At 39.9% G+C, this 144,179-nt stretch overlaps 5 protein-coding genes across 6 annotated transcripts in view; all 5 read left to right on the forward strand.

Moving 5' to 3' along the window:
* Positions 1–6,902: 6,902 nt before the first annotated feature.
* On the forward strand, positions 6,903–7,817 carry LOC306766555 (olfactory receptor 1D2-like; the record flags this gene model as incomplete). The annotated part of the gene is made up of 1 exon (XM_079254334.1): positions 6,903–7,817. The coding sequence occupies one exon, from the start codon at positions 6,903–6,905 to the stop codon at positions 7,815–7,817; it is 915 nt and encodes a 304-aa protein (XP_079110460.1).
* Positions 7,818–15,537: 7,720 nt separating this feature from the next.
* Positions 15,538–42,101, forward strand: LOC306766556 (MAGUK p55 subfamily member 4-like; the record flags this gene model as incomplete). Its single annotated transcript, XM_079254335.1, has 17 exons — positions 15,538–15,568; positions 16,298–16,419; positions 16,505–16,582; positions 19,236–19,319; positions 19,407–19,538; positions 25,539–25,620; positions 26,088–26,173; positions 30,927–30,998; positions 31,999–32,195; positions 33,175–33,245; positions 35,062–35,100; positions 36,798–36,965; positions 38,757–38,837; positions 39,369–39,462; positions 39,588–39,696; positions 41,579–41,713; positions 41,913–42,101. 17 exons carry the CDS (start codon positions 15,538–15,540, stop codon positions 42,099–42,101), a joined length of 1,770 nt encoding a protein of 589 aa, XP_079110461.1.
* Positions 42,102–61,598: 19,497 nt separating this feature from the next.
* Positions 61,599–70,687, forward strand: vtcn1 (V-set domain containing T cell activation inhibitor 1; the record flags this gene model as incomplete). The annotated part of the gene is made up of 5 exons (XM_079254336.1): positions 61,599–61,630; positions 62,105–62,169; positions 64,294–64,647; positions 65,709–65,960; positions 70,563–70,687. The coding sequence occupies 5 exons, from the start codon at positions 61,599–61,601 to the stop codon at positions 70,685–70,687; spliced, it is 828 nt and encodes a 275-aa protein (XP_079110462.1).
* A 1,121-nt stretch (positions 70,688–71,808) lies between these two features.
* On the forward strand, positions 71,809–89,841 carry trim45 (tripartite motif containing 45; the record flags this gene model as incomplete). Its single annotated transcript, XM_079254337.1, has 8 exons — positions 71,809–72,248; positions 73,394–73,682; positions 73,813–73,958; positions 74,616–74,932; positions 85,624–85,753; positions 86,920–87,034; positions 87,758–87,884; positions 89,687–89,841. 8 exons carry the CDS (start codon positions 71,809–71,811, stop codon positions 89,839–89,841), a joined length of 1,719 nt encoding a protein of 572 aa, XP_079110463.1.
* Positions 89,842–116,653: 26,812 nt separating this feature from the next.
* man1a2 (mannosidase, alpha, class 1A, member 2) overlaps positions 116,654–144,179 on the forward strand; it is a 155,418-nt gene continuing 127,892 nt past the window's right edge. For both annotated transcript variants that reach the window (XM_079254609.1, XM_079254608.1), the window contains exons 1-2: positions 116,654–116,834; positions 118,034–118,542. In XM_079254609.1, coding sequence (XP_079110735.1) covers positions 118,229–118,542 — 314 coding nt within the window. In that variant the 5' untranslated portion in view covers positions 116,654–116,834; positions 118,034–118,228. The remainder of the gene's footprint in view (positions 116,835–118,033; positions 118,543–144,179) is intronic.

Consider the following 144,179-nt stretch of genomic DNA (forward strand, 5'->3'; position numbering starts at 1 on the left):
GAGACGCCATTACTCCATGCAATATTTAGAATAACCATTTTTTGCTAAAAATCTGAATGTTATTGATTTGGCAACGTAGCAGGATACGTTGCCTAGCAATGCTTTGTTTGGGGGCAGCGGCGGCTCCCTGCTGAGTGCGGCTCTTGCTGCATTAACACTGACTATTACTGCCCTACGACAACGTCCTCTAGCTTTATTTATTAAATAAAACCATGCCATATCTCTACTGAATCCGCCATCATTCAAACTGACCGTAAGGAAAGCGCCGCCTCCCTCCTCTCTTTTCCGCCATGTTTGCCGCTCGCTCCAGACACACGCGGCAGGAGCATTGGGAGCGTTTTGGGCATCGGACACAAAAGTGGCAGTTTAGTGACCAGCGTCGAGCGTTCAGCTTTTTTACTCTGGATGAAGTGGTTCCTCATCCTGATAGTGTCAGGATGCAGCGGAGGTGAGGATCCAAAAACAGAGTCGAGAGGCAGAAACTCGTGAACATAGAACAAGGCTAACCAGGAAACAAGACATAGGGGAACTAAACAGGGAAAAACTACCAAATAAGACAGGAAACTGAAACAAAGACTGAAACAACCCCCCCCCAACAATTAACCGTAGGTGGTATGGCTGAAGTACCTGGAGAGGCATGCATACAGGGGAGAACAGGCCCACTTGAACCAGCAACCTTCTTGCTATGAGGCCGCGGTGGTAACCATTACATCACTGTGCTGCTTGGTGGTGTAGGCATTATTAATATTATTATTTAAAACTAATTTATTAGATTTTACAGTGTGGAACATTTGACACTATCAACATATATGCATTCTTAGTAAGAGCGGAGAAGTAAGATCAGACATGTTACCGGACTGAATTTTTAAAAAAAATTATTTTAAACTGTGGATTTTACAGCGACAAAGAGACATTTTCATGATTTCTGTGAGATAATCAAACTGCATAGCTTAGTAATTGTCACTACATTTGATACACATGTCCTTTGTTTTGAACATTACCTGATTAAAATATGCAGTTTTATTCATTACATGTCAAAAAAAGGTCACAATGGGGCAGGAAAGATAAAAGGAAGTTGATTTTAAGCAATGTGAATTTATGTCTTGTGTTTGCATGATGTAAATTGGCCCTTTGATGCATGTTTTCAGGTGTATGGGGCTTGAAAAATTAAAGTGGATGCCTAAAAGCTGATGTAAGGATACTTCATGTCTACTACTGAGATAAACAGCAGTGCAGGGCGCAGAGGGGCAGCTTGTGTACAGTTAATAATGACCCAGTGGCCACAGAGAGCTGGACTCAAGGGATGTTCTTTCACCTCTGTGATGTGTCAAACCTTTCCAACATGATGCAACATTACAAACAGACTGGAGGAAGGACAGGAAAAGAAACTTTAATCAGGTGATGTGATGCAGTCACAGAGAAAAAAAAAAGACAGCAGGTCATTATCTCACACGACCTTTAGAGGTTACTTTGCTCTTCAGAAGCATATTTTAGCCACAAGACTTTAACAATAATAGAAGTTAAAATACGGGTTGTGTTTATTTTACCCACATTAAGCTACTATTTAAAACTAATGAAAATCTATAGTAAATCATGAAGACATTCATCATTGCTTATAATTTGTAATTAATCTTTTTACGGTTATTTTAATTGGTTGAAGCCCAACATCACTTCTTTTCATGGGGTAATCAGCTGCGTTTGTGTTTTGTAAATCTGCCTGAATACTAACATTTGCACATTTTTAAACCACCCTTTTCCCACTGTGGAATAAATGTCCTGACAAATTTGTCATTTTTCTGAGTCTAAAAACTGACTTGAATCAATCTGTAACTCCAACAGGAACCACGTTAAAATCGTACTGGACTTTTCTGGACATCAGCTCTTTTCAAGCACATGCATGGATATAATGAATATACAAACACTGAAAATACTAAAACAATAAATAATAATAATAATAATAATAATAATAATAATAAAAACAATGAGCATAAACAATAATAATAAAGCAGCCATAAATCATATATACCTTCAAGCCCTGTCTTCATTTCCGTATTTATCGAATTTAATTTCTTTATACTTCATTTGAACCTGGTTTATGTTTGTACACAGTGCTTCAAGTCCCCAATTAAACTATTCAACAGCCGAACACACATATGGAAACACAGAAACTTCTTTGTTATATGTGCATTTAATCATCATTTTCTGAACTGCTTAGTCCAGTTGAGGGTTGCGTGGAAACTAGATTTTGTGCACCTGTCAATCAAAAGGACACGCCCCTAATAATGCAAAATTTTCAGATGAAATTATTTTTAAACAGAGGAGATAGAGAAAAAAATAATTCTCCCCACAGTTGTCATCAAGGTAAACCTGACTTATTAAATCTAAAAAGTTTTTTGCACCAGGCTGTAAACATGTTTATTTTCTGCTGTGAAGTTGGTCTTTTTAACATGGGAGTCTATGGACATTTGCTCTGTTTTGGAGCCCCCAGTGGATGAGGGGGGGGGACTGCAGTTTTATGCATTTCCGCGTCGGCCTCGCTTTTAACCACCGGAGGTTGTCGCTTGGTTCTGACCCCACTGGACTTCTCTTCTACATAACTTTCTTCTCTGCTGCCTCAGCTTCGTTATTAAGCACTTTTCCTTCTGACAGCTGGAGTATTTTGGTGGCTTTCAAGGCTTTGTATATTAAGTTTCTATTCATGAAATTCATGTGACGTCACAGTGTTTCAGCAGTGCCATCTTTATGGCCATCCTGAGATCGGAGGTATGTTGTAATCAGGCTGTCTGTGTGCCGTGCCATCGGTTGCAACATAGCATAGGAAAATAAACAGTTTATAACATCCAAAAGACAACGTCCCATCCTGCAGCACGGTGTGTGGGGGTCAGAGTCAGACTCTGTGAATGTTTCATCTGCAGTTTACAGAACCCACCCTTCTTCACATACCCATCCACACACACACATATTTAATGGTATGTTAAAGATAGTAAAAAGGATATTCTGCATCCTGCAGTTACATCTGCAGCTTTTCATCCAGGCTTGTAAGTGCAGAAGACAAAGAGAGGAAGAATTCATGGTGATTAAACTTTCTGGGTTTAATTAGAAATGTTTTCTTGTTAATGTTTTTTTTTTTTTTTTTTTCCAAATATGAAGGCTGCAAACCTTCATGTGTCTTTAAGTCTCAAGGAAGATCTCGACTAAATCCAAACTGTTTTTCAATGCATCCAAGCTCAAACCTTCCTTTTCTAAAACCAATCGTTCAATGAATGCTGAATTTGAACTGTTTTTGCAGAAGATACGGGATGTTAAAGAGGTCAGGATGCAGCCACAAAGTTAATAAGTTGCTCACAAACTCCTGCAAAGTGCTGTTTACATGTGTTTGTTCATGCCTTAGAGGAATAAAAAAAAACATCATCTGCTGAGAAAGATGCTGCTTCTTTAGGTAACAGCAACACGATCTCTGGAGGCAGGTCTGTGACACGGTGTTATTACATTAATACACACTGGAGTGGCTACAGTTCATGTGTCATTAGCGTCCTTCACTGAAGCCTCTGATGTGCTTCCCCTGCTCTGTGGTAAACAGGCCAGATCTCAGAGGACTGGCCTGACTGCGGCCTGTTTGTAAACAGATAATTAGGACCCAGTGGCCACTGTGGCCAGGACTCGTGGGATGTTGGCTCTGTAAACACTGAGACGTGTCAACGCAATCCAACATGTCAGGTTATTACAAACTGTTTGCTTCTGACCCTTAGCAACAGACAAAAACTGACTTCTGTTGCCTTTTTAATGAGTATAGTAACTGTGACATGAATAGAGATGCCGGTAACTCACAGGAGAGAGAAGTTAAACTTTGATTTTTCTTTCACATTAACAACAAAGTTGGAATAATGTTTGTTCTGTTCATCATGCTCACAGAGACTAAAGTTATCTCCAAGCTAATGCAAGTCAAATAAGTTGAGTAAATTAAAAAAAAAAAGGTTGTATAATTATTGGTATTCACACAACCCAAACTGTAACATTTGACTTCAATCAGCAAAAGAAAGTGATAAACTTTGCGTTTTGTGTCATTTTGATGCAGTAACTTAAATGGCACAATTAAACTTTCAGTTAATTAGAGCTTAATTCTAAAATCATTGTGTGAAACAGAAATTTCTTCAGTTTTGTGCTTCATCTTTCTCAGGTACAGGCTGTTACCGATGCGAAGATCCTGCACGCTGACAGTCTCAAGCTTGGCACAAACACCAAAGGATGCAAAAATAAATATTTCTTATTTGTACATTGGGGAATGTCTCTGGTTTGAGTCTTGGTTGGGGGAGTGTGAACAGGGGTCTTTCTGCATGGAGTTTGCATGTTCTCCCTGTGTGTGTATGGGTCCTGCCATGCGCGTCCAAAGACATATATGTTTGGTTAAGTGGTCACTCTAAATTCTCCCTATACTGACTGTGAGTGACAGTGTTTCTCCATGTTGGACCTGTGATGGACTGGCGGCCTCTACAGGGGGAACCCTCTTGCCTGCTAATTGATGGGAAAGGCTTCAGCTTCTCAACAACCCTAAATAGGAGAAAGTGGTATAGCGAATGACTGAATTACAACTAATACAACATTCATACCTGCTTATTTTAAACCGATTTGTCAGATTCTCTCTTTTATCAAGCATAATCAAGAGGAAACTGTCATGGAATCACACGTGTATATATATATAATATTTCCATCACACAATATACTTGTAAACAAATGACAGTTTTCTTTGTAAGACAGCAAAGGGGGATACAACCAGGAACAACTGCATTGCTATTGTTCTTGTCTGCTGCAGGTGGTAATATAAGCTAACAAGTCTTCATTTGTACAAAGAGCTGTTTGCAATAAATATATATTTCAATAGTTGTTTGACTATTATTATTCTATACATTTACACTTGATAAATTTAATGTTTTGCTTTTTAAGCGCAGAACAACTCAAAAGTGCTTCACATGATAAAAATTATCTAAAAAAAAGCTTTGTTATGCACAATCATTCATACAACAGGGCACATGAACATTCCCCTTACCCTTCGATTCTGCATAAACATGAACTCAAATCTCCATTAATGCCTGATTATCAATAAAAACATCTGCTGATATCTACAATAAGTTTCCATTTGAGGTTTAATTAGGAAGGTTTTGATTGGACATCAGCATACAGTATGTATCACACATTAATCAGAGAAATGAAAATAGTGCAACCCTATACCATCAGAGATGCAGAGAGATGCTTTGGGGTTTTCTGCAGATAACAAGCTGGATGGTCCCCCATCCTGTTTAAGACACAGCAGCCATAGTTTCTAGACAGAACTCCTCATTTACATCCATCTTACCACAGAACAGCTTTCCACTTCGCCTCAGAACATTTTAAATGAGCTTTGGATCATGTTCACAACCGGCAGGGGTTTCCAAAGTCAGTCTGCAAGGGCCACAGTCCTGCAAGATTTCCATGTATTCCTGCTCCAACACACCTGCTTACATTAAACGTCAGGGTTGTGGCAGAGGTGAGGACCCAAATGCAGGAACAGAGTCGGGAATGCAGAATGAAGAAGTTTTAATTGCAGAACTCTGAACTGAACTGAAGGGAAGCAAACACAACAGAACTGAAACCAAGGGCTATAAATACTAGGGAAGAAAACAAGGCACAGGTAAAATGGATGAACTAACGAGACCAGGTGAAAATGATGAACAGGAATAAAGGAACTGAACAGGGGGAAACTACAAAATAAAACAGTAAACTCCTCATGCACCCTGTCATGTTCCTATAAGATGTTCCTATAAGAATCATTTTTCATGATTCTTATAGTTAGGATATGAACATCTCCTGAGTTGGAGTCTGCATGTACTGGACCCAACTATCCAGGTTATGCTCTTTGCTCTTATAGTTATGGGTAGTCTAGCCATCCTTTACTTATGTAGCAATGGGGATGTTACCTGATGCACTGAGAAGTACCTCGCTCTATTTCTCTAATATATTAATGTATAAATATATGCCAATATTGCCGTCTCTAACTTATTTCTCCTTCAGGTCTTCCTGATTAAGGTGTCCTCTCCACCCCAACCAGTCGAGGAAGATGGCTGCCCTCCCTGAGCCGGGTTCGGCCGGAGGTTTTCTTCCTGTTAAAGGGGAGGTTTTTCCTTCCCACTGTCGCCGCCTGCATGATCAGGATGGGGGATTGGATTGAAGTCATGACTCGATGCAATCAGTTGGTTTCTACATCTTATAGGATATGTATGAATTGGCCTGAAATGATGTGTATGTAAAGTGTCCTGTGACAACATTGTTGTGAAGTGGCGCTATACAAATAAAGTTGAATTGAATTGTTACTGACCTGTAACCAGTGAACCCAATTAGTTGTAAAATGCTCCTCTAAATGCTTTTCATGAGTCCAGGCTAGTTTGTTGCCTCTGTTGTTGCCCCTGTTCCACCTTTTTTTCTTCTATGGAAGATATTTGTAGCGTCTTTCCTTGCACAGGTAAACTCTGCCAGGATGCCATGAAGGTTTGTAACACTGCAGCAGCAGGCCCTCATTCACTTCACAGGTTTTTCATAGTAGGAAATATTAGAAAGATGATCTTTCATTCTCACCTTGTTTTGATTTTGACATTATTTTTATTTTAAGACCTGACAACGATAAAACATGAAGACAACCTGCAGTTGAATGCAGATTATTTCTTCCTTTCTGCCTTTTCAAACATCTACACATGCATGAGGAGAGAATTCCCATGGCTAGGAATGTTTTGAACCAGCTAGGATATTAATACATGGTGCTGAGGGAGAGCAGACAGTTCTCAGCGACAGCAGAAGAAGGATCTTCTTTATGAGTGTAACCTTGTATGTGGCAACTGATTGCAAAGTAAGCAGCAAAACCTTTGCCTTGCATCATGGATCATGTTTTCACTCTGTCTGGATTCAATGACACCATCAGTTACAGAGAGTCGGTGTTTTCTTTCACCTTACTGTGTTACTGTGTGATTGTGTTTGTTAATGTTTCCGTCATCGTGACCATTGCCTTTGACGAGAGCTTGCACGAGCCCATGTATATTCTGCTATGCACTTGTTGTGTCAATGGACTTTATGGAACGGCAGGTTTTTACCCCAAGTTCCTGATTGACCTGCTGTCGTCCTCTCAGGTCATTTCCTTCAGCGGATGTCTCGTTCAGGCTTTTGTGCTCTACTCGTTTGTCTGCAGTGACACGTCCATTCTGGCTGTCATGGCTTACGACCGATACTTGGCCATTTGCCTGCCGCTGCAGTACCACTCCATCATGACTCACAGGAGGCTCTTTAATCTGGTGTGCTTCTCTTGGCTAACGCCTTTCTGCATTTTTTCCATTAACATCGTGCTGACGACCAGACTCACCTTCTGCAGTACAAACATTCAGAGACTCTGTTGTGTCAACTGGGTGATTGTTAAACTCGCTTGCCCTGGTACAGACACCTTCACTAACAATATTTTTGCATTTGCCACACTGTCTATTTATATTTTGCATTGGTTTTTTATTGTATGGACTTACATTTACATTGTTAAATCATGCTTGCAATCCAAAGAGGAAAGGACAAAGTTTATGCAGACGTGTGTTCCCCATTTAATCTCCCTGGTCACTCTGTTTGTCGTTGTGGTGTCGGATTTCTTACAGATCCGATTCCTCCCAGAAAATGTGCCTCAGTCCTTTAAAAATGTTGTGGCTATACCTGTTGTTCTTTTCCCTCCTCTGATGGATCCTTTAGTTTACGGATTCAAACTGACAAAGATTCGCCGCAGAATATTTGTTCTTTTTCGTGTTAGTGTGAAATGACCTGTTTTATTTGTAATCTTGATTAACTATGCCGACAATTAATGCTGTGCTGTTCTGTTAACACATATATGCAGTCGTCCCCGAATGTATTCATACCTTCCCATGACAGAAGGAAATAAGAACAGCTCCTGTGAAATAAGCGGAAATTAACAAAAACAAAAGGTTTTTATGAAAATCATTACATTATTTTAAATTCTAGTTCAATAGAAATATAACTCTTTAAACCAAACAAATAAAATAATAAATATCAGTCATAAACTAATATTTAGTTGAACAATCCTTTAATGTTTCCGCTCCAGTCAGGTGTTTTCTGTTCCTCTCAGTCAGACTTCTGCACCTGTTGACAGGTATTCAGTCCCACTCTTAATCAAAAAAGTTAAATTGTCCAGGACTGGTTTTGTTTTCTTGTCTTGTCTGGATTTCTTGTCTTATATCACTAAATTAAAATGAATCAAATTTTTATTTATTGTTCCTTTTCTCAGTCTTCAGTTATTTGAGTTACTCTTGTAAATTTTGCCTTTTCTTTGATGAAAGCGTATAAATATATGAGAGGACGACTCTATGATAAAGTGAAGATAGATAATAATTAATACATGCAATTATATATATATATATATATATATATATATATATATATATATATATATATATATATATATATATATATATATATATATATGGATGGATGGATGGATGGATGGATGGATGGATGGATGGATGGATGGATGGATAGATAGATAGATAGATAGATAGATAGATTTTATTTTAAACTCCCAGACATGTTAATTATTTTGAATATATATATATATATATTCAAAATAATTAACATGTCTGGGAGTTTAAAATTTGGTTATTGTTTTTATAATATTTCTTGAAAACACTGTGCAAGTTTTTTTTAATCTAGTTCTATTTATATATCTATAAATAATGTCTGTACATATAACTGAAAATATCGTGCTGTGGAGCACAAGGCAACATGTTACTCTCCACACAGATGTGGTTTATTAAGCTGTATGACTAATTCACACAGTAAAAAGGTTGATTGCAGAAAGTGAAATTGTCAGAATCTTTGTCAAGATGATGGGACGTCTGCTTTTTATGACTTAGAATTTGTGGTTTTTTAACCCACTTTTAGAATTAATCCTGAGCTCTTGAGAGGAAGAACAGCCGGTTTTCAAATGTCTTAAGATGTGAAGCTGTTCTGCTATTGACAACTGAAAAACATCTGATCTAAGCAAAAACGGCCTGTTGCTAAAAACTAAGGCATAAAAAAAACACACAGTCATAGAAAAATAACTACCCATGGCTTGAATGTTTCACCTGATGGCCTTTTTTTCTAAGAATCACTGAGAAATATGTGACATCAAACAGCATCCAACATGAAAAGAGATGTATGCCATGCTTTTTTAATGACTTATGTGTGTTTCACAAAGTTTGTGGAGTCTAACAATTGCCTGATGCTTGCAAAAGATAGACAAAAGAAGTTTAAATTGCTGTGTTTGAACTACTTTTATCTACCAGGCCAAGAAATGACAAAAAGAAATGAGTTGACTTGTAAATAATATTTTGCATGTATCTCCTATCAAACCGAACAGATAACTGGTGCTTATTCTACTATTTGCATTAAAGAAGCAGAAATTTACCACAAAAATTGAAGCATAAGAATGCAAACTGAAAAATACTTATATTACTTTGAGAAAAAAATATATACTTTCATATATACATATTCAAACACACATATATACAAATACAGACACATGTATGTAAAGCTACATAAAAACATGACTCCTTTTCGGCAGCCATGCTTTCTTCCATCTGTGTCAGTAGAGAGGCCTGTCAGTGTTTCCGTCTCTCTTTCGGAGGGATGGGTGTTAACGGGAAGAGTTGACCCGCTGACTTTCGCCCAGGGATAACCCCCATGTACACACAGCTAATAGCAGGCAACCTTTTCAGCACCCACATGATGTGCTTGGACTTAATACGTCACAAAATAAACTGGTAGTGTGTGTTGTAATCTTAGCACTGTGCTTCCTGCTGACCTGTTTTGTGTTTATGTTGTCGTTCATCTGCGTTTATGGGGACCGCTGAGGTTTACTTCTTATGTGGATGCTTTAGGAAAACTGGGATATTTTAGGGAGTCTTTCCTTTGGAAAATACATACAAACATCCGCCTGTATTTTTTTATCTTAATGGGGTTGAAGGTTTGATTGGGTGAAGGTTTGGTTCAGAATTCGTTGGTCCCTCACAAAGACATAAGGACGAGTATGCGTGTGTATGTGTGTGTTACTAAAAGGACTAAAGGGTTAAGAAGCTTTGTGATCCATTGACGTACTTAAAACGGGTGTAAAGAGGGGGGAAATAACAGAGCAAGAACATAATACGATGGAGGGAGGGAAATGGAAACATGGAAGCAGAGAAACAGATGGAATAAATGGCAGGAAAGAAAAAGATTTCCACAGTCCCTAAAGAAAGCAGAGAGAAGGAGCGAAGTGTTGCAAGGCAGGGAGGAGAGGAAGAGGTTGGTGGATTAAGCCGGGTTAGAAGGGATTAATGTCAGGTTTGGTTTGGTTGTATACTAACATCCACGTCGGTCACTTCTGGCTGCTGCTGACATGCTAACACCGCTGATTCACTTCAGCCCAGAGATCACACACTGAAGCATCACTGCTGGGGAAGCTGGTCATCAGGGAGAGGAGGTGAGTTGCTTTTATTTAACACACCCATCTGTTGTTTGACTGCTTGTGAACAGATGTGCATGTGTGTTTGTGTGAGTACATGAGAAACAAGTCAACTGACGTCAGCAGCAACTTGTTCTTTCAGCTACATGCTAACATGCTTCCCACTTTTATATATTCCTACGCTTGAAATAAAACACAACAAATGAGGATTTGTGGAGGAAGAAGGGGGTGAGGTGGATGGAGACGACATGATGGGATGTTTTCAGACCAATCTGATAACACCAGTGCTGCAAAACAAACCACTAATCAGGCTAACCACAGCTTAATATGCATTTTCCCTCCCATGTTTACCAACACCAACACTTTACCACACGAAGGAGGCGTATTTATTGGCAAATGGTGATGATGAAAGTGTCTGTATGTATAAAACCTTTTGACAAGCAGGTTCTTTAGCGAGCTGCACGTCTGCTGAGGCTTCCCAGTGATCGACTGATCTCTCATCATTAGATGTAGAACTAAGCCAAGCTGTAATTCGAGTCTGACCTCGTCATTTAATTGGACCACCGTCCAAGTCCTATAATACACGCTGGAAGGCAAATAAAGTTAATACTTCTGGCACAATGATGCCCGATGTTTAAACTATTCAGCCCCTCTTAACGTTACCTGCAGATGACATTGCATATAAGGGCAGATTTTGTCTTCAGGTTGATGTAGAAATGAAGATTTTATAAGAGTTTAGCAACAGTTTGGAAATGATACAGTGAAGTCCTGATGTACTGCTTCACAAGAAAAACAAAAGAAGCTTTAGAGAGCATGCTGAGCCCTAAAAGCCCATTTCAGTCAAGCTCAGTGTGAACATACAGGATTGACTTTCAACCATCAATATTTATGCCAATTCTGGTTGGACTGACACAATGACAAATCTTTTTCCTGGTGTGTAAATAGACTGACTGACCATAATCATGACATCATTTTAGTGTCTCTTAAATGAACTATTAAAAAAAAGGACTTTTTAGTTTGGTGTAATTTATAAACAGGCACTAAAAGAGCCAACCCAAGACCCGTGTGAGACTGTGACTGCCGTTTCATGAGACTGTGAGAGGAAACAGAAGCTGAGTTAGGATAAGAAGCTAAAGACCACGAACCAGTCCACATTTAGCCTTCTGCTTAAAGAAAAGTACAAAAATAGCACAAGTTGTGTTTAAAAGTTCACTTCCAGTATCACTTTTGCTTGATTTGTTTGTTTCTAGACTAATATTGTATGTTTGATAATCAATAAGCCAAGAAGCATAAAATATTTCCATATCTAATGATTCATTGAAGCAAATGTAGTTAAAGAAAAACTTTTTCAACAATTGCACAAATACTAGATGTCTTTTCAGGTTTACTCTAAAATCTTAGATACTGAGAAATTCCAAAGATTGTCATTAGTTTATTCTTTAATAAAATTCATTTCTACAAGGAAAAAAAAACCTATTTTACAAATAAATGTTAAAAATATTGTTATTAGTTACACTAAGTGTACCAGAACAGTTCCAGTGATACAAAGATGAAAAGGAGTCTCATCTTTTCCTTTTAATGAGGTGCAGGAAAAAACTCCAACTTTCTGCAAGAAACAGAAGATGTGAAACAGCTTCACACTAATTAAAGGCTGAAAGTGAAAATAAAGACAAAAAAGGAAATAAAATTCTGTTCTACTTTCTCGCTGTAACCTTTTCACTTTGTCAGCCATAGAAGAATTAATCGTACTGCATGTTGATCAGTAAAGCGGATCCATCATTTACTGCGTCAGAAGGAAGCCCTTTTCCCTCATTTCCCTATTTATTTCTTTGTATGACTCCGTATTTCGCTGTTGTTTGCTGTCAAGGATGGTAATTATATTATTCTCTTTAATTACTTGTAAAATTATTTCTGTCTCGTCCTCCATCCACACAACCAACGCCATCTTTACTTAAAATTACCTGGTCGCTTGACGCCCTAAGTCATGGTCGGTGACGTAAATGTGAAAAAAAAAAAACCACATTTATCAGATAAAATTCCATATGAAAACATCTGAAATACGGCCTCATAGGAACATAAAAACATTTTAGCAATATTTGAGGCGTTTCCATAACCAGTTTTTCATCCCAATATTTAGGTTTTGAGCCATTCTAGATGCTATTACAGCCATGAGACGTAAAGGAGAGCTCCGTGTGTTGACAATAATGTGACGATTACTAAGTAGCTGCATTTTCATATTTTTTTTACAAAGTAAAAGTAGTATTTTTAAATATTTCAACAAAAAATTCTGATTTGATGGTGTTTTTATTGAATGGTGTTTAGCACCTAAGCCATTGTTTGTGTAAAATCTCATCACGTTGAGAAGTTATAACGAGAACTGTGGCTTTTGTTTGAGGGTTTTGCATTATATATTGATTTATGAATAAATGAATGAAATGATGGTGGTTTTATTTTTCTCTTTAATCATTTGTAAAAGAAAACATTTGTCTCCTCCTTCGTCCATCCATGCCCTGATATCTATACCTGAAATGAACTGGTCACGTTTCCGTTACACTTTGATAAGTGTAACGGAAACGTGACCAGTTCACTAGTGATAAACTTTTATATCAACACGTCTGAAAACCACCTCATGAGAGCTTTAAACCTTTTTACCAATATTTGAGAAGTTTTTTAAAATGTAAACATTTCCCTTACCAATTTTTTATTGCAATATTTAGGTTGTGCACAGTTCTAAGGGCAATGTAAACCCAGCTAGTCATGGCATGGGAATTAGAAAACTGTTGCTACTTTAGGGAAACACAACGTCTTTCTTAAATATTGAAATTACCCTCATATGGAAATACTGGACTTATTAACAAAACATACAAATAAATAAATAAATAAGTATTGTGCATAAGGCAAGCATCTGATTGTATACACAGGATTTTTAGCAAAGGTTCTGCTGTATCGTAATGATACAGTCTAAATATACGCAGCATCTGAGTGTAATTTACAGCTTGTCTTAGCATTAATGGAGTCAATAATAAAAATAAAAATGCCAAAGCTTAGAAATAAAGCCTGAGTCTGAACATTGTTGTGTGTGTATAAACATTAAGATGAAACTTTACCAAGATAAACTGTCTGTTTAAACAGTTTAAGTATAATTTAAAGAGGTTGCTGTTATTTCTCACATGCTGAACGGTGTCAAAACGACTGTTGGACAAAGACAGGTAATGTGAGCAGAAGTGCTTGTTTTTCCTCAGACTTAGCTACTGATTAGTATTTAGGCCAGCGGCTGCAGTCAATCTGCCCATTTTAGTCTCATCTGCTCTCACAGCTGTTCCTGACTTTGACAGAAGGCCCAAATGAAGCTTTGTATGTGATTCAAAAGCACATATTAAAAAAAATAAAATAAAAGAGGTCTCCCTGATCCTCCAGGGTCGTTTTATGGGATTTGATTCTGTCACTTTCACTTTATTTTTTATTCATACAATTCAATTCAAATCCAAATGACATGCCTGTGTATGCAACGTATGTTTTGAAAAAAGTGGACACCCCAGAAAGCTGTCTTGAGCTTGTAAACAGGGGCTTAGACACTAAATAGTTTACCATAGAACATAGAGCCATATGTAAAAAAAAAAAAAAAATCCCAAATTGACATCCAAACCTTAAACCAAAGATTTCATCAGCTTCCCCAGATGCATGCACCCCCACACAAATTAGACATTGGCACATAAGAAAGACTAAATAACTACATTCATACACATAGTTCCACTCAATAAGAGTTCATTCATTTAAATCTTTAATCTCTAATTATTATTGTGGGTTAAAAACAATTTAGCAACATTAGACAAAGTTAAATAATAAACCTTTTTTGAGCCTTTTTTTTTTAAATGTGCAAAGTTGCAGACTTCTTTTATCGTTGTTATTCTGCAACCACACCACTGGGCCACCTGATGTATCGAGGAAGCAGGTCATCAATCAGCTAATTTTGTTACATTTATCTGCTGTGTGAGTTTCTAATCTCAACAGATTGCAGGATATGACTGCACCAGAACAAACTGTTCTTTAATATGTTGGCTTTTTTTGTGGGACATATGTTCCCCAAGGTCACCAAAGAGTCTGCAGACTGTTGATGTTTCTATGGGATTTGTTGTCAGGGAAACAACAAACACTGACCATTTATTGTCACACCAGCTGTTTTGCCTTTTATTGTGTTGATAATAAACATATATATATATATATATATATATATATATATATATATATATATATATATATATATATATATATATATATAATATACATGATGTGTGTGTATGTGTGTGTGTGTGATATATAGATTATGGATTATACAGCCAATGTTATAAACTTGGGAGCACTAGATTTCACTGTTTTATAAAATCTACCCCATGTTCCTGCTGTCAGAGAAGAAACTCAGACCCTAAAATGCAGAAAAAACAGGCTGAAAGGTAGTTTTTACCCATGAGCCTTTAGACTGCTGAACTTAAACAATAACTCCTTGTGTCACTCTTAAAAACGCTCCTGATCTTTTCCATCTTTATTCTACTTTTTTGGTTTTATTTGTCTCACCTTTTCACTCCCCTATACATATCTTGTCTTTTTGCACATGATGGGATTAATATAGTTTTGTTTTAAATGTGCATTTGATGAGATTGTAATATTTATGGTGTTTAAGGTACCGTTTAAAGGCAGTTAACTACATTTTCATCACGCCTCTTTGTATGACAATAAAGTATTCTATACTGTGTTAGAAAGTTTCATTCTTTTAGTTTTAAAGTTATATTTTCTGAGTTGTCAGATATTTTATATGCAGTTTAATTATACTTATCTAACAGTGTCGGACACTTTCTGTTTTACCTCCAAGCATTGCATGGATACTATTAAAAGAAACATGCCTAAGTACTAAACCAAGTTTTTCAATTGAAACATGACGGGGGCCATAAATGTAAAACATAAAGACACTTTTTCACTCTAATGGGATATTAATCTTATTTTTTTTTGTCAGTGAAAGAATCCTTTCCATCTTCTGGTGGTTTTGAATGATCACCATGAGAGAAACAATGGAAGATGGTAAGAACCACACACACACACACACACACACACACACACACACATTTGGTTGTCAATTGTTTGTATTACCTGTTAAGTCTTGTTCTTCATGTAAGGTCTTAAGTACAAACTGGTCTATTTTAATCCTTTCAAATACACACTTCTACACATTTGTATTAGTGTTTCTGCAGGGTCATGAAACTTAATCCTCTCTGGCCCATATGAGTCTGTTTTTCACCATCTGCCACGTCAAATTTCACGACTTAAACGTGTACGCTCACTGAAACATCTCACATTCATGTAGGATTGTTTGTGATCTGCTGAGTTCACTTTGTTTTTCTACTATTAAGATATATCATATTTTACCTTTACATTTTGGGTAATAATATTGGTTAATCTTCTACATATTTATAGTACATATGAAATCAGTGAAATGTCACATATCTGTTAAAAAATATGAATTGACTTTTAATGTTTGAGGTTTTAATGTATTTTGGTGGATATATCAGTCATTATTGGCAGAATTATGGTGACAGGACAATTAATGTTTTACCACATTTTGCAGTAATACATGCAACTTTAACTCATTTCACATATGAGCAACCAAGCAAACTCCCAGAACCATCAGTTACGTTGTGATGCACCAGCGTTTAAAATCTCCATTGGGGTTTTAAACTGTGAGCTATAATTGCCTGTGTTGGTTACGATATAATAATTTATCCTAAGATTAAAATCTGTGTGTGTGTGCAGGGATTAGTGAAGTGCTTTCCAGCGTGGTAGAGGATGTTGGCGAAGCTGTCAACAGAAACATCAGCGGCGCACAGCTTCTGCATGAGCTGCTGAGCGCACCGTGGCTACGCTCCCTGCTAAAGGTATGTGGTTCTGCAGTCCCGCTTCAGAACACATAGAAAAATCCATCTGTAAGCCAGTCCTATCAATTCTTTTCTCACTCTCCAGATTTATGAGTGCCTGGTGGATTTCCAGAGGCAGACACCAAGCCCCTTTCTGCCTTATGCCTCAGGACTCTCATACGAGGTGAGGGAACACACAGAAAAAGATTGCATCCACTTACCTTTTCGAGGGGGAAGCTGGGGTTGGTTTTACTTTACTCAGAATTTGAGCTTAGCCGTTTATGCACAGACAAAGCTTAGCAATTGGCAGAAACAAAGGAACCAATTGGGGAGAGATACTATTACTCTAAAGGTCCATTAATGTTTTACGAGAAGACTGACGGACAGTTGAATCCTTTTCCTGCCTCACTTACGCGCAAAATTTGGCTCATTTTGAGTGGATTTAGTTACACTGCCCCCACCTGAAGATGTAGAATTTTGTATTTGACACCTAACCACAGACTGAGCCTCCATGACGTCACCCGCAGGTTTCTGAAAAGCTGAATTGAAGCTCGGTGGGCGGTTCCTACCATCACCATCTTAGCAGAGGCATGTGTGTCGTCTCGCCTTGAAAATACAAATATGGGCAAAGAGGTAGCGCTGAGAGGGGGACTTTGAGCATCATGGTGGTTGATTGACATCGAGCAAACTCCGAGCTGTATTTAAGAGCTTACTTAGCTAACCCAGAGATAACAGTAGCTAACCAGCTAACGGAGGTAAGCGGGCTAAAGCTAAGTCACATTGTTAACCAGATAAAAACCGCTTTTGTTCTTTGTTCTTCTTACTTGAAGCGGGAGATCGGGTACCTGTCAATCAAAAGGACATGCCCCTAAATATGCCAAATTTCGAGATTAAATTACTTTAAAACAGGCAAGTTAGAAAAAAAAAAATCACTCCCCCTACAGTTGTCATGAAGGTAAACCTAAACCTATTAAATCGAAAGTGGATTTTTGAACCAGACTGTGAATATGTTTATGTCTGTTGTGAAGTTGGTCTTAACATGGGAGTCCAAGGGGATTCGCTCTGTTTTGGTACCCCTAGTGGACGAAAGGGGAACTGCAGTTTTATGCACTTCCGGATAGGCTTCACTTTTAATGGCCAGAGATTGCCACTTGCACGACCAGCGAAAGGAACAAACCAGAAAAGGAGAAGCGAAACAGGAAGAAGGTGACAAAGAAACCACCAAATAAAAAATACCTGAAGAAGACACAAAAGAGGTTGAGGATGTTGGATAAAAATATATCAACCTTTAAAATGTAGGCACGACAGACCAACAGAACCTTTATAGAGTACATTTATCTTGAAAGGAGTCACTTTTAGTATAAATGCAGAAGACAAGGAGACATTTCTATATGAAAATGTCTGAAAAACCACCCCATGAGAACGTAAAAACATTTGGTGATATTTGAGACATTTATCAAACTGTAGGTGTTTCCATTAGCATTTTTTAATGCGAAATATAGTTTTTGCACAGTTGTAAGTGTAATGGAAATGCAGCTTATGATTTTTTTGTTTCTCTAACTGAGGAAAATAGGGAAGACTGTGATTTTATTCTTCTACTTATGTTGTTTTTGGATGGTTCAAAACAACTTTACTGTGGTGCATTACGGCTACCAACCGGTGTTAAAGCACTGAAGTGAACTCGGAGCTCAGCACTGCCTACTAGTGGATGAACTGACTTGATGAACTATGGCAATGTAAAAAAAAAAAAAAACACATTGCAATATATTAAATGGATTTCCTGCTTTACATAAAGAAATATAAATGGGCCCCAACTTGGAGAGCTTGGTGCTTAACTCTATTAATAGATAATCATTGTTAGATGAGCTGATCAGGTCAGAGGAACCTATCCTAGCAAGCCTAGCTGAACTGTCTTTAGAAAAAAGAGGAGCCTGATCGCTAAAGCCTATTCCTCCCATAGTACTCTTCAAGACTCTGGGAACCACCAGTAAACCTGCAGTTCGAGAGCAAAGTGCTCTATTTGAAATATATGGAACTATGAGATCCTTTATGTACAATGGAGCTTGGTCATGGATGAATTTTAAACTTTATCCAGGTTTAACAGGGAGCCAGTGTAGAGAGGCTAAAACTGTTGAAATATGATCTTTCATGCTAGTCCTCATCAGAGCCCTCGCTGCAGCATTTTGGATCATCTGGAGACTTGTCGGGGCATATTTGGGACAACCCATAAAAAAGGAATTGAAGTAGACCAGTCTGGAAGTAACAAAGGCATGGGCTAACAATATGATGTTGATTTGAGACAAAATCTTAAGCACAAATCAATCAGATGATTTGTGTCGTAATGCTCCCTGGATTTATTTGTTCTCTGTGCTCTTTGGAAGTGTTCTTTGGATAGAGTATACAAGACAGTACAGAAAACTACAAGGTTTTTCCTTTAATATTAATGAAAATGCCTTCATTTCTAAGAAATGGTAATCGAGACCTTTGCAGAAAACTGGCCTTCATTAGGGAGGCAAACAGATTTGATGAGTTTAAGGTGTCTTAATCATGGAATTCCACCAATAGGAACTGTCTACCTGTAATGAAACTTTCCATCAATAGCTCTTCTCCCAAAGTACAAAGAACAACAAATATGGATTCCTTGTTTCACTGTAAGATAGCAGCTGTCATTTAAAAAAATACCAACTCTGATAGTCCAAAATACAATATAAATTAGCATAACTTGACCATTTGGGTGAGAAAGCAATAACACAGTGGCTTCCTGGAATGATCTATTTCATATAATTTTAATATTGCTGATAACGCTGTATCTGTCTGTTTTCTTCCCTGTTCATTAGATCATGACAATAATACAGAGGGCTCATAGTCCTTCAGCGGAAGCTAGAGAGCTCTATAACCTCTTGGGTTTGCCACATTTCCAGGTATGACCTGAGATTATTTCTGAACTTCTTTGTAATACATATCTAACATCATTTAGATGACTCTGTAACTTCCTATGTGTCTGCCAGGCCCTCCTTTCATCCCACGATAGTGTGGCACAGTGTGACTACCTACCCGTCTTACCACCCCTTCCCGATGAGTTACCTGATGATGAGGAAGCTATGAGAATTGTCTGTCTTGTGAAGAACAACCAGCCACTGGTGAGACAGAAGAAAAAATTGGTTTAGTTGTCACTTTTGTGAAGATTGTTTTGCCATAACTGCATTACTTCCAGCAAATAACTTAACACTTTGCAAAAACGCAAGTCTCTTCCTAGTTGTGTTAAGGTAATAACCTGCAAAGAGGGTTTAAAAAAAAAAAAAAAAAAACATCACAGTTAGTCATAATAGATTTTTTTTTTTTTTTTTTTGCTATACTTTAATCACATTAATAGACATCATTTTGCCTTTTTCCATGCTGTTGTTCTCCTGACTACAAGAGGTTGCATTCTATGAATTCCTACGTTTAATGCTTAAGGCCATTTACACTTGTTTACATACATCAACAAGTACATCTTTGCCAAACACATACAAACGTCAATGCCCTTCTGCTCACATGCATGTTGGAATGGTTGTTAGGACATATGTCCACTAGGGGGCAGTGGAGAGTTCATTTTTGAGTTCCACCATTAGTTTTAGACATTAGCAAACATGGAGATGTTGGAAGAGGTTATAATAATGCACATTCTCATGAAGAGACATGAGAAAGACAGCACAGTAGACAGCAGTAGTTGTTAACACTTTACAGCTTCTTCCTCTTTATATTTTTGCTAGTTGCTCATTAAACCATACATGAACACTGCTCCCCCATGATTTCCAGTGATATAGCAGCATTTTCTGTAAGTATGCGCATTAGAGATGCAGAAGATGGACAGAAGGCTCTATTGGTTCTGTGTGCATAATTAGTGTCGAGAAGAATTTAGTCTTTAGATGAACAAATGACCCATTGGATCATTTTTGGGGGGGGGTACAATGGGAGAAACTTCTACTTTCCAGACATATTGACTAGCACAGGAATGCCTGAGTCTGGTCTTTGAGATGTACTTTCATGCAACTTCTAGATGCATCTCTCCAACACACCTAAATCAAATAGCTGAATTCTTCTTCTGCAGAAGTCCTGGTAATGAGCCATTCATTTGATTCAGGTGTGTTGGACAAGGGTTGCATCTAAAAGTTGCACAATAGTAGATCTCAAGGACCGAACTTGGGCACCCCTGGACTAGCAGTTAGCTTATCTTGCTCTACAAAACACAATCGGCAAGTCAGCTTGATACACATGTCTTGGAGACAGGTTGCAATACCTTTGACACTGTCCAGACAAAGTCTATTAGCATGTGATTCACAATTAATGAACCAAATGAACCCACAAGGGAACTTGTTATAAGGTTTATTTGAACTTATGACTGATTTAAATGAAAGATAAAACTCAGTTTCACATCTTTCATTCAACAAGAGTGGAGTGGAGCACAGAGGAAGTGCAGGAGATGAGGTAGGAGTAACACGTAGCCGCTGGAGCAGCCTTCGTCGCCTCACATTGGAGCGTCTCATCCCTACAAGGAGGGCGTGGTCGGGTGAGGAGCTCCAAATGACAGAGAGCGAAGCAACGCCTCTGTCTCCGTCCAGAGGAAGCCATCCCTACCCCTTTCTTCCACGTTATGAGTCAACAGGAAGTTGCTGTTTATGCCCAAAAAATGCAGAAATTCTGTGTCAAAGACTCAACCAATCAGCCCCAGCTGTCTTTACCACTGATACCTGTGCTGGTAAGAGAAAAAAAAAATATCCAACCACTGATCTATTTTCTTTATCATTCAGTAATTCTTTAAGCTGTTTCCACAAAACAGAATCATTGTCCATCAAGAGTCCATCCATCAAAATTGTTACATGTCACATCCCTGCTTTCATCAGTCCATCCCGACAATTCTTGATTTGCCATCCCACCTTTTATCATCATTGTGGAAGGCAAAAACCTTTTTCATCCATCATTTTACATCTCACAAGTTGCTTATTCTCCTCTTCATCCCCTACTTGCCAGTTGATCAGACTTTGTTCTGACCATGCTTTCCATTCAGTCACTCCCCACTGATGTGAAACTTTTTATTTTTTGGCACTGATTCTTAACCGTGTTCCATCTCATTGTCAGAAGGACGCAACAGGGAAGATGGCGCCTCAAACAGCAGCGATGACTATGCTTACCCTCCTCCTCCAGTCCCAGCTTACACCCTCAGTCTTCCCAATTCCCCCCTCTTGTATAAAAAGAGTGCTACAGTGGGAGAATCAGGGAGCATTCCTAGTCTCAACAGGGCACCTGTCAAAGTCCACACTGCACCTTGCAGTCCTGCAACACATCGTTCCACTCAGCAACAAGGCCTCAGCACCCTCCCCACACCTGTCAGGCAACATGTGTGTCAAGCTGGACATCATAACAAACAGCAGGAAAACCCCTTAAACCATACATGTATGCTCCACCAATCTTCTGTTTCTCATCACAACGGATGCCAAAACCAACCCAAACCCAAACAGAAGGCGCCCCAACAGCAACCGGAACACCCTCAGCCTTGTTCACCTCTTGAGCTTCACAAACAGTGTAGCATGGAGGAGCTAAGGTCCACTTTTCAGACGGTGGCCAGCAGCATTGAGAACAATAGTCAGGATGTACGCCACTTCGGCCAGAGGATGATGGCAGCAACAGAAATGATCACAGACAGTGTGGAAGAAAATGCTCAAGCGCTCAACCTTCTTGCTGAAGTGGTTGACAAACTCCAGGGGATCATTGTCGCCAAAAAACAGCAGGAAGTATCCCAAACATGCAGGCCAAAGCTGCGCAGGGGTCCCATTCCTCCCCCGAGGGTCTCCTCACTGTCTCCAAAAGCAGTTCGCAAAACTCCCACACCTTATCCACAGCCTCTCTTGCCTTCTTCTTGTTCATCCTCCTCTTCAGCTGAAAGTTTTTGTGCACACAGCTTTGCAGTGTCTCAGAGTCTGAAACAACTGAACGGAGGATCAAAAATGCCCCAAAGGGCAGGTGGTGGGGGCAATAATGGACATGCTTGGTTTAACAATGGAACAGTTTCAAGGGTTCAACGAGATGACGAACAAAACAGCAAAAGCACAGGCTGCTTGAAAACAAAGAAGAAAAATAAATAATTGAACTAAAGACTGTGTACTCGCATCAGTTCTGGCTATTAACACAGAAAGTGACATTTTTTTTCCATATGTGGTGAACTTTTAAAATGGAAACAATGCTAATATAGAGTTGCGGATGTGTTTTGGGCTGCACGGTGGTGTAGTGGTTAGCACTGCAGCCATACAGAAAGAAGGTCTGGTTCGAGCCTCGGCTCATGTAAGTTTCTTTGGATAAAGGTTTCTGCCAAATGACTGTAGAACAGAATTCCCTATTCTCATGTCACTGATTTAAAGTTTGACCATAAGCCAGAAGCAGCTTCATATACTCTTTATCAACAATATTCCAGAAACTGTCTTCTGACTTTCTTTTTTGGATCACTCAAAGGAGCAGAAGGAATGGAATGGAAAGGTACACAAATTGGATGTTTACATACCATAATTTCATTATTTGCATTTTCACAATTTCCATCCCAAAGATAACGACATTGAATCTATCCTCCATTATGTTATTGTCTTTTTCCTGATTGTCGCTTCCAGTGATTGTAGCTGTGTTTCCACTACCCATAGAATTGCACAAAGCCTAAATATTGCAATAAAAAAAAACAGCTAATGGAAACACCTACATATAAAAAAAAAAAAAACCTGTTATATACCACTAAAAAGTTTGCACATTCCCATGATGGGGATTTCCACGTTTGAATATAGAAGTACATCACAAAAGTTTAATGGAAACAGTTTTTCCACATTTACACATCCCTAGACGTGACACGGGGCGATCATGTGACCAATTTATTTCAGTGGAAATTGACGCTAAGCAACAGTGAAATGTGATTTTCTAATAATTGGAAAGGGGAAACTAGGGAGAAAGACCTGAAGAAGCCATGGCAAATCCTCCACAGCAAAACCCCAAATTAATGACTTCTTTGCATAAGCTGCAACTCTCTTAAACTCTTGCCAGCAGGACAAGATTGTATGAGAACTGCAGCTTATGCATTAAACACTATTTAAAAGAAACACCTACCTGCACATTGCAATTGTTGTTTGTCAAAATTTTAGAAATATCACTCTATTTTTAAAAAAAAAAACGTAATGGAAACGCAGCTGCTGAAATTTCAACACTAATAGGATGTCACGCTGATGCCCTTCAACTCCAGTAACTGCATCCAGTCACATTGCCTGGCACAAAAGTACATTTACTCATCTCATGACAACCAGCACACAGTTCAGAAGACATGAATTAGCAAATTCTCATTGAAAAAATAAATAATTCTTTATAACTCTTTCTCCACTTTATATGGTATGCCTTGCCAGCACCAGGTTGGATTCGCCATTCTGCCTTCAGAACTACATTTATTCTTAGTGACAAAGATGTTGAAAAACTGTCTCAGAAAATTAATCCATGTGGAACTGAGACCATCACGCAGGTGCTGCATATTCATTTGGTTTTGATTATTTACAGAAAAATTAATGTATTGCTTTCCTTCATCTCCACATTCATGATGCAAATGTCTCTCCACCACATTTCAAAGATTGTTGGTGAAGATCCTCATTCTTCCTGGTCAGTCATCCATCCATTCATCCATTTTCTTAACCGCTTAGTCCAATTAAGGGTTGCGAGGAAGCTGTAACCTATCCCAGCATTCGTTGGGCGAGAGGCAGGGTACACTCTGGACAGGTCGCCAGTCCATCTCAGGGCAAATGGTAGTCCTGAGAGCTTGAATAAAGACAGCTGAACTTCTACAGTTTTTCTTGTGTTTAGGAGTTATGTCCTCTCTCATTCAACAGGCTTCTTCACTACTAAGCAGTTGGTGTGGAGTTTGATCTATTAAGATTTAAAGGAACATTAAAGTTATTGGTCGATCACTTGAACAATATGGTGCGTGTGGAGGCCATTGGAGTACAGTGAAGTCAATCTCATGTTAAAGAATGCAGCTATTGACGATATGAGCTTTGTGACATGGTGCAGTATCCTGCTGGAAGTATCCAGAAGATGCTACACTGTGCTCATAAAGGAATGGACTTGGTCAGCAGCAATACTCAAATAGGCTGTGGTGGTTGAGTCATGCTCAGTTGGTGCTAAAGTGTCTCAAGTGGGGCATGAAAATATCCCCCACATTCAGCAGCAGCCTGAACCATTGATACTAGGCAGGATGGATCCATATTTTCATGATGTTTCCACCAAATTCTGGTCCGACCATCTGAATCTGGAACCAAAATGGAGACTCATCAGACCAGCAATCATGTTCTATTGTCCGTTTTGGGGAGTCTGTTGGAGTTGTAGCCTCAGTTTGTGTGGTCTTCTGCTGCTATAGACCATCTGCTTCCAGGTTGGAAATATTGTGTGTTCAGAGATGATGCTCTGCTTTCCTTAGTTGGAACAGGTGTCATTTGAGCTATCATTTCCATTTCCATCCTCTCCAGTCAGTCCATTCTCCTCTGACCTGAACAAGACATGTCAGTCCAGGCAACTGCTGCTCACTGGACATTTTCTCGCTTCCAGACCTTTCTCTGGAAAAATCCTGGAGATTCCAGTAGATCAACAGATCCCGAAATACTCAGACCAACATTTTTCTGAAGGCACTGAGTAGCTGCCATGTGATTGGCTAATTAGTTATTTGTCTTAACCAGTAATTAAGCAGGTGTATCTAATAATAAACTGGCCAGTGAGTATGCATTTTGTATTGTGAATAAATATTTCTATAAATAACATTTAATCTATTGCTATGTGGATATCATTCGTGCACCCAATGAAAAAGACAGCTGCAGTCAGCTGGTACATACACATGCACAAATTAGCGCAAAGTTTTAGGACATTGTGAATTTCTTCTTCACTTCCTCAGAATTTTGTAGCAATCTCTGCTGGTCCAAGACTTTGCTGCATGTTCATGATATTTCTATGTGTCAGAATTAAAATAGTTTGTCATCATGCCCTCCTCCTCCCAACCACTCTCATCTGTTTCAACTCCTCTTATTCATACTAGAAGTTGCTATCTGTTGTGCTTTATAAAACAGAATTTCTAATAAATATTTATTTTTCAGGGAGCAACTATAAGGAGGGATGAAGGGACAGGAGACATCTACATCGCTCGAGTGATTTATGGTGGACTTGCTGACCGCAGTGGTGAGATAAAATTGTATACAGCTGTATGTTATTCTAGCAGGGTAAATATAACATGTAAAGTTGTTATATTTACCCTGCTATATAACTGCTATATAACTGCTACTCCCTGGCCGGGAGTAGCAGTTCCTGTTGTCTGTTGTCTTTCTGTCCTCTTCCCCCCACACAGCAGAGGCAGAAGGCTGCCTGTCCTGAGCCGGGTTCTGCCGGAGGTTTCCTTCCTGTTAAAAGGGAGTTTTTTCCTTCCCACTGTTGCCAGTGTGCTTGCTCAGGATGGGAGATTGAGTTGGACTCAACTCAATCTGTTGGTTTCCTTATATAGGCTATTATGAACTGGCCTTCATTATGTTTTCCCCTCTGTCTGTAAAGCGTCTTGAGATGGCATTGCCGTGATTTGACGCTATATAAATAAAGTTGAATTGAATTGAATTGAATTGAAGTTATGGCTTAACATTGGGTTTGTGTTTCAGGACTTCTCCATCCTGGTGATCTGCTGGTGGAAGTGAACGGAAGTCCAGTGGTGGGTCTGGAGCCAGAAAAGGTCATCCAGATACTGGTGAGTAATCTGAAAGATTTGTTGCAGAATATTGAAGGAAAATGGGAGATTTGATCATGTTATGGCCTTTGAAAGAGAAATAAGTGCCAACACGCAGGCTTTAAATCACTCGCCAGCCCAACAAATGTGGGTTCAAATTCAATTTAGTGGGAATAAATAAGAACCTGCAGCTATGTTGTCATGTTATGAGTTAGTAATGTATATTTGTAGTAAACCAGAAGAGCTGAGTTCCATTTGAGAAAACTGAACCTCTGCTGAAAAGCCATACAGACTGGGGCGGGACTTAATTTTGATGGGCATACTGTGTAGCCAATCATATGCAACAACAGATTGAGCTCATAATGTGAGAGAAGGGAGGGGATGGGGGGCATGTTCTGAAGACAGTGAGTGTAGTCCTACAGGTCACGAGTGCAGAGCAATAGAGGGAGATGGGAAAGGAATGAAAGCACATAAAAAACAGCAAGAAAATGAGTAAAACATTAAAAAAAAAAAAAACTACATCTGGCTGTATTTCAGTGACATTGGAGACTCCAAAGCTGAGATCAGAAGTAAGTATCATTGTCGTCGATGAAAAGGGAGTCCTGCAGAAAAAGTCTGGAAACCACTGCATTAAATTATTGTATAGGAGCCATTAATATCGTTTGGAGGGGGAGCTAATAATCACTGGGTGGATGGTTTGAGTTACATTGTTGCCATGGTGATGCTGAGTGGGGGTCACGTGGATGTGGATCAGTGTAAGTTTGAACAGTTAAAACGGCGTTGTCAGCCAGTCACTGATGTTTTGATCGTGAGGAGGGCTGGGTAGCAATCATCTTTGTTGACCGCCCGGTTTATACATCCATTACCTAAGATAACGTACTATTTTCACCTCATCTCACCCCGTGCACCCGGCAGTGAATGTCATCCAGTTTACAAACTAACTATTAAATATATGTGACCTATGTACATCATTTGGAAAACTGACAGGGTGTCCTGCAAATAGACTGAATCTTGCCACGTTGCTTCTGTAGCTACTGCAGAAGTCTCAACACAGTGCACTTCCCATCATGTCACGGAAGTACTGCAAGGGGGTGAAAAAAAAAAAAAAAAAAAAAAAGCACCTGGGATATTTTACAGTCTCACAATCTATGTTTTAAATCAACATACACATTATATGTTTTTTACTCAGACTGGGTTGATAGTGTCACGGTGGTTGTAGGGATGTGGACCCAAATGCAGGAGTCGGGAAGCCGGTATGCAGAAATCAGACATCATTTTAATCCTTGACAAAGTGAAGGCCAAAACCAACAACACAAGACAAAAAGTGAGGGTTATAAATACACAGAACACAATGAGACAGGTGAAGTAATTAACAAAATGAAACCAGGTGAACTCAATAACAGGAAATCAATGAAGCTAAACAAGAACCGAGGGAACTAAACAGGAAAACTACAAAATAAAACAGGAACCCTGAAAACAAAGCAAAGGGAAAAACCCAAATCATGACAGTACCCTCCCCACAAGGGCCGGCCACCGGACGGCCCAAAAAGTTCAGAGTCCAGAGACGGGCGGGAGGAGGGGGCCCGGAGGAGGGACCAAGGGAAAAAACAAAGTCCAGGGGCACAAGTCCAGGGGAAGAGTCCAAACGGCCCAGCTCAGGAAACAGTCTGGGGCAGCCTCGGCTCTGGAGGACGGCCGGGAAGCCCAGACGACGGGGGCGGCCTCGGCTCTGGAGGACGGCCGGGAGGCCCAGACGACGGGGGCAGCTGGAGGACGGCCGGGAGGCCCAGACGACGGGGGCGGCCTCGGCTCTGGATCCCTCACGTTGGACACTGGAGGCGGGGGAGGAGGAGCGACCTCCTCGCCGGACACTGGAGGCGGGGGAGGAGGAGCGACCTCCTCGCCGGACACTGGAGGCGGGGGAGGAGGAGCGACCTCCTCGCCGGACACTGGAGGCGGGGGAGGAGGAGCGACCTCCTCGCCGGACACTGGAGGCGGGGGAGGAGGAGCGACCTCCTCGCCGGACACTGGAGGCGGGGGAGGAGGAGCGACCTCCTCGCCGGACACTGGAGGCGGGGGAGGAGGAGCGACCTCCTCGCCGGACACTGGAGACGGGGGAGGAGGAGCGACCTCCTCGCCGGACACTGGAGACAGAGGAGCGTCCCAACCTGGGACCCCCTCGGGAACTCGGGACAGAGGAGGAGCGTCCCAACCTGGGACCCCCTCGGGAACTCGGGACAGAGGAGGAGCGTCCCAACCTGGGACCCCCTCGGGAACTCGGGACAGAGGAGGAGCGTCCCAACCTGGGACCCCCTCGGGAACTCGGGACAGAGGAGGAGCGTCCCAACCTGGGACCCCCTCGGGAACTCGGGACAGAGGAGGAGCGTCCCAACCTGGGACCCCCTCGGGAACTCGGGACAGAGGAGGAGCGTCCCAACCTGGGACCCCCTCGGGAACTCGGGACAGAGGAGGAGCGTCCCAACCTGGGACCCCCTCGGGAACTCGGGACAGAGGAGGAGCGTCCCAACCTGGGACCCCCCTCGGGAACTCGGGACAGAGGAGGAGCGTCCCAACCTGGGACCCCCTCGGGAACTCGGGTCAGAGGAGGAGCGTCCCAACCTGGGACCCCCTCGGGAACTCGGGACAGAGGAGGAGCGTCCCAACCTGGGACCCCCTCGGGAACATGGGACAGAGGAGGAGCGTCCCAACCTGGGACCCCCTCGGGAACATGGGTCAAGGGAGGAGCGTCCCGTCCTGGGACCCCCTCGGGAACATGGAGCAAGGGAGGAGCGTCCCGTCCTGGGACCCCCTCGGGAACATGGAGCAAGGGAGGAGCGTCCCGTCCTGGGACCCCCTCGGGAACATGGAGCAAGGGAGGAGCGTCCCGTCCTGGGACCCCCTCGGGAACATGGAGCAAGGGAGGAGCGTCCCGTCCTGGGACCCCCTCGGGAACATGGAGCAAGAGATGGAGCGTCCCGTCCTGGGACCCCCTCGGGAACATGGAGCAAGAGAGGAGCGTCCCGTCCTGGGACCCCCTCGGGAACATGGAGCAAGAGAGGAGCGTCCCGTCCTGGGACCCCCTCGGGAACATGGAGCAAGAGAGGAGCGTCCCGTCCTGGGACCCCCTCGGGAACATGGAGCAAGAGAGGAGCGTCCCGTCCTGGGACCCCCTCGGGAACATGGAGCAAGAGAGGAGCGTCCCGTCCTGGGACCCCCTCGGGAACATGGAGCAAGAGAGGAGCGTCCCGTCCTGGGACCCCCTCGGGAACACGGAGCAAGGGAGGTGGACGAGCTCTGGTCGCCGGCGTGGGAGCCTGCAGCGCCGGAGACGTGGACGTGGGCGCTGGCGTGGGAGCCTGCAGCGCCGGACGGGTTCTGGGCGCTGGCGTGGGAGCCTGCAGCGCCGGACGGGTTCTGGGCGCTGGCGTGGGAGCCTGCAGCGCCGGACGGGTTCTGGGCGCTGGCGTGGGAGCCTGCAGCGCCGGACGGGTTCTGGGCGCTGGCGTGGGAGCCTGCAGCGCCGGAGACGTGGACCTGGGCGCTGGCGTGGGAGCCTGCAGCGCCGGAGACGTGGACCTGGGCGCTGGCGTGGGAGCCTGCAGCGCCGGAGACGTGGACCTGGGCGCTGGCGTGGGAGCCTGCAGCGCCGGAGACGTGGACCTGGGCGCTGGCGTGGGAGCCTGCAGCGCCGGAGACGTGGACCTGGGCGCTGGCGTGGGAGCCTGCAGCGCCGGAGACGTGGACCTGGGCGCTGGCGTGGGAGCCTGCAGCGCCGGAGACGTGGACCTGGGCGCTGGCGTGGGAGCCTGCAGCGCCGGAGACGTGGACCTGGGCGCTGGCGTGGGAGCCTGCAGCGCCGGAGACGTGGACCTGGGCGCTGGCGTGGGAGCCTGCAGCGCCGGAGACGTGGACCTGGGCGCTGGCGTGGGAGCCTGCAGCGCCGGAGACGTGGACCTGGGCGCTGGCGTGGGAGCCTGCAGCGCCGGAGACGTGGACCTGGGCGCTGGCGTGGGAGCCTGCAGCGCCGGAGACGTGGACCTGGGCGCTGGCGTGGGAGCCTGCAGCGCCGGAGACGTGGACCTGGGCGCTGGCATGGGAGCCTGCAGCGCCGGAGACGTGGACCTGGGCGCTGGCGTGGGAGCCTGCAGCGCCGGAGACGTGGACCGTAGAGCTGGTGGCTTGATAGCCAGTCTGGTTCCCCAGAACCGCAACCGGACTTCCCTCTCCTCCAGCTAAGGAACTGGTCCAGGCCCAAACAAAATACCCACCAGTTCGTCACATGTCATGGTCTCTGGTGGTTTCTGCTTATGGCGCCTGGAGTGTCTTTTTCTCCTCTCCTGCTGGGTCCTGGGTGGCTGGTTCATTATGTCACGGTGGTTGTAGGGATGTGGACCCAAATGCAGGAGTCGGGAAGCCGGTATGCAGAAATCAGACATCATTTTAATCCTTGACAAAGTGAAGGCCAAAACCAACAACACAAGACAAAAAGTGAGGGTTATAAATACACAGAACACAATGAGACAGGTGAAGTAATTAACAAAATGAAACCAGGTGAACTCAATAACAGGAAATCAATGAAGCTAAACAAGAACCGAGGGAACTAAACAGGAAAACTACAAAATAAAACAGGAACCCTGAAAACATAGCAAAGGGAAAAACCCAAATCATGACAGATAGTTCCTAACGCAAAACATCATTTTCTGTCTGTTGTTAAAGGGATTTTATGATTTCAAATAGCCTTTTTGTTTGTGTGTGTGATTTTCTCGCCCTTTAGAGCAACTCCAAAGGTACAATCCTGTTTAAAGTCATTCCACATCCCACTAAGGTCAGCAGCAATCAGAAACCGGTAAGAAAACGTGCATATTTTTGCCATAAATACATTTTGGTTCAAATCAAACTTACTGCAAAGTAAATATAAGAATCACTAATCAGTCAGCAGTAATTTAACCAGACGTTTGAGGCTTAAATTTCCATCAGAGACTCATTAAATTATCTGTGACTATCATCACTAACTAATGGTAAACAAGAACTGTTGGTGTTTTCTGTTGGTGCCTGTTGGCAGTTTGCAAAAAAATACTCACTGGCATGAGTCCTGACAAATTATTTAACTTCCACAAATACAAGTATAAGCAATATTTGTACAGAAGTTTTCTATTTCTGCATTACGTATCTGAAATTTTATACTATATATATATATATATATATATATATATATATATATATATATATATATATATATATAGATATATATATATATATATATATATATATAGATATATATATATATATATATATATATATATATATATATATATATATATATATATATATATATATATATATATACATATATATATATAGATAGATAGATAGATAGATAGATAGATAGATAGATAGATAGATAGATATATATATATATATATATATATATATATATATATACATATATATATAGATAGATAGATAGATAGATAGATAGATAGATAGATAGATATATATATATATATATATATATATATATATATATATATATATATATATATATATATATATATATATATATACATATATATAGATAGATAGATAGATAGATAGATATATATATATATATATATATATATATATATATATATATATATATATATATATATATATATAGATAGATAGATAGATAGATAGATAGATAGATAGATAGATAGATAGATAGATAGATAATAAATCTCAATTATAATCATCTACACTTTATAACAAAGTGTCCATCAACACTAGCCACAGCCTCCCTTAAAACACCCTTTAGTGTATCTTAATTCATTCTTAAGATATAACTGCTTAGATCTGTTTTTCAGGTCTACATGAGAGCGATGGTGGACTACTGCCCCCAGCAGGACTCCTCCATCCCGTGTCCAGATGCAGGAATGGCGTTCAGCAGAGGCGACCTGCTGGAGGTGGTCAACCAGTCAGACGGACAGTGGTGGCAGGCCAGGAAGCTCCCCTGTGGAGCATCCTTTGCTCGGCTGATCCCATCAGCCAGTATGCTGAGGAGGTAAGGCACACACTACAGGAGAGCTGCTGATCTGCCATGTGGCCACCAGAGGGAGCTGTAACTCAAACAATGACGTTCCACTGTTTCTGTCAGTTTCAACAAGCTAAATACAAACACAGAAGTTTATTTAATTTAATTGTATAACTCAGTGTTTTGACTTATGACTTATTACTTTCACTAAGTTAAAGCTTCGTATAATATTAGTGTGTAACTAAACTTTGAGTACATGAATTTGATGGTACCTAATTACTTTTATAAATAATTATATTGTTATTATACAAAGTTCAAAATGCTGCACAAAAAAAGTAAACACAGTATTTAAAAGTTAAGGATAACAGCAAAACAAGGTACAATAAACATTTCAGGATGCATGAAGATAAGTTGCAGGTATAGATGTACAAAAATTTTACCAATTATTACACCTTACTACAATACATCTACATCTACATCATCATCTCTATCATCTACACACACACTGCTCACTGAAAGTTGGAGATATCTAAATGTAGAGTGAAATGTACAAAAGAAATGCAGAAAGTCCACACCATTGATGTTACATTCTGGTATTCTGCGCTGGTTCAAGCTTGTAGAACTTTGCATTGACTTTTGGTCATAACTTAGGGGTTGATAATACTTTACAAAACAAACCTGATGATCCTCAAGTACTTTTACTGTTGATGCTAATTGCTAACACTTCAGTAACTACTATTTGCAATGTGTCAATACGACTTTACTGATACTGTTACTTCAAGCAGACAAGCTGTTAATATTTGTCTATCTTTCTTGATGGCATAAATCAGTCTAACTGTTGATTCTCCACCTATTGATCCCATAAATGTTCTTACTGTAGACACTGCACTGCTTTTACCTTTACAAATTAAGTGGGTTTTTACAGCTAAATCTCAGACTTTCAGAAGTTGGTTTTACTTCAGAATCATTGACACTGCTAATTCCCTGCTTTTGTTCTCTTTCTCTAAAGCAAACAGAGGGAGCACTGGTGGTGTCAGCCGTTGCAGATTCATACCTGCATCAAACCCTGTGAGGACTCTTCATCATTACCTCTATGAATCTGCCATATAAATGTCTCACACTGGATGAAAACCTCAGTAATCTCCCATGTGAAACCCCCGCTGTTGTATCTGGGACTTAAGAGAACACACATCTTTAGGGTGCAAACACGCTGTTGGTGCAGTTCATGTCCACCAGCTGAATGACTGGGATTGGAAGTTTTTAGTCCCATTTTCTTGGGAACCTGCTTTACTAACAGTAAATGGACATTTCATAAGTTTTCATCTAGTTTTACTTGATGGTTTCTAGCATTAAAACTCATCAAGACAATGTGCACAGTACTCCTGAGGTGCTTTCACACCATTCCAAAGATCTAAAGGTAGACTAGTCAGTAAGCAGCATTAGTGGTATAGTCCTGCACTAATCATGTGATTAATTTTTTTAGACCACGACTCAGTTTCCAAATGAAGGTTCTAAAGAAAGTAAAATAAGTCTCCAAAAACACAAGAGTGACAGGTAGAACTACATCATGTTACGTGATGCTGGACAACCCATTAAACTGGCATGGTAAAGGTTAGAAATGAAAGGTCAGCATTCCCATTTTCACAGGGGATGGTTTGGATTTTGGGTTTCCTCACATGAACATTGTCCTAAACAACACACTGTAATTGCTGTCATCTCACATTTTTACAACCTGGATTGTGCTTTGGAGAGGAGCATGTATTCTCCAGTGACACTCAGCAAGCACTGACTATAGAGTGGAATTCTAAATGTACCATTAGTACTTATTTCCCACCTGTGTGTTTATTTGTGTGCATGCTCAGTATTGTAGATGGAAATGTAGAACAACTCTATTAAAAGGGGTTTTTTTCCTTCCTGTTATCTGCAGTGCCTCTGGATGATAACGGTGGGTGTTTCCCTTTGTTCAGCTCTCATACAGTCTCTGGCAGGTTGTCTGTGTCGTCTGTATATTTTCATATGTGATTTTTATTCCCCTAAATCTCACTTTTCAAGTCATACACACACCGTCCCTTCCCATTTAACCTAACATGGCGTAGTGAGGAAGGATGTGTGGCATTTATATATAGATTATTCAGCAGTGGGGTCAAATAAGACAGAAAAAAATCACACACAAAAAAAAAAAAACACAAACGTAAGTTTTCTGCTTTTTTTATTATCTAGGATTAACCTTTGTACTTTGTTGTCATGATGCTGCTTGGCTTGTTCTAAACAAACTATAGCTAACTGAAGTTTTCCGTCTTCTCAGAGGATGATCCAAAAACTGCTGATGACAGATGCATCGTCACAGGTAAGTCAGTGGTAAATTTATGATTTCATGTCAGACAGAAGATCATCACCCACAAATAAAGTAAAACTCGTTTCTCTTTTCTGCAGATCTGGAAAATAAAGAACTAGTCTATGGTGGGTAAGTTAGTGATTGTGAAAAGTTTACTTAAGTAGCACATAAATCAGTTATTCTTGGGCTGGTTTCCTATAATCAACTTTTCACTCAAATTCTGACACACTGATCAAGATTTTTAGTGTAACCCACTGAAATGAATTATTATAAGTTTGCTGCATTGATGAGATGTAAATGATATGAAGTTAAACTGAATAAGAGTTGGGAATGTAATTGTTTTAAAGGAAACATGGAAAGCAATGCACATAAAACTACATGTGTTTCTTCTTTGCTCCTTAAATGTGATCATTTTGTCTGTTTGCAGTAACCGATTCCATTTGTATTTAGTTTTTATTTTTCATCAACTATCAACTTTTATCCTTCAGTTAAAAGCAATGTTTGACAGATTTTAGTTAACAGTGTGACAGAACATTGTATTTGAATGTTTCTTTCCTTCAGATGAGGCCAACTCTGATTTAGCCGATGGAATCTACCTGGGTAAGAAACATTTAATAATCAGATAATTATGAGATTCAGACACTTTAAGTTTGCACACACAGCTGCCCTCAGAAGAGGAAAAGAAAAGGAGACTGCTTAGAATGCTGGTAAATGAATAAACATTTTAACACATACAATTTATAAAAGAAATATGATGTAAAAATATTTTTTATTATTTGATTATTGAGCAAAATCTTCCAACAATGTCCAGCAGCTGATAACATCAGCGATTTACAAACTCTCCATCCTGTTTATACCGATAGGATACCGATAGGATACAATCCCAATAAGATATGATACCGATGACATACAATGCTGATAAGATACTAATAAGATCTTATACAAATAATATATATTGCTGATAGGATACAATACCAAAAAGGTAGGATACTGATAAGATATGATACTGATAAGATAAGATAAGATAAGATATAATACCGATAAGAGACAATACTGATAAGATACGATACCAATATGGTACCATAACATTTGATACTAAAGATACGATACCAATAAGATATGACTCTGATGACATATAATACCAATAAGATACGATACTGATAAGATACTATACCGATAAGATATGACACCAATAAGATACCAATATATGATACCAGTAAGAAACCGACAGTTTTTACTTGAAATTTCACCATCATTTAATGATGTTGGCTTTGAATGTTGATCAAGACGAGGATTTTGTCTAATAGAACACTTTTTTGTGAACAAACTAAGTAACAGAACTGAATATTTTTATTCTAAGCTTTTTTGTAAACATTAACAATGTCAACAGTGTACGAAAATAATAAAATAACTCTGTTATTCTCTTTTAATATACACAGTTTTTTTAGAAAAACAAAGTCATCGGTGCATATCGACTAAACAAAAGCAAAACCTACCATTCGTTAGCTCTTTTTCACCTTCTTTGGTTTTTTGGCCCCCAAGTCCTCTGCAAGAAAAATACCAATCTCAGATCCATCTCATAGATATTTTTATTATAAATAATTATATCAATCCGCCCAGTCCTAATGTTCAATAGCATAGTATGTCACCACAACAGTAAGAGAATATTTTTTACTTGAACTGATTTAGTGAACAGTTTCTGTCTTAACGTGAGTCACATTAATGTCACCCACTCTGCGATGAACTATGTTAAAAGGTGTTCATTTAAGAAAGAAGAGAGAAAAAGGAACCAAATAACCCCACAAACCCGTTTTGGTTTGGACAACCCAGTGCCCTGATTTTACATTTAAATCTTCATGACTATATTTGCTAAACTCAAATATATTTCCTATTTTTTATTCATTGTTCATTTTAAACGGCAATTCACACTTCAGGGGTGTCCAAAGTCGGTCCTCGAGCGCCGCTGTCCTTCAGGTCTTCCATCTGTCCCTGTTCCAACACACCTGGCTTCCATTAAATGGATCCAACAGCCAACAACATTCTGCACTATGATTAAATTGAGTCAGGTGTGTTGGAGCAGAGACACATGGAAAACCTGCAGGATCGTGGCCCTGTTTTAGATTAACTCTGGATTTGAATCTCGTCTGTTTTCCAAAGGATTTTCGGGACAATGTCATTACCATTTTATTTACAGATTAATTTACATCACAAAATGTTAAAAAAAAAAACATGGTTTTCTGCAGTGTTTTTTGCTTTTAAACAAACGTCTAAATGAAGGTTTTGTTCACCATCACAAGCTGGTTTCCGCCGGAGTTTCCGTCTCTGGAGGAAGACATCCTATCGGAAGAGACGGCAGTCCTGCACTTCCTGTTCGCCCAGTGCCAACGCTCTCTCAACCCCTTATGAGGAGGTGGCTTTGTACCAGCGCCCCCCGCAGGAGAACCACCGCCTCATTATCCTTGTCGGTAAGAAAAAAGTATCTGACAGAGCGTCACTGATAGCTTCAACTTCACGTTCACAAAGTGCTGTCCAACATGTTGACACTTTCATGTTGCTTAAATGCTAACAAGCATGTAGTGTTTGAATGAAAACCATCCTTTTACAATACATGTAAACATCTTGATGTAACATCAGTATTGAATACTTTAATCACATTCATTTACAGAATCAGTCATTTAGAAGTCTTAAAGTGTCTCTACAATGCACATTTCAGTCAAATTTATTTTAATATGCAAGTCCAGAAGGGCAAGAAATAATTAAGAATTTTTCACAAACCCCTTCATACATTTTGTACTGATCCTCTCAGATCAGCTTCTGCCAGAAATAAGCGAACAAAGACAGCTCCGCCCTCTCTCCTGCCTGCGGGCTGCGCCTGATTGGTCAACTGCTAGTAGTAGTAATACTGAGTGCCCAACCTAGAGAAGATGACCAATCACTGAGTTATTCCTCCAGGACGTCACTAAAATTTTGAAGTAGAAAAAATTTCAAACCAATCATTTTCCATATAGTGCATGGAAACCGAACGTAGAGAGTGCTGGAAAACTCAAACATACGTTTAGGTGATTAAAAAAAGACAGCGCCGCTCATATGCCTGATGAGTATTCAACATTATAACACTGTAGAAAGCTCAGAAAACTAGAAACAGCATCATAGAGTCCCTTTAACTACTGGGAGCTGACCTGTGCCAGGTGGCCATCTGGTGGGGCCTGGTCCTCATGGGGACTGGGCAGGTCCTCTGCCTTGTGCGGTTGGGAATGCTTTCAGATTTCAAGGGCCCCACGCTCTATCCACGCTTGGTGGGCCCTGCAGCTGCTGTCCTTGGCCTCCTGAGGCCTGTGCTTCATAACCATGGAGCACTCTGGTTTTGGGCTTCCTCTGTCGCCTTCTGAGCAGATTCATGGTCATCTCTATGGTGAGGTAGCTGGAATTTGTGCTCTGTGGTGGCAGCTGGTCTCCTGGATCCTGGAGCCCCCCTGGTCTGCCTCTGACCAGTTGCATTTGCACAACCACTGCTCACTATTAATGCCTGATATTTTCCCCCACATTTGCCGACCTGCACGCTGATGAAGCCTCTGTCTTGTCCAGTGGGTTTAATAACCAACAACAGCAGCTGTGTTTATTTGTGTTGCTGTTGTTGGTGTTATTTTATTTCCACCTTGTTTGTGTTTTTAACGGTTCTCCCGATGATTGTCAGCTTCGTTTTTCTTGATGAAGTTGCAGTGGATTTTCTGTTTCCTCACAGCCGTAGTAACTGGTTGACTGGTTTTTCTTAATTAAACAGCTGACAGTGTTACTTTCCTTCTGGTTTATCCTTGCCCATCTTTACTTCTCTTCATTCTCTCTTTCTTTTCTGCTTACTCTCTTTTTTTTTTTACCCCTGCCCCCCTTGTGAGGTCAAGTATTAATATGTATATTAAGCCATAATAAGGAATAATAGCTAATTATAAAAAGCATTTACTCCTTGACATGTTTTCAATTGGCTGTCAGCCTAACTTTTTTTTTAGTATATTGGTTCATGGCATAATAAGTCGGGAAAAAAGAGCAAAAAAAGCTGAAATGGGGCACATCCCCACCGATCATATTAGAGTCAAACATCCACAGAAGGGAAACAAATCAATTCATCACCTGTGATTGGAAACTAAGACGAAGACTATATTCCAGTTAAGTGGTCTAATGAGGTTGTAACCATATTTAGGCTTATATGAACATGGAAATGCACGAGGAAAATGCTCTTATTTGTGTCTTCTTCTGTACAGGGGCTTCTGGCGTTGGAGTAAATGAACTGAGGAAGAGGCTCATCAAACTGAACCCATCAACCTTCCAGGGACCAGTTCCTCGTAAGTGCCCTCAACTTCTCTAACACATTTCTCTTAAGAATTTATGCCAAATTACTTCTAATCTCAGTACTGCTACATAAAACCAGTTCAGTGGGAGGTTGGAGGGGTGGAAGTGGAACAAAACACCAAACCCACTTGTAACCTTCAGTTTGGGTTTCGTTTAGTTTCATTGCATATATTGCGGGCTTATATTTTATCCCATACACACAATTATTTGATTTTCTGTTTATTTTCAGGCTTTCTTTAGATGTCATTCACTGGCTGGGTAAAAAAAAGTGTTTCAATCTTTGTGACACAACATAAACAGGGATCAAAACAGGCAGACTCTTAAAACTGAGCATTTTAAAACTGACAAAGAAAGTTTCATAAACAGATAATGAGGAAGAAATTCTATTAGAAACAAATTTATTATATAACCCAAATAATAAGGAACCTATACATTGAAATAAGAGTTCTAGTTTTTATATTTTGGATGATTTTCATACCATTGGTAAACAAATACTCACCTGTGCTGTTGCCATGTTTCTACAGACACAACTCGCCCAATGAGTGAAGGGGAGCTGGCGGGTAGAGAGTACCATTTTGTTACCAAAGAGCTGTTTGAGTACTTGGTCTGCAACCATAGGTATGATTTTCTTTTACTTTTGATCTGAATATTTAACTGTTTGTGTTAGTTCTAATTTTACTTAATGATCTGCAAGTTTGTGCCATTTGTATGAAAGTATGTACATGCAACATTTCTGTGTTCAGGTTTGTGGAGTACGGGGAGAGTCAGGGCCATCTGTATGGAACCAGCCTGGATGCCATAAATGAGGTTCTAAAACGAGGACGGATGTGCATCGTCGATGTCGAACCACATGTGAGTGTCTTTAAAAATTGAGTTGATGGTAACGTGCAGATGTATTTCTTCTCCTTTTTGTTGATTTTGGATTCTTCTTTCAGAGTGCTATTTGCTATAGGCTGTTTAGACAAGTGGTTCACAAACTAAGGGTCCCCCATGGGGGTCTCAGTATAATTTCAGGGGTCTCCAGGTCATTGCAAAAGAAAAAAAAAGAACAAACATATATATATATATATATATATATATATATATATATATATATATATATATATATATATATATATATATATATATATATATATATACACTGCTCAAAAAATAAAGGGAACAATAAAGTAAAACATTATAGATCTGAATGAATGAAATACTTTTATTAAATATTGGGCCCTCATACCACCCTCATGGAGTCTGTTTCTGACTGATCAGACAAATGCACATTTGTGGCCAACTGGAGCTCATTTTGCAGGGCTCTGGCAGTGCTCCTCCTGTTCCTCCTTGCACAAAGAAGGAGGTAATGGTCCTGTTGCTGGGTTGTTACCCTTCCACTGCCTCCTCCACATCTCCTGATGTACTGGCCTGTCTCCTTGTAGCGCCTCCATACTCTGGACCATACCATACTATACTATACTATACTATACTATACTATACTATACTATACTATACTATACTATACTATACCATACCATTCCATATTTATTTATGAAGCACTTTAAAAACAACATACAGCTGACCAACGTGCTGTACAGAAACAGCAAGTGAACCAAAACAGCTTAAGAAAATAAAATAACAATAAAATGAGATACATGAAAAAGAACAGTTAAAAATAAAATAAACACACTACGCTACTACATTGACAGACACAGCAAACCTTCTTGCCACAGCTCGCATTGATGTGCCATCCTGGATGAGCTGCACTACCTGAGCCACTTGTGTGGGTTGTAGACTCCGTCTCATGCTACCACTAGAGTGAAAGTACCACCAGCATTCAAAAGTGACCAAAACATCAGCCAGAAAGCATCGGAAATGAGAAGTGGTCTGTGGTCACCGCCTGCAGAACCACTCCTTTATTGGGTGTGTCTTGCCAATTGCCTATAATTTCCACCTGTTGTCTATTCCATTTGCACAACAGCATGTGGAACTGATTGTCCATCAGTGTTGCTTCCTAAGTGGACAGTTCCATTTCACAGAAGTGTGGTTGACTTGGAGTTACATTGTGTTGTTTGGGTGTTCCCTTTTTTGTGAGCAGTGTATATAACTCACGTCCATCTAAATAAGTGCGGGTTTTTTGTTTTTTTTTTGTTTTTGTTTTTTTTAGAGCAGTCAAAATGAAAACTTTAAGCAAAGAGATCAGTGTGGAAGTAGCACATCAATTTTTTAACACATTAAAGGCATGGAGGAGATGTTTTCCAGGAGAAATTTTTACTATATTGCTTAAAATTCCCTTCAGACTCCGAAATGCAAGCTCTCAGAGGCTTAAAATAATTGCAACGAAGCGAGAACCTAAGCTTGGCCAGCTACTTTAGCTAGCATACTACATCGGAATACAATGAACCTGGCGAGCATTACCCGTTTCTGTGCAATGGGGGAGTGGCTTTGGGTGGAAGTCTGAAGAAAATGTTCCAGACTTTTGAATTGTGTATTTTTAAAATGTTGCTTGCTCAAAATGCTTTTCCAAGATCTCCCACCAAACATTCACTACATTAACAACAAAAGTTATTACTCATGCCACATTAAAAATTTTAATCAGGCATAATCTCTGCAGGAGAATCAGTTATGTGGATGCATTTTTTTACTTTAGTGAGTCGAGTGGTTGCAAACACAAATATGTGAATCTCAGTGGTTGAGTCGCAAAATGTTCTGTGAGAAAAAAATCTTGATTTTGACTTTGTTCCACCTTCAGAGCATCCTGCTGTTGCGGTCCAGGAAACTGAAACCCTTTGTGATTTTTATCAAACCACCAAATGCGGAAAGACTGAGACAAACCAGAAGAAATGCCAGAATTATCACCAATCTGACCATCAACAGGGCATTTACGGTAAGACTGTGGATGGCACCTTATTTTTGGAATTAACAATGGATCAAACAGGAAGTACAACTTAAGAGACACAACTGAACATAAAACTGGGGCAATATTCCAGTGCAGGAACCCAGACATAGACTCAAATCCAGGAACTGTAATTCATACCAGCTCTGACTGAAGTGATGAGCACAGTCTCACTTTCCTTGTCATGCAGGAGGAAGACTTTCTGGAACTGGAGGAGATTTCCAAGTTGATGGAGGCGAAATACAAACAGTTTTTTGACAGCGTTCTGGTGAATGATGATCTACAGGATGCTTGCATTCAGCTCTGCTCCATCATCCAACAGGCACAAAACGAACCTCAGTGGATACCTGTCAGCTGGCTTCGAACAGAAGAGACTTAGACGTAGACCGGCTTCATTCTCATTCGTGTATACACAACGGAATTTCATTTCATTGGCTCAACAGTGTTAAAAATATATCAAATGTGCCAATAAATAGAAACAAGAAATAATAATACAATAGAATGAAATACTCTATAACATAAAATACTGTTCAATTGTTATGTACCATACAATACAGGAATGTGCAACGGTCACGTAACTGCACGACATGTTAAAAGTACTGTTCAGCAGTCTGATGGACTGGGGGACAAAGCGACCACAGAACCTGGTGGTTCTGCACCAAATGCTGCAAAACCTCTTACCAGAGGCCAGCAGGGAAAACAGTCCATGATGGGGGTCACTGCTGATCAGGATAAGCAACACTTCCTCGCAGTGACCTGGATGGAGGAGAGAGAAGTCCAAATAATGTTCTCTGCTGTCCTCACCATTCTCCCTGTACTTTTCCAGTCTGAAGCACTTAAGCCTCTGCACCATTCAGAGCTACAGTACATAGGGATGCTCTAATGTGGTGAGGATGGGTGTGGGGGTACATGAAGTACATGCGCTGCTGTGCCCTCTGAGCCAATGAAGCCAAACAGGGCACCACCATACTTTACGCCAAGAGTAGCACTGGATTGGAGGAAAGGGGGAGATGTGGAGAAAAGTTTGGATTATATAAGAAAAAGAAACATGCATTTAAATAAAAAAAAACTGTAAAATACCATTACTGAGGTGATGGTTGAAACAATTTGATTCATTTTTTTGGGGTCACAATCTGTTGTAAGTAAGTTAGCTTCACAAAAACCTCCATTTTCAAGCTAAAAATAAGAAGAAGGTCAGGATATGAAAGTATTTGTTGTCACATTAAGTCCTTGGTGAAAATCTGCATGACAGCAACCATTCAAGCTCCTTAGATTATGGAACTGAATCTGAAAGGTGATAATGTTCTGGTTGGTAGCTTCAAATAATCAATCTCGTCACGCAAACAGCTTGATTAACTCCCAGTCATTCTTGCAGGTAGTCATACTTTATAATAACAATCATCTTTATTGATGGAGCACTGTTCAAAACAAATGTTATAAAGTGCTACACATAAAACAACTAATACTGACAACAAAAGATGCAGATAAAGTAAAAACTACTGTAAGTGCATGTCAATAAAAAGCTCTCGTTAAAAAATGTGTTTTCAAATTCTTCTTAAGAGATGCCACTGAGTCAGCTGATCTAATTTTCTAAGGTAGGATGTTCCAGAGTTTTGGGGCCCACACAGAAAAGGCTCTTTACTTGTGTAATGAAAATGTAGCAACTTTGTAACAAAGAACAAAAAAATGTTGGTTGTATTCATTATTATTCATATAGTCATCTACCTTAAATTGGTGGCTTTAGCTGCTTTTTTCCCCTTTCTTATATATTTAGTTTTTGCCTGCCAAGGATAGGATGAGCTGGTTCAACGTTGTACATGGATTCCACAAGCACTTATCATATAAAACCATTTTACACCACAAGCAGAATGTTTAAAAGAAGGTTTTAAAGAGAGATAAGATCTAATCTGATTTTCTCCGCAAGTTGTTGCAGGCAGTTTCAGAGCCTAAATTTTGGGATATTATGTCGTTTAAAGAAAATGCAAGGTGTGCCGACTATTGTAGGGTTGTAAAAATACTCAGGTGTTATGTTCCAAAGCTGGGGTCAATAAAAGCCTGTATTTACTCCAGGGTTATTTCATGCAGAACTTGATGCTTATTAAGTTTCACGTTGCTGAATAAGACTATTTTACTGTTTGTAGCCAACTTGGTAAGACTTCCTTTTGTACCAGCTGCTAGGTCTACATCAGTTCTGTTTGCCAATTATGTGTATGGCTATGAGAGGGGTGGGGAACTCCGGTCCCTAAGGGCCGCAGTCTTGCAAATGTTAGGAGTTTCCCTGCTGCAACACACCTGGCACACATCAAACTTAACTAGCAGACTTGTGCAGAGTGTGACATCAAACTCTGCACAAGTCTGCCAATTACCAATTAATCTGAGTCAGCTGTGTTGCAGCAGGGAAACTCCTAACACTTGTAGGAATGTGGCTGACCCCTGCGACCCACCGCTGGCCTTCATCACATCTGAAAAATTGGTCACATATTTTCCACATCTGTACATTTCAGACTCTCAGACTTTGGTTATCCGGTGCGAACACGCCACCTAAAGAACAGATGTAGGGGGGTAATTTATTCATTACATGGTCCCTAGGCAAAATAAGTATGTTGTAGCAGGGAAACATTCAATACCTGCAGGTGGCCAGCCTTTGAGGACCAGATTTGGAAATCCTACATTTAAGGCCTCATATACTGTACATCAGTATATCCTAACCCTGGTCCTCAAGTACCACTGTCCTGAATTAGATGAATTGCTCATTACTGGTTGCAAAGAACTTAATGAAGAAGTTCATTCATTTGAATCAGGTGCGTTGGAGTAGGATCGGGTCTAAGACATACAGGGAGCTGGTACTTGAGAACCAGGATTAGAATTGGGACCATATTCAAGAGTCATAAAGGTTGTGGACACCAGAGAAACTAGATAGATGTTTCTAAAAATAAAATAAATACATTTTATTTTAAGTTTAGCCGACAGTTTTTCAATGTGTTGATTGAAAGTTAAATTCTCATTTATAACAAAATGTAGATATTTATAACCAAGAACTCTGGTTGTTATGGAATTATTCAGGTGGGTTAACGACTCATAATTAAACATTCCATCGCCATGGCATTGGTTGTCATAGTGATGTCAGTGTGATGAATCAAAGAGTGGCATTCTATTGATGACATCACACCTGGATTAGTAAAGGCTTCAGCCAGTCTGGTTTCCATTTATGTCAGATTAGCACAGCTGAACACATTGACTTTAAACACAACTGCAAATTCAAGTAAATCTGAGGCTTGAACTCCAAAAAGGAACAGTAAGGATGGATTTTTTCCTGCAAACAATCAATTTTGTGGCCGAAGATATCGCCCACCTTATGCAGCTCAGGAGGAAATGGCAAGTAGAAGCACTGTCAATGTCGAATGGGAATGTTGACTTTGTCAACCAGTACATCCAAGGAAAAACAGAATCCTACTTGAAAAGATATTTTGCCCTCAGGCGAGCTTTTGCAGAATCGAGACATATGGTCCTAGAGGGAGAGGACGAACCGATGCCGAGCGGTCCATCCAAACAAGAAAAAGATATATTTAAAATGGCTTTGTCCATGATTAAGGAGTTTTTTGCATTTAAACCAGCCAACATGCCTGGCCAAATTCAAGCTGAACAAACCCTGGAAACAGACGGCAGACGGGAAAAAGACAACATGGCATTGATACAGTTCTGTTCTGGCTCTTGCAGTACACCAGCATTTTCAGATGATGGTACCAACATGGAGGCCACATCTGAAGTTGACCCCTCGCTGACTATTGATGCCTGTCCCTCTTGTGTGTTGGATGAGATAGGTGAGAGTGATATGTGTCATCCATCGTGCGAGTGTTTGATTTGTTCTGCCATGGATCAAGTGGATCAAACCACTGAGGATGCTGACTATTTTATTGACTCTGTTTGTGACACTGCAAATGCTCAGGATGGGCAAACTCCCATTTCTCCATTTTGGATATCTCCTACCAGGACAGGAATAACATCTCCAGATGTCTACAAACCTTTTTCAGAAACTTCACCTGTTAGTGTTGCGACTAAACATGCTGTTAATGTAACAGATGACACATCTGAAGCCAAACAAGATGAAAACATCTTTAAAACCATTCGGGAAACGGTAAAGCGCTTCTTCAGAGGAAAGTCAAAGAATATTGATAAACAGTTGTTGGAGCAAGATGTGGAAGGAAGCAGTTTATCATCTAGCTCTTCTGACCTCAGTTCTCCTGCTGCTTCTCTTCACTCCAGCAGACACATGGAGTCACCTTTAGATTTAGTGGAACCTTCACATGAGGATAAGGTTCCTGATGAAAACACGGAGCAAACCACTCAGACTGAAGACAACTTTATCAAATCTCACTGTGAGACTCCAGAAGATGAACATGTAAAAAGTCCAGTTTCTTTGTTTACGTCCATAACCAAGATGGAAGAAACATCTCAAGATGATGACATGGATCTCTCAAAACCCTCACACACTCTTACTGAACCTTCCTCTGCTGCGTTGGATGTGGAAGGTGAGAATGAACTGTGTCATCCTTTTAATGATCATTTAATTTCTCATTACAAAACAGATCCTCATCCAAACACTGAGTATGATGACAATTACAACATCTCTAAATGTGAGAAACCAGAGACTGTAGCTCTGCAAACTCCAGTGTCTCCATTGAGGACGTCTCCAACCAGGACAGAAGAAACATCTCAAGATGATGACACACATCTTTCCAAAACTTCTCTTTCTGCTGCTGAACGTTCTCCTCATGTATCAGACGGGACAGATGAGGAATCTGAAGACAAACAAATTAAAACCTTCTTAAACACTATTAAGAAAAAGATGAAGCGTTTCTTCAGAAGAAAATCAGCAAAAAGATCTAAACAGTCATCGGAGAAAGATCTGGGAACAGATTCAGAACCTGCAGGGAGCAAGTTACCATCTGGCTCCTCCTGTTCTGATCCTGTTTCTGCTGCTGCTTCTCTTCACTCCAGCAGACACATGGAGTCTCCTTTAAATTTAGTGGAACCTTCACATGAGGATCAGGTTCCTGATGAAAACACAGATCCAAACACTGAGAGTCCTGACGATTACATCAGTTCTACATGTGAGAAACCAGAGACTGAAGCTCTGCAAACTCCAGTGTCTCCATTAAGGACATCTGATGATAAAGATCTTTCCCAAACTTCTCTTTCTGCTGCGGAACGTTCTTCTCATGTATCAGACGGGACAGATGAGATGCCTGAAGACAAACAAAATAAGAACATCTTTAAAAAAATTAAGCAAAAAATTAAGCGTTTTTTCAGAAGAAAGTCAGCAGATAAATCTAAACAGTCATCAGAGCAAGATCAGGGAACAGATTCACAACCTGTAGGGAGCAAGTTATCACCTGGCTCCTCCTGTCTGACTGAAGCTCTGCAAACTCCAGTGTCTCCATTGAGGACGTCTCCAACCAGGACAGAAGAAACATCTCAAGATGATGACACACATCTTTCCAAAACTTCACTTTCTGCTGCTGAATGTTCTCCTCATGTATCAGACGGGACAGATGAGGAATCTGAAGACAAACAAGATAAAAACATCTTTAAAACCATGAAGCAAAAGATGAAGCACTTCTTTGGAATAAAGTCAACAGATACATATCAACTGTCATCGGTGCAAGACCTGGAAACAGATTCAGAACCTGGAAACTTGTCATGTGAACCTTCATGTCCTGACATATTTTTTCCTTTTGCATCTCTTCACTCCAGCAGACACATGGAGTCTCCTTCTGCTTCAGATGAACCTTCACATGATGATCAGGTTCCTGATGAAAACACAGATCCAAACACTGAGTATGATGACAATTACAACATCTCTAAATGTGAGAAACCAGAGACTGTAGCTCTGCAAACTCCAGTGTCTCCATTGAGGACGTCTCCAACCAGGACAGAAGAAACATCTCAAGATGATGACGCACATCTTTCCAAAACTTCTCTTTCTGCTGCTGAACGTTCTCCTCATGTATCAGACGAGACAGATGAGGAATCTGAAGACAAACAAGATAAAACCTTCTTAAACACCATTAAGAAAAAGATAAAGCGTTTCTTCAGAAGAAAATCAGCAAAAAAATCTAAACAGTCATCGGAGAAAGATCTGGGAACAGATTCAGAACCTGCAGGGAGCAAGTTACCATCTGGCTCCTCCTGTTCTGATCCTGTTTCTGCTGCTGCTTCTCTTCACTCCAGCAGACACATGGAGTCTCCTTTAAATTTAGTGGAACCTTCACATGAGGATCAGGTTCCTGATGAAAACACAGATCCAAACACTGAGAGTCCTGACGATTACATCAGTTCTACATGTGAGAAACCAGAGACTGTAGCTCTGCAAACTCCAGTGTCTCCATTGAGGACGTCTCCAAGCAGGACAGAAGAAACATCTCAAGATGATGACACACATCTTTCCAAAACTTCTCTTTCTGCTGCTGAATGTTCTTCTTACAAGTCAGACGAGACAGATACGACGTCTGCAGGCAAGCAGCGTAAAACTGTCTCTAAAACCATGAAGAAAAAGATGAAGCGCTTGTCCAGAAGAAAGTCCAAGGATGAAAATGGACATTCATCAGAGGACGATTTAGAAACAGATTCAAATCTTCAAAGAATCGACCTGCAAACTTCAACGTTTCCATCTAGGAAATCTCGTATCAGGAAAAAAGAAACGGCGCTAGATGTTGATCTATCAAAGCCCCCCCAGACTGCTACTGTATGTCCCAGTTTGTGTGATGGGGCAGCTGAGAGTGAGCTGCACAAAGATCAAACCACTGAGAGTCGTTACAATTTCACCCCAACTAGACGCGACTCTGCTGTTGGATCTGAAAATCTGACAACTCCAGTTTATCCGTGTTCTGAAACCAGCTGTTCATCGTCTCGCTCCATGTGGTCGGAGCTGATGTTTTCCAGTTTCAGTCCAGACACAGATCCACCTACGTTTGATCATCGTATGTTTTGTGAAAACTCTGAATTAGCCGCTGAGCCTGCTGAGGAAGACCTGACCTTCACTCCTGCTTCTCCTGAAAACACCGTGATGATGGGGAAAGAAGAATCACCCGACACCAAGCCGATCCCAGTTTCTGAATTCTCATCCGAATCTGCATCCATAAAAAGCATCCTCACCTCCATCATTTCAATGTACTTTCAGGGATTATCTGAAAGGTATGTATTAAGTTCCTTCATCAAATCTATGCAAATGTTTTCAATATATTGTTGAGATTTTAGTTGTTCTTTTCTTTATTTCTAACCATGTTTTATTTTTCATTTCTCTTCCAGGGAGAGGACCATGATAAACTTGAGTATGTCCAACACAGACTCGAGCCTAGATCTGGTGGAGACGCTGCAGGAAATATTTCTGGTGGTCACGGAGTGCATTTTCGACGCTATCATGGAGAAGTTAGATGTTTGGTCCTACTAGGTAACTCAGAAGAATACGCGACATGGTGGCTGTCAGGACACTGAAAACAACAACAATATAACATGATGAAAACACATGGGATGGGGGGTCCCACAGAACATATATAAATATGTATATATGAACATATTCTCAGTACATATTTGTAGGAAATCCTCAGAAAAGTTATGCACAATTTTTTGTACGATTTGCTTTGACTTCCAACGACACAGGAGGTGCAGCCACCACATTTGTTATTAAAGTCTAATATGTTAACTATGGATTACATGCATTCACTTGATTAAGTGTATGAGGAAAAATACAATTTCTTGGTAAACTGTGAAAGTTTTGAACTATTATGACATCAGTTTGTGTGTGCACGTTTGTCACACCGAGTTCGGGTCGCGGTGGCGGCACAGTTTCCCTCACTTCGGTCATGAAATGATTGGAATGTAAATGCACCTTTTGATTAACTATAGGTGCATTTCCAATACACCTAGATTTGAGCAAAAACTAAATATCACTATGAAAGCCGCTAATGGAAACACCTAAATGTAGAAAAGTCAAAAATTGCAAAAAAGTTTTTACATTCTAAGGTGGTTTTTTGGACATTTTGAAATATAGATATATCGCGAAAGTTTAATGGAAACACTTTTTACATTTACGTGTCCCTGGACATGACTTTTGGGGTCGTGACTAGTTTATTTCTGGTAAAGATGGCGAGGTATGGAACAACCAACAGCAAATTTCAGAGTTTTTGAAAATAAAATGAGGGAGAAAAGCTTCAAAAAGTTGGAGCAAACTCTCTGCAGCCAGTAGAAAACCCCAAAACAACGCTACATGGCTACCTTGCATATCCGCAATGCTTGGAAAATCTTACCAACCTGACAAGAACTGATGCTTGTCAGCTGATGCACTAAACAGTGTTCAATGGAAACACCTGTAAATCGTAGCTATTGTTTGTTGAAACATTGAAATGTCAATTTTATTTTGCAAAAAAAAATGTAATGGAAACACAACAACTATTTTGACAGCCTGAATGTAAATCATGTAAAGAAAGAAACTAAGCCATGTTCAACAATGTTAGAAAGCACAAAGGAGGAATAGAAACCTTAGAGAACTTCTGGAAAGTATCAAAATGGTCCATATGATAGTTTCAGTACATAAAACACTAAATGTCATTAAAACATCATGTGATTGGGGAAAATATTTTATTTCTTTTACTAAAATCTCAGTTCCCATTTGGTTAAACACAAATGCGAGGAAAAAAAAACCAAAGATCATTTTTTAGAAATAACATGATTTCCTTGAAATTAATTTTGGTTGTTCTTTTATAAAACTGCAGTAAATTAGGGCATAAATATGAACTCACAACCATTTTTGTCTGACTTTAAAACTGCTGGTTGCATCATGCACCACAACAACTCTTATCCCAGTCTTACAGTAAAACTAGTTCTGCGTTAATCTGCCATTGTGCCTCATTCAGAGAAGCATTAGTGCTATCATAATAAGCAATCTGAGTCTGCTTCAAACTGTCCGTCACAGGGGTATTCCAAATAAACCTTTGTCCTGTTTCAGTATAAGCCAAATATCAGACCAAAGACAAACAAATACAAACTAAAATAGAAACCACATTACACTAGGTGCGTTTTCATAACACCTTGAATTGTGAAAAACCTATATATCGCAATTAAAAAACGCTGGGAGGGAGGGGGTGACAATGGGGTCCTGCCACGCCCCTATTTCCGGGGCTGTGCCGGAGGAGTTTGGGCGGGGGAGTGGTGCTGTTCAGGGGGCCTGGGTCTGGGCTGGCCTGGCGGGGGTGGGACTGCTGCTGGCCCTGGGTGGTGCTGGATCGGCTGCATGTGTGAAGTGGTGGGGGGGCGTTGACAGGGGTGGGGGGTAGTTGTGGGGCCCTGATCGGGTTCCTCCTATCCCCTGCTCCCCCGGGGGTATCTCACAGGGGACACGTTGGCAAAGAAAGGTGAGGGCGTGCATGAGCCAATGGATGAAGTGGTGAATAAATGTTAGAGTAGGGGAGGAATCAGGGTGAAAGAATTTAGGAAAGTGGGTGGCCGCTGGGATAGGAGGAAGGGGGGGTGTATGCAGATGGGTGGGGGTGTGTATGTGGGGTTATGTTGGTGGTACGGGGGAGTGATGGGGTGGGTGTACAATGAGGAGTGTGAATGTGGATAGAGGGGTGTAGGGAGGTATGTGTGTGTGTAGAGTGGAGTATGTGTGTATGGAAGAATGGGTGATTATAGAGGGAGCAGGGATGTGTGTGTGAGGGGGTGTGTGAGTATAAAGAACGGGGGTAGGAGTGTGAGTTTGAGCGTGTGTAAGAGAATGGGTGTATAGGGTGTGTTTAAGGAGGAAGTGTGTGTGTGTGTGTGTGTGTGTGTGTGTGTGTGTGTGCACATGTGTGTGCGTATGTGTGTGTGTGCGTGTGTGGGCGCTTGTCTGTGTGTGTGCGTATGTGTGTGTGTGTGTGTGTGTGTGTGTGTGTGTGTGCGTGCGTGCATGGGGGAGGGTCTTGGTGCTCGGGGAGCGCTGCTGGTGCGCTGGGGTGCGGCCTGGCTGCCGCTCGGTGGCGGTCTGGGGATCCCGGCCCTCCGTCGGTGTGGGCTGGGCCCTCTGCCTGCGGGGGTGGGGGGTTGTTTCCGGGCTCTTGGGGCCGTGGGGCCCGCGCTCTGTCTGCCCTGGGTGGCCGGTGCCCGGCGGGGCCGTTCCTCGCTGGTCCGGGCCTGCTGGGGCCTGTTCTGGGGTCTGTGCCTGGGGGTGGCTGCCGATGGCCCGGGTCTCGGGGGTACTCCTGGCGAGCCTTTGTGTGGGAGGGGTCACACTGGCATGATCACCTTTTCCGGAACACGTTCCACTCTGCATGTTCTGCATGTGACACAGTCACCGAGTCGTCTGCAGGTTTATTCACTAACAGCAGCTAGTTTTCTCATTTCTGTTTGTTTCTCATTTATATTTAACTTTTTAGATTCATAGTTTAGTTACTATGATCTAAAGTATGTGTGTGTATATGTGTTAATACTGGCGAGTGCGTATATGTTTGTACGTATGTATGTAAGTGTGTGTGCATAGAGGTGTGTGTGTATATGTATATATGTGTATATGTAAATGTGTATATAAGTGTATACATATGTGTGTATATGTGTATATGTATGTGTATGTATACGTGTGTATGCGTGTGTATGTGTGTGTATATGTATGTGTGTGTATGTATACATCTGTAGGTTGTTTCTTTCTTTTTGTTTTTGAGTTATTTTTTAGTTGTTTTTTTTCTCTCCCTTTTCTCTCCCTTTATCTCTTTCACTTTTCTTATGAGGTGTTTTTTCTCCTTTCTCTTTCTGTCTTTCGTCTGTCCTCTCTGGTCCAGCAGTACAAACTCTACAATTCAAACAATAATACAAAATAAATATAGAAATAAAATAAAAATTCAGAAAGTCAAGGGGATCATTATATCTATAAAGCTTCCCTATGGCAGAGAAAATTTGCTCAGCAGAACACAGCATCTAGACCATCATTCTGCCTGCCTAAATGCTGGAAAAGACAAAAAGACAACAAAAAAAAAATGTGTAGAATAAATGTTAAATTTGAACATTTCTGTCAAGGAAGATTTGCGTCATAGCCTGCGACACGCGTAGCCTATCAGCAGCGCGGGATGCCAGGCAGGTGTTTGTTGTGTGATGGGACATGGATCCCAAAGGGAAAAAGAGAAAAATAACCGAGGAGAACAGAGGATTCAACGTTTCTTGGACCGAATCATTTGTATTCATTGCCAATGCGGAAGGATTGCCTGAATGTTTGCTCTGTCGCGAGAAGTTGTCAAATAACAAAAAGAGTCATGTGGAAAGACATTTCCAGGGAAAGCATGCTACATTTGCAGCCATTACCCAGTTGGGAGTGACACAAAAAGTGTGATTGCATTACTTCTGGAGAAATTAGAGAAGCGCAAAAATAGATTTAAGTGGATTGCATCTCCAAACTCCACTACTGCTGCAAGCTTTGTTGCAACCCGGGTGATAATACACCGTAGAAAACCGTTCATAGATGGTGACTACATGAAGGACTCAGTCATCAAAATATCAAAACACGTATTTTCATACTTCAAAAACAAAACCGAGATCATACAGAAAATCAAAGACATGCCCCTCTCCGCTAAGATAGTGAAGGAAATGGCCATTAAAATGACAGGCAACATCACCGATCAGCAAATCAAGGACATTCATTCAGCACAAGTTACATCTTACATGTTGAGAAGCTGAACTGTGATGTCCGACAACAGAAGTCACATTAAACGGGTAAGAACATAATCCTTCATACACACATATTGGGTAACAAAGTGGATGTTTTTATAAAATGATTTCTGATTTTTGTCAGTATATATCTGGAATGACACTTGGTAATGGTGCTCGGGTCGGAGGATAGCTGCGTTGGTTGCGTGTCTAAAGAGAAGAGGATGCTGCTGTGTTTTATCCTTGCGCTGACTTGCTTGACAGAAATCAAACTATATTTATTTGATTTTATATACTTTACCTTTTTTTAAAAGGCTGCTGGTTTATTTTTTATAAATGCATGCTGCGTTTTATTGCGCTCTGTTTGTTGCCCAGATAAGGGGCGCGTTATGCACATTCCATTTTGTTGTTTTTTTCGAATTCTTAGAAATAAAAATGACATAAAAACAAATCAGATTTTTTATTGCATTGTTTTAATTTGATCAATGCAACGAAACATAATTCATTAATATTGTAATGAAGTTAAACAAGAGACGGCATCGTACAACACAGTAGTCACGTGGTGCGTCATTCTCTACAGGATGCGCTGCAGGGAAAATAAACATTTTATCATTAAGGCTCATTATGGATTTGTAGCCAACTTAGTCATTTTGATAGTAGGCTAATATAGCTAATATAGATACGTAAAGCATGTGTTGCCTTCATGATAAGGCTTATATAAGGCTTTTAATTTTTTGCAGCTCCAGACATATTTGTTTTTTGGGGGTTTTTTTTGGTCCAATATGGCTCTTTCAACATTTTGGATTGCCGACCCCTGGTCTAAACTGTATACTAGAAACTACAGAAAGGAGTGAGAGTCAAACCCTGAACTCAAAGGCTGGTTGAAGCCATTTTTTAGAGACGATACAAGGGCATGCTGCCTTAATTATAAGTATAAGTAATTATAAGTAAGTGACAAATAATCCACTGTTGTCCAATATATATCTGCTCTAACACCCTCTTTTTATGTTGTTTTGAAATGTAAAGCACTTTGTATTGCAACTGGTTTTGTCTAGAAAATACGATGAATCAAATAGCTGAATTCCCTCTTCTGCATGCCATCCAGCTCTGCAGAGGCCTGGTAACAACCCATTCATTTGATCCGGGTGTGCTTAACAATGGCTGCATCTAAAAGTTAAAGAATGATAGATCTCGAAAACCAAATTTGGCACCTCTGTGCTGTATAAATAAAGCTTGATTGATTCATGGATAGACATACTGATTTCACAGCTTGTTGTAAAGTTCTCGAGTCAGTTCATCACCGATGTGTTGGGGGAGGTACCAACAAGAAGCCTGGAAATGGACCATATTATGCATGTAAATGACAGGAAGACCGACTGATCTTTCTTCAGCTTAGAGATGGCTTTCCCATGATGTTTGTAACACCTTTTATTATCTTAACCATGCACGTTTTTAGTGTTTGCAGTACTTTTTTTTTTTTTCCAGCAAATTAGGCATAACCTGCCCTTTGCTTTTCACACTGATATCTTTAATCAAAACAATATACTGAAACTGAGGTGAGATTGACACCATGGGAAAATGGAAGTGATCATGCATAGAGGATTTAAGGCCCAAATAACATCTTATGAGAACAGAAATGGAGAAAAAATCTTCTTTTCCAAAATAAACAAAATTGTTTTTTTGTTTTGTTTTTTTTATATGTACAAGATCATTTAAAACAAATGGTGGCATATCGTATTACACATGCTGCTCTTTTCAGATGTGAAAATATTCAGCATACAGACTGAGGATCTCATTTATTACTTTGTTTGGAAAACCCTTTAGAAGTGAAAGAACGGGGCGTCGTCATTGTGAAAGTAGACAGCTGATAGATGGCACACTGTGGTGAACCACTATCACACTCTTATACTTTACCACTCACAGTTTAAAATCGGATAGTGTGTTTGCTGCAGAGACATTTTTTTCTGACATCTTCAGAGAGTAGAAGAAGGAGAAAATAACGCTGAGACTCTCTATCAGAAACTTTAAGTTTTCATTTTCTGTTTGACAGCTTTTCTGCTAACATGCCTTTGACTCCAGATTTGATTTCCAAAGTTTTGAACCTCGTAAGCTGTGCTATGAGTATGTTCCTGGTGGTAGTCGTCTATTCCATCTTGCAGTACATATTTGACATGCATTTCGTGTGTTCATGCAAGTATGGGTTGCACCTGAATGGAGTACTGTATTTGCTTCTCCCTGCTTTGATGCTCACCTTTATCATCACCATTGTGGAGCCTTTTTACAAAATAGGGACTTCTTCCAGCTGGTGTTTTTGTGGTTTCAGTGGCTGCAGTAGCTGCTGTGGTCAGTATTTGTTCAAGTTTATCCTCAGGTACATCGGTCTGATCGCTGTCTGGATAACCTTGGTTTTGTTTGATGGAGACTGGTACCATTGCCTGAGAACCAATTTCAACATAAATCAGACTGGAATTCCTTGCAGAACAAATCTGACCTATGAGGAGCAACGCATTAAAGATCATTACATGACCGAGTCACTTGTAAGTATTAATGCACAGAGACTCCATTTATTGGTGAACCAAGAGAAAAGATGGTTCCAAACTCTACCTAAAGAGATCCTTTTGAAAGCCTTGCTTGAACTCTATGTATAAAAACTTCTAATTTTCATTTACTTCAGTCTCTGTTTAAATATTTTAATGTTATTTTGTTGAGGTTTTAGAGCTATAGCTTCAAGAAGTATTCAAATTCATCTAAAAATGTTTGGGGTATTTTTTTTAATTCAGGTAAGATTACAGTTTTCCTGATAAGTAACACCAATGTTTACATGTCTTAAATGGACATTGTATTGCATTAAAACCAATATTGTATTTTGGTGATTCACCTTTTCAAACAGCTATTGCAACAATGGTAGCCTCTGTTTATCAAAAAAGCCTCAACAACTGTAATAAAAACCATATTATCCAATACTTCAGTATATTATAAGATAACATATACAGTGAAATCCAGTTTGAACGGTATGTTTACGCGGTTTCAGTAGCTTTTATAGTCACAAAAAGCACTGGCTTTTAGTAACGGTAAAGCCTGACTAAAAGCCGGTGGGCAGGTTTCACAAGCTGACTTTTACTGTGATAAAACAGTTGGTGTACACCGCAACTTTCAAAGCTACTGAAACCATGTAAACACACACCTATGTACCACTGAGGCTGGTGTATTTTAGCAGGATTTACAGCTATGCTGCCTATGGTAACAAGGAACACTAACAAAACAATTAGCTGTGGGCTACTTGAGGCAGTACGGTTGACTCGCTTGTCAAGGAGAAAGCTGCAGCTTCATTTTTAGAATGTGACTTTGCAGTCGGGCTTTGCGGCCGCCATACTTAGACAGAATTTTTTTGTTGTTGTTGTACAAATAACCGAGCGGAAGGTGGAGCTACAGGGTTGTTTTACAGTTGGCGAAGCCAAGTAAGCCGATTCAACATGTAAGACAGTGGTTTAAAGACTTATTTTGAACATGAACAACAAGAAGATGATTCTAAATGACCACTACACCAGTGATAACACTTGTATACATTGATTTTTGCCAGTAAACAACAAAAAAAGGTTTCAGAATGTCACCTTTTACTAATCTCATGTGTTTTCTTCACTATGAACCTAAAAGTCTTTCAATAAAACTTCAGGCTGCAGGTATATTATGCCATTTATGAGCAGAGGCCTACAAACGGGCAAAGGGCTAAGTGTGTTAAACAATACTGAGCTTTATGAGCATGCTTTAATTAGTTTATTTAAACTTTTCTTAAAAAAAAAAAAAAAAAAAAAAAAAAAGATGGTAACTTTAATCTTTCACAAATGAAATTGTTAAAAATCACATTTGCAGCTGGGCATCCAAGGCTCATGTTGCAAATGACATTATGAACAAATGATATAAAGAAACAAACTGTAACTGATTTGCTGACTATACTTTTTTTTCCAGGACATCGGCTTTTACGTAGGCTGCCCTTTCCTATTTCTTTGGAGCATCATTTATATCAGGAGAGCTAACTGGAAGAGAACATACTGTATGGCAAGAAAACCTTTTGGTTGCTGTCCACCGTACTACCGCGTGGTGTATGAAAATCTTCTGGAGGAGAACGTCAGCAAGCACTTGAATGAGAAGCTGGAAGAATTGGCAAAAAAAAGAGCTGAAACAATATGTGCACCCTACATTCAGGTTATCGAGAATAATCCAGAAAGTTATGAGGATGAGGAGTTTTCTGAGATCTGGGAGAACATTTCTGACTCCAGTTTTTTCTTGACAAAACAAGAGACTTGAAAACCCAGTGAGCAGCACAGCGAAGCAAGGGGCCCAACAGATTTTGATCAACATTCAAATGAAAATGTATAACTTAATCATTTCCTTGTTAATTTAATTTTACCTTTTCATATGATCAACTCAGTTAATTGTTAGGTCATTTTTTTTGTGATTATAATAAATCTTATTAAAAATTTGTTGACGTAAACTGGCTTGCGTTATCTGTACCGACTGGTTTGTGTACATAATACCCACAGTAAGGGTTATCTTCAGAGTGGTTCTGACTGATTTGCACAAAAACGTAGCAAGCAAGAAAGCAGCTGGAGGGCTGTGATGACGAATGAGACTGTGGCGAGTTTGACAACGTGGGAACGTGGAAGTGAGTAAAGTCTGGCGGAATGTGGTAAAAACCACATAAAGACAGAAGCCATGTGAGAAAATATGTCAATTTTATGCAATTTCAAGTCATTTAAAAAGTTTGTTTCACACAGCTGAAATGTTCACCAAGTAAAGGATAGTAAGGGTTAAAAAATGAGCAGCAACGTTGAGTATGTCAGCTTTGCCTGTTGTTAAACAGGGCTGTCCAGTTCCGGTCCTCAATGGCCACAATCCTGCAGCTTTTCCATGTATCCCTGCTCCAACACACTGAACATGATTGAAGTTGTGCAGAACTTCATTTGCCACTGGATCCATTTAATGGAAGCCAGGTTTGTTGCAGCCGGGATACATGGAAAACAGCAGGCCCCCCTGCTGTTGAGCTTCTGATATCCCAGGTCATGACAATCAGGTGCCTGATTGGCACTTGATTGGGGGCATCTGGAAGAAGGGATGGGAAAACCAAATTCTCATGAGACACCGAGTCACGTTGGCATGCGGTCAGATCAACATGTTGATCCGATTCCATTGATAAAGAGGTCTCTATTTGCTGGCTGCCTGCATGTGGTGCATTTGAGGGAAAGCGTTGACAAGGCTTCACATCTACATTACTGTTGCACATCACTGTCTCATGTCTGACTAAGTTATTGTAAGTGTCAAACTTATAATGTTTTAATGGGATGCTGATTGTGTTACTGTATTTATTATGCATTAAAGAAAATTTATAGACTCTTTTAAAGAAAATTTACAAAGAAAAATTCTTGTGCAACTTTGTAAATTCTTCAGCGAGGTTTGGCTTCAGTCTGCTCCTCTTTTGGCACACTAGCTCTCCAGCAACAGGTTTCACCTGAAAGAAACACAAGAATTAAATCACATTTAACCATCTTTAAAAGCAGTAAAAATAAATGCTTATAGTGAATAGAAATGAATGGCCGTGGAAGGTTACACAGGTTGTTGTTCTCCTCTGAAGCTGCATATCGAGATGTTTCCTTTCTCTTGCTTTAAAATGCAAATTCAGTATCCTGCATACATACGTCAGACTGCTTATTAAAGTTCAAATTAATTCTTAACCATTTTTCTGATTTTTCAGCCCCAGTAAAGGTTAAAAATCACAGCCACTGACACTAGCATGAAGAAAGCAAACTACAAATAATGCAAATGAATGGATGTGTTATTTTTTTGGTCTTTTCCAGCATTTAAGCAAGCAGAATAATGTTCTGGATACTGTGTTCTGTTGAGCAAGATGTGCAAAATAATATATATAATGTGCAAAATGCTGAAAAGAAAAGGCACCATTAAAAGTTCTGGTGCTGAGGTGGTGAATGGGAGGCCCCAAATTAAATTCTGCCAAGGGCCCCGTAATGGTTTGTTCCGGCCCTGAAAGCCACCCCAAAGAACTGAGGCATCCTCCACATATAGCAAAGTATCACACTAAACAAAGATTTGGTATTTTGGGGTGTTTGGTTTTACACAAACCCGGCTACGTATACATGGCCTTAGTGACAGGATGTTTGGCTCTTTTCAGAGAGCCAGCTCCCAAATGGCTCTTGATTTTGGATCTTTTGTAGCCACATATTTTACATCAACTTCTCCAAAACGAAACTTTATGTTTTTTGTGTTCTCTTCTGTGTTCAGCGTTTTTATGAGAAGTCTTATATTTGCCTCCATTTATGCATTTGTTTTGTTTTTTATTGTTTGATATTTCAACCACAGTCTTTTATTGAGAAAAAAAATTAAGAATTAAGAAAAAAAAAAAAAGCCAAATTTTCCACAAAACAGAAGGAGAACCAAACTCAAGAAAACAGCATTAAACTGCTTTAAACTGCAGCCAGTCACTCATAATTATATAAAACAACACGATTCAGTCATGCATTCTCCTCACGGGTGTCTGCTGTCCCCCCCTCTGCTTTCACATGATGGTACTGTGCTATGTCCTCACGGGATCGGCCCGCATGAGGGCACTGCCTTGAGTAGAGTTTGGGCTGAGAGAGCTTTAGAGCTAAGCAACAAAAGGAAAAAATACTGGGAGCCAGCTCTTCTGATTCACAACAAAGTGTCGGCTCATTTTGCACATGACACGTCACTAACAGAGATGTCGAGGTGAGAAACTTTAACTAGTTGCAGTCCCATATCTCCTCAGTCTGGGACCAGACTCCATCCTCTGAGGCAGTGGATCTCAAACTGAGCGTTGTGACATAATTTCAGGGGCTCGCCAGATAACTGTGAAAAGAAAACCTGCAGCATGCATGTATCAAATAAATTTGGGATTTTTATAAAAGTTGTCAAAATTAATCAATTAATGCAGAGATTAATATTTAGACACTTACCAGACATTTAAAAATCTGAATTTGGCTTTATCTTCACAAGAGAAGCTGACTTTGGGAACAAAGATACCTTGACCCAGCAGTGAACCAAATCCACCAAAAACCACTTTATCCTCATTTATGAAGATTCTGGCTGTTTTCCATTCAGAGGACGGCTGTAGAATGTTACATCACATAGTTAATCGTTTCGTTGTTGCATGATGGTGGGGCTCGCAAACAGAGGTGTATAAAGTAGAAGTAAAAGTTTTCACTAAATTCACCTGTTTTAGTGACTGGTTGGAAAGAGCTGCCAGACAGGACTTCTATTTTATACACCTCTGCTCACAAACACCAACGTCCGTTATCTTGGGGGTCGTGGCTCAAAAAGTTCAATAACCACTGCTCTGAGGTTCAAGTTCAAGTTTATTTAGGTAGCAAATTTACCACAACTCCAGTTCCCAACGTGCTAAACAATAAAACTATTTCATAATAAAACAACATATGAGGTGACACACTCACCTCCACAGAGAGAGACGTGTCAGACACCACCTCCACAACATTTCCATGTACCCCTGCTCCAACACACCTGACTCAAATGAATGTGCCACTAAGCAGAACTACATTGGCTGTTGAATCCATTTAATCTAAGCCAGGTGTGTTGGAGCAGGGATACAGTGAAAACCCGCAGGACAGCGGCTCTTGAGGACTGACTTTGGATAGCCCTGCTTTAGAATTTGAGGGTAAAGAGGCTGGAATGCTCTTATCTCAATCCAGATGAACACCAAACCCCCACACATCCTCAATTTTACTGTGTTTAAGTACTTTTCACTTTGCAGAAAGAACTTTTCCCACCTTATGTAAAGTACCAAACCCAGAGTACCTTCATCTATAAGATACACTTACTGGCTCTAAAGGTTAAACCAGTCAGCCAGTTACAATCAAATCAAGCTTTTTAATCAACAATGCATTAAAAATGTCACTTTAGCAGCATTCCAAGCTGCTGCATGAATCAGTTTATTTTTTTCATCATCTTGATAAGATAAAGGATTCCTGTGACAACGAAACATGGCACACGCCTTAAATGTAATATTTACTCATGGTGTTGTGTTTTTAGTGCAGTAGGGAGGCAGCGGTGAGGACAGAAGAAGTATGTGCAGGAATATTCTCTGGAAAACTAATGGATGTTAGGATGAATTAACTGAACTGAAACTATTTGAGGTGTTTTGGAAGTTGTTTCAGGAGTCATGGCTACAATCGGGCAAATTATCTTCTACAGGTGAGCTTGTGAGATTGGAAAAACTATATAGGGGGGTTCATTGAGGAAGATTTGCATTGATGATACATATATTTTTGTATATATTGTATATTTTTTCATTCATTTTATAAATATTTGTCATTTTACTTACCACAGTAAAAGGCAGAGGTGGGAACCTTGGTCCTCGAGGGCCAGAATCCTGCAGGTTTTCCATGTATCTCCAGTCCAGCACACCTGATTCAAGTCAAATGGATTCAAAAGCTTATCAAGATCTGCACATTCATTTGAATCTGGTGTGTTGGAACAGGGAGACATGGAAAACTATCAGGACGAGGGCAAAGGTTCCCCATCACTGGTCTCAGGTGATTCACATGCATGGTATATTCAGTGCAGTGTTCCTACTACTATCATACACTCGACTGATGTGAAATGCATCTTCATATCTCTGTTTTTTTCTTTTCCCATTTTCCTGTTTGCACTTCTATCCGTGAGAAGTATGGTGACCCTCATCGTCATACTTGCGGCCCTCATCATCCTCATCTTGGCCCTGGCGTTCTCCAGTAAGTTCCGGGGGTTTGCATGTTATCCTAAGCAACGGCACTGTTAGGCCTGAGGAGACACTCGGGTGTGTTCAGTACATGCTGTATTTGTTTTAAACTAAAATACAGTTAATACTTGTGGTTTAAGACATACACACAGGTATTTTGCCTGTGTTGTTTCCTGTGTGGTGTCGTAGAAATATATCAAGTTGAATGTCCCATTTTAGATAAATGACTTTTATGATTAACTGTATTTGCCAACCAGAGTTGATAACTCAAAAGCCTTTAGGTTAATGTTTTCAAGACAAGTTAATTGCACAAAACATCCATATGTCAACTCACTCAAACCTAAAATACTGAAAAGATTGCTTGAGTATTTCTGTTTTTATTTCTTCAATAAATTTCTTGTTTGTAAGTGTAAGGGTAAACTACAAACCATAGATTGTGTAGAAAGTATAGACATATCTTTCTTATACGGTCTATGCTACAAACTTAATAAGCTTAAGTAAACAACATGTATGGTAATTTAGAGATATATAAACTTATAGGTAGGCCTATATATACTTACTTTATATATATATATATATATATATATATATATATATATATATATATATATATATATATATATATATATATATAGATAGATAGATAGATAGATAGATAGATAGATAGATAGATAAGTGTTTAAAAGATTAATGCATTTAATTGCAGAACCTTTGTCAGTGCACATTTCCTAGTACACCGATTACACTGATGCACATTGTAGACTTTCAGACAAAAAAAAAGCACTTTGGCGCTATATTAGATGCTTTTTAGACGCTTCTAGTAAGGCTGTGATGATAGACTTTTGTCTCGATTCGATTCAATGCGATTTTTTTGGGATGCCGATTCGATTTAATTCTCACAATTCTTCGATATTGCTGATTTTTTTGTAGATTAAACACCAAAAGAACTGTGCAAAACTATTTCTGCTCATCTTTTTTCTTGATTTCAATTAGGAAAAAACAACCCAGTAGCCAGACCATCATTATGCTGCTATAATGCCCAAGAAGACAAGTAAAAAGATCAATAAAAACATTAAAAATGACAAATATGTAATGATAAATTATTTTTATTTATTTGAAAAAAAAATTAACTTTTTAACAAATATAAAAATATTTTTAACAAAAAAAATCAATTTTAAAGTTGTGAAGCAAAAAATTCAGATCTTCAGTTTTCCGATTCGATTTCCCACCCCAACCTTCTAGCAACTCTATTAGAAGAAAAAGCAACTATGACCGAGATAATGAACTTCTTGACAGCAACATTCGGGTGATATTTGAGACTTTTGGTGAGTATCATGAAAAGCACATTGTTAATCTTCTCTGTTAGCAGCAGCGGCTGCTGCGTAAGCTCCTCCCCCGTTAAAAAGAACACTCTAAGCTTAATCCTCACCAGCCAGCAACCTCCGGCAGTAAAAAGTGAAGCCTATGTGGCAAAACTTGAAGTGCCCCCTTCATCCACAAGGGGCTCCAAAACAGAGTGAATCCCCATAGACTCCCATGTTAAAAAGACCAACTTCACAGCAGAAATAAACATGTTTACAGCCTGGTTCAAAAATCAGTTTTAAGTTTAATAGGTCAGGTTTACCTTCATCATAACTGTGGGGGAAGTGAATGTCTTTTTTCATAACTCATCAGTTTAGAAGTAAGTTCTGCACAATGGCTCCGTAATTTGAGTCAGGTGTGTTGGAGCAGCGATACAATAAAAACCTGCAGGACTGCAACCCTTGTGGTACCAAACTGAACAGCCTTGATAAAGCGATATCACTTTGTGGAATATTTCACCAGCTGTCATAGTTGGAGTTCTAGGTAAAGCCAGTTTTAAAAGATACAAAAAAACACATTTTAAAATATATTATTGGATGAATTGTGGTGATTTGATGCAACAGGTATCATACTTACAGATACTTTACAGTCATTAGCACATTTTTCTATTCTTATTTAACTATGTTCTGAATTTTTTATTTTTTTTTTTTTGTATTCTGCATGATGTGTGTTATGTATATTTAACATGAACCCTAGAAGGATCAGCTGATGCGTTGCTTCCAGCTAATGGGGATCCTCATTAAATAAATAAAGAAATTTGAACTTCTGTCCACAGAATCCACGTCTAAGGTGTTGAGCAGCGACACAAAACCCATCGCCAACGTCGGAGAAGACAAGCTTCTCAGCTGTTATCTCCCCACACAAGCTCAACAACAGAGACTCAGCGATGTGTCAGTCACTTGGGAGAAGGCGGGGCTGAACGTTTTTCGGTATGAGGATGGGGAAGCGGCTGTTGGGGGTCAGGCCTCAGAGTTCAGAGGCAGAACTCAGCTCTTCCCAGATGTTCTGGCTGCAGGCAACGCTTCTCTACTGCTGCACGGCGTGAGGATTAGCGATGAGGGCTCGTACACCTGCAGCATCAGCTCCTCAGCCGGTCGAGGGAGGGTCAACATTCAGCTCAGAGTGGCAGGTAGGATGACTCGTCCTTCCAGTTTCACTCCATGTTTAATTCAATTCAACTTTATTTGTATAGCGTCACTTCACAACAATGTTGTCACAGGGCACTTTACATACACAAATCAACATACACGTCATTTCGAGCAAATTCATACATAGCCTATAATAGAAACCAACTGACTGCATCGAGTCATGACTTCAGTCCAATCCCCCATCCTAAACATGCACACGGCGACAGTGGGAAGGAAAAAACTCCCCTTTAACAGGAAGAAAACCTCCGGCAGAACCAGCTCAGGGAGGGCAGCCATCTACCTCGACTGGTTGGAGTGGAGACGACAGGAAAGACAGAACAACATGTACAACTGCGCTTATTCAGGAAGACCTGCGGAAAAAAGGAGAAATAAGTTAGAGATGGCAGTATTGGCATATATTTATACATTAATATATTAGAGAAATAGAGCAAGGTACTTCTCATTGCATCAGGTAACATCCCTATTGCTACATAAGTAATGGATGGCTAGACTACCCATAACTATAAGAGCAAAGAGGATAACCTGGACAGTTGAGTCCCGTACATGCAGACTCCAACTCAGGAGATGTTCATATCCTGACTATAAGAATCAAGAAAAAGGAAGGTTTTCAACTCCATCTTAAAGATGTGGAGAGAGTCTGCCTCCCGAACCCACGGTGGGAGCTGGTTCCATAAGAGAAGAACCTGATAGCTAAAGGCTCTTCCTCCCATAGTACTGTTTACTTCGAAAAGTGATCTCAGAAAATGTAGAACCCTTAACTTCAAATATCCCTGTTGAGTTTCTTATCAGCTTTAAATTCACAAAATGCTGAAATACAATGTGAATTATCTTGATTATATTTGGAACAAGACTCAGAGATTCCTGCAATAGACTGGCGAACTATCCACGGTGTACTCTGCCTTTCGTCTTAAGACTGCTGGGATAGGCTCCAGCTTCCCCGCGACCCTGAATTGGATTAAGCGGTTAGAAGAATGAATGAAAGAATGAATGAACTAATGAGTCAGAGATTCACACTTCCTTCTTCCCACTTTTATCCCCTCAGCCTTTTCAGCCCCCACATTCACATTCTCTAACGGCATCCTGACGGCGGAGGCGAGCCGCTGGATACCTGAACCAATTGTCATATGGATGAACCAAACTGGGATCGTCCTGAACGCAAACACAACTTTGAATAAAAGCCCAGCAGGGATGTTCAGCATCATCAGCACGCTGAATGTAGACCAGAGCAGCGACGCCTACACCTGCAGGATTGAAAATAATCTAGTGATTGCAGTCGCCACGGCAACCATGACAGGTATACTTTTGGAACTGCTCCATGCCTTCGTTACGTGCAAATAATTAAACCTATCTGCCGATGTCCAGCTCCTTTTAATATCTCTTTATATCTTTTCAAACATGTGCATCATAAATGTAGACGTAAAGAATAAAAGCCTGTTAGGTTTAATTGATGAACTCTTATAAAGATGGACATGGGCGGACCACATAAGGGGTAACACCACCTGTTCTGAGAACTTTTACAGGTCTCAATCAATCAATCAATCAAAGAGCACTTTTACATACCAGAAGGGAACCAAAGTGCTGTACAAGTAAATAAAATAAATCAACAATAATGGCATTAAACAACAGAAAAGGCAGAGCGGTCCTGTTCCCGAATTAAAAGTAAAAAGTAAAAAGATGAATTTTTCAAAGAGACTTAAAACCACTTAAAGTCCCTGCAGACCGTCCAGATAAAGGGAGACCATTCCAGAGTTCAGGGGCTGCTGTGGAAAAGGCTCTGTCTCCACAAGTTATGAGTCGAGTCCCAGGGACCACTGGAACATTCTTCAGATCTCAGGTCTAACAGGACGGTTACGGTGTGGAAGCTCAGAAAGATATGAGGGTGCCAGTCTGACCATTTAAACATTTAAAAGCCAGAAGTAAAACTTCATAAACTATTCTAAAAGAGACAAGGGTTTGTTATTGTCATTCTCATCATCTTGGTTTTTAAAAAGCAAACTCATCAAATATGGACTCTTAATTAAGTTTATAATTTGCCATATTTTATATGGAAATACATACAGATACTTGTCTTCTGCCCCCTGGTGCATATAAGAAGAAAAGCACTCTGACGGTGCAGACTTTCACCAGTTAATTTCCACCTATATAATGATTTCCAGTCCGTTCCAGTCCTAAATTACTTTTATATTGAAGCACTGTTAGTGTTATTAGTGTCTTGACTATATTGTGGCGTTTGTTGCATGTTTATATTTTAATTTGTTCTCTTGAGCGGATGAAAATGACAAAGATCCCCTATTTTCTTCCCGTTCTGGATGGTATCATCTAGAATTTAGCTGTGATCCAGATCTATCTTTGATATCTTGTAAAACCTGTTTGCACCTTCTGCAGCATCCTGACCTTTAATTGTGGTGTTACATACATATATACTGAAGATGGCCCTCTGTCTTGCTATGATCTTTCCAGAATTCCTGGATCTAGATCAGGGGTGTCAAACTCCAGCCCTCGAGGGCCGGTATCCGGCAGGTTTTTGTTGTTTCCCTCCACCAACACAGCTGATTCGAATCAAATGCATCCGGTAGCTTCTTGTCAACCTGTTTCTAAGTTTTGGTCAGGTGTGTTGGAGCATGGAGACAACAAAAACCTTCAGGATCCCGGCCTTCGAGGACTGGAGTTCGACACCTGTGATCTAGATGATGTTGGGGATCCCTCCCAAAACTTAAAAGAATCAAAGTTAGACCAAGACCCATTCTCAGAAAAAAACATTATGATAAACCTGTTTTGTAGTTTTTTCACATGAAGTTACAAACAAAACAGCAAAGACGTCAAAACATAACCTCCTTAATGGAGGTAACTAGAATTTACAGCAATAATTTTAATATATCACATAGAAATATAATATATTTAGACATTTCAAGACTTTTTCCTCATTTTTTCCTTGGATCGAGTCCATCATGCTAGCATTCAGCACCCTTTTATTTTTGTCTTTCTGATGCTCGGGGAGATTATTTTCCCTTTTATCACTTTCTGCCTTCCTCCACTGTAGTTTAGGAGCCTGAAACATGTGCTTAAAATGTAATTTCTTATATTTGAGGAAACATCTGGGTTTGTTGTGACACAACAGCATGATATTTTTATATTTTTACGAATTATATCGGCTGATCTGATTCCTTTAATGATTTGAGAGTCATTTCAGGTGTCAAAAGTTCTCGTCAATGAGACTGAGACCATAAACCAGCTTTCTGAAGCATAGTGGTCCTATAGTGGACACTCATTTACAAGCTTTTTTCTTGCATATTCATGAATGAGAATGGTATATCTGTAAATGGACCATTTCATTTTTTTTTTTTTTTTTGTCTTGTCCAGCATTTAGGCAGCAGAATGATGGTCTGGATGCCGTGTTCTGCTGAGCAAATTTTCTCTGCCAAGGGAAGCTTTATAGATATAATGATCCCCTTGACTTTCTGAGTTTTTATTTTATTTCTATATTTATTTTGTATTATTGTTTGAATTGTAGAGTTTGTACTGCTGGACCAGAGAGGACAGACGAAAGACAGAAAGAGAAAGGAGAAAAAACACCTCATAAGAAAAGTGAAAGAGATAAAGGGAGAGAAAAGGGAGGAAAAAAAAACAACTAAAAAATAACCCAAAAACAAAAAGAAAAAAACAACCTACAGATGTATATACACACATATACACATATACACACATACATACACACACACACACACACACATACACACGCATACATACACATACACATATACACACATATGTAGACACATATTTATACATATGTACACACATACATATACACATATATACATATACACACACACAGCTCTATGCACACACACGCACACGTACGTACAAACATATACGCACTTGCCAGTATTAACACATATACATACACATACAAGCCAACTTTAGATCATAGTAACTAAACTATGAATCTAAAAAGTTAAATATAAATGAGAAACAAACAGAAATGAGAAAACTAGCTGCTGTTAGTGAATAAACCTGCAGACGACTCGGTGACTGTGTCACATGCAGAACATGCAGAGTGGAACGTGTTCCGGAAAAGGTGATCATGCCAGTGTGACCCCTCCCACACAAAGGCTCGCCAGGAGTACCCCCGAGACCCGGGCCATCGGCAGCCACCCCCAGGCACAGACCTCAACCGCCCCACCCCGGAGCCAGCCATGCACCGACCCAGGAGGCGGCAGAGGGGGGTCCCAGCCAGAGTCCCCCCCAGTCAGGGGGAACAGGCCCCAGCAGGCCCGGACCAGCGAGGACCGGCCCCGCCGGGCACCGGCCACCCAGGGCAGACAGAGCGCGGGCCCCACGGCCCCAAGAGCCCAGAAGCAACCCCCCACCCCCGCAGGCAGAGGACCCAGCCCACACCGACGGAGGGCCGGGATCCCCAGACCGCCACCGAGCGGCAGCCAGGCCGCACCCCAGTGCACCAGCAGCGTCCCCCGAGCACCAAGACCCTCCCCGTGCGTGTGCGCGCGCGCACACACACACACACACACACACATACGCACACATGTGCACACACATGCATCCACTCACCCCCCCCCCCCCCCCCACACACACACACACACATACGCACACATGTGCACACACATGCATCCACCCACCCCCACACACACACACACACACACACCCACACGCATCCACACTTCCTCCTTAGGCACACCCTATCCACCCATTCTCTTACACACGCTCAAACTCACACTCTCTCTAAATGGACCATTTCAGATGTTAGACTGATCCGATACATTACCACTCACTGAAGAATAAATAAATATGAAATAACTGAACATACATACATATGTTGTAAGTCCACAAGTTTGCCTTTGTGATAAATAGGAAAAGAAAATGAAATGACTATATTTTATAGAATATTTACATCCTTTAATTATGATTTATATTTTTTAAAATATATTTTATTGAATAGATTAAAAAATATATAAATTACAAATATCACTGATAAACAAAAAGAGTATTATAGCATTGTCTGTAGATGTGAAAAACTTTTTTTTTTTTAAATCGTCATTTTTTATTACCACATGGATAAAAGGGTTAGTATAGAAAACCTTAAATCCTTTGTTTTCTGCTGGTAATTAACATGCACGTTCAAAGGACATTTCCATTTATTATATATTATTTTTCAATAAAATATATTAAACTGGGGGGGGGGGGGGGCTGCACAGTGGCATGGTTGTTAGCACTGTAGCCTCACAGCAAGAAGGTTGCTGGTTCGATCCTCAGCGAGGCTTGGACTCTCCCTAACCCTAACCCTGTGTATGCATGGGTTCTCTCCGGGTACTTCAGCTTCCTCCCACCGTCCAAAGACATGCATGTTAGGTTAACTGGTTTCTCTAAATTGCTCATAGGCGTGAGTGGTTGTTTGTCTCTGTGTGGCCCTGCAATGGACTGGCGAGCTGTCCAGGGTGTATTCTGCCTCTCACCCAAAGACTGCTGGGATAGGCTCCAGCTCCCCCACAACCCTTAATCAGACCAAGCAGTTAGGATAATGAAGGAATGAATACACTTAACTGATATTTTATTTGCTGTAAGGACAAAAAAAAAAAAAAAAAAAACCTCCCGTACTATAATGTTATTTAATTCTTTTATGTCTCTTATTTTCTGTGATGGACTGGCGAGCTGTCCAGGGTGTACCCCGCCTCTTGCCCGAAGGCAGCTGGGATAGGCTCCAGCTCCCCCACAACCCTTAATCGGATTAAGCGGTTTCAGAAAATGAAAGAATGAATGAATGTCACTTATTTTATCGCTTATATTACAAGAAAAAAATTGAATGAATCATAAATAATTCAAAGCAAATAATATTGCAGATGACTAAATGATTAGTAATATTTAATGCTGTGTTTTGCAGGTGCTGGTGTTTCAGGGAGGACGTACTTCACTTTCAGTGTTGCTTCAACCCTTCTCGTGCCCGTTTATCTGAACATTGTGACCAGTCTCCTCTGCATCTGTTATGTCATCCAATACAGCACATAAACATGTATTATATACTGTTTAAACACTCTCCTAACCCAACTCTTGTCCTTTATTTAAGTACAGAAATGGTCATAATTCAACAGAAGAAATTAAAAAGTTCCACAGTTTCTCAAGAGTTTTAGATTTTTCTCATTAATTTATCCAACTTTTTGGTGCCTTTTTTTTTATTGATAAATGTCTCCTTTTTCTTCTGTCAGATGTATGTCAACTGCAAAGTTCTCATCAACTGAAGCGATTGTCAGTACATTCTTTTTAATTTTCAGATAGATAGATAGATAGATAGATAGATAGATAGATAGATAGATAGATAGATAGATAGATAGATAGATAGATAGATAGATAGATGAACAAATTTTAATGTGCAACACTCAGCAGACTATGATACTTTCTTAATTTGAATAAATAATATTCCAGTGCATTGGTGGGATGTGTTATTTCTACCTTTTGTGGTTACATTCATAGTCTTAACATTTAATGGCTAAGCAAGTCAGAACTTTTGCATTATGTTAAAAAATATAAACTTGACCACTGAAACTAACCATTAGAAAAATAATAATTTGTAACACAAAATAAAATATTTAAAACAAGTATATACACATAAATGTACTCAACACAAAAAGGTTAATTGTGTTTTGACAATCATTTAATGCCCTTCACGTAAAAATGATTCTTTGCAATAAATTTTATATCTGTAAAAGTGCGGGTCACGTGCAGGTTTACCTGTTCTATAATTAGCATTTTATCCTGTCCTACCAGTAGATGGGGGCACCAGATTCCCGGAAAGTCTTGGACCACCCCGGACAGTCAAAAAGAAGCTTCCTATTGGTCTGTTGGTGAGTGAGGTGTCATATTTCCCATGCAGCTTTGAGCGCAGCATACTCTCCGGGAAAAGTTTAATGAGAAAGGTGAAAAAGTAGCTTAAAAAAAGAAAGAAGTTATTCATGTTTTTCCACTGTCAGCGTTTGGACAATCGATCCTTTAGTAAAAGTATGCAAAGGAAAGATTACAAACAAGTTTGTAAAGCTTTGAAAACTTTGTGGAGCTCGTCAGGTTTCACGGTGGGTTTAACTGCTTTGTTTTTTTTTTTTTTTTTTACATAATTAGTCACCAAAAAGCAAAAAATGTCGCAGTCTGAGGAGAAAGAAACAGCAAAGAAACCAGAAGTTAACTCAAAACTAGAGAAAAGCGTCGTGTCCGTGAATCCAAAAGCGGTTTGTCACGCGTGTAAACACTTGTACCGTGACCCTAAAATCCTCCCCTGCTTGCACACTTTCTGCTCGGACTGCATCGCTCAGCTGGAGCCGTTCTCCGGTTCTCCGCGCCTGAGGAGCGGCGAGGTCTCCGTCACGGTGCTTTGCCCTGACTGCGACTCTGAAGTGGACATCCCTCAGTCCGGGCCGGCCGGGCTGAGCACCGACCACCTGGCGCTTGACGAAGTCTTCCTGGAGACCCTGGTCAGAGACGGCCCGCTGGGATGCGACCTGTGCGGCGAGGGAGACGCTGAAAGCCGCTGTGAGGTGTGCTGCGTCAACCTGTGCGAGTTCTGCAGCCAAGCACACAGGTAGCTACTCATCCTAATGTAAACAACTTAAATTATCTGTTGTTATCAGTACGTTATATGTCTTCTTCTTTTATTCAGTTGTTTCAGCTGCTCTTATAATTAAAGTTGCACGTTTCCAACACGCAACACTTAGAGCAGGAGTGCCCAAACTTTTTGCCTCCAAAGACCAAAACGAAAATGAGCCAAACACTGCAGCTTTAAAGGTGGAGTATGTAAGATTTTCAAAATAAATTAAGTAATAAAATAATCACAATCATAATTAGATAGTTTTCTGAACATGTTCCAGTCTCTCCATATTTGACGTGTTATTAAATTACAAGTTTAATTAATGACAAATGACAAAAAGCACTTGTTTTTTTGTTTTTTTTTGTTTTGTTTTTACTGGTAGGAAAACATTTAAGAAGGGTCTTTGTCATTAATTAAACTTGTAATTTAATAACACATCAAATATGGACAGACTGGAACCTACTTTTTTTTTTTTTTTTTTTTTTTTTTTTTTTAAACTATGTAATTATGATTGTAGTTATTTTTTTAGTTAATTTATTTTGAAAATATTGAAAATCTTACATACTCTACCTTTAAGGATGAAACACAACTATATGTGTAAAGTTAGTTTAATTATTGTTTAGTAGCTAATAAAGTGTATTTTTTTTCTGATCAGGGCAAATAAAATGTTACATAAACAATCAATATTGCAATAGAACAATAAAGATATAGTTGGAGGGGAAAGAAATAATAACTGCAGCCACTAAACTGCAACATGTGAACTCCAAATAACAGTGCATGTTGAACAAGGCATAGTGCTGTTGATACTACTGTTCACTGGAGGTTCATCAGAGGTGTTTAACGTGTCCGTCTAGAAGTCATGTGTAAGGAAGGGAAGATGGGGAGGAAAGTCTGAGCTGCAAGAAGGACTGAGACTGTTTTTTTCATGTGTGCTTAAAAAAATACTTGATACCACTTCCTGTATCCAGATGCTGCATGTGCTTTGTGGCGAGCAGCAACACGTTCCTCTTGACGATGTAACTTTACTTCTGCTGTGTCCCATTAAAACTTGTGTTTAGTTGGGTTTTTTCACAGCTGGGAGCAGGGTGACTCCTGCTCTCCACTCCTCTAGTTGAATATGTTCTCTGTGCTGCTTGCAGGCGGCAGAAGCGAACAGCGTCTCACTCCGTTCAGGCTCTGGAGGACCTGAAGGCTCGCGGCCGCCTCTGCCGTCCCGTCCTCTGCTCCCTCCACCCCGGCCAGGAGCTAAGGCTCTTCTGTCAGCCATGCGACCTCCCTGTCTGTTTGGAGTGCGCTGCAACGTTGCACCGCGACCACCACTGCTGTCCCACACGCGATGTCATCGATCGTCACGGTGACCGCATCCGGGAGCTGGTCAGCGTGTGCCTGCGACCTCGTTTGGAGCGCCTGGAGGAGTCGCTGCAGAAGGTCAGAAACCCACCTTTGTTCTCATGATTTGACAAACTTCTGGAACCTTTCTGTTGTTTGGTTTTTATTCTACTTCTCCTTCCACAGGATGGCACAACTTCTACTAAAATAAACTCCTCCTCCCCTGCAGGTGGAAACCTCTCAGGAGAATCTGAAGGTACAAGTGGACGCAACAGCCAATGAGATCAGGGCGTTTGCAAGAGGCTATGCGAGCGCTGTGGAGGCCCACTGCCTTTCTCTGCTCCGTCGCCTGGAGGAGCTTCGGGTGCAACGCAGGTACCAGGAGGTGTTCCTGCTGCGTTCACAACACATCACATCTACAGCTCTGCTGTTAGTCGGGTTGTCATAGCAACCCAACTAACAATAGAGAATGTGGAGCAACATTACTGCGATTAATCTGCCCTGTTGGGAGAGCCAGCAATCTGTTTTTTAGGACTTAAATCTCAGTTTCTGTTCACAATTTCTACAGAGTATTTAATAATTTTAACTTTTCATCGAGTTGTGTACTCGGGTGCAGCTGCTGCTGTACGGAGGAGGAATTAAACCGTAGACTTTTATTCTGTTTCCTGGCTTGGAGGCAGGATAGTGAGAAAACTTCACAGAGAAGAACGAACTTCTGCAGAAACTTAATGAGCTTCTGCTTGACTGCGATTTGGATATAAAAAGGACATTTTGGGCTTTATGTGTGCAGAAGTAAACATGGCTGCAATTACGAAATGTCAGGTGGATGAAAGTGGTACACCTGAAAGTAGGGAACCTCCACCCCCATAAACACCCCCTTTCCAGATGAAAACATCCCTTTAAATAAATAAACATATTTCTGTATGCTTTTGCTTGCTTCTGTATGTTTTAAAGCTTAAAGCCACATGATAGAGTCGCAAGCAGTTTAGGAAGCACAGTTGACTTGAAAAAACCCGCCTTTTGCTTGTCCAGGAACCACCTCCACCTGCAGAGGGCGCAGCTGCACCAGGCCCTGCTGGACGTCCGAGGCGGCGTGGAGTTCGCAGAGCGTCTGCTCAGCTGTGGGTCCGAGGCTGAAATCCTCAGCGCCAAAGGAGTGACCCTGAAGAGACTCACCAGCCTGGCAAAGAGCGGTTACAACCCCCACCCGGCAACAGTTGCCCCTGACGATGGCAGCAGTATTTGCTTTATGCCAAAGGAACCTGCAGGAGAGGTGGAGGGCTACCCTGTGGTCGGAGCGGTTAACTCTAAGGTGGTGGACATCAGCAGGTGCACCATCGAAGGTGAAGGTAAACATAAAGTGGGAAAGTATTCTGGTCTTGTTTTTGCGCTACGTTCACTCGCTATGGGGCTCCCATTTATGTTTCCTGAACTGAAATAAATGCATTTATGACAACATGTGTAACTACCATAGACTGTTTATAAAAAGATGGACGGAGTCTCCGTGACGTCACCCGTAGGTTTCTGAAGAGCTGAATTGAAGCTCGCTGGGTGGTTCCTACCATCGCCATCTTGGCAGAGGCATGTGTGTCATCTTGCCCAGAAAATACAAATATGGGCAAAGAGGTGGAGCTGAGAGGGGGGGGCTGGGAGCGTCATGGTGGATGATTGACATCGAGCAATCTCCGACTTGCCTGTAGCTAAAAGGAGCTAACCAGCTAACGGAGGTAAGCGGGCTAAAGCTAAGTCACGATGCTAACTGGCTAAAAACCGTGGTTGTTCTACGTTCTTCTGACTTGAAGCGGGAGATTGGTACCTGTCAATCAAAAGGACACGCCCCTAAATATGCCGAACTCCAAGATTAAATTACTTTTAAATTGGCAAGTTAGAAAAAAAAATTCACTCCCCCCACAGTTGTCATGAAGGTAAACCTGACCTATTAAACCAAAAATGGATTTTTGAACCAGGCTGTAAACATGTTTATTTCTGCTGTGAAGTTGGTCTTTTTAACATGGAAGTCTATGTGGATTCGCTCTGTTTTGGAGTGGATGAAGGAGGAACTGCAGTTTTATGCATTTCTTCATAGGCTTCACTTTTAACCGCTGGAGGTTGCCACTTTGTAACTCCAGAACAAGGCTCTCCAACTCTTTCATTCAGACTCTGTTGCCAACTTGGCAACTTTCTCGCTAAATCTGGTGACTTTTTTTTGTTAAAAGCGACAAATCTAGCAACTTTTACTGGAGTTATTGGAGACTTTTCTGGTGTTTTGGCGACTGACTTGAAGGCACATATTGTTCAGCAGTTACTGTAAGGAAGGAGAAGCGGGAGCCTCTCCTGTCCTAAAGCACTCCCAGGCGGCCAGTCTCAGTCGGCTCCGGCTGCAGGTCAATGTAGAATAACTGCAGTAGGTTGTGGAAGTTCACCTAAACATAGTTTATACCATTGTCAGTGACATCTGGCCGCATTATTTTCCTATACATAGTTTGGCGAGTTAAACACTGTAATATCCCTCCGTTACGGGGCGTTACCATAACAACACGTTGATCAGCTGGTTCAGATCAGCTGTCTTTTAACAGGTGAATGAGAGAAACGCGCTGCAGCCTGACAGCGGTTGTTTGGCATGAAATGTACATCAACCAACATAAAATAGTTCCTATATAAGCAGTAAAAGCGGATTAAACAACTCGGAACCGTGCATTAGATGGTTATAATGCACGACACGGAGTTGAGAACACCACGACGTGCAGTGTTGTTTAAAAATACTGGATAATTGTGCCAAATAATTGAGATCTCAATTTCAGTCAAAATAATCATGATTAGAATTTTTGTCATTATTGAGCAGCCCTACTATAAACCAACACGACGGCAGATGAAACGACCAGACACTCTTGAAGTAACATTTATTGATCACCAGATGTCACTGTGGTACCATTTTCCAAACGTTCCAAAAGATCAATTCTTTTATCTGGAAAAAATATGCCAAAGGTTTCAATCTCCCAAACTTTTCATTCCTGCCATCATTACTTGTAACATACTTTCTTGCCATCCATCTGCATAAATACAGAAGCAAAACAAGCTGGTAAAGAGGACGAAAAGCCAAATTATGTGGAAGTTGACAAAAAATGGAGAAATCCAATCATGATAAACACATGAAGGAGTAGAATTTTTACTGAAGTGTTTAGTTTTATTTCTGTTCAATTTCAGTATGGTAGGCATGTACATCTGTATAGTAACATGGCCCCACCGCTGCAGGAGGGCTGCCAACCTGCTGCTCTGTCTGCGTGTGAGAATGCGGTGGCTATGAGCTCTTGGCTTGGTCTTATATCAGTCTGCTTAATTAGTAGAACATGTTCGCGTATACGACTCCTGGAATTAAGAAACAACAATGTTGGACCATGAAGTATCTTCAGACAGAGTCTTTCTTATCTTGGCTGGAGATTCTACGGATCTGTTTATTTGTTCTTAGTTTTTATTAGTTTGTTTCTTGTCAGACTATCTATCTATCTGTCTATCTGTCTATCTGTCTGTCTGTCTGTATGTCTGTCTGTCTTACTTATCTTTCTATTTATCAATCTTATTTATCTAATCTATCTATCTTATTTATCTAATCTAATCTATTTTATTTATCTTTCTAATCTATCTATTTTATTTATCTAATCTAATCTATTTTATTTATCTATCTAATCTATTTTATTTATCTAATCTAATCTATATATCTTATTTATCTAATCTATATATTTTATTTATCTAATCAAATCTATATATTTTATCTAATCTAATCTATCTATATTATTTATCTAATCTAATCTATCTATTTTATTTATCTTTCTAATCTATTTTATTTATGTAATCTAATCTTTATATTTTATTTATCTTTCTAATCTATTTTATTTATCTAATCTAATCTATATATCTTATTTATCTAATCTATATATTTTATTTATCTAATCTAATCTATATATTTTATTTATCTAATCTAATCTATATATTTTATTTATCTAATCTAATCTATCTATCTTATTTATCTAATCTAATCTATATATTTTATTTATCTAATCTAATCTATCTATATTATTTATCTAATCTAATCTATATATTTTATTTATCTAATCTAATCTATCTATCTTATTTATCTAATCTAATCTATCTATATTATTTATCTAATCTAATCTATATATTTTATTTATCTAATCTAATCTATATATTTTATTTATCTAATCTAATCTATCTATATTATTTATCTAATCTAATCTATATATTTTATTTATCTAATCTAATCTATCTATTTTATTTATGTAATCTAATCTTTATATCTTATTTATCTTTCTAATCTATCTTATTTATCTAATCTAATCTATCTATCTTGTAGTACTCATTAGATTAAACAACTCTTCCCACTTTAAATTGTAGAAAAATTGCCAACGGGAGCCGAGGCCTTTGTGAGCCACCGTTCATGTGGGGCATGTGTCGTCAATAAAGCAGCTCCAGTTTTCTCCTCGTTGGATGTTTTTTACACATGAACGCAGTTTAGTACCAAGTGCAGACGGCTGTTTCCTCCGCGCTTATGGCTCAAAGGCTGAAATTCTTGCTTGAGCTGAAGGAATGTTGAGGTAACTAAACAGACCTGCAGGCAACACATTGTGTTGATGTTTACACACAAAACAGAACAGGTCAGAGCACGCACGCTAACAAGTGATAACAGACTGTTTCATTCTCTGCAAGCCTGATTTATCCTGAGTGATTGGAAGTTTGACCAATAAGTGGCACAAAGGCGCCAGAAGCCAGTCTGCTGCTGCTCACATCCTGCCAACACACCAGCAGCTGCTGCTGGATATTTGTAGCAGCTTTCGTGTGTCCCAGTCTAGGATTACATGGAATACTCGGAGCAATTATTCACAGGAAAAACCAAAGCAAACACAGACATCTTTGCCGAGTTATGTTGGTATCGGAGACAAAGTTTTGTGCCAATGTTTGCTTAAAGGTCAGCGTGTCTTGTGTCGTGTCAGGCCTTGGTTGTGCAGCTTACTGCCGCTTGTATGACACTGTGTTCATTGTGTTTGGCTTAAACAGCTCTTTGTCCTGCAGTGACGTTTCCATGTATCCAGCTAACTTCTATTAGATAGAAGCTCTTATTTAGTCTCCTAGCATTAAGTTGTTTGTCCCTCGCAGGCTGACTGCCATCAGCAGTGTGACATTGTCATTAAAGGGGCAGATAAAGGCCGGATTTCTGTGTAGAAATCACAGAGGCTCGCTGATGATTATCGCCTGGCCGTGCGATAAAGAGGCTTTAAAGTGTCGGAGCCACTGCAAGGCTTTGCAGCACAGGTGAGCTGCGACCTTCAACAGCTGCAACTTTAATGGTGTCAGCTGTTGCCAACTCAGTTTAGTGAGTTCACACACCAACACACGCATAAAAGCACTTAAAAGTGACTTTGTTGGAGCATGGGTAGCAGTAGCAAAGCCGGTGGTCCACATTTCTAGTGAAGCGTTGGAGCAGATAAGCAGTGTTGGTGGCTGTGATGCAGGGGGAAAAGTTCTGACGTCAGTTTGTGAGTTTAGGTCTTAGAAGTGTTAAAACCATTTATTCAGTTATTTATTTATTCATCAACCTCTCTGGGGAGGCTCAAGTCCTCCAGAATTGAGATGTTTTTTCCAGGTGAGGATTGATTTGGAGGTGCACACATAACACCTCATGAGGCAAAAACAGTCATCATTCAGGCCTTATACACATGGAGATGAGTTAAGTTTTTATCTGTTTAGATGTTTTGTCCACAAGAAACTGTTATTTAATGGGAGCCTGAAAATGCTTTTCTTTTTTTTAAACTAGGGCTAAAAGTAAAATAAATTTAAAACGCCACTGTTTAAAACGCTATGTTTTGTTTCAGTATTTACATCCAAATGCATCTTTCCATATCCTGTTTGCACCTTTACCCTGCATGTGCAAACAGCTACAACTGGCAGATCAGTGTTGTATTAATGCAGCAGAAGCTACTTTTCCAGCCAAAACTGCTCATTATGAGTCTACACAAATGTTCCCTTTTAGCTTAATTCTCAAGTGTTTTTTGTTTATTTGTTTTTTACTTTAGATGAGCTTATGTGTCGGCCTCTTTTTGTCTGTTTCTGTATTTCATTTGCTACTTTACAGCGCCACCCACAGGCCTGACAGAGATACTACAGCATTTTGTGTTTCTACCTTCAGGGAAGCTTTTTTTTTTTTTTTTTTTTCTTGTCCAGCATTGAGTGAGAAGAATGATGGTCTGGATGCTGTGTTCTGCTGAGCAATGCAAGCTTTATTGATATAATGATTCCCCTGATATTCTGGATTCTTTCTTTATTTTTCTGTTTATTTTTAATAAGCATTTATTACAGAGCTTGTATAGTACTGAGCCTGACTAGAGAGGAATAAAAAGGATAGAAAGAGAACAGGAAAAAGAACAAAGCAGAGTAAAGAGAGGAGACAGAGAAAATACCTCACAGGGAAGCTTTTATAAAACAAAAATGCTTCAGTGTGCATGTGGACATATTTTTCTAAAACCCTCTGAAGGCTCAATGATGCTCCACTCACTCATTTTAGTATGCCAAACATCGCTACATGCTCCCATGCGTCTGTCATCTAGCCATGGTTTATGGAGCGTACATCCACTAGAGGGCAGTGTAGAGTTCAGCTGCTCCAACAGCAGGAGTAGATCACGATGATGTACGTTCTCTGGAAGGGGCATAAACAAGCAGTAGACCTCGGTGGTCTGTGCAGCTGTTAAATATGCTGCGGCTTCTTCTGCTTTTTCCCCTCGCGATGAACACATGAGCTCTTACGGGTAATGCTTCTTCTGGCGGCGCCGCTCCATTTTCTGAGGCCGGTTATACATAAAAATACTCGGATGAAGGATGCTGGCCACCGTCAGAAGGCATGATCGTGTTTTTTTTTAGCCATTAAACAGTTATTTCTTCAGGAAGTACTCTTTAGGAATACTTTCCAGGCTTTTTAAGGACTTTTCAAGGCTTTTCTCTGGATGTCAGCTGCCCTTTTTTTTTTCCCATTCTGTCAACCTGATCCCACCCTGCTCCAATAGCGTTAATGTTTGGACTCTGGGGAGGACTCATAACTCCATAAAACCTGTTAGCAGGCGTTTGCAGTCCAGCTCTTTTTATTTAACATACCTCAGTTTAACCCCGTTTTTCCTCCATAACAACTGCGTCTTCACACCCACCCTTCCACTGAGACCTCTCCCAGCCTCCATGAAGGATTCTGCGTCAGGCCTTTGCTGAATCTGTATCAACCATTTCCAAAAGAAATCCCTTTCAGATCCTGTTTATCTGCTGCAGACAGTTCTTCTTTTTCTTCTTCAAGTCTCACACTTCTTCTGTTGCTCTCTACTCGTTCACTTTCCTCAGATATAAAGACACTCTCCTGCTGAGATGTGCCAAGTTTACAGCTAATAGCTCCTCAGGATTCACCTTGCTGGTGCTGAAATAATGTTTTCTTTCTGTCAGACTGTTATCTTTTACCATTTAATAAGTGATGCTTCTGACTAGCAAAGTGCTAAAAGAGCTTATTTATAACTGGTTCTTTGCTAAGTTGACTATCATGAGTAAAAACACTGTTTCATCTGTTAAGGTGGGAGAATTATTATTTCTGAGCACTTTAAAAGATTCCAATAAAGTCTGGATCCTTAGAAGTCATATACAATGAAATGAGTGGTGGTCTTAATGTTCAGGTTCAGAGATCAGGATTAGATGTTTAGTTGTTGTTTTTTTTAGCTTGCATAATGTAAACATATACCAACAAACTGTTAGCAGGAGTCCAGGTACACATTGGGGTTGTTAGATATTCACAGTGGGCTCATCCTCCTATTCATCATCTGTGAAGCAGCATGTCGATGTGGTTTCATTAGCGACGGCAGCATCCAAACATTTTGCTGCAGCAGCTGGAAAACGCTGAATAACAACAGATGAAAACGCAGAGTGGGATCATTTGTTACTGAGCAGCTAATGGAGTCTGACAGGGAAGTGCAAAGCAACATTAATCATTGAAATGAACACAAATGATGTTTGCTCTGACAAGACAACAACGCCACACCGGCACACGCGCCAGTATCCTGAGCGAGCCGAGCTGGTTTCGGGAAACTGGTCTGCAGCTGGAGGAGTCGCTGAAACTGGCGGCATATGTTCACAATGAAAGTGTATCACGTGTACGCTCACTGTGTGTGTGTGTGTGTGTTTGGGGAGGTTGTTTTCTGCTTGGGATGCTGTGAAGTCCTCGGAGGCACATGACTAATGTCCAAGTGTGTCCATTTTGTGTCGCGTCTAAATGATGAAGTGCCTCTCTTCATGCAGTGCAGCCTGTTAGATCCTTCTGTCCTTCACACAGCCTCATGTTTCATCTCTCTGGTGTGTTTCTTTACACCCTGACGTGTGCCGTTGCGTCTGCACCTGTGTGAAAGAAACTTGTCTGGCAGTATGGATGATTTGTCCTTGTGAGGATGTGTTTGTCTGATGTAACGGAGGTTTTGTGTTGGAGTTTATTAGCTGTATGTCCTCTCCGTTGCTCTGCACAGTGACACCAGTTGCTTATATGTAACCTTTAGAAAGATTTCGTTTGATTTGTTTGTATTTATCTAAAAAGAGGACCACGAAGGGCAGCTAGAGTGTAGTGAAACAAGTGAACAGAGATGGAAAACTGTGGAAAAAGCTGCAATCTTTGCAGATTATCATCATCTGGCTCATGTTTTTCTCACTCTGGTGCTGAAGCTGTGGCCCTGCTTAGCTTTTAAAATAGCCTGGTGACAGTCACCATTTATCTTTAAACAGTTTATCATTGAGCCTGTTTACATGCCTTCCAAATGATCCGTTTTCTAGAGTTATACCGATGGCGTGTTATGATAACTTTATCCAGTGATGACACTGATGGGATTATGAGAAATTAGGTTAACACGCGCAGATTCCGCCATGATACTCTTTGTGCCTTTAACATTAGCTCAACATTAGTTGACAGTATCCTGTCAGACCAAGACGAAAGGCAGATGTTTTCCATATGATAGCTGTATGTCATGCTTTTCTCTGCTTGGAGTATAAACACCCAACAGCAGCAGCATGTGGCCTGATTTCCAGACCTATTAGCTCCCAGATTAGCACAGCTAACGCTAAAACCACAGACATCACCATGTTCAGTAAAAGGCAGTATTTTTTCTTATCTCACTGCATACACTTTACTTACTCTGAAGAGAATCAGATAAATAACAGAACATAATTTTTTTTTATTTTTTTTTTATTTTTATGATTCAGGATTTTATGATATTTAGCACATAAAGCTTCTGATGTAATTATTGAAATGGTCAGAATTCTCACATATTGCATGTATGATCATGTCAACAGGCTCATGATAACTTGAGTAATCTGATTACTCTAGAAATCGTACAATGATCAGATTTAGCTGCATTATGTAAAACGACAAGCAGATGATGGTTAAAATCTCGCTGCACGTTCACATTTTGCAGGATTTGTGTGCATATCAGTCGATTTTGTTGCAAGGAGTCTGGCTGAAACATTTCTTGGTGGTGATGCTTTAATACATGACGGTAAAATATCCCTCCTCGGAGCGACCCTTCATGCGGCGTATTTGAAGTTCAGCTTGGTTGCAGGATTTGCGTCGCTGGGATTGGATTCTAACGTTTCAGTAAGAAGGGATCATTCTCATTTTCGGCTTCGACCTTGCTGGTAAAAAGGTGTTTTCCTTGTGACAGAGTCCTTTACCTCCTGATCCAAGTCACCAGCATGAGTTGGTGTGTGGCCACACACTTGGTGGTCCCCATAAACTGCTGTGTGAGCAGCTGGTGTGTGATTCTCCTGCTAACGATAATGTGCTTGTCTTTGGAAGAAAGAGCAGCTTCATTGAGCCTCTGAAGAGGTCAGACGGTGGATGTTTCCAGCCTTAAGTTTTCTGCTTCGTATGTGATTAAAAAGGAAGTTGTGCAACACGGATTACAAAGGTCACGTTGTTGCCATGTCTGTCCTCTCTAATTGTCCTGTTGATGCAGATCTTCTGGGAATGCATCTGGAAAACTCAGATGTTAGCAGACTTGGAGTAATCTGTCCCACTTTTCTGTCTCAAAAGAAATAAATGATGTTCTTAAATTGGCAGGTAGTTGTCGCTCTCGCTCATGTTGATGATAATGGTCCCGTCTCGCAGCATCAAACCAGCTGGGATTCAGATGGACATGCAGTAGCCTACATGCTCTGTTGTTTCTGGGCCTTCCTGTCTTTGGTTTTATCTTCAGTGAGAAGCAGCTCCATCTTGTTAAAACCAGAAAACTGATTTAGACGTTTTCTATTTTCCAGATTTTGTTACCTTTCGAGGAAAACTGTAGGCCAGTGTGATGGACCGAGCAGTGTGGTGTTGTTTTTTTTTTATTTTTTTTTATTAATTTAACCAAAAAATAATCAAATGCATATATAAAAAGTCACAAACAAAATGTGCCTATAAATGCAGTCAGAGTAACTTAATTCTGCTCAAAATATTTGCTTTCAAAACAAAACTACTGCAAACTGATGTAACACATGAGACAACAGGGAATTTAAATAGTGGCTGATCAAACACAGTGGTGTAAAAATGTAACTAAAACTGATCCAAACAAACCCCATAATTCCCTAATATTGAGCCGAATGAAGCAGTTTTCTGGTCTCAGCATGCAGACCTGCTCCAACCTTCGACCACTGCTCCCTCTTCAGCCAAATGGCTGGAGCAGCTGGAGGTACCTCAGGAAACCTAACAGTTAAACCTCCTATAAACATGAGAAATTGTGTGCAAATGAATTTTAATTTCTAACAAAAAACAGTTATCTATCGTCCTGCAAATTAAACCCAAAGTGTTGGAAAAAAATAAAATAAAAGTAGTTGCTGTTTGTTGCAGATTCGATGTGTGATGCAAGTTTGCACACGTGTGGGTTGTGGCTGCCGCACATGAGCTGCTTTCACCACAAAACACAGGCAGCCAAACAAAAGTTTCTTTCTTCTAGTTTTCTTTCAAATTTCCTGAGTTTCTCTTGTAAACTTCCTACTTTTTACTCACAGTTTGCCCGCTTGTCCCCTTACTACCATCTCCACATCAGTTGGATGTGGAGATCTGACTTTTTCCTTTCCATATTTATCCATTTGTACCCCTGTACACACCCCGGTCGCTGCTCTGTTTGTAGGCACTCATGGTTTTTACTCTTAGGATGTCTATTGTGCTCTTTGAAACTTTGAATACTTGATTCTCTAAAGATGTAAAAGTTGTTTAATCTGTAGAGAAGGCGTGAAAGTTGCTGTGGCTTGTTTTCTACTTTTTGCTCAGTCTTTCTTTCTTCCTGTTCTTTTATTCTCTTTCTCCATCATGTGTCTCTTTTCTTCTATCTTTTCTCTCATTATTTCCCTCTTTTGTCTCTTTTCCTCTGGTCCAACAGTTATAAGCTGAAATAACAGACTTATGAAATATATAATAAAAGAAAGAATAAAGCTTCAGAACCAAGGGGAGCTTCGTATCCATGGGCTCCTCTTGGAAGAGTAAATGTGTTCAGCACAGCACGGCGGCCGGACCATCATTCTGCTGTCAGGATGGTGGACAGGACAGGTTAAATTAAAAAAACAATTTAAAACAAAAAAAGAAATAAATCCATTTTGGAGCATTTTGCAGACAGTCAAGCAGCCACCAGATGGAGTTGCTCCATTCATCATTTCTCCTCTTTTGTCCATGTATTTAGCGATATTATCATTTATCGCAATAATTTCTGAGACAGTTAATCACATGGCAAAATTTGCTATCGTGACGGGCCTGCATGTATTACAGGCAGGTGCTGCACGCCTCAGCTGTGTGTTGGGAAGTGGTCAGTCCTTGGTAGTACTTTCTACTCGCTGTATTGTAATGACTGTGAACACAAAATGAGCCTCAGCTTAAAGAAACGGCTTCTCTATCATCAGAACTCGACCTTGTTGCTGCGTCAGATCAGTCGCCTGCCAGGAAGGGCAGCCATCTGACCTCTAACCTCCTGCCTCTTCACACTCCCAGGTCTTCATCAGGGCCGCGAGGGCCAGCCGGGCCACTTCACCCTGGTGTGCAGAGACTCTAGCGGGGAGCAGATGGCTCGAGGGGGAGAGCACGTCCTCGTCAGCATCGTCCACAAGGAGAAGAAAAGCTGGTGAGTGCACGGGCCCGGCCTGCTTCGTCTGCAGCGTGTCTGAAGCGGTCAATCATAAAAACAATCACCAGCTTCCTGCAGCGAGACACTGACGCCGCTGCGTCATTTGCGCTGTTTTGTCGGGGAAGTTTTGTGCTTTGGTAAAGGAAAAGGACTGACGAACCTCGGCAAGGCTTTTCCTGTCTGTAAAGAGACCGTTAGCTGCAAACCGCAGCGTTCACGGCGACATATGGCGTGTTTACATCATGCCAGGTCACCAGTGCACCTCATACCTGTGTGTTGTGCTTTTATTCTCAAATCAGGCTCAACTTGGGCGCCGAATTGCAGTAAAACCTCAGTAGTATTTTAGCAATCCACCCTTTCGTCCACGCAAAACCGCGGATTAGCCTCCATGAAACTGATCATGTCTGAAACCGGGTGATGGATTGGTTTGAAGCCTCTGTCTGTGTTCCGTCGGAACGGTGTGCGGTTAGGACATCAATGGGACGAACATGCACCAAACCCGACCTTCACCTTGTCGGTGACCAGCCTTGTTGTGACGCATCTCTAGACAATCCCGGCTTGTTTACGGCTTTTGCACCAGACTGCTGTTACAACAGAATATCGTGCTGCTGTAGCGTCAACAGTGGGAGCAAGCAGACATGGAGAACAGCATATGTCCGATGTTCCTGCAACACACAGTGAGCCTTTGTCTGCTCACGTCTTGTTTTAGCTTTGGAGTGTTACTGTTTTTATCATCAAACCGTCTCCACTTTCGCCCCTGAACCGGCTTCAGCACCGTGTGTACACAGTCAGTTATATCCAACTTTCACCTTCAACTAAACCGATGGGCAACATGCTCAGCTGTCATCTTCAACATGAGGTCCACTCTTTGCTCTTCATGTCTAACACTGAACTTTCCCAGGCTGAGATTAATAAAGTACTTCTGGTTCTGATTCTGGTTCTGAAATTGACGCCACATGTTGGTGATAGTAGCTCTTAACAACCAGATGCTGAACAAGATGCAAATGGTGACAGAAGTCACATAACTACTCCTTAAAAATGAGAAAATCATATTAAAAAGTTAGTTTGGGTATTTTTGTGCAGCTAAATTGATTATGATTAAGTCATTTTTTTAGGAATATGTACGTTTTTATCTGTTTACAAGTTTATGTTGTTTGCTTTAGCAAAGTGGAGACGACAATAGATGACAAGAGTGATGGGACTTACAGCGTTTCTTTCACACCTGATGAGCCAGGAGCCTACTCCGTGTGGGTTTGTGTGAAAGCCCAACATGTCAAGGTACAAAACTAACCAACTGTGGAAAATGTATCTTAAACTAAGGTCAATTCCAGTATAATCTTTGTTGACTTTGATTCATCAACAATGGTGGAAAGTAGCTAGCCAGCAGCTCATGGCTTGTCTCCTTGCATTCCTGCAGCTAGCTAGCTAGCTAGCAGCTCATGGCTTGTCTCCTTGCGTTCCTGCAGCTAGCTAGCTAGCAGCTCATGGCTTGTCTCCTTGCGTTCCTGCAGCTAGCTAGCTAGCTAGCTGCTCATGGCTTGTCTCCTTGCGTTCCTGCAGCTAGCTAGCTAGCTAGCCACTCATGGCTTGTCTCCTTGCGTTCCTGCAGCTAGCTAGCTAGCTAGCCACTCATGGCTTGTCTCCTTGCGTTCCTGCAGCTAGCTAGCTAGCTAGCCGCTCATGGCTTGTCTCCTTGCGTTCCTGCAGCTAGCTAGCTAGCTAGCCGCTCATGGCTTGTCTCCTTGCGTTCCTGCAGCTAGCTAGCTAGCTAGCCGCTCATGGCTTGTCTCCTTGCGTTCCTGCAGCTAGCTAACTAGCTAGCCGCTCATGGCTTGTCTCCTTGCGTTCCTGCAGCTAGCTAACTAGCTAGCCGCTCATGGCTTGTCTCCTTGCGTTCCTGCAGCTAGCTAGCTAGCTAGCCGCTCATGGCTTGTCTCCTTGCGTTCCTGCAGCTAGCTAGCTAGCTAGCCGCTCATGGCTTGCCTCCTTGCTTTCCTGCAGGGTTCTCCGTTCATTCTGAATGTTCAGAGGAAGTTCAGGCGTCACACTGGGAAGTTTCACTGCTGCTCCTTCTGCTCCAGCGGAGGAGCCAAAGAGGCTCGCTGTGGCTGCCCAGGAACCATGCCAGGTAGGAGCTGACCTGAACCAAATGAAAAAGGAAAAAAAAAAGCTTGACTGAATGTGCTTTCACCATGTTTTGATCTAATTTCTGCTCATGCTGCAGCCTCTCCTGTGTGTGACAAACACATGCATGTAGATGGACACTGTGCATCTAAACAAAGAGACAGAAAGGCTGAAGGAAACTTAATCTGGTTCAATAAACTGTAACTAACAAGAGAATGTGATACAAACTCCTAAACCTGTTTTAATAAAGTAAAAAGTGATTATGAAAGCTGATTATCCAACACAGGCGTGTTTTAGAACAGCACAGTGCACTTGTCAGGCTAGTTTTATGTTTCAGAGAGAAATTGATCTATTGCAGCGTTTAATCTTTACTTTACATAGTAATACGTATGAAGCTATCTCATGCTAATGCTGCATACGGTACACAACCTGGAACTCTCTCTGTCATGAAACAGATCAGAAGTACCTTCATGTTAAGCTGCGAAGGAAGCTGTGAGGAAAGTTACTGTGGAAATTAAGTTCCTGAAAGGACTGATTCTTTTGAAGGATGGGTGGGCAACTCCGTTCCTCGAGGGCTGCAGTCCTGCAAGTTTTCCCAGCTGCAACACACCTGATTCAAATCAATGGCTAACTAGTAAAGTTGTGCAGAATTTGACCTTAAGCTCTGCACAAGTCTGCTCATTGAGTCTGGTAGGTATCTGGATGTGTTGCAACAGGGACACTATGAACATTTGCAGGACTGCAAGTATTAATGGCCGATTTTGGACCCCTTAGTACTAACTGAACATGATTAGACCACCACAGCCTTCCTCAGTGTTGCTGCTGACCATGTCCATCCCTATATGAGCACAGTGTAGCATCTTCCGAAGGAAACTTCCAGCAGGATGATGCACCATGTCACAAAGCTCACATCATCTCCAGCATGACGATGAGTTCACTGTCCTCCATGTGGTGGAACCAAGGCCGGATTATCCAATGGAAATTATGGGCACAGGCTGACGGGCCCACGCCCACTCTGGGCCCATGTGGGACCCACCTAGGGCAAACACCAGCAGTTTGCACATTCAATAAAATGTAAATAATAGCCAGATAGTTACACCACTACCAATAGTATATTCCTATTGATACGATTTGCTGTGAGATGTTAGCAATGTTGTTTCACAGTGTTTCATTTACAATTCTTTACAATGTTGCGGTGGGGAAGGGGGCCCTGGAACACTCTGGGCCCAGGGACCTGTGGACTTTTAATCCAGCCCTGGGTGGAACGGGAGATTCTCATCGTGGATGTGCAGCAACCGTGTGATGCTTCATGTCAACATGGAGAAAAATCCCTGAGGAATGTTTCCAACACCATGATGAATCTATGACAGCAGGAATTACAGCAGTCCTGAAGGGAACATGGTTCTTTAGGTACATGTGCAGTAGGTCTCAGTGTGTTTGGTACGACTCAGTTGTGTTTTTCTTCTCTGCAAATAAGGAAAGAAGAAACATTGATTGGACTTCTGATCAGTCTGACTTCATTTCATCAAACTGAATAAACCATATAAACGATTGTTATAGGCTGCTGTTGCCATGGTTTCCTGCACTTCTTTTATTCACTCACTGAAAACAAACACACTTGACTTCCTTATAAACCAGCTGTTTGAACAGCACAGCAGTGTATTCAGCGTCGTTTTAGTTAATTGCTTCCTCTCTTTCATCCGTTCTCATCACTCCCTGATAAAAATGCTAGAATTTCTGATGCCTCGCCACATCTTTCACTGTCTGCTTTCCTACACGTCTGTCTGTCTGTCTGTCTGCCTGCAGGAAGATTTAAAGGCTGCGGTCACGGACATAAGGGACATCCCGGAAAGCCTCATTGGTCCTGCTGCGGCAGCACCGTGGAGAAGTCGGAGTGTTTGCCTGCGAGCGTGTTGGCTGCAGTTTCCCCTCGCAGCCACCTGCGAACCGCCGAGCTCTGATGCGACGCAGAGACGAGTCCTGTCAAGATGATTAAAGTCCACGAAGAACGGCAGCAAGCAGAAGGTTAGGGCAGCGGGGAGGTAAGCTTCAGGCTGTTAGTGTGAGTCTTGGGCAGACTCTGAAAGGTCAGACAAGGGAAGAGACTCTAAACACGTCGAGTGAGGCAGGACATCAAAGTCGCTGTGTGGTGTTTACTTCTGCCAAACATGCTGGTAGCTGCTGGTCTTCTAGCAGTCCAGCTTACCGCTTCGAAAGGGGGGAAAGCATAAATCACATGCGGTAAAAGCCTTGGTGTTACCAACTCATCACACTGCTGTTAATCTATCAGGTGCTACAGCTAAGTTGAAAACAGTAAGATGGAATATCTATTTATTTTTTACATTTACTGTTTAGATTCAGAGGAAATCCTCCCAACAAGCGTCTTGTTTAGGTAATAATGTAACTACAGAATGGTACACACTGGAAAAGAAACCTTTCTTTTATATCTAAGGTTGATGACACTTAATCTGATTTTCACGTCGCCTGAACGTTTATACAATCCAAGCTGATAAACAACACGTGAAATTTAAAGTTGCGTGAACAGATTTGTCACGTCGGTCGCACAACGGGGCGCGCTCGTACGCAGATGGAACTACTGTAATACTTCTCTACCCACACGTTCAGCTGCAATCCTCATTCCACAGAAGCATGATCCTTACAAGCTCTACCTCAGTGTTCTTCCAACATCGCCTCATACAACACCAGCTGGTTTTATTACAGGGGAGAAATAATCAACCCAATGCAAATACGCTAAACTTGGTCTTTCCGTTTCACGAGGGCAACACATCAGCTTTAGATGTTCGACTAGTAAACAAGGTAACTTGTTCATGCAACCTCAACAATCCGCAACTGCAGTATAAGCACAACTGTAGCTCGCTAGTTCCTGCAAATAAACAGTTCTAGAAGAAAGGCTGTGTTTTTGGTGCTGCTGGTGGAGCGTTGCATGAGTATTAGCTGTACATTCTTGAGTTTTATAAGCCTGTAGAGCTAAACCACTGAATGAATCCCATTTAACCACCACAACAGTTGAAATCAAGACCCAAATGAGGAAGCTGTGTTTTTCCACTTTCACTGCAACTTAATTTTCTCTAGAAGAACTACATTTTAATCTAAAAATATTGGTTCATGATAAGTCTCTGGATGATCGATTAACACAGTTTAACTGACTGCTGGTCACTAACTGGTTACCAGAAGCAGCCAAATAAACCAGTTTGATTAGTCCTTGGTCTGAACCAGGGGGACTCAGTCGGTCCTTAATCTGGAATTTCCACGTATTCCTGCTCCAACACACCTGATGTAAATTAAATTAATCTAACAGCCTATCAGGTTGTGCACATGGCTTGTTCAGTTGTCAGCTGTGTTGGAGCAGGGATACATGGAGAACTTGCTGGATTGCGGACTGTGTAGCACCAAGTTGAATATCCATGATCTAAACATTCACCGGAGGTTGGACTGGCGAAGGTTTAGTCTGACGGGTTTTAATCTTCCAGCATCGTTTGGGGGAATAATGTTGTGTTCGTCTGTGTCATCTCTTCCTCCTGTAAACTCCTGCAGCACGCATCCGAAAACAAAACGGATCATCACTCGTTTCTATGGTAACGCTTCAAGCAGATCAGTGTTCTCTGCAGTTCAGCGTAGAAATCGCCTTCGTCTGTAACTGCACCTAGCTGCAACTTCATGTTGCATTCGCTGTACCAGTGGGGTGTGGGAGTTAAAAGCTCAGTAGTTTAATAGTTCTGTTCACTAAAGAGAGATTTTTTATTAGATCTTTTGTATCCAAAGTTGCAAATTTGACTCTAAAAAAATTTTTTTTTTTTCTTAGCTTTTTTTTTTTTTTTTTTTTCCAAGATGAGAGTTGGAAGTTTCAATTTACCTTTTGTCAGTGAATGCACACACCATCAGCGGTTCCAGCAGCTCAGTCACTGCTTAACTTAACCTGCAAACTCCAAACATAAGCAGCACGTTTTCGCTTTAAGGGCCGGAGGTGAAGCTCAGTGTTTATGGCGGCAGATCGAGGCTTTCTTCCCACCGTCAAACTGTGGACGATCAGGAAGCATTTTTCTTTCACGTTTGGTGCACATGGTGTCCGCTCTCATGCTCCTCTCTTGTGTGGTAAAAATGTATTTTGTAGGTTGTTCAGCAGAACAGATCTGAAAAGAGGTCGACTTTGCCAGAAAGAAAGTCACATTAAACCCCTAAAACAATGTTTAGAAATGAAAATTCATGGTGGAAAGTCACACTTTCCAGGTGCTTTTCTGTGCCGACATTTTATTACGACCTCAAAAAACCATGTTGGCTTGTAAATAAAAGCTCAAATGTCTCCTTATACTTATGCATCTCTACATACAGCACAGTATTTACTGTTATAGTTAGCCAGTTATCTGTATAGCAGAATTCAGAATATAAAATTATCCTTTTAAAGTCTTTTAAATGTACAAAACTCCCTTTTTCTTTCGTTTTCCCTTCCCTTCCCTTTCTTTCTTTCTTCCCTTTCGTTAGTTTATTTTAAGTTTTGCTTGATGAATGTGTGCTAATAACTACTTATTACTATAGTTTGATCAAATCTGTGGAAACTTGATAATTATTTTGCCCTTTACTGAAAAACAGATATTTAGAACACATACTGACCTCTGTGTATGACTTATGTGTTGTATATGTAATTTCATGGCAATATAATATGATCTAAAATACACACTTGGGTAACCCGCTGCCACATGACGTTTATAAATTCATTTGTTAGCTGTATCTTTATCCATGTGTGCAAAAGTCATGTTCCTGTAATTGCTGCTGGTTCGATATGGGAGCTGCTCATCCGGCTTCCCCAGATGTTCAGGATGTCAAACAATCCAATCAGCTTTGTTTGTATAGCACCAATTCACAAAAACAAAATCTCAGGGCACTTTGCAGACAAATCACTGTGAGCCAATCAGTGTTCATACAAGCTGATTTATAAAGCTGATGGTCGAGCTGGGGAAGACCAGCGGATTGCCAAACATCTGCTCTTCTCTGTAAACTGCTGCTTTCAGGCTTCTAGGCTGTGAAGATTTCGTCCATCAGATGCTCAGAGCTAACAGAGCACAGGAGAAACTCACACGTTGCATGTTTTAGGGGTTTTTATCCAGGTTTCTCAGCAGTGTAATTCTCCTGTTTTCTGGTAAAAACAGGATTTTATCTCCATGGAAACGGAGAGTGTGACCCTAGAAGGAGTCCGCTTCCTCTTAGGATACAAACTTCTTCTTCTGCTAGGAGTTCTGTCACTTCTACGAACAAACCTAAAATCCACACTGCGCCTCATCATGCTTTTTTTTACTGCTGCAGACAACTGTTTGATCATGTGTAGATGCATCTGTGTGGTACAACATGGTCTCAGTAGCTCACATTTCCAGCTGCCGGCACGTTCATCAGAACTGTATGATAAAGTATTTCCAAGTACATCTTCCTGTTGTTGATCGTTTTACTTATTTATGTATCTGTTCAATAAAATAAATACGTAATTTCTCAATTCCTGCCTCATTCATTTCTTTACTTTACAGTTTCAAGCCAGATGTTTTCTAAGTCTTGTAGCTACATTCAGTTAAGACAGAAACTAAGGATGGATGTTTGTGTTTGTGTAGTGTGAGGGGTGTAAATGCCGTGTGTGTGTGTGAGATCCTGTGTAATGCGGATTATTATGTGGTGTGTATTTTTAAATGGCTATGTCATATATTTAGGTGTGTGATGGCTTTATTTTAATTATGAAAAGCACTTTGTATTGCCGGTTGTGTAAAAAGTGCTTTATGAATAAAGTTTTAATTTGATTTGATAAATAATGGACCACAACATCTGCATAAAATAGTCATAACTCATCTACTTGTTTTCATTTATAACTTAAATAAATTTTTGCAGGGATGAAAAGTAAACAAACAAAACCAAACAGTAGCTGTAGTTCGGGAAGAGCAGTCGTCTGCCAGCCTGAGAGTCGGGGGTTCGATGCCAGGCTTCTCCTGACCACATGCTGAAGTGTCCTCGGGCAAGACCATGTTCCCTCCCAGTGCATCTACCAGCGAATGAATGGGTGTGATGGAGCAAAGCATGTATGTGTATAAATGTAACATGTAGTGTTAAAGTGCTGTGATGGAATTTAATGTGTATTACTGTATTTTTCATGCTGTGAAAATTTTACGGCGTCATTGATAAGGGGGTTGTGGACTACATAAGTGCCCAACTTCTTCCAAAACCCTTTTCAAACTTTAGAAGCTTTTTTTTTGTTGTTTGTTGTAACAAATATTTGTTCTTTTAAAAGTCCTTTTCTTTTTGTTCGAAATAAATAAATAAAAATGAAAGCGCTGCACAAGTAGAGTACAGTTCATTTACCATTAAAAAATATATATCTTTTCCTAAAGGTTGTTGCATTTCTCAGTTAAATGCATTACTTCTGTTTAGTGAAATTTGTCCTGCTCTCCTCGCCATGCACGGCCCTTTTGTCTGTACATTTTATATGTGAAATCCCTGCGTTTTGTTTCCTGCAATGTTGTTGTATTTTACAAAACCTTTTATTTGGCTGGAAGCATGAGTCTCAGGATGCAGGTTCTCCCAGCTGAACATTGCAGCTTGATTTACATTATATATCGCCCATTAGTTGTGGTTTAACAGCTGCAGAGAAAAGGTTTCTAACACTGACCAAACATGTCACCATGGTTACCAAGCACCTGAACCATGTTTATCCTCCAAATACTTCAAGAACAGCGTTAAATTTTCTTTGGGTATTTTTTTGTTTTTGTGTTTTAGGTTAAAATAGGAGGATTTTATGGGGTTTAATCCCTCTCCAGACCAGCAGGCTGCAGGAGAGAGTCGCTTTTCTCTACCTGCTCCTCTGGAACTGATGCTCATCCTTCTGTAGGAGATGATTTGTTTTCCAGGCCACCCTGAAAGCCGTCTCAGAGGAAGTTGCATTAGTGGTCACTCTGCCAAATCCAACAGGAACTTACAGCAGACTGGGGAAAAAGTGACCCTCCTAAGTATCATGCGAATGCCTCAGAGCCAGAAAGGAGAGGTCAGTACAGGCTGAAACGTAAACACACACACACACACACATGTACTTCCATTAGCTGAAAGCAGCTGTAGATTAAGGATGATGGACAGGATGAAACGCTGACTTTGCTACAGTCTTTATAGTCCTCCTCTGCCTCCGTGTTTTCAGTCAACTTAATCTAAAAAGAAGTGAGCCTGCTGACACAAAAACACACTGAAGGATCTACGCCAGGCCTCATAAACCTCTTCACCCACCATTGAGCTCTCCAGTAATGTACCGTGTAACTGAGAGTCAGTGATCATGATGCAATATTGTCTCACAGCTGAGATGCCTTTTTCCATGTTTAATCTTTTGCCAATTGTGCTTTTTATGCTGATCAGATTTTCCAGACAGTTCAGCTGCAGAAGTTCAGTTTGTGAATCACTCAGATGGAGGCACTGCAGGGACGGAAACCATCATGCAGACAGTATCCAAATTTTATAGCCACACTTGTCATTTCCGGCTTTATGAAATGTGGGAATTATATTTTATTCAGATTTGTCTGTTATGAATAAAAAACAGAAAAACACAACAGAACTGACTCAGTTTTCCTCTGTTTGTACTGTAGGGCCTTTGGTCCATGGCAGTGGAGGTTTTGGCTACAGCTGCTGGTTTCCAGGCCTTGGAGCCATTTCTGTCGGCTTCTAATTTTCAGATCTATGACATATATTTTGAATTAACACACATATGCAGACATTCTCTGGAACATGATAATAATACATTCATCATTTTATTTTTCACTTAGTCCAGTTAAGAGTGGCGGGGAAGCTGGAATCTATCCCAACCATCATCAGGCAAGAGGCAGGGTACACCCTGGACAGGTCGCCAGTCCATCGCAGGGCCAACACAGAGAGACAAGCAATGCCTCCAGGAATGTACATATAAACTAACAGTTCACTTTTTCATCAAATGTCACTGTGTCATCAAAAGGCTCAGAAACGCAGAGCTTTAAGATCAAAGAACGTCGTCGTGCTGCTTTAAAGGTACAACGTGTAAGAATTACTGACATCTAGTGGTAATAATGGGTATGGCAATTACCTTAAGTGCCATAACTATTTGTGAATTGGACGTCTCCATTCAGGAGCGCCCAGCACCAGTCCTAGAGGGCCACAATCCTGCAGGTTTTCCATGTATCCCTGCTCCAACACACCTGACTCAAACTAATCAGACATTGTGCAGAACTTCATTGGTTGTTGGATCCATTAAATGGGAGGCAGGTGTGTTAAGGTGGGTCCAGTGACCACAGGTGCAGCGATGACTGCACTGCAGGTCACTACTTCAAATTTGTGTACGCTTCGTTGTCTTCTAGGCATTACTTATCCCAAATGATGCTCTCGCTCCTATCTGACAAAGGTTGTACTGAAGCGTTACGACTGCGGATTCTCACGTTACATGCAGTAGTTTGTCCATTCAGAGATACCGTAGGAATAATGGTGGCACAAATATGGCATGTGTGATGTGTATACACCCACAGCAAGTATACACAATGAAGACATAAGTGAAACAGCTTTTGATTAACATTTTTTATTCCTTAAACCTTATTGTTACCTATTGCACCTTTAAATTTGCAGATCATGGTTGCAGACGGTCACCAGGTGTTTACTTAGTTGTTGCTGTTAGTCGTTCACAATGATGTTTAATGAGAATAAGCTGACACAGAGAACGTACACTGCAGCATCATGTCATCTTAAATCCAGTGTTTTGACAGCCCCTGACATCCTCCTATGAGAAGCACTTCGTTTCTGGGCTGCAAGAGACTCCCACCAGCTTCCATCATTGTCATGCATACACACACTGAACAATGAAGGTCACCTGAAATGCAATCTGGGAAAAAGCTGCTCCACGAATATTAACTCACAGAATCCCTTATCAGAGGTGTGTTGAGATGTAAGCTTTAGCTTTTTTTTATTTATTTATTTATTTTTTTTTTTGGAATGCCATTTTCATTCTTCTGCAATGAAACCTGATTTCAGGAACAACTATATAACCAACAAAGGAAACCCCACCTACACATAAGACCATCAAATCCTCTGACCTGAATGTTGTTTAGAGTGAGAGAAAAAATTACCTTCCTTTTGCTCAACCTTATATGTGAGTGCATGCATGTGTGTGTTTCACAAAAGGATTTACAAAGACTGCAGGTCATTTCGACCGAACGCTGCGTAACCTGATTAAAGACAAGGAGGTTAGGCCACATTCGTGACAGTAATGTACTTACAGGGCCCTAAGTGGAGCCTAACCGGCTCCCTGTGGAAACAAGTGGACTTGGTAAAAGCCAATAAAGCTTGTTTTTATGGAGCTGCTGAAGTCTTAAGTTCAAGGAAAAACCCCTGATGGGGCAATACGAGGAGCATAGTTTTTTAAATTGGAGATCAAGTGTTTTTAAATGGTTGGAGCTTAATGCCGTCATTTGGGACGGGATGAGCAACAAGATTTTAAATTTGCTTTTTTTTTTTTTTTTTTGTAGATAAAAAGCAGCACTGTTATTCTCCTGAACAATAACACCAAGACATAAAGCCTGAGAAAACAGACCTTTGCATGCTCAAGCTCAGCAAAATGATCCCTATAGCATCATATTTTAATAGATTCCTCACTTTTGACCCTACTGTCATCCTGTGATGGACTGGCAACCTGTCCAGGGCGTACCCTGCCTCTCGCCCAATGATTGCTAGGATAGACTCCAGCTTCCACGTGACCCTTAATTGGACTAAGCGGTTTAGAAAATGACTGACTGACTGACCCTACAGTCATGTAACAAATGACCATGGTAGCCTCTGAAATGTAGAAGCTTTTTCAAATGAAGTAGTGTCCAGAAATGTCTAACCTAGATGTTCCCCACCCTGATCTCATGACAGGATTATTCCACCACTCTGTTCCAGTGTCATAAAAAGATATCAGAAAACAGTACAGTTACAAAAGATAATAGTTTTTCCTTCTAAAGTAATACCTGCATGCATATTCATGCAACATGGCTTCCTTGATAAGTCTAGCTAGAGTTTGATAACGCTTTGGCAGAAAGGACCGATGCTCATTTAAAGTTTCCATTTTTGTTAGCAGCATTTTTCTTTTTCCTAAAAATACATCATGCAAAATCAAACAAATAGAAATGGATGTATAATCTTTTTTTTTTTTTTTTAGAAATAAAAAAAACAAACAGAAAAGTGCTTCACATTTAAAATCATACTTATTTGACCTGGTGGATGTTGCAGAGCACAAACTGCTTGGGTCAAATTTTCATGTAGTGGGTACAACTGATCTAAATCTTGTCATATTAAACATAATATGAAATTTGAAAAGAAATCACCAAAGCACCCTAAAGGAGCATTGATGCTCACTTACGTATGTAAACGGGGACATCTATTTCATTATCATAGACCGCTGCCCTTATACGTCGATGCATATTTTACATTGCCATGGTTGTTACGTTAGTTCATCCACTGTGCTGATTTCAGAGTTTACTTTTGTGTTTTGACACGAGGTGGTGGCTGTAGTTGTGAATACACTTGCAAAGCCTCTCTGCAATTTTTTTCACCATGTCTACAATTGTTTATGTTGTTCCCCTTAACTGCTTCCATCTCTTCTTCTTCTGTTTCTTCTTTTTATTTGCTAGTTTCTGCATTGTCTTTTTCCTATTCCTCTTTTTCTTCTGTGGTTTTTTCACTTTTTGCCCCTGTGATTTCCAGTGGTATTGCTACTTTTTCTGCTACAGGTGATGGATAGCTAAGTCCCTTGAAAACTGATCAAATTATGGAATTGACACGTGAGAGACCATGTGTTTGCGTTTTCACCTTCTGTGTCAAGAGCAAATGGTCCGTAAGGTTTGATGTCTACAGGAAATGTAAATCTAGCAACAAGTTGAAATCTTTATTTTTGCAACGAGTCACCCTGTAAAGAAGAACCAGCTTCTGCCTTTTGTTTTGCCCCACTTAAGGCCTCGGATAAACTTTCTGCTAGCAATGCGTCTGCATATGTATCATGGCTCCAACGTGTTTTCAACGTACATGGCACACAGATCGCATGCACTGATGCAAGGTAACGTGTTGTGTATGCAATGTGCAATATTGTTCAACATTAAAGGCACTTGTGCAAACAAGAGCATAAACACAAGGCATAAACACAAGATTGGAGTAAACACAATGGCGGGTAGTTTGGAAGAAAACCTCTCAGACCTTGTTCGCAACTATTGGCGTTTCTGTAATTATTCTCATCCATTGCAGAGTGACAAATATTTGTGTCTAACATTCAGCAACAGACTGATAAACTGTTGTTTACCAAAATGCCACTGAAATTCAATGGTGGATTGACCTTTTTTTACTAGTTCTGTTGCGGTGTACTGCCCCCTAGCGGTGGCCTCTAGTATTGAACGTTTTGGCTGTAGCAAAATACACAGACGTAGCTGAACATGAGCATACACGGCAAGTATGCCCCAACCCTTAGATCTATGTTTTGGGGAACAAAGGTTAGTGAGTGAAAGGTGACAGTGACAGTGGCTGCCCTATTACATAACACGTGAAGGGCATGTTCAGCTCGACTCGACATTACAGAACATACAGACACGATGGGGTTAAGAGGAAGGATGGAGCGTGCACTGCATCTAATGTGAAAACAGCTTTACTCCCTCCACTGTGTCTGCATGGTCACAGTCAGATAGGTCAGTGATTCTCATTTTTCTTGAAAACCCCTTTCATGCAGCTACCAAAAGGCTATGGACCCCCCACCTCGCTTTGCTGAAACCATGCTGGGCTTTATGCTTTCATTATCAAACTTCTCGCCACAAATGATGCATTCTGACCAAGTCCTGTCTTGTCCTTTGATAAAAAGCAAAGTAAAAATGACCTCACTTTTCTTTTTTTTTTTTATATATATATATCTGTGGCATTTGTTAGACATTTTTCAGTAATGAAATAGAGCAAGAAAGAATCAAGGTTAGAGACATGAACTACTCCACAACTGGAGCTCACTGATCCCATTAAACCCAACAGTACGAAACTTGATCACATGACCAGGATTCATTCATTTTCCAAACCGCTTCATCCAATTCAGGGTTGCGGGGAAGCTGGAGCCTATCCCAGCTGTCTTTTGGGCAAAGGCAGGTTACACCCTGGACAGCTCGCCAGTCCATCACAGGGCCACACAGAAACAAACAACCACCTAGGATCATTTTAGATGAACCAATGCATGTTTTTGGAAGCCAGAGTACCCAGAGAGAACCCACACATACACGGGGAGAGCATGCAAACTCCACACACAAAGGATCGAACCAGTGACCTTCTTGTTGTGAGGCCACAGTGCTAACCACCAGGCCACCGTGAAGTAAATGTTGTTATCTAATAGATTTCACAAGTAATCAGACTGCCAAAATGCTGGTTACATGAGAGCAAAACATCCAAAAAGATAAAAACCTGAAGCAGATACAGCTGTGTGGATATGGCCTTAATTTTCACAATCCCACAGTCTCTGTGCAAATAATACCTCCGGCACTACTGTGCTCCTTGTCCCATTTGAGAAGGGTCAGGGACCCCAGGTTGGGAACCTGGACTCCCTAATACAGACAGTTTTTGTGTGGAATATCCTTGTGTCGCCAGTTTTCTTTTCACCATACAACAAGTCAATGAAATGAAATGCCACATTCCTGCTATTCCCGTGAGTCTGTTTTGGTCCTTCAGCTTATCCACTTGAGTTTTCAGGAATTAAGAAAGAAACTCTCCAGCCTTCCTCCTCGCTCTCCACTGTACTTCTGCCCAGCATCTTTAAAGTCTTCTTCTTGTCAGGATTTTGAGGTCTCATTTCAGGCATTACTTGGGCATTAGCTATCTCAATCAGCTGCTCCAACATATGTGTAACCATGTCAGAGATGTTTGTAACAGACGCAAGGGAATGCTACTATAACTCACAGAAATCCCTCGAAAACTACAGCTTCCAAACCGGCACTGAAAAGTATGTGAAAATGTCACAGAATACAACTAGAACTGCTGTGAGAGGTTTGTACTTATGTCCTCCGAGAAAACAGAAGGACTTCATCTGAAATAGTGATGTGTTGTTCATCAACGAGTCGGCATTAGGAGTCGATTCTTTGTAGTGATTCCTGTCTAAAAGAACTGGATCTTTAGAAGGGTTGGGACTTTATTTGATAAAAAACAGTATGCGGTCAATTCCATATGAGGATAGATCAGAATTATAGCATTATATAAAGAAGGATGGACTTTTTAGAAACAGGGAGAGTACTGGTACAGACCAGATACATAGAGAGCTTGAAATTACAAGTTTGCAAGGAAAAAAATGAGAAATTAACTCATTTAAAGTGTCATATTGTTTAGACTTTGGCCTTTATTTACTTTATTTGCTTGGTGTGGTTCTGTGTTCAGCTGTTTGTCAAAATCAGAGCTATTTCGGTCCTATAAATGCTGCAAATCATAAGTTTTTAAATTCTTTTTATTTCCTGCTTCAGCACACCAGAATCAAATTAAATGGATCTAACAGCCAATCAGGTTGTGCAGAATGACTCATTCATTTGAGTCAGCTGTGTTGGAGCAAAGATACATGGAAAACCTGCTGGATTGCAGCCACTGATCCAAGTGAATTACCTTGGTTTAAACTTCTCTATTTTATAAAGGAAAAAAATTGATTATCTACAAAGAAACCACTCATTATTGATTTTTAGAATCAATAAAAGCTCTGAGTGAAACTAAATAAAGAACCAAAAGAGAGTGAAAAGAATTAAAAACATTTGAAAGAGAGCCGATTCTTTTAAAGGACCCGAGTCAAAAGAGCCGGATCTTTGAAAAGAGTTGAAATTTCCATCACTAATTTCCAGACGCTTCGGAAAAGGAATGTTCCAACATGGCAACAATCAATGTGCCTCAAAATCATGCAAAAAAGCTTCTGAGTAGTGTTAAGTCTGATTTTATATTCAGTTGTTTCACCATGTTTTACTTAGATATGATGGGAACAATAATACTCTTATTATATGACATGAACTCAGATATGATTGTTGTCATCATTTCAAGTTACTCCACTCTATCTCAGGATAACAAAGAACCAGAGCAGTGTGTACTAGATAGAAGGAGAACAAAGCTTAAACATGATGACGTGAGTGCTTTTTGGAAATTAGTCTGTGTAGCAGGAATGCTGCCATTTGTTCCCTGATTGATCAGTTTCACGAGAAAACCCACCAAGGCTTCGCTTGGAAATGGCTAATCATTTCTTGTATTCTAAATAGAAGGAAAAATAAGACCCGAATATAAGTTGAGGACTTGTATCTCGCGGAACTTGCTTGAGGCTTGAAAAGAAAAACAGAAAATCCATCCGGCTGAAAAAGAAATGCTGAGCGACTCCGTGATGAAGATGACTTGAGGATTAAAGGTGGTTATGATGCTCTGAAATCCTGTTTGTCTTTCCTCAGGAGAGAACCCCGTGTGTTGTTTATTTACAGATACTGTGGTTACAAATAGCTTTTCTTGCTATACTGAGCAGTCATGAAGCGCTGCCCTATTTTGGACAAAGATAAATTTAGTCTCATTATTTTGGCTTTTTTAGAACTATGAAAGTTTTATTATTTTATGCTGGTTTGCTATGTTGTCTTTCAACTGATTTATGTAAAAGCTTTGAGTGTTCGTCCAAAATTATCCATTCAAACTTTATTTTAAGTCTGCAGCAAGTAGCAAAATGCAAAAAGATGTGAAACATGCTGTTTACCTCAACATAATTAGAAATAACACATGATTGACTTTAATAACTCCAAAACAGTCATATATACTGGTATGTAACTTTTTTAAAAAGTGCATGTGGGCTTTAAAAGCTTCAACATTAAAGCTTTGACAGAACCTGTGTGGTGCTGACCTAGTTTCAGAGCTAAAACAGACTCCGTCCACCTTCCTCCTGAGCCTCGGCTGCAAAACTTCTGACAGCATTTGGTTGGAAGACCTGAGGTAGAGAACAAGAGCTGGAAAAAGATCAGGAATAAATAGCTGAAGACTCAAAAAGTGGCCAAAAGAATCTTCAACGGATTTATTCCAGACACTTTCAGACCTACGTCATAGATGATCTGAACGCAAACCAAGCTTACGCATCTGAACTGTGGTAGCTACGCGGACGTTTCTTTGCTTAGAGCTGCAGTCTTTGCTAAGTTTTCTTTTTACTTTAAAGGTAGAGTATGTAAGATTTTCAATATTTTCAAAATAAATTAACTAATAAAATAACTACAATTCTAATTAGATAGTTTTTTTTTTAACATGTAGGTTCCAGTCTGTTCATATTTGATGCGTTATTAAATTACAAGTTTAATTAATGACAAATGACAAAAAGCACTTTTTTTTTTACTGGTAGGCAAACATTTAAAAAGGGTCTTTGTCATTAATTAAACTTGTAATTTAATAACACATCAAATATAGACAGACTGGAACCTACATGTTTAAAAAAAACGATCTAATTATGATTGTAGTTATTTCTTTAGTTAATTTATTTTGAAAATATTGAAAATCTTACATACTCTACCTTTAACAGAACGTACCACATTGGCTTCAGTTGCATTCTGTCTGTGGCATTAAATAAGGAGCTTTAAGCAAAAAAAAAAGACAATAAGTTCAAGTTAATAGTACCTTAGTCTAATGAAACGAATATAATCAGTCATCATCTCTGTCTGCCTCTAAAGCCATAACTCACTGGCAAGACTGTGTTCTCATCTCAGGCTGGATCTTTTGTTAAAATGATACAGAAAGATGATATTATAGAAGGGGACATGCTTGCAGATGGTTATATATTGCTAACTGTCCTGCACCAGAAACGATCGATCGCTCGGAGCAGAGGAAGAGGATGCAAACTCAGAGAAACAACAACAACAGAGCTGAATTGGTTTAATGGCACTGACAATCCAAATGGATAGTTGGTGAAATAAGAGGAGATGAGGGGAATGCCTGATCAATACACCACAGATCACACAGACAGTGAAGACAAACAGATCAGATGATGAGTGTTTGATACTGAATAGACTTGTTTTCATCTCAGTGGAAATAAAAGACTTTATCAGAGATGGATGGATTCCTGTTTTTGTGACGTCATGACTCACCAGCTGATTCTTGTTAAAGCTGCATTTTCACTGAGAAAAACCATTCAACAGGAAGCCCTTTATCCATTTACTGGTTTGGATGTTCAGCACAGTTGTTCCTGATTATATTTTGCTCTTCTTCTGTTGAATTACAGCTGATGGCATCGCAACCTGTACCCCCACCATCTGGTGATGCTGCGTAGCTCACATCGTTGACCTATTAGCATTTTGCTAAGTCATATTTTGGCTAGTTTGCGATATCTGTCTAACTTTACTTTCCGAATATTGCTGACTGACATTCCATCATTGCCTGACAAAAACGTTTGTTTCTTGTTTCCTTCAGGCAACTTTTTAAAAATGGCTGCAAAAGGGCTTTGCTGTTTAATTTTAAAAACTTGTTGCTGATGATGTTCCTGCTTGTTGCCATGACATATGTTTCCCATGCTGCGTCTGTAGCACACAGCTGCAGTCTTGCAAGCACACCTGACACACAGCAGGCTCAATTATCAGACTTATGCAGAGCTTGACGTCAAACCCATTGATTTCAGTCTGGTGTTTAGTCACAGGGAACCTCCCAACACTTGCAGGACTGCAGCTCTCTGGACCGGAGTTGTCCTCCGCTTCAGTTTCTTGTTCTCGGGTTTTGCAGCAATATTAACGACTCTCTGCACCCTCTGCAATGATACTGCACTCCTTCTAAGTGCATCAGATCTAATTAAGGAATAAATAGGAATAAAAGCTTTTGTAATCAGTTGTGCATCAGTTGTTGACTAAGAAACCGGGTCATGGACTGTAAGGTCTGTAAGACCTCTTTATGGTTTCTGTTCTTCAGTGGAGGCTGATTTAGAGGAAATTGGTTGCAAAATGAAGCTGCTTGAAAAAATTATTATATTAAAATTCATTTTTAAATGGTGTCGGTGCTAATGACCATCACCTCTAATGTTTTACATATTTTATTTTACTTTTACTACTAATATAACTGAACTTTTTAAGCGCAACCTCTCATATTTCCTGCCTCCTGTGGCATTTATAAATAACATCACTACATCTGTTATGTATAATCTTAGTCCAAAAAGAAAGCTGTGAGATTACTACTATAGTGTCAATCTCAAGATACAGTTGTGCTCATATTTATTCATACCCTTTCATAAAAGAAGGGGGAAAAAATGGCTGTCTGTAAAATAAGCTGAAATTGACTAAAATAATAATAAATAAAAATTTGATGCAAATCATTACATTATTTTCTAATTCTGGTTCAATAGAAATATATTTTAAAAAGCAAACAAATAAGATAATTCATTACATATTACATCATTCATAAAGTAATATTTAGTTGAACAATCCTTTAATGTTTCCGCTCCAGTCAGGTGTTTTCTGTTCCTCTCAGTCAGACTTCTGCACCTGTTGACAGGTATTTTGTCCCACTGTTCAACAGAAAAGTGCTCTAATTTGTCCAGGACCCATTTGTTTGTTTTTCTTTCTTCAGCTCATTTGAATGAAAAAACAGTGAACTAACTAAATTATATTTTTGATAAGTTTTAGTTATTGTTCCTTTTTTAAGTCTCCATTTATGTGAGTGACTGTTTTAAATTCAGCTTTTTCTTTAATGAAAGGGGATGAATAAATATGAGCACAACTGTATGTGTCTGTATGTCAAGACAAATTAATCTGGAATACAGTAGAAAGTGGAAATGATTATAACCTCCTAGAATAAGACCACGTCACACAGTGAAAACTGGAGGATAGCAGCCCAGGTCATTAGCAATGAGTAATGTCTGATGAGAAACTGCAAAAATAAAAGCTAAAAATTGATCCTGAGCAGTGTTACAGATGTTTTAATAGCTGTGTCATGCAGGCAAATATCTCCAAAACCTATAAGCTAATTCTAATAATTGTAACTTCTATCAAAGGTTAAGAACCCAAATTCACCCTCCAGAAAGAAAGAAACTTCAATACTACATGATAGGAAGAGTAAGGATTTCATTATAAAACCTCCTTCACCTTCATGGAAACTACCAGGACCTTCATTATTTATGTCAAAGGCAGAGTCATAAGAGAACTTTCTTTTTTAGGTGAAATAAAATGCTTCACCACAAAACAGCTAAAATAAGACATGACATTAGATGATGTAATTCTTTGTTTGCTGCTCCCACAGCTTTTGTCCCACCACGATGAGACGGACACCTTTCTAACCAGCAGAGTCTCTGCTCTCATTCGACACCTTGTTTGTTTGGTTTGCTGGAAGTGGAGAAATGAACAGAAGCTCCAAAGTGGACAACGCTCAAATGATTGCATGGGGTTTCCGTTGTGTTTGGTTTGGATGTTGGTGCATAACGGAGTGATTTATCTGACTATCGGTGTGCTACATGTTATTATAGCTGCTTCTGTTATACCTGTACGATGAGCTCTTGTGAAGAAGTAAATATGCAAGGACTTGCAGGCAAACTGACTCAAATGAGACAATACTGTAAATCTGCAGCTGAGCAGTCATTTCGGATCATTTTTTTTAAGGTATTTAATTTTATTGACAAAGTCTTTTTCATTCAGATCAAAACTGTGATAAATGAAAGCCATCCTACATTAGCTTTGCCTGTCTGTTAGTATGATAAATAAGCATCTAAAGATCACTTAATAAAGAGTGTGTGCTCTCCAGAGGGATGTAAATAGACCTGTGTTATCTACAGAGGCTCTCTGTCTCTCCTTATGCATTGTGGGAAGTAGCTGCATCGCACCATTAACCGGAATGTCAAACATCATGTGTGTAGCTCTCAGCATTTTCGCTGATTGTTGTCGCCACTCGAGCGTAGGATTAACACTTCAGATTCACACTTCCTCCACACACACACAGTGTCCATCAGAGCCAGAGGTCAGAGTTGATCTTGCCCAAACACTGACCGGCGAGCTCCCTCAGGTGCAGCGCGTCATTCTGAGACACTGAACTGTCATCGTCCACCATTTCAGCCTGTCAAGGGCAGAGCTGAAGGACGGATGATATTTGGTTATCTTGCACTTGTAATAAAGCACCTCATGGCTTCCCTGTTTCTCCTGTAAACATACTGCGTGTCCCTTTTCTGTTGTTTTCTGCTCATCCCTCCTCCTTTCAACACAGAGTGCTTTGTCTTTGCAGCCGTGAAATTTGTGGGGGTGAAACGTGTGATAAATCCGTGGCAGTTCTTCCCTCTGACAATGACAATCAAACATGTATTGAAGTAAAGGACACCTTCCCCCCTTTCTCAGCGTTGCTTCTGAAACTTGGCTGGGATTTGGAACCGGTCAGCCTTTTTGTGTCTGCTCAGCTCTTTTGGATGCTTTGTGTGTCTCTGTGCACCGACACTGGCCTGGAATTAGATCTCAGCAGCCTCTGCTCGGTGAGCAGAGCGTGACTCACAGTGATACCTCGCAGATGGGAGGAATTCTCTGTGATTACAACACTGCGGGCTGCAGCATCGCCACTAATTCACTCACTGAGGGTTGTCCTGTAAATCAGACGTCCCAGTGGCCCCTGTTGTTGCTGTGGGGAGCGAAGCCCCGGCCGGTGGCAGCTCAAGGACCAGCTGATGAACTCGGTGGCTTGCTGTCTTTGCACTCAGCAAAACACTGCCACTGTCTTTATGGCTGGACTTAATTCGTGGATGGATTGCCTGTCAGAGAAGATCACGCTTGGGAATGTGGGCTGACAGCATCACTGTGCAGGCAAACTGCCTTGTCGAGTTGTACTTCAGCATGGAGCGGTCACAGAAAAACAAGAAAAACAGTCCTGTTTTTCAGCGAGCAGCTATGTCTACATGCTGTAGTCTGTCACCGTCTAGCTCACAATATATAACACATAAAGCATGCCTGACTAGGGTCAAAGGAATTTAGAAATTTTCTCATATTCCTGAAGCTACACTAGCATGCTAGCACACTAGCACGCTAGCAAGCTCTTAAAGACAGCATTTAATATGTTTATGGGTTATGATATTTGCTCCTTTCCTCAGTTCATTCACTAGGAAGCTAACAGTTGAGCGCCACATCTGAAGTGGATTTGAAGGTGACAGGAATGCTGTTGTGTAATGTATTTATACACAGTTTGGCTAACAGCTACACTCACATGCAATTGTGCTTGACCTGTTGCCAAGTCACCTCATTTAGGGGTGGGCAACTGTGGTCCTCGAGGACCTCCTTAGCTGACTCAAACCAATGTGTACTTAGCAGACTAGTACAGAGTTTAATCTCAAGCCTTGTTCACACGTAGCAGGTATCTGACAAAATGGAGATATTTTTCTCCGATTTGGCCTGTCCTCCTCATGAATACGCAGATTTATACAGTTTACGCCTACAACCAAAATGAAGATTTGTAAATACTCCATCTGCATGTGGACATATATAACCGGGTTTTTGACGTCACTTTCTGTGACAAAAAATACTATGAAGTCACATGTGCGACCTTTGGCGTTATACATTGTCCAGGTGCTTTGTGTGTGTCTTTTCACTGCTGTCAGTACTGCTTCACATAGACGACGGAGGACAAGATTGAGGACAGCCATTTTCTGCCACCTAACCATATCACGTTCAAGGCATGTTTTGTTTTATGTGGAAGTGGCATCGTGAGATGGAAGGCTATGGTAATCAGACGGGATTGGGGGCGCTTCTGTTGCCTAAAAGTTTGATATGCTGAAGAATGTGCCTAACAACCATCGACTGTATATAAAGAGATGTGACGTCACCCACAGGTTTCTGAAGAGCTGAGTTGAAGCTCGGTGGGCGGTTCCTACTGTCGCCATGTTGGCAGCGTCATGCACGTCGTCTCACCCGGAAAATACAAATATGGGCAAAGAGGTGGAGCTGAGAGGGCAGCCGTGAGCGTCATGGTGGATGATTGACATCGAGCGAACTCTGAGCTTTCTGTAGCTAAAAGATAACCAAGCTAACCCCGAGATAATGGGAGCTACCCAGCTAACGGAGGTAAGCAGGCTAAACCTAAGTCACATTGTTAACCGGCTAAAAACCGCGGTTGTTCTACGTTCTTCTTACTTGAAGCCAGAGATTGGTGCCTGTCAATCAAAAGGACACGCCCCTAAATTTGCCGAACTTCAAGATTAAATTACTTTAAAACGGGCAAGTTAGAAAAAAATTCACTCCCCCACAGTTGTCATGAAGGTAAACCTGACCTATAAAACGAAAATGGATTTTTGAACCAGGCTGTAAACATGTTTATTTCTGCTGTGAAGTTGGCCTTTTTAACATGGGAGTCTATGGGGATTTGCTCTGTTTTGCAGCCCCTAGCGGATGAAGGGGGAACTGCAGTTTTGCAGAAGTGCAGCAGCCTTCGAGGACTGCAGCTGCACACCCCTGGACTAATTAGTTGTAAAATGCACTTACAGTTGTTTATGATTTCCAACAAGGACTTTTCCAGCCTTTTGTTGTCCCTGTTCCAACGTTTTATGCATCTCACTGATGATCAGAGGAGTCCAGCCTCACTGCAGGTTTCTCTGTAACCTTTTTCTTTTTCTTTTTTTCCTCTGAATGGTGACTGGAGCTATGGGAGCTGCCGGTATTTAGCTAATAACCACACTACACTTAATTGTTTTCACCAGAACTTCTTTTACAAATTCAACTGTCTATTTGGAAACTCCTCAGATTAGAGCTACTGAACTTTGCTGAACTTTTACATCTCAGTGACACTATTCAAGGTCTACACACCGGCCCTTGACTTTCAGTCTTCCATTTCCAGATCTGTACTCATGCTAAAATGGTGGGTTGAAAGTTTATGTGGTCACAGCCTGCTGTTATTCTACCAGAAAGAGAGAAACGGAAGTCAGTTGCTTTGAGGCTGAAATCATGGTCACCTTTGCCGGTGCTGGGCCTTTGAGAGTTTATGGTTCAGCCAGGTTTGTGGCCTTCACCCAAGTCACACCACTGGACAGCCAGCTATTCAGCAGCACGAGAAGTGTCATCGCTGAGGTTGCGAACAAATTACACCCTTCCCTTGTGGAGAAAGCTGAACTCTTGGCTGAGAGTGTGGTCTTGGCCAGGGTGAAGGGAAAACCACTATGTGAGTGGAAGAAACGCTCCTGAAAGCAAAGTGACACCTGTCTCATATTCAGCGTGTCTCTCTGCTGAAAAGGAAGACAGAGCAGCTGTTGTCGGGGCCAGAATGGAGAGAAAGTTCTCAGCATACACCAGAGGACTAATATGATAAACTATGTCCTTCCTGGCAACTCAACCCACGCTGTATTTGATTAAGCAGAGTGCATTTGACAAGATTATTCAATTTTGTGCAGTGACTACACATAATGTATAGATACAGGTTTACTGAATCGAGCTGCTGCATGAAGCTGCCAAAACACTAAGAAGTCAGCTTGGTTTCATCTTCTGCTGTCAGTCTTCTTTTTTCTGCTTTACAGAGCAATTGTTTGGTAATGGAATTACTTTAATTTTATTAAGACTATCAATGCCTCTCCGTATTCACACACCCTCCAATGGAAGTAAACAGGGATGTATCTATAAATTTTTTGATGAGGGGGGCCAGGCATCAGCACAGACCAGAAGAACTTAAAAAAAAGAGAAACAATAAAAGTTAAGAAATTTCAAGAAATTATTATTACAACTAAAAAGGCTATCCAATGTAGAGAATTAAGCTTTTTTCTTTGCTTTGAGCCAAATTCTGTCATGAAGGGGTGGTGGAGGTGGACCCAAATGCAGCATCTGGAGGCAGGAAGGCTGACTGTAGATGTTTATTTCCACTGAAAAAAAAAGACTATATGCAGGAAGCTAACACAATGAACCAGCAATGAGGAACAGAAACCAAGGGGTATAAATCCACAGGGACAAAACACGACACAGGTGAAATGAGTGAATTAAACAAGACCAGGTGAACTAATGAACAGAAAACCAGACCTGAGAGAACTAAACAAGGAAAACTACAAACTAAAACCAGAAACCAGAACTAAGCTACAAAACAAGAAATCAAAACTAAGATTACAAAACACATCATGACAAAATTCTGAGTGTTTCTTTCACATTTCTGGGTGTTTAACTTTGTACAATTGTCACATCTAGTGCTTTTCCTACTTTTATATCCTCTTCATAAAATGTAAATACATTATACGGGCATATATAATTATCCATGTTGGTAGTTGGCAAGATGATGCCCCAAGAAAGTTGTTCTGATCAAGAAAAATTGTGGCGTTGATGTAGAAGCACATACAATAAAATATAGAAGTACATTACATGCTGCATTCACTTGCACTTGGACATCTGAGTTCTAGGGATAAGTCAGTTTACACAAAATATACAAATCAGAATTTAATGTTTGTTCCTGAGGAGGCACATGTGGGGACCAGTAGGATTTCCCAGACCACAACTATGGCTCCGCTCTCAGAAAGTTTCCATTAACTTTTTGTCCTTTATAGGAATTTCATTTCTATGAAAATGGAAAATACACAATTTAATTTCAGCAAAAAGGTAATTGGATCAAGTATTTGTGTTTTTCCCCTTTTTTAGTTACTGAAAAAGTCCATTGTCTGATTAATAATAAAAAATTTTATCAGCTGAATTTTAAAAAATTGTCATTTGAGTCTCTAGCATGACTGAGCCTCCATAAAACAAACCAGTATTTCTGATAACACTGCTTACTGTTGTTTTTGTTTTTATTTTAACGAAGGCTCACCAACTCCTTTCAAACGCTACATCTCTGCTTGTTTTTACATGTTTAACATCTCCAAATCATCCTGGTTTCTTGTTGTCACACACACAAAAACATCCCAAACAGGTGAGCAACATTGCTGCAACAAGGAGGATTTTTTTTAGCCGTATTAACAGATTGTGTATTAAGTTATACAGTTCCAGTAAACATCACTGAAACCTGTGAATTTCAATTTCATTATTTAAAAATTAACTATTTAGAAATCAGTCTTCTTTTTCAGGCTTCTGTGGGAAAAAAGAGAAGAAAGGAAAACATGTAGGAAAGAATTAATCATCCTACACTGATTTGAACTTTAAGCAACTCACCGAGCCTCCAAGTGTTTCTCAACATAACGAACGGGATTTCTCTCAGGGGAAGCGAACATTTGCAACGTTCTGCTGCTTCACTGCTTTACAGCTACAGTTAAGACTCCAGTTAAACAAATGTTCTCATTAAACGGCCTTTTTATTGCTCCTTTACTAATGAAGTTGTTCATCTTTGGAGCTCAGAAGATTGAGGAAAGAATCAGAAGACATCATGTACTCACTTACTCCATTAAGTCTTTTTAAGTGTGTAAAGAAGCCACGGCTGAGATATGCTTATTGGCCCTGCGATGGTTACAAAGGCCTTTCTTTTTTATGCAGCATCGTTTTAAGTGATTTGCAGAAAATCTATGCAAAGAAAATGTTGTGATCATCTGCTGCTGCTTCTGCGGCCTGCACACACACGGTGGGTCACACGGTCGACTGCGAATTCCTCTGTTTACTTGTTTCCTTTTATATTATAGACAAAGTTACACAATGACGATAATTACAGATAAATAAAAAGGATTTTGATACTTAAAAGAGCTTAAATGCAGACTGTGTCAGAAAAAGGAAGAGATGGATGGATGGATGGATGGATGGATGGATGGATGGATGGATGGATGGATGGATGGATGGATGGATGGATGGATGGATGGATAGATAGATAGATAGATAGATAGATAGATAGATAGATAGATAGATAGATAGATAGATAGATAGATAGATAGATAGATAGAAAACTACAAACTGAAACAAGAGATCAAAACTAAGATTACATCTTATAGATCTATAAGTGTTTTTTTTTTTTTCCACATTTCTGGGTGTTTAACCAAAAGAAACAAACTAACAAAAACTAAGAACAAATAAACAGATCAGTAGGGTCTGCAGCCACGATGAAGGAGCCTCTGTCTGAAGATACTCCATGGTATAATTGCTATGCTAACTGGAGTGGTTTTGTCATGTACCGTCCACAGCTTGTGTCATGTTTTTGCCACCCTGATCTCCCGGCGCTCATCATTGGTAACTCGATCCACCTGCTGGCTTCCTAATTGCCTCTGCTACCTCATTCAGTTCACCTGGTTTCCTTTTATCTCACTGCCTACTTAAGCTCCCTCCAATCCCTCCTTTTCTGCCAGATAATAATCAGATCTATGTCTAGTTTTGTTCCAGCATTCTACGGATTGATCCTCAGTTGCTGACCTTCTGCTTCATGCCCCTGGATTACCCTCCTTGCCTTGCCCTCGACGGACACCGCAACTTTTCGGATCTTCTGGTTACCGACCCTGCCTGTCTTTGGATCTCTGAGCCTTGTCGTTGCCTGGACGAATATTTTGCCATCCTGTTTACCTCCCAGCTGTTGCCTGGTTTCTTCTGCAGACCACTCCCCTGGACTGTTCATACTCCTCCACCAATAAACTGGTCATTTGTCCAGAACTCCCTGTGTGTGGCTGTATTAAGGATCCTCAGGGTAACTCATTACAGCTTGTCCAACATTTGTCTTTCTCCAGTCAGCTCTGGGACTTCCAAAGCATTTCCCATGCAGTCAGTCTTCTTTGTCAGAGCCTTTTGTTTATTTCAATGACTTCATGACAGCCATCTTCTTGTTCACACGTAATTTAAAAATATAGGACAAAAGAGAAGCTGGTATCTGGTCTGGCACTGTGCATGCTTGCTTTGCTATTAGTTTCATGGTGAAACTAAAGTAAATGGCTCCCTGTAAAGAGCCATACATCCCATTACTATGTGCTACTGAACAGGGGTGGCTGTAGTAGAGATGTGCAGATCAATACTGAAATATCAATACCAGTAGTAGCTTATCTCTAACTGGAATACATTTTTGTGTTAGTTTTCTAACACATACAAGAAAAATATTACTTAGGCTACATTAATAGTCTCCTTTTGGCATTGCTGTATAGATGGCTTGTCATAGCAGCAAATCAAATCTAACAAAAACTCATTTATTCTCCTGATTTATTGGAAAATCTCAACAGTTTTTAAGCCTTAAGTTGAACATTTTGTCACAGGGTGCTTCTCACTAAAACAAACTAATTTAAGATTTATGGGTGCCTTGTCACAGGGTTGAACAGAATCCACCAAAACCCGCTTTATCCTCTTTATTTATGAATATTCTGGTAGTTTTCAGGCTTTAAAATGAGAAGGTGGCTGCATTATGAACCGTTTAATGTGTCCCATAATTAACCATTAAGTGGCTGCTTCTAATACTCTCTTCCACAGTTCTCACCAGTAGGTGGTGTTAATGCATTAATGTGTTGCCTGCACACTGCCAACAATAATAAGAAGTTGCATCTATGTAATGTCTCATTGTGACCAGAGCAGGATGGAGGAAGACTTCTTTGAAAGTAATTTTCCAATTACATAATATTTTTGTGGAAAATGTTAGATTGGTATCACTGGTTCTAGCTTGATGGTATCAAATCAGAAAGAAAACCGGTGGTGTTGCACATCACTGTGGAGAAAAGACCAGCTCAGTAAGCCAGACATTTAGGATATAAGAGTGTGGATTGACCTGACAGGTTTTAGATACAGCCTGTGCCCTACGCCAGGGATCCCCAGTCCTGGTCCTCAAGGACCGGTATCCTGCAGGTTTTCCAAATGTCCCTGCTGCACACCTGATTCAAATCAATGTGTATTTAGCAGACATGCAGTTTTTCTGAGTCTGAGTCAGGTGTGTTCCAGCAGGAACTCTTGGAAAACCTGCAGGACACAGGTCCTCAAGGACCAAGATTGGGGATCCCTGCCCTACACCAGGTCACATTCTGGGTCTAACCTAACATAAGCTGGCCACGTTGAGATTTCTTTTGGGTAGTTGGGTGAAAGCTGGCAACCCTGAACTTTTATTTAGACTGAAAAGATGTTAAATACATATCAGAAAACAACATTAAGGGCAACTTTTTGGAGATATTTGAGTTGTTCTCAAAAAAAAAAAAAAATACAGCAAAACAACAGACAAAAGTTTCTACAGTCAGTTTATGTTTCACTTTAAAAGACATTTACCAACATACAAGAAGTTTACAACTAAACAGGGGCAGACTTACCATTAGGCAAAACTAGGCCGTTGCCTAAGGCCCCCAGTTCTTTAGGGCCTCATAAAATTTGTCATACAATTATGGTTATTTATTACTTAATTACTTTTTACTAACAAAAATGATGTATTTGATTAAAATGCATTCACTAAACTGTCAGCAGAATGATTATTATATTATGTGTTTCTCGGGGCCCCCCTTTCAGGTATATAGGGCCGCGCACTAATACCTAATGTGATCTGTGTGTGTGATGCGGTCAGTGAGTTGATCTGTAACTTAAAGAATTACTCGTCACAATAAATGATCAGTTTGTACCATCGAGTGAAGCAACCCTTCCCTGTCATTATACACGGTCCTCTCAGTCAGCAAAGAGACTTTTACACTGGATGTTTGTTAGCAATGCAAATAATATACAGTAGTGGAGTAGAAAGTGCAATATGTACCACAGGGTCCCAAATCTCTTAAATCCGCCACTGCAACTAAAAATAGATATTATTCACTTTTTCCTCTAATGCACGACAGTTATTAAAAATACTCAAGTTGTTTTACTTCAGCCAGCTACATAAGACAGAATAAGATAATGTCTGCATCAAGATGTTGCATATCTTGCATATGGGAGAGGAGGTGGAGGTGGTGGAGGAATACAAGTATCTTGGAGTTCAGCTGGACAACAAACTGGACTGGAAATGCAACACTGACTACATCTACAAGAAAGGTCAGAGCAGACTGTACTTCTTAAGGAAGCTGAGATGGTTTAACGTCTGCACCAAGATGTTGCATATCTTCTATAAGTCTGTTGTGGAGAGTGCAGTCAGCTTTGCAGCATCTGCTGGGGTAGTAGCATCAGAACCAGAGACAACTGGTCATGAAAGCTGGTTCTGTGCTTGGAGTAACTCTGGAGCCGCTGGAGCTGATTGTCCAAAGAAGAATGCTGCACAAGCTGATGAAGATGATGGAGGATTCTTCACACCCGCTCCACAACACAGTGAAGAAACAACAAAGTGTGTTCAGTGAGAGGCTTCTTCATGTCCGATGTAAGACTGAAAGATACAGAAGATCATTCCTGCCAGCGGCCATCAGCCTCCAGAACAAGACCTCCTCAAGTTAATTACATACTACACTGTAAAAACGGAAATCTAAGTAAGTTAAAAAAAAAAATCTTAGATTGAGTACACATATGCTTATTTTTTTTAAAGGTAAGGTAATTCCTAGTTTTTACGCCAGAGAATTCCTCTAGTTTTAAGAGTATTTTTTACTTGTTTTGGGAAGCCTTGACAAGCCAAATTTTCTTGTTCTGTTGGCAGATAATTTATCTTGTTTGAAGCAACATTTACCTAATTTTTGTCTTTTTTTTTTTTTTTTTTTTTTTTTTTTTTAAAGTTTTTGCAGTGTACAATATTGAATTTCCCTTTGGGAATTAATAAAGTATTTTTCACTTCATTTTTCATTTCATATTACATCAGCCCAGCAGCAATAATATATTTATGAAGACTAATGCCTGAATCTGTCTTCACAGTGTAATTCAGCAGATGAATTTGTCAGATGATGCCTAACTGGAGCAGGCAGGTTGTGTAGTTGCTGCTGGATGTTGGAGCAGCAGCAGCAGCAGCAGCAGCAGCAGCTCCTCAGTCCATCCGAGCAGCCGGTCAGACAGCAACATCCTCCCCGGAGCTGCAGCGCTATGTGCCTCTGAACCGACGGCGAGCAGTGCCGCCGCAGCTGCTTCACGACAGCGCTGCACATTTTCGTGGACATGAGGATATTTGCTACCGTGACTTCTTGCAAAAGGCTGAACAGGGACCCCTGACTGGCTTCACAATTTTTTCACCGAGCAGATGAGAAAAGGTGGTGATGCAGCACACTGGATAAGCAGCTAAGCTAGCTGGAGTTAGCAGTGCATCCATGTTTCAGCAGGCTGTGGGTTTTTCTAAAAGCTCAGTGGTTTCTTCCCAGGGAGGTACCTAAAATGTCAGCCATTTCAAGCGATATATATGTATTTATTTTTATATAACAGTTTTTTCTTGCACATTACCAGACGGTTTATGTTTTGCAGTCGGGTTAGCCAGCGTTAGCATGGTAAGTTAGCTTCTAAGCTAACATTCTGCATCGTGCTAATCAGCTCTCAGACTGGCAGTGTCAGAGGATGAAACTTGGTTTTCTCTGGGTGTAAAAGACGCCAAGACATCATATCTCCACACCGAAGTAATGGAAACCCATATGATGGGAAAGAAATGGCTCAGAGACGTGGTTTTTGGTGGCACTGGCTTGGGACGACCCGCTTATGTTGCTGTTTTTCTGGGTTTCCATCCATCCTTGTTAGTCGCACTTAGAACAACGAAGTCAAACATTTAACTTTAAGACTTTTTATTTCAGCTGCACACATTGTTATTTAATAGATGTATTATTGTATTATATTTGAAGCTATCTGAGCTCCTATATCTTGGGTTTACCACACAGCTGAATTGTTATTCCAGTCATCTCCAGTGAATAGGGAAGTCTGGAGATCTCCCTTTTCTCCTTTATTTTCTCACTTCATCAGATGTTATATATTAGAACAGAGAGCTAAAAGCTTAATTCTTGCTTTTAATGGTTTAATGGTAGCTTTTTGCTACCTTGTATCTCTAGAAATATGTTTGTCATGGCTAGAAGATTGAGGATAATTTACTGAGAGTGATTTTCAGTAATTGTATTTTTAAAAAAAAAAACTTAAAATCCCTTTTGAAAGGGAAAGAATTATTAATTTCTTTCATGTTTTGAGTAAGTCTTGATAAATAACAGATTTTTTCTGAGTTGTCACCATGTTTGTCATTGTAAATTGGAGCTTTTAGGCTCAGAGGAAGCCTGTCAGCAGGGGCTTTGTGACATGATGTGAGCGGTTATAAGGGACATGCTCCACAAGGTGGAGAATAACTACTAAATGAGGGGCTATAAAGGGTATCAGTGCTTGTATCCTGATGGGATGCAGCTCTGAGAAGCTGTCTCTGTGAGGTGACACTACTTCTGGGTTGTAATGATGGGTTTTATGTGTCTTTTTTTCCCCCCAGATTGGTCATGACCTTTTTCCTGTCGACTAGTCACTCCTTCATCGAGGGACCTCGACCCTTTTTTGTCTCCAGACTTGCTAACGCCGGGATGAGATAATAAAGTTGGCCAGCCGGCGCATGCTGCTACAACGCCATCTGCGGCACCTGTAAACCCCACCCCCACCCCGAGTTTACGTTCATATCAACGGTCAAGCTATGACAACGCCGACTCTACTGCCACTGTCGGGCCGCAGGATACCCACGCTGTCGCCGGGCGCCTCCTCCTTCCCGCACCACAGGGCCACGTTGAGGCTTTCGGAGAAGTTCATCCTCCTCCTTATTCTGAGTGCCTTCATCACTTTATGTTTCGGGGCCTTCTTTTTCCTCCCGGACAATTCCAAGCACAAGCGCTTTGACCTGGGCTTGGAGGATGTGCTCATTCCTCATATTGACTCACCCAAAGAGGGCAAGCATGCAGCAGGACAGGCGGTCATACATGGAGAAGGAGGATTCGACGAGCACAGACACAAGTAAGGACTAAAAGAAATGTACTGTTTGGTCTACTTATGAGTATTTGCCCAGTTTATTTTTGGTTTTGCTCCGACGATGCATCACATGGGCTTTCTGTGGGCTATAAAAGCTGGTCTGCTCGCTCTGTTTTGTTGCGTTCTGCTGTGACAGTCACAGCCGTGGTGGTTTGGAGTGTGTTACACACTCCGCTGAGCATTTAGATACACGTCAGCACAGGTGTTGCCTCCTTCCTGTTGTCCCTCATTCCTTTGTGCAGCTGGGTCCGCTCTGAGTACTCCCAACACCCCCCCCCCCCCCCCCCCCCCCCGTCTTTGTGTCTTCCCTGCGTGTAATTGTTGAACTTCTTTTAACAAGAGAAATTCAGAAATTCTATCGCTTCGGCCCGGTTTTATCATCCTGTCCTGCAGGCAGAACTCGGTGAACCCGAGCAGCTGGGACACAGGCTGTTTGAAGCGTTTTGGTGACTGCAGGCGTAGAGATCGTGACCCCGTCTTCAGCAAAATAGTAGCGTTTCTGTTTTTGCCGCCGTCTTTAAATGCACTATTGTGCCACGTGTTGCTTCGCCAGACTGTAGCTGGATTGTGGTCATTTTCAATTAAATGAATATTTTCTGGCCAGTCAGAAAGTCATGTGACATTTTGGATTGTATGAAACATTTTTCCTTGATGGTTAGGTATTTTTAGAGATATCATATGCAAGTCTTTATAAAGTTCTTTATGTTATGATCCTTAAAACTTTAATCCATTTTTCTTTATTTTTGGTATGCCTTTTTTTTTTTTTTTTTCATGTGAAATGATATGAAGCGCTTCCCTCCTTTTTTAATTCCCGGTCAAGATACAGGAATTATTTTCAAGATGTCCTCAGTTGTCAGATTGTGTGACTGAAATGGGATTAAATGAAGGATTTAATAGATAAATCACCGTCGGGCTGGGCAGTATGACTAAAATCTCATATCCCGATATCGCTCATTTTATCTCCCCATAATGATATACATAACGATATAAAACTGTTTGTATAATTTTGTGTCAGTCATCAGTTATGTGTCAGATGTGCTTTGCAACAGCAGCAGTGATCTCCTTCCATCTGGGGGAACTATGGCCGTATGACGTTTCACAGGTAAAATACCTGTTGCAGCGTTTGGGTCTGGAGTTTATGATGAACTTTCGCCTCCACTTGACGCTGCTTTTATGGCTTTTGCTCATTGACTCTATTCTTTATTCTTTATTCTTTATCCTGATTACTGCGCAGGTGATAAAATAAGTTAGTTGTATCGGAGTCCGTCGTTGGGACTGTGAGATAGTCTGTTGTTGGTTCCATGTCGATCTTTTAATATCCAAACCGCATCCATGAGACAGAAATTTCCCCTCTTTTAGGAACAAGCTCATCGGTTGTGGTTGGCTGCTCATCTTTTAGTGAATTATCCTGCTCTGAAACATGTCTGCTACTGTCTTCCTCCATGTTTGTTTATGTATTACAGAGTGCATGCCGTAAAGTGCATCTTGATGTACATTAGTTTTTACATCTTGGTGTAAATACTGCAGTAAAGCACCTTATTGTGGCGTAAACAATAGAGCCTAATATGAAATGACAGGCATTTTCTATCGTCCAAACAATATATATCGTCATATCGCCCAGCCCTATATCACCATAAAGGCCAACCAAAACAAACAAAACAGTGACAAAACCTTTTCTCATCTGCATATTCTATCAAGTCTTTGCTCTCCGTAGAAACAATGTTGGCATTAAAACAAAGAAAAAAAAAAACACATAAACTATTAACATATTTACACTTTTTTCCAGTTATTTTTGCTAATATTTCCCCCACAATCCTCACAAAACCAACTTCGACTCGGTGGGTTTTTGGTGCCACCATGCATCCAAAACATCATCTTTGCTTTGTGCCAACAGCAGAGGAACGTTATGTTTGTTCTTTGTCAGACACATATAAATGTCTTGTCATGTATTCATGTTTGGCTGCTCCTGATTGGATATGGCCCCCAGTTTAACACCATGTTTTAAGCTCTGCACTAACTTTTAGAATTGGTTGCCCAACTTTTTAAATGCGGTGTATAACGTTTAGATGCACCTCAGGTCGCTTTCAACCGTTCTCAGAAGCCCTTTCAAAACATTTTTAAGGATTTACTTGTAAGGATGATAAATAACAACCACATATGAGTAAATCCTTTAATATTCCATGTTTTTACAATGAATTCCAGTTTCCCTGAGTCTTGTCTGTGTCGTCCTTCTCCGTGTTGGATGTCTAATGTGTACTGCTTATAAGTTTTAACCAGCACATAACGTGTACAGCTGTGGATCAGAGGCTATCAGATGTGAAGACCACCCTTTTCTTTTGACTTTTCATGATGGTTTCATTACTCTTTGAGCTCATGTCAGACAGATAGGGATGCAGAACATGCAGACAGGCATTCAGAGATGATAAAAGTCCTTGTAGACCTTTGAGAAGCTGGTTGCAGTCAAACATGTGCTACTCTAGAGCTTTTAGTTGAAAGGTTTAAAGTTTGACATGATGCGGCTTCAGCATAATTTCTGTGTCAAAGTAGAAGTTCCTTCGCAAAATTGTTGTGATCGGATCCTTTTTCATGACACAAAAGAGACGGATAATGATGCCATCATGGATAGGTTATTGTGGATTTACCAGAGTCTGAATAAACACTGCATTTAGTGGCTGGATGGTAAACCTCCTGGATCGGATATAAATGCCTGAAAAATGCTCAAGTAAATCACCTTAAGGGTGAACTTTCAATCAAAATGGACCTAAGGTAATATTTCTGGCATTTTAAAAAGTCATGTGACATTTTAAATCCCCTGTGCTGAACGAACTTCTCCATCTGTGAAATATTTCTTTGGTGACTAGATATTTCTAAGAAGATTTATAGTGTGTCGCTTTTAAACGTGTGTTTATGCTTTAATAGATGAATTACCTGTGCTATTATTGTTATTATTATGGTTATTTAAAAGCATATAACAAACATAGGGGTGAAAATGGTGGTTTTCAGTGTAGAGGTCATCTTCATCCAGGTGAAATGGGTTATTTGTTTTGTCCTGAGTGTTTTTACTCAGGTGTTAAAAGCAATTTCTCAGACATTTTCACAGTGGGGACCACCGATTGCTGCTTCCTCATTTCCCCGTGGTGCTTTCTTTTTTTTTTTTTTTTTCCCCCTCATTTGCATTCTGCAAGCCTTTTAGACTCTGGAATGCTGCCTTGCTTGAAATAGCACATTTATTAGTGTCCAGCAAATCAGTCCTATCAGACAGCGCCGGGCTCAAGATGGGCTGTGTTTTATTGGAGGAGTTGAAGTGTGTCTTTTAAAAGGAAGATGCTAGAGGTTTGGGATTTTTCTCTTTCTTTTTTTTTTCCCCCCTTTTTTCTTTTATTAATGAAATGAAAATACTTTAATCCCAAGGAGAAATAGTTTTGATGTAGTGATGAGCATGTAATGCAAACTTGGAGAATTGATAGCTTCACATGATTAAGTGGGATGTCTGGATGCTTCGTATGTTGGAGATGTTGGCTTGTTTTTGTTATTGTTGCTGCCTCCTTTGCCGGCGCATAGAGGCGCATCAACGGTAAATCACCCCCCATCACCCCCGTCATGTGGCTTATACACATTCACACAACACACTGGTGTGCATAGAAAGGGAATTACTTTGGCTTGAAAGACATCTCTGAAAAGGTCTGTAGCCTCATAAATGAGTAAGACTTACAGTATAGTCCTAATGGATTATTGCTTTCTGTGAAAATGCCCTTATTAAGTTGAAATTAATCAGAAAAAGCTGTTTGCATGGTGGCGTCTCCTCCACAGTAAGGTCTTTATTGGGTTTGTATCAGGATATTGCTTTGTGTGTAGCAGAACCCAAAGTCTTTTTGTCCTTTTGAATAAACTGTTGCAGTTTTTGCCTTATGTGGTGTGTTTGTTGGAGAGATGCGTTGATATCTCCATCAGGTAGCAGAGTGTACACAATTAAAATAAATTGGCAGGATCTGAATTATTTAAATGTTGTCATCTGGTTCATAGATTTCCCCAGAGGAATTGCAGGTAATGGTCACTGTTTTTATTACATAATCATGCATGACAACATGAGCTCCTTGTTTGTCCAGTTAGATTTAATGATCATATTCAATGTTTTGGTAAAATTGGGGTTTTAGTTGGAAAATTATTCCTAACTTTTGGGACAATAAAACACGAAATCGAAAAATCGAACATTGGGAGCTTTTTGCTTCACAATTTTAAAATCAATTTTTTTTCCTTTTGCAAATAAATACAAATAATCCATTATGAAATTTTTGTCTTTTATTGTTTTTATTGATCTTTTTACTTGGGCATTATAGCAACAGAATGATGGTCTGGCTACTCGGCTGTTTTCTCCAAATTGAAATTAAGACAAGCAAAAAAAGTTTTGCTTCTGAGTTCAGAACAAGCAAATCGGCAATATCGAAGAATTGTGAGAAATGCTATATAAATCGAATCGGCATCCAAAAACATCGGAATCAAATCTGGACGAAAGCATATCATCTCAGCCTGATCAAAGTAATCATGTGAAGTGATTTCTCCATATAAATACCAGCTAATGTTGATGCACTCAGCTTGCCTTTTGGTGTTGTTTCATCCGATTTATTTACTCCAAAGGTTCAGGGTTTAAATGACCTTTTGGAAAATGAGGTGCTCTGGGATTTAAAGACCCTCAGGAACACAAACTAGCTGGTTTGTTCCTGTTGAAACTCTTTTAAAAACTCAATTATGAAATGCTCAAATATTGAGACTAATACCCCATAAGCTTTGCACACATTTGTCACTTGGCTTTGCTGAAAGTCATTTTTGCTTTGCAAGATAGTGAAGGGAACGTTGGTCATTTTATTCATGTCATTTTAATTATAAGTACATCATAACAGTTTATCATCACAGCTCATATAAACATTCCCACTATCTCCTCTCCAGCTGGTAATCAGTCATGTTTTAGAGCTAAACATCCTCTGATAGGCTGTCCTAAATGTTTTGTTCATTGGACAGTGTCTTTCTAAGCTTCTTGACAGATATAACCTTGTTAAGTCTTTGTAGTAAATTTTATAGACTTTGCGTCTTACGTTTACTTTACATGATCTTACTGACGGCTGTGATGGTTAAACTGCTTGTTCTGAACTCTCCCATGATTTAAAGACTGAACACAATGGAGACAGATTTCAATCAGTGCCAAGCAATTCATTAACCTTTTAGCATTTTGACAAAACACGGCTAAAATGCCAAACTGTCAGGAGCTGCTCATTGCTTTGCTGTTGTGAATACATATTTATATCGTGCTTTAGAAATGATCTCTAATAGACAATATGTCCAGCTTAAAGCAGTGATTCTGGCTGATAACACTAACTTCAGTCAGGCGAAAAGATATTTTAAGGCACCATCACAGCTGATTGCAACGTATCCTCACATTTATACATTTTGACAGCAGTGACTTAATAAATTGCTTTTATTGATTATTAGGTCTGAATGATGCGTTTGGTCAGGAAAGGGTGAATGCACGTTCTGCTTTGCACAGTCTGAGATGTATCTGCAAGTTTCTCCTGTTATATAAAACTGCTTCTAACTCGAACCCAGTTGCAAATAAAACTCTGGAGACTTATGTGTTTTTTTTTTCATAAACCTCTGAATTATGGAATTAGTGTGAGAATGGAGATGCAGGAAACCGTGCAGAAGATAAAGTGAAATAAACATCCTCAGATAGTTGTCTGGAGTGTTAGAAACAGCATGAACTCTGTCAAGTTGTTCTGCTCTCCAGCAGAAGAGCCCGGAGCGTAACTTGTCATCTACGAAGGAGGTAATACGCTTAAGAATTAATCAGATTTTTATTTTCAGTTGAAGTTTTGGCCTCAAACAATTATAAAATGGGATAATCAGGTTTGTGTTTTGCTATGAAGCCTTTGTTTAGTATTGTTTTAAATATGCAAAGCACCTCTTTACATCAGTAACATTTGTCCCCTCCCCAAGTATCAATGAAACAAAGTCCACTTCTAAAATCGATGTTGATCCGATTCTTGCTATAGTTAAGCTGTCTCTGGGGACCAGAAGGTAGTGAAACCTCCTCCAGAATGGCTCCAGTAGATGCACAGAAGTCAGATCTGACACGTTTCTGCGGACCTTTTGCACAGTTCCTGACATTACTGTCTCTCTCCCATGAGAGAAGAGTCGTATTATTCCTTCTCTAAACACATATCTTTAACATTCACATCTAGCCAGCCATCCACATTTCCAGTGTGTGCTTGCTTGATTGTGGTGAGAAGCAATTGCCAAACAAGTCGTGGAAACATTTCAGGCATCCAGCAGTTGAAAGAAGTAACGAAGCCTGAGCTTTTCCCCCTCCATCCCTGCCATAATCGATTTTTAGCGCTGTGAATATTAGTAACTCAGGGTTACTGCTTGTTGCCTTGCCAGTTACTGTTGTTCTAAGAGTAATACTTTACTTTTAAAGTTTTTATTTAGTGAGTAATGAATATGAATCAGCATCACAGACCAGAAGAGGCCAGCATCAAAGCAGACTTATTCATGGCATTTAGTGTGATATCATTTTGCGAAGTGAATCTAGGTTGACTGTGTGCAACAATCTCTGCTCTAATAAAGTAGTCATTCAGCTCACTCCACCTCACACACACACACACACACACACACACACACACACACACACACATACCATTGCTCGTCCAGCTTAGCCAGGAAGGAAGGGATTTGGACGATCTGATTATTTTATGACTGATCGAAATTTGGTCATAAGATGTGTTTTTTCAGATTGCTTGAGATGCAAATAGAAGTTCATAAATAAAACAATGGGAATATTCCACAATTTGTTTGCGAAGCCTATTTTAGAAATCAAAAAGAGCATGACTGAAGACGATAATTTCCTGAAAGAAATAGTGTTTTTTTCTGAGCAGAGGGAAATATTTACCTGTTGCTTTAATGAACGTTTCCTTTGCTTCGCTGTTACTCTGCTGAATCCGGTAATGAATTCATTTACCTTACAGTCGCCTGAGTTAAAATGAGACATAATGTCTGTTTCCTCCTGAGAGCTTAGATAGATTTTGTGGCCTCTGGCATTTTCGAAAGCTACGTTTCCATATTTTTATTTCACTTCCTGAACGCAAACCATTTTTTAAATGACTCTAACAGAGAATTAGGCTTCATTAGCATCCAAGCCCACAATTTCTTTCACTTCATGACAGACTACATGCTTTTTTTTGTGACACCACTGGTGTTCGGCTCATGACAGCTTTTGGTTGTTACCAAATGTTGTGATTTCCTTGAAAGATTTACTAATCAACCACAAGACAAATCCCCCTGAGGTTATAGTAACCAACAGCGCTCATCTTGTTCCAGATGCAGTGTTCTGTCAGGGAGACATACATCCTGACATTCACATGGATGTTACTCTGACATTTGCCACCTACCTCCCTCGCCATCGGCAGGACGGAACTGGGCATATAGCACTGCTTAAGAAAAAAATAAAACTAAACATGGCCTTCAGACTCCTCAAATGTTATTTCCCTCAATGCGTACAGTTTTTATCATGATATAAAAATAAATAAATGCAGCTTAAAAAAAAGAAAGAAAAAAGAAAAACAAGACGGAAATAAAATACAATTAAATCTGAAATAAATTACAATAATACTTAATAAAAAACTAATATAAAAATGCACATATAAAAGTAAGTAAAATGACTAAATTAATACAATTAATTAGTTAGATAAAAATAAATCTAATTAAAACGCCAGAAGCTAGATAGTTGCCAATTTGCAACAATTCATTATTATTTATTATTATTATTATTTGTTATTATTGTTTATGTCAATTTAATTTACAACATCAGGTGTCAAGCAGTTAATCGGATGCTGCCGTGTTTAAATAGGCAGAAATGAGCCACAAAGAGACGCCTCACAAAGCTCCTGGCTCGTGGGCTAGATGTGTTGACTGATAGGGCTATGATGATATGCGTTCATCCCAATAGAATTTGATTCCGATTTTCTTGGGTATCGATTCGATTTAAATTGCGATTCTCATGGTTTTTTTTTTTATTTCTTATTTTTGTAGACTAAAAACAAACAAAAAAAAATATACAAAATTTTTTTTCTCAACATTTTTCTTGATTTCAATTAGGACAAAACAACACAGTAGCCAGACCATCATTCTGCTGCTATGATGCCCAAGAAGACGAGTAAAAAGATCAATAAAAACAATAAAAATGACTAAAATTATATAATGGATTATTTTAATTTATTTGGGGAAAAAAAATACATTTTTTTTAAAATTGTGAAGCAAAAAAATCCAATCGTAGAGTTTTCAATTAGATTTTCCCACGTCTATTGTCTAAGGTCCTGGTACAGGAGACTGCAGGACACCCTCAGACGCTCTTCGTCCTGAAAACATTAGAAGTTAGAGGTTGGAGTTTATGTTTGTGCAGAATTGGGGGGTGTGCATGCACTTTAAATGTGTGTGTGCGTGAAAGACAGACTAGACGCAAGTGTGTGTTTTTAAATAGCTTCAACCAGTTTAATCAAACCAGAAGTAACTGTAAAAAACTGAGGCAATTCTTCTGGTGTTCAATTCAACTTTATTTGTATAGCGCCACTTCACAACAATGTTGTCACAGGGCACTTTACATACACAAATCAACATACACATCATTTCAAGCCAATTCATACATAGCCTATAATAGAAACCAACTGACTGCATCGAGTCATGACTTCGATCCAATCCCCCATCCTGAGCTGCACACGGCGACAGTGGGAAGGAAAAAACAGTTCTGATGACTTTTTTTTTTTTTTATCTTTTCTTTGGAGTAGAGGAGTAGTTTGATCCCCATGTTTTGTTGTTTGCTGTTTTTGATTTATTTTGGAACTGGTGTAGTGAAATGCAACAAGGACTTAGCAAGGTATCATCCTGGCAGGTCATCCTGGTCGAGCTTTATGCTTTCTGGTGCTTTCTGGTGCCCACAGCTGTAGCTTCTCTCTCTTTCTCTTCTCTCTCTTTTTGCCAGAGTATTGATTTTCAACTCAAACACGCCTGCAGATTGTAACCTGACAGAGCAGAAACTTTAAAATAAACCAGATCTTGTAAACAGATGTAGGTGAATTTCAACAGCAGAATTGCTGAGTTTTGACTTTAGTTTCAAATGCATGTTGAAGAGTTGGACAGTGAAATCCTCGTCCAGTTTTTCCACCCGTGTCGGTTTTAGCTTATATCCAGGAGATATCAGTCCTCGCTTGAATGAGAGACGCAGTATAAATCAATCTTTTAGATTCATGTTTTTATAAGAGCTGTCTTAATTAATTTGTCTGGCGTTAAAAGATTTGATCTCGTACAATCGCTACCAGAGAGGAACCAGCAGAATCTGTGTGTGTGTGTGTGTGTGTGTGTGTGTGAGAGAGAGAGGACTTGTGTTGATCATAATCTCCTCATTAACACTGCAGCTTTTTTCCCTATCAGATCAGCTTTCTGTGTATCTCATTTCCTGTCCTTTCTCTTGTTTTATTTCCATCTTTTCATGTGATCATGATCAATGTTGTTTTCTCTGGAATACAGCTGCAGCCTCTCAGATTGGCTCTGTGTATCAGAGAGAGCGAGAGAGAGGGCATGTCTTTGTGTTATACAAACTGCTTTTAACTTTACATGTATGTGTTTTCATTCCAGTCAATACAGTTAAGTACACATGAGTGAAAAAAAGCTTCTGTTGGAGCATTAAGGTCAGAGACAAGACTCACATTTAGGAAGTTGTCAGTGAGTCTACATGACCATTAAATTTGAGAGTAATCAGATCATTGGAATAAACTGAATTTACTCATATATATGCACTTTTCAAATTCTGATTTATATATTAGGGATGCATCAATCCACTTTTTGGGAGTTCCGATCCGATACCAATACCTGAAATGTGAATATCTGCCGATACCAAATGTGTTTATGTGAACATTATTGTGACTATGGTTATTATTGCTGTTATAACTCTGTAAGAGGTTGTAATAAATTCCCCATCCTTTCTGAAGTTACCTCACCAATACAAATATAATAACATTACAGACCTAACAATTTTAACAAGTTTTATTTTGATTTGGCACATTTCACCAAAATAATACTATAAATGTGTGGTTTTGAAACAAAGATCTGGCTTTTAGTGGAACAAAAAATGTCACATTTTAACATTCAAGGCATTTATTTCTTTTAAAACATGTCCGAAGAATGTCATCAAACACATCTGCACTGGCTTGACTAGTGTGGTATTGGGTATCAGTTGTGGTATTGGTACACTTTTATTAATACAAAGTACAAGTACACACGCTTGGTATTGAGCCGGTATCTGTGCATCCCTAATATATATATATTAGTGCTGTGATGACATGCTTTTGTCCCGAGTCTATTTGATTATCATGTTTTGGGTGCCAGTTCGATTTAAATTGCGATTCTCATAATTATTCGATATTGCTGATTTTTGTAGACTAAAACCAAAAGAAACCAAAAATGTACAAAACCTTTTTTGCTCGTCCTAATTTCAATTAGTAAAAAAAAAAAAAAAAAAAAAGTTATTAGACCATCATTCTTCTGCTACAATCCCCAAGAAGAAGAGTAAAAAGATCAATAAAAACAATAAAAATGACAAACTTTAAAATGGATTATTTGTATTTATTTGAAAAAAAAAAAAAGATTTTTGACAAAATTTTTTTAAAAAATTGTTTAGCAAAAAAACCCACAATATTTCATTTTTAAAAAAAATTCTATTATTTGTATATATATGATAAAAAAAACAAAACAAAAACCTGGTCATTATTTACTATTATCTTACTACTATTACTACTATCTGTAGGGGCACCTGTGGTCTTTGCTGCTAAAATAGGTGCTAAAAAGCAGCTAAACAGACTAAACATAAACGCTTCACTACATTTATGATCAGACTTCCCACCCCTGTACGCCACCCCATCATTTCTTTTGTTGTTTTTATGTAAGACATCCAAAAATGGAAGTGATGCAGTTTTTTATGCACATGCACAGATGTAAAAACCCAAAATGCATCAGATACACGAGTCTACATGCGCAAAGACAGCAGAGTAAATCTCAACCTGTTGATCTGATTTCTCTTAATCAGCTGCTAATGTCTGACAAAGGATATCAGATTATGCTGTTTACATGACAACCCTAATGATCTGGTAACTGCAGACATCAGGTAATGATCAGGTGTTTGTTTGCATATAAATGGGCTAAATGTGATTGGATAATTTGTGGTTATTTTCTGTGCTCAGAAAAAATGAATTAAGAGAAACTTAATTATTAGTAACATTTTGAATGTATTAGCTTGTTGGTCCGTCTTTTACACCTGCACGTGTTTAAAAAAAAACAAAAACAGGCATAAACAGTTAAAGTCAAGGATGAGCGGATTAAACTTCAGTTATTAAATGTCAGATGTAAAGGTCTTCATTGTTTCCTAAAGAACAGATTAAGTGTTTCACGCAGGCATTTATTGAAGTTGTACAATTTCATTCCTTAAAGGTCAACTTCTTTTTACTCTTAAATATGGTATGACAGCACTTGCATGTTATTTGGTGATTTAATGAAACTTAAATATTTTCATCTTTACTGCTGCTGGGCTAAAGATATCGTAAAGATATGAATGTGAAATTTCAACAAATGATCCATTCGGCAAACCTGATTTACCGCTTTTCTTCTGGGACTCCTGGACGAGATTTCCTCTTAAAGTTGAGGCGACAGTGAGCAAATCGGTTGCTGCTAAAATTAGAACAAGCTGTTAGCGCCGGTGATTTAATTAATATCGATCAGCATGTGAGCCAGTACAAAATATTTGTTTAATAATTGATTTTTAAAAATTTTTTTTTAAATTTTATTTTTTAAAAATTTCTGCGCAGCTTTCTTAAAGGTCACGGAATAGCTAACGAGTGAGAACATAAATCCCTGCAGCTTTTAGCAGCTATACCTAAATATTTATTGCTCATTGTAATACACACTTGATCATATTATTTTACTTATTTAAACGTCTTTTTTATTTTAGCAGGAGCTGTTTATATATTATTTACACTAATAAGTGTAACTCAGTCATGTGCAGAGTAATTATATATGTCTGTGGTATATGTGGAAAAACATTTTTTTTCCACTTTATTTTTGTTTTATCAGACAATACAAAATAAAATACAGCACAAACTGGATCAAAATATTTACATATGCAAAATATTTATATATAAATTATTCTAAATATTATTATTCTTTGTTATCAGACAGTAGACATTATGCTTTGCTTTGTTAAAAGTCCAGCCATTTTGCCCAGTGCTTTGTGAAGATTTCTTTCCTGATCTGCTGGTAATGAGTAAATTTTTCTATATTATGAATCTCTACTAGTAGTGTCAGGTACTGGTCTTCACGAGGTGCATCAGATTCAAGCCAGTTCCTCGTGATGACCTTTTAAGAAGCAATTTTTGGAGTTTTAAAGTGCTATTTGTCCTTTTCATTTACTTTATTTCTGGGTAGCAAACCCAGCAGAAAATACTTGGGGTCCTAAGAATAACATATGTCATAATGCCAGCATTATCTCCAACAATACTGTTGTTGCGCCTTTATCTTAGCAGCGATTTGTGGAATGGAAAAACATCTTTTTTTTTTTTTTTTTTTTTTTTTTTTTTTTTTTTTAATATAAGAACTGTATATACTTTACTGTCTTTCAAGTTTTCATCTGCTTTTTGTCCACTGAGGACTCATTGCAAGTAGTATCTGCACACACAGATGTGAAATGTAAAGATTCACAGTCAAACTGTGTGGAAAGCGCTCATGTTTTAATATTCTTAGCTTCTTTTGCAAAAATATCCATATTTGAAGGTTTGTTTTCCAACAAGGCTGCAAATTTATGCTCAAGAGAATCATCTTTATTGATTAAACATCAAAACACTTGGCGATGTTTCAGCTTCGTTACCTGTCTAGTCATGAAATACAACTCAACTACTGGAAAAAGTTGGACTACTGCCGAGCTCTTCCATCAGTGACTGCTTGGATATTTATGTCACTAAGTTCCAAAAGATATTTTTTATTTAATATAAAATGTACGTGTTAATATTTGATAATTAGCTAGAGTAATCCGGTATTGTTCATGGAAGTAGAGAACATGCACACTCCTCACACAGGCTGTGGGGGGGGCTTTAGAAAGCTCCTAACCTTGTTGAAGAATGCAATATTTGTGGAGTGTTGTCACGTTAATCCCCACTATGACTTTTAAAACAAAGAGAGCAGGGGAGGATTTTTTTTTATTTTTTTGTTCGAGAAAGCACCGCTAACAAAGCAGCCATTTAAACATCAACGTACTTTGGCTGCAGTAGCGTTGCCAAAGCAACCAAGTATCTCTTGGATTTCCTTTGCAGCTTTGGGGAAAAAAAATACTGGTGGATTACTGAAGCCTGTCATGAATAAAATCAGACATAGTTAGCAGACTGTGTGAAGAGCAGCAGAAAACGGACGCTTTTCTCTGTATTATCCCAGTTGCTCCACATGAGGTTGTTCTACAGAAAGATGAATGTTGTCATCATTTTAACGGGTTGCCTGATGCGTTTCAGGATCATTGGATTTCTAATATTGGACTCTAATATTTTCAGACTCGTAGTTTTAGCATTTTACACATATGTATGTATGTATATATATGTATATATATGTATATATATATATATATATATATATATATATATATATATATATATATATATATATATATATAATTGCACCACTGTTGCCAATCCGAGATGCTGATTCGAAGCTTAATTTTCAGCGCTTGGTGCTTGTTTGATCAAATATTTAAACATTGGAAATGAGAACACCATCACATTTAATTGTAACACAATGGAAAAGAGCAAAAGAAAACCTCGTTCTCACACCACTTCCAGACTTGATTTCTACATTTGATGTAATCCTGTGGTCATCTCACAAGGACACTTTCTGACTTTGATTAAATACTTTTTAAAAAAAATTTTTTTTTTTTTTTTTACATTTTATGGTCATTTGGTGATAACATCAGTAATAATTTGTCAGCAAGTATATTGTATATTTGTTAAAAGCTGTTAATTGCAATTCCTCCGCAAAGCAATTTCATCATTGGGGGTCCAGTCTGATGAGAATACAGAAATAATTAGATTAACCACATTTGTTTGGGAGATTAGGCTGTAACCTTAGATTATTGACTCATTGATGCTTAAAGGATGAATGACAGAAGCTTATTTAGAAAACAGATTTACAGCTTTATTCCTGCTGTTGTTCATCCATTTCATTCATCTCACTGAATCATTCCAGCTTCAGGCTCTCCATGATGTGAAAACCTGGGCAAAGGTTAACATTTCAGCCCAGGTATGCTTTACACAGTCCATTTCAAGTCAGGTTGGTTTAGTCATTGGCTCTTTGATGAAACCCACAGGCTAGCAACAGCTGAAAAGTCAATTAAAAGAAAATCTAAATGGTTTTAATTACAAAAACGCCGTGAGTAGAAACTGTGACATCCAGTCACGGTTGTTACAATGACTTTGTGTCAGATGTAAAAACGTCTGGGTTTCTGGTATCACTTGGCTTTTGAAGTTGCTCTGTGATCATCCAGAGAGGTTTGGAACGGAGCAGATCTCTCTAGATTTCAGAAAGTAATTGCAGATTTTGAGAGGCGTAACGGAGCAAAGCAAAATGTAATGAATCACTGCTCCGAGTGGAATTACTTTTCAAGAAGAGGCATCGCCGCTACAGAGGAAGGAAACTGCACGGACAGCAGTTTGATATTTGTCAAAACTGGCTCCTTTTCCACAGTTTTTTCCCACTCCATGTGAAGTTTGTGTAACAATAACTTAAGGCAAATCCTGATTTGCATGAATCTTAATAATTCGATTTGGTTCCCGCAGTTCAGGAGATTGAATTTGTGCCCCGCAGAAATGAGTGAAGGAAGACAGTAGATGGATGAAGGATGGATGCAATGCAGCTGAAAGAATAAGTAAGCAAGATCAAGCTATGTTATTCTTGGAGCTGGTTCCATGTTTGTGTGTGTGTGTGTGTGTGTGTTTTGGTTTGGATCTCATAGAGCGAGCATGAAACATGAGTTGTGCCCACTGGGAAAGTGCCTTTCTCTGTCTCCCGTTTATCATCCCTCTGGAGTGCAGCAGTTTTGACAAGACCTTTTTTGAAAGTCAGAGAAAAGGAAAAGGAGCGACACTTGGTTGGATTGGTTCGCATGAGTGCTGCAGAGTAGCTTCTTTAGTGACACGAGAACAAGACGAGACGCAGCACAAGAAATGAGACGAAATCCAAACTGGAACAGTGAAGAAAGAAAGAGATGGCTTCATTCTTGAGGGACGACGCGACCACAGTTAACTGCAAAGGTTCCCAGCACATCACATTGCTGCCAAACACTGAAGCTGCAGCTCTGCTTCAGTGTTTGGCAGCAACACCCCCCCCCCCCCCCCCCTGTCTCAGTGAAAGCAGCTGGATCAAAGTCAGATCCCTCAACACACACGTAAACCCTAGCCCTCCGGTTTTCAGGGCTTCACTTCGGTGTTTGGCCTGAGGATGAGATTTTTTTCCCCTTTTCTTTTTCTGCTTGACATTTTGAATCAGTGTAGATTCACTAGGATGTATGAATAATTACAGAAATAAAGAAACACCCTTGTTTTCTTAAACTACTGAGGCATCTGAAAGTGTTGGATTGCATTTTGATCTTTTTTGTTGCAGCAACAAGTTGTTGAGAAAGTACAAAATGCTGCAGATGCTTAATAACTCCATAAGGTCCAGCTCTCTCGTGTCTCGCTAAGGATATGCGGTTGAGCATTAATCATCACCTTCCTTTCTGTCATTAAATCAATCTAGCAGGACTGGAACAACTGGGTTTACAGATTTTCGTTGCATCGCCGCTGTGCGGACTTCCTATCTTCGGTGTGGATGGGTTACTCAGCTGGCCTTGATGTCGGTCAGAGCTCAGTGTCTCATGGCTGCAGCTGTAGAGCCTGGACTTCGATAGGCTTTTCTTGGTTTTAAGGGACCTTTCTTGGGCCAGATGCGTGCCTTTTATCCTACATACGAACTGGTGTTTTATAAATGAAGCATCTGAGAAGGGACTGACCTTGGTCTCTTTTCATGGATAGAAATGAGGAGAAAATTAGGTGTGTGATTGTGATTTAAGCTCCAGCACACAAAGACAAAGCATGTGTACTAAAAACTCTTAAAATTCTTCAATTTACCCTTAAAATTCTTGAAAAAAGAATCCCAAATATAAATTCAAAGCTGTTTTTAAACCATTTTTGATTACAGGCATGGTTGAGGGCTCTTTCAGAGGCATCACTGTTTATTTTTTTTTTCCTCCTACATTCATATTTTGTCCAACTTCCATTAAAACTGAGTAATACATGTTTAAATACAATTAAACTGATGGATTAAATGTTTCCCAATTTTGTTTAAAAAATATCATTTGTCTTCAAAATGACTTTAATTTGGAGTGGTGGATTGAAAAAGACACATCTTAAAGTCTGATTTCAGACACGACCCATACAATAGAAAATTAGTATTATACTCAGGCTTTTCTAAAGATCAGAACATGTGAATCAAATGTATGCAATTTGGTAACCATGGTGAACTATAAGAAAAATTTGCAGCTTTTAAAAAAAATTTTTTTTAATTTATTTATTTATTTTTTTTATAAACATTTGTCAGGCATGGCTCTCCTGGCGTTTACATGGCTCCACAGCTTCCTCAAGAGTGTCTCTCCACCATTAATCAGCTTATTGTTGTTTTTAGGTCTCCGTTGGCTATTCAATGCGCCAGTCGTCAATACGTTTTCTGGAATTGGCTAAAGCTTCAGGCAGAAGAATAGGGTGGGCACTTCATTACCATACCGGTCAAGTATCCCGCTTGGCAGGGAAACTCCAGTTCTTTTTTTTTTTTTTTCTTTTCTTTTTTTTTTTAAACCAACCTTTTCCTTATTGTTATTTTCCCGGAGGTCTCCTGGTTTATGATACGGAGAGAAAATGAATCTACATGAGCAGACATGAGCTCCTGCACCTGCAAAGATACGCATTTTTCCCTTTTCAATTCCAATTTTTTTTTTTTTTTTTTTTTTTTTTTTGGTGTCTATTCGAATTAAATTGTGATTGCTGATTTTTGTAGAGACTAAAAACATAAAAAATATACAAAACTTTTTTTGGTGGTGATTTTTATTGATTTCAATTAGGAAAAAACACTATCATTCTGCTGCTATAATGTCCAATAAGACAAATGAAAACATCAATATTAACAAAAGAAATGATAAATTTTTATAATGGATTATTTGCATCTATTTGAATTAATTTATCTATTTTTTTTAATTAAAAAAAAAAACAAAAAAAAACAAAAAAACAAACTGACGTCCCATCTCTACCTGTTGGCTCCAGGCAGTCAAAGACAACCTTAGGGTGACTCTTGTTTTGAAACTTTCTCTCTTTTAATCTTCAATGTTGCTGAATCATCAACATTGTGTTTTCAAAACAGCCAGTTCCTGATTAAACCATGAAGCAAACTCTGCTACAACGTCATGTCACGTCCCGGATAGACAAGCTGTATAGTGTTAGTTTCTCAGCCTCGGGATGCTGCTTTAGAAATGCACATGATAGATGTCACCGTGTCATTAACCAAGTCCAGGACGCAGAGTTTTAATGTCAGAAAGTTACGTAATGCATCTTTATTACCAATCAAATGCAATTACTACTGATGTTCTACTTAATTTCCATCTTTCTACAGTGTCCTCAGTGTTTGACCATCATGAAGATTTAATTCAGGGCAGTTTTTATAAATATTGCACTGAATTATAATGTAAGACATATCAGTAGTCAGAAGAATGCATGCATAAATCATTTATGCAGGCATGTGATCAATGCTCCATGTCAACACCATGGTCATATAAACTCAGTAGCATTCAGGAACTGGATGAAAACGACAAAAAGTATTACTTTGAAAACTGACCAGATCCTGTACTTGCAGAGTTTTCGACCTCCTGCTCTGCTCTTCTTTCCTGTTCAGCTTGATCCTACTTTTGTCAGCAATGGAAAGGTGAGCTTGTTGCAGTGTGTGAGTAGAAAACCTCTTCTGAGATGTACATCTGGTGGAATCACAAGGATGTTTTGATTAACTGCAGCTTGAATTTGACGTAGCTGCACCCAGTGAAACCCAGGGATAAAATGCTTTTATTTACCCTGGAACTGAAGCCATATATTGATGTAGAGTTTTCGCGTGGAGTGAAAATGGATCAACGTACTGTGAAAATCTGCTTGTCTACAATATGTGATGTGATGGCCTGCGATCTTAGTTTTGTTTGTGGTGATTGGTGATTAGGAGAGATTGTACTGCACCTGCAGAGGTAAGCTTAACTTATAAAGCTTGCTCTTCCCAGACTCCTCTCTCTCGTTGGGAAGCATTTCTTTCCACATCACGGTAATTATGATTTGTTGCGTTTTGGGGTTGCATTTTTGTTGCAACATTGCACACTGTCACCCAAACATTCACAGCATTTTCACTACTGATATTTAGCACATTCAAACCCCATTATGAGGATATTTTGGTTAAGTTTGATAAATAAAGTAAATGGTCTGAACACTTTTCCAATGTTTGACTCCCTCTTTTGTTACCACTGTGAGCCAAGTTGGTAACAGTGAGGAAAAACATTATCAAGCAATGTCACCTGCCATTTATCTCCTTTTTTTGTCTGGATTTGTCAGCGTGTAGCACAAGAAATATTTGAGTTTATTCTCACAAAATGCTTTATTTTATTCCTTTCAGTCATTGTAGGTGATCATTCCTTAATCCAAGCCAAGCCAACTTTATTTATGACTCACTTTCTGACAGCTACTGCTGAACAAAATGCTGAACATAAGATAATTAAAATATTAAAACATAAAACAAAAAAAACCAAAAAAAAACAAAACAAAAAAAAATAAATAAATATATATATATATATATATATATATATATATATATATATATATATATATATATATATATATATATATATATATATATAAAACAGAAGGTTCAACATCAATGTTGTAAAGCATGAAACCTGTTTTAGGCCGAGCCCTAACACAGCTTGGGAGCTTCTTTATATGCTCAGCTTTGACAGCCCGCATATCACTCACACACCTCTGGGGAACAACAGGACAAGGAAAGTGTGTATGAAGCTTCATGTTGACAGAAGCTTGTCAGCAACAGTTTTGGCTGCTTTGCAAAGCGTCGTAGGAGTCTCATTGTTTGTTTGGGCCACCTGGAGCTACACATGTCCACTTTGCTTTAAGCTAGAGTTTGCTGTTCTTAGATGGATTGGTGATTTATTTATCTTGAATAAGGAAAATAAGCACAATGACACATGCATAATACACAAGTCATTCCACAAGAACAGGACAGATTGGACTTTGGTATAAAAGTAAAGGGTTTAAATAATCAGCTGTTACTGTTAAACATGTGACAGGGTTGTGATTCTTGCTCAAACTGACCTCCGCTCTACATCCTGAAAGCCAAAGGGAACACAACATTCGCAATTATTCTATATTCTTGAACAAGAACCTTTGAAATAATTAATAGTTTTGTATTTTTCCCTGTAAAAATACAACAATCACCATGTCAGAAGATAAATATTAGGGGTTGAAAATTGAATGGAAAAAAAAAATCAAATATTGAGAATTTTTGCTTCACAGTTGAATTTTTTCTTTTTTTAAATTGATTTCTTTTTCAAAAGAGGAAGGATTAAATGAGGAGATGTGCTTAGGCAGTTATAATGCACATAGTGTTCTCGACTCCATGCCGTGCATTATAACCGTCTAATGCACAGATCCGATTTGTTTAATCCGCTTTTACCGTAGTTCCTCACAGTAAACATTTGATAACAAGTTTTTCTTTCCTTATTACAACACTTGCTAAATGTGCTAAAGGAACTATTTCATGTTGGCCTTCATGTTCTTTTTATGCCAAACAACTGCTGTCAAGCTACAGCGCGTTTCTCTCATACACCTGTTAAAAGACAGCTGATCTGAACCAGGTGATTAACGCATTGCTATGGTTACGCCCCGTAAAGGAGGGATTTTGCAGTGATTTAAGTTGCCAAACTACGTGTCATTTATCTGAAAATAATGCACGCCAGTTGTTCATTATCACTGACTATGGTATAAATAACAATAATCCATTATAAATTTTTTGTTATATTTATTGTTTTTATTGATCTTTTTACTTGTCTTCTTGGTCATTATAGCAGCAGAATTATGGTCTGGCTACTTATGGCTACTTATTTCACTTATTAGAGATAAATAAATCACCAATCCATCTAAGAACAGCAAACTGTGATATTTTTTCCTAATTGAAATGAAGAAAAAGGACTACCAAAAACAAGCTTTCTACTTTTTTCTTGTTTTAGTCTACATAAATCTGCACTATCAAAGAATTGTCTGAATCGCAATTTAAATATAATCAGCACCCCAAAAAATTGGAATAGAATCAAATCGAATCGGGACAAAAGCAAATGATGACAGCCATAATGAATATAGTAAAAGAAGGAAGCTGCTTGAGGCTCAGTTATACTTGTGTCTGCATCAGGCTGTGCTGGATGTGCAGTCCGGCTATGAGACTCTTGTGATTGGTCAGTTTATGAATAAATTTCTGGACTTTTGGATCTTCTTGCTTGAAGGACTGTGGAAACCTAAAGAGCCAGAAAAGAAACTGCAACATGACACTGTTCAGGTTTTGTTACTGTTAACTTGTGCTTGAGTGTATACACACACCTGCCTCAGCTGACCTGTGTGTGTGTGTGTGTGTGTGTATAGCACGCCAGCTTTCGCCGTTTTTAGTGTCGTTTTGTCTAAAAGACTGCAGCGATGCTTGTTCCTGATGTCCATGCTCAGATGAATGTCGCCGTTGGTTTATGAGGAGTGGATCGTCTGTGTAACAGACATTACATGCTACTCAACCATGTAATTGAGTAGTTAACTTAATGAATAATTAGCTCTTTACAAAAGAAAAAAAATCATTACCAGCAAAAGATTCAAATATTTGCTTACACTGAAATCAAAACGTATAGACTTATTTTACTGCTTTATGTATTATTGTCTATGTACAGTTTTATTAAAGATCACGAGGAACGTGACAGAGTAAGTGGTGTCAAAAGAATATAATGTCTCATAGTTTTAAAAAAAAAAAGTCAGTAATTGTGTTTTACACTGTATTCTGCATTAAATTAGATATTTTAATCTGTATATAGAGCAGTTTGCATGTAGATTATGGAGAGCAGGTAGATTAAAATACAACTAAAAAGGTCAGAGGGACTTAAATTTGACTGATTTCATGTCAGTCAGCTTAATAAAGAATTATTATTATAATAGTATACAGAAGTGTCCATTGAGTGTGGAAGTGTTAAGTATAGTTCATTTCAGTTCCTGTTCTTTTCTCAGTTTAATATTATTTTTCTTGATTCATTTGTGTTCGTGTTTGTCATCGTTCAGACTTTTTCAAGTTCAGGATCTACATCTGCTTATTGACTCCTGCAGACACTCGATCTCTGTGTTGTTTTCTCCTGCTACTTGTAAGCCTTGTGCTGCCACTAACAACCCTGCAGCCTTACTATCATGAATAAATGAGTCAGTTAAGTAATTAACTGTTGGTGACCTCTGTATATGTGTGTGCGTGTTGCCATAGTAACATCTTATGGAGCCTGTACTGCTGTCCTCAGAACCTAGTTCCCACAGCTTTAAATGAAGAAGAAAAAAAACCAAACTTACTCTTGATTCCCCCACCAGACAGACAACTGCTGCTTCCCTCTGGTAACCGTGGAACGGATGATGTCTCTGAACATTAAATGCAAACGACAGGCAGGAAACTTGAGAGAATAACAAAGTGATTACTGGCAGTCTGACTTGACAGAAGCAACTAATCAGAGTTGGGGCTTTCCTCGTTTTGCTCAGATTTCGGGGCGTGTGTGTGTGTGTGTGTGTGTGAGAGAGAGAGAGGAGTAAATTCAAGTAAACAAATATTACCCACAAGGCACAGCACAAACACCTGTTTGCACAAAAGCTTTGTTCCACGCTTGTCTCAGACGGCGTAATTGCTTCAGGCAGCTGTTAATGTGCACTTAATTGCATATTCTAAGCTTTGATGAGACTCCAGGGCAATCCTGAGCAATGGCAGAGTGATTCTGATAATGGTTCTGGTAAGGAAAGAGTTGGTGTGATTAAAAAAATTAAAAAAGACATGTATGGTAGGGCTGCACGATTATGACCAAAATAATAATCACGATTATTTTGAGCAATATTGTAATCACAATTATTAATCACAATCATTCATTGTGTCTGGAAAAACATGTATTTTTAAAGCATCACCTGTGAACAATTTACCTGGCAACTCTACATCATATAATATATATATGTGTGTGTGTGTATATATATATATATATATATATATATATATATATATATATATATATATATATATATATATATATATATATATATATACATACATACATATGTTATGTGTGTGTGTGTGTTGCTCCCTCATTATTCCCTTGACACTTTTCATACAGCGTAGGCAACACTGTATGAAAAATAACAATGACATTTTTCTTATCCAGTGTTTTGATGCAGCTGTACTTTCCATTCTCTACATGACTTGCTCTCATCAGTCTAAAGCTGGTTACATCCTCCACGAGAAGCTTCGTCTGAAGCCGGAAGGGATCAATGCGTGCGGCGATGTCTGCTTTTTGTGCAGTGAAGCTGCTTATTTCATATTTAACAAGCAACTTCATCCGCGGCAGGACGGGTTGTGCGCGGATGATCAGAGTTTGTCTCTTTCAATGCCACATGATGTAAAAATGTATGTATTTTTTACCACCTCAATTAGCTGTTTAATTAAAACAATCCATTTTACCCGCAACAGGAAAAATGCTGAAACAGCATCTTACTGCTTCATGCTTGGTATTTAGGCAGCTTAATGAAGCCTTAACCACGCAGTTTGCCCCCTGGTGGTTGGCAGACGACTGACTGAGAACCTGAGTGATAAGAGACGCATGCAGCAGAGCTCACGTTATAAATGTAAATATCGTTGACAATCAGGTTAATTTAATTGTGGCTGTGAGGTTGGCTATAGTGGTGGGAGAAAATTGTAGAAGCTCAGCTCTTCAACTTTGTCTTGTCTTTATTAGTTACAAAAATAAAACGCATGAGTCAACCATGCACCAGCTATCAGTTGGACAAGCAATATTCAATGGCTGCTCAATCACAACAAACAAGCTCTCTCGTGCCTGAAGCTTCGCGTCCAGCTTTATACTGGAGGCCCCTCTTACAAGACAAACCAACATTAATTGACATTCACTTTACAGTTAATACAATACCTAGATACAAACTATGCTACATACGTCAACCTGCCAGTAAAATTTAGCCAAGGCTATAAACATTCTAACATGGCTCAATATAAAAGAATAGAATATTCAATAAAGGTCAGTCACATTAACATGAACAGGAAACACCCCTTCAAGGTCTCTACACATGGTACATGCCATTTCACCTGCTCTATAAAGGTATTTGGACACTCACCATTCTGGTTCACCTACTCACTAGGAGGCATGGTCTACACCACATGTGTCGAACTCCAGTCCTCGAGGGCCGATATCCTGAAGGTTTTTGTTGTCTCAATGCTCCAACACACCTGACCAAAACTTAAAAACAGGTTGACAAGAAGCAACTGGATGCATTTGATTAGAATCAGCTGCGTTGGTAGAGGGAAACAACAAAAACCTGTCAGATACCAGCCCTCAAGGACTGGGGTTTGACACCGCTGGTCTACACCATGACAGTGGCCACAAAAATCGTGATCACGATCAAAATCCGATTAATTGTGCAGCCCTACTGTATGGTGTGTTGGAATATGGGACGGATTTTTCTCATGCTGTCAGCAGAATGGATGTGCACACATTTAGTGGGGTAACCCGCCATTAGAGATGATTTTTTAGATTAGAGATCATTTTCTTTGCAGTGCTTCAGCGACAGCCATCCGTCTTGCTTCCTGCCTGAATTCTGAGTTCTCACTGGGCTGTAAAAGTCAGTCTGATGTGGACCAGGTGTGTAAAGCTAAACTTTAGCAGAAGTTATGAAGTGTTCTTTCTAGAAATAAACATATCAGATGGGTCAGAAGTACAGAGTTGTAAGATTTGAAAGTTAGATAAAGCTACTTTTAACAGGCTTGGAAACAATAAGCTGCCGTGTTGCAGTCAGAGTCAATGACTCGTTTGTCAGATATTTTTAAATGTTTTTTTTTTTTTTTGCTCTTATCAGTGCAACGTTGCGTCCAGAATATAAAAAGTCCTTCATTCATCAACACAAACAGATCATGTACAATGGTGTGCTGCAGCCTGAAGACTAGCTGTAGCAAGATTAAACATCAAACATATGACAGAATATTTTTGCCGAATTGCAGAAGACCTCATTGAAATACACTGAAATAAAGGAAATTTGCATGAACTCCCCAAATGAATCACAGATTGCTAAAAATGGAACTTGTATGAAATCCCCACACAGTAAATGCTGCATATTCGAAGCATTTTCTCATCTCCATGCATTGACTTGCACAAGAGCATAGCAAGTGCCAAGTTGATGTTGCAAAATATGTTTTCTATCAATTAAAGTCAGACACGCTGAGTTGCAGCATGAATATTTATGAGTTGTTTCCAGGGTGATGTTGTGTAACTTGGAAGCTGTTTATTTTGGTCTCAGTTGGCCCACATTTGGTGTCATGATGGAGTTATAAAACACATTCTTGTAGTGTTGTGTGAAGGATAATTAGAATCAAATATCTTTTTAAAAAAAATATATATATTTGTGTTGTAATTCTCTGTATCTTTTTACCAGCAAACATTTTACTCTTCCTCAATGTTTTATCTGTTTTTCTACCCTTTTGTTCAGAGTCAGGCATAAACAAGTGACAGGCCTTTGTATACGCTGTGTCTGTCTCATATTCCATTGTTTTTCCTCATAAGCTTCTCTCTACATCTATACAGCTGGTTACTGCCTCCTCCTCCTCCTCCTCCTCCTCCTCTTCCAGTCCATTAATTTGCCTGTATTCTCCTGTCTTCCTTCACTGACACACACTGTCTCTGTTACTGCAGTGATGCACACACTGACACTCACACAGCTCTGCAAGTACTTGATGTCAGACAAGTACAGTCACACTGAAAAGCCGTGCACACATACATATACATGCCACTCTTGGAGTTGTGTTTTTATGTAAATGCCATTTCAAACCCAAGTGGCGGTTTTCCCTTTAGAGACTGTTATGCTTCTTTAGAGACTGTTATGCTTTGCACATCGCCTGCCCTTGTTCAGAAGTTTGACTCGCCTTGCAACTAAAACATTTGACTCAGGGACAGTGTTTTTGTTTTGTTTTAGCCCCTTGTAAATGGTTTAAAAACCACATTAGCACCAACCAACATCTGGATTTTGAATATTAAGACGTTGTCATGCTTCGAACACCTCTGTAAAAGCAGAAATGCAAAAACCAAAAGATTAAAAACCCATTTTACCTGACTGAAAGACAGCTGGCAGCCGAGTATCTTGCGTAGGCCCGCCATC

This window comes from Telmatherina bonti, assembly GCF_933228915.1.
Source record: "Telmatherina bonti genome assembly, chromosome: 15".
Taxonomy (NCBI): Eukaryota; Metazoa; Chordata; class Actinopteri; order Atheriniformes; family Telmatherinidae; genus Telmatherina; species Telmatherina bonti.